Raw genomic sequence first — 104,053 nt, 5'->3', positions numbered from 1 at the left:
CTTAGGTTGGATCAGGAGGCTAGGCAGTTTAGTTGGATAAATGAGGTTGGATCGACACCCTCCTCGTCAGGTATGGACTATACTCCATTTTTTACTTTGGTCAATTCCCCAGGGTTAGGATTTGACCCAGGAGACAAGACTGTCACACCTTATCATGTCCAATTGGACCCTCAGACCATACTTGATTTGGATGATCTATTGCATATGGAATCTATTATAGACTAGGTTCCAGTGGATGTTGAGAACATGCCACTTTTTGACTTCGTGACACAATATAAGATTTGGAAAAGGTTTTTAGAGACCTTAAATTCTGATGAGGATCCATTCATTGATGGAAACTATGATGAGTGGGGAATACAAGTCATTACTGATCCAATCCCCAGCCATCATATTGCTCCAGTTTAGCCACCGGATGAATCCGATAAGACTCAAAGGTCGTGAGACTTTCTGTTCTAATTCCTTTTGTAAATAATTATATTTCAAAAAAACAAAAAAATTCATATATTTAAAAACTCCAAAAAAATTTAAATATTTCAAAAAAAAAAAAAAAAAAAAAAAAAAAAAAAAACAACAACAACAACAACAACTTTCCAAAATCCAAAAAAGTCCTGATATTTCTAAAAACCCAAAAAAAAAATTAAAAAATTTCAAAAATACATAAAAATTAAAAAAGTTTTAAAAATCCCACAGAATATGATTTACCCACTTGACTTAGTGCAAGATGATTGAATGACTTGTTCAGGTTATTATGATCCCCTCTCCCCCCTACAATGATGAAGAAATGGAAAATGAAGCTGTTGAGTCCATTCTTTGTCATGAGAAATCTGAGGATAGACAGACGTCAGTCATTGTGGAGACAAAGACAATCAACGTACCTTGGCACCACAGATGAACCACATTATGTGCAGATTGGTATAACCTTGATCCCCTCTGAGTGTGGAAGCCTAAACGAGGTACTGAATGAATTCAGTGAAGTGTGAAGTGTTGAGAACTACGACAACCTAATTGTCATAAGATGGCATATGATTTCCATTGATCAAAGATGAAGGAATCACACAAAAATAAGAAGAATAAATTGATGAGGAAGCAAGTTTAGCAGTTATGTTTGAGAAGATTTTTCAAATGTCCAAGATCACCCAATATCAACATTCAGCATTATGCATTTACCCTTGTAGAGAGGGCAAAGCTCCACAACATCATTTAATCAACTACCCTACTAAAGAAGGGGCAAATTCTACAATCCATCAGTCAACGACTATTTAGCCAATCATCCAATCAGCTACCCTACCGTGGAGAGGGCAAACTACATATTGCATCATTAGCATCCATTTTCATCAATCGAAGACATGAGAGTTATCTATCAAAGAAGTCAACTTACTTGAATATGACTACATCAAAGAGCAGAATGCTAAGAGGAGTTTATCTACGATCAACATTCTTGAGAGCCGAGATATGAAGGAGGACATTGATTTTCTAGTGGTACTTAGATACCAATAATGGAGACAGATTGTTGCAAGTAAAGCTGGGCAAGCGGATCCAGACTAGAGTGGAATCAATGAACCAGAAAGTTCAAACCCAATAGTGAATGTCCATTCACTATAAAGATTCTACATTAAAAATCTTACCAATGCCGACCAATTAAAGAGGTACTACTTTTTACCCCACTTTGTTTACTTTGAGACGAAGAGTATAGTGGAAATCTTAGAGAGACGATGGAACAGGCCATCTTTGCTCATTTTGTTTTTAGTTCAATCAACCCACCTAATATCATATGTTCCCAATAGAAGCCCATTTGAGCCTTAGCCTATTTTTTTGTTTCCCACAATACAAACCCATATCCTTTAGGAAGCCTAATAAATACTTAGTCTGCCCATAGATTACCAATACCTATTTTTATAGAACTTGTCATATTCCAGGGGCATCATTCCATCCATCTTTGATCACGAAAAAATCACCCCCATGTTTTTTATCCCAAGAAGGTGTTGAAAAAAATCCTAGTGCAAGGGGTTAAAAAAAAAATCAAAACACTGTCAGAACTCAAAATGCTTAGAGTTGCACAAAATAATCGACACTAGTCCAAAATGGAAAACCTAAACAAGGGGCAGTTTCATTTGAGATTTGGGATCCATATGATCATCTCACTACCATCATTCCAATTACTCATCCCTTCACATGACAAGTTCTACAAAAAAAAAATCCTATCCCTTCTTTCTGGGCCCATCACCTAAGCCTACATTACAGTCCCATGAAAGTCCACTCTTGATCTCTAAGTCCACTATATCTCCTAGTTGAGAAGTATGGAAAAAAAAAATTAAAAAAATTAAAAAAAAAAAAAAAAAAAAAAAAAAAAAAAAAAAAAATGGAAGGCATTAGAGGATTCACTACTAGTGATTGCGATGTATGAGGAAGTTGTCTCCAGAAGTTTGGTCCTATATATACTTTATGCTCTGTCTGTTTTGGAAAAAAGTTTTTAGGTGTCGTTCAGTGCTTTGTGAAAGTCAAGCAATCAAAGGGAAAAGAATGTCATCTAATTCATAGGTGCCAAGTTTGATCGTACTTCTATCATGTGGTCGTCCTCATGCTCATCTTCTTGTCGGTAACTCATTCCCCCACCCTCACTTGTTATTCAATCATTTATGGTATATCTTATTATGTGGATAAAAAAATGTTTTGTTTTCCATTGTTTTCAAAATGAATTAAAAAAAAAAAAAAAAAAAAAAAAAAAAAAAAAATTATTTGTTTTTGAAAACTTGGTTTATTTCGGATGGCTTATGATGAAAAATCTAGGATGATATTACAAGCACGTAGAAAATTCCGAAGCCAATATATCCTAAATGAACCATGCACTTTTTGTACTAACATAACATTCAAATAATTTGGTCTATACATCCATCATAATCTAACCACTCATGCATTTTCTAATAACATAGTTGCATTATAGTTTTATGTATATCATGTATATTGTACTAACTTGTCATGGAGAGAAATAATGGCTGTGCCTATTCTTTTCCAAGAAATTGTTTTTCTAGTCTCACAGGCTGTCCAACAAAATTCTAAGATGCAAGATTGAGGGTAAAGCTGTCAAGTATGGATAATGTAAGTGAGATTCCATTATATGTTGCCCCAAAGAATCACTGTTAGTTCGAAAAGAAAAGGAAAAAAAATGTGTTACCATAGCATGGCGTGGTTTGGATTGTGTGGCACTTCGATCGGCACCATCTCCTGTTCTTTCTCGTTTGCAAGCAGGTACACATTTTTGTGCGTACAACAGTTAAATAACTGGCTTACAAAAATGAGATCATTTCAACATTAGGACTTAGTACGCCAAAGTACTTGAATGTCTCGACTAAGGCCAAATCATCCAAGCACGCACCTTGTACAAAGTCATTACCAAAAACACAAGTAAAATATATACATCCGAGTCTCATAGCTATCAAAAGGTTTACACCCTTAACAAATGATGTTTACTATAAAACTTTCTAAAAGAGAAACAAAAGAGGTACAAAGACAATACTTATAGACCTTAGTCGCCTTTTAGTACTTTTAGCCAACACTTCTACAAAACCCGTAAGGACGTAATAACCACACGCCTAGTAAATAACATCTACCAACTAATCTTTAAAAATTAGGAAAATGATTAAGAAGAGAAAGTTAATACACAACACAGGTATAACAAAGTTATACGTTACTAATAATGTCGTTAGTAAATACATGCAATCTATTGTGTTGTCAAGGTAAGCAACATAACTGATCATCACAATAAAATAATTCTTCATAAAGGATTATATTATCTCTAAAGAAATACTCAATAAAATCAACATAAAGTCATCGCCATGTGCCCAATGAGTTCGACTGTCATGTTGCTTAATGGGTTCAACTTGGCTGCATACATTGACCACCATGCTAACATCATGGGTTTCCCCTTGTCACATACATCAACCACAATTCTAACACCATGAGTACAATGTGGTCATGCCACTTTCGTAAAAGTAGGTTCAACATAACAGCATTCGAGCCATAAGGGTTCAACATGAAGACTCTATCCACTTCCAATAGACCATTCACAATAAGAGTACTATAGATCATTCACAATAAGAGTACTACGACTCCGCAATTACATATATGAGCCCACATTATCACAAAATCAAACGATAATCAAATATCCAAAAATCAAACAATTCTACTGATCATAAAGTGGCTGTGCCAAGTGGCTGCCTACGTACCCTTCAAGGGATCAAGCCATACGTAGTTCTTCCTTAGAACTCAACAGTTCAGCCTTAGAACTCAACAGTTCAACATTAGAATACTACTTGTACACGTGATTCACAAGGGATAGAAAGCTCATGCAAAGGAAGAGTAAGATTGACATAACTTCAATATAAAAGGATGCAACTCACTTAAGAACAAACTAACAAGAATATATCAACAAGAATGGGATATAATCATTCAAAATATAGTCCCTAATTTAATCAAATCAAATACAAGTAAATACAAACTAATACCGAGCAATTATTATCGTATTCAGTAGATAACTTATCCTTGGACATCCAACTCTTATCTATTTTAAATACGTCAAAGAGAAATTTGAATGTAAACACTCTTGTTTAGTTAACAAATTACTCAAAAGGCTTTGTTTAATCCCCCACGAATGGGTCAGATATGAAATCTAACAAGAACACTACCAGAGCAGTCTTTATTGCTCATAAAACACTAATGCTACGAATTATATGGTAGGATAGCTTGTACTAGCTAGTTAATGCATGCAAACAAATAACAAGGTGAACAAACTAGAATTCATGCGTAACCATGTTACTTATTCATTCTATAGCGTAACTAGACAGAAAATAGGTTTTCTTCTTTTTCTGTAAATCTATATATCAACATCATAGAAAGTAAAACCTATGCTATGAAACTCAAAGTTAACTTACTGAATTCATAGATATTCATGCATATACACAGTAGAGTAACAAAACTTGAATTCAATAGTGCAACATTTCAAGCGAGTAACAACTAAACCTATTTACAATTGAGGAAGCATATAAAATGGTTATACTACCTGAATACAATATTTCATGACAAAAACTATGCCTTCTCAATGTACGTGAAAGCAATTTGATATAGTCATACATACAAGTAAAAAATCTTGCTACAATAAGGCCTTATATATATATATCCCTGCTCTAAAGCAAATCAAGTTGAGGCAAAACGATGAGAACCTCCTCAGATCCAATTTATTCTACCAAGGAATGAATAGCTTGATGCAAGATCTGCAAATCAATTTATAAAGTTTAGTTGCTAACTTATTTATAGGGACTTCTTCTATTAGTAGTTTCATAGCTGGAAGAACAGGATGGTTGTTTGTAGCTTGATTTCTATAGGGACATCTCCAATTACCATCTTGATTTCTCATAGCTTTTTGTGGGGCCCTTACATTGTGTATAAAATTGGTGACCATTTTTCAGTCATTCAACAGGAGGGTTTACTCATGAAAAATGTTATAACAAGGGAAAGGATTTATCAGCTGTATTGTGTAACATGAACAAGTGAACCATTTTAATAGAAGGCACCCAGCCTAATTACAAGGATATTGGATTAAAACATGTATTCAAAGTGTTGTCTAACTTTTCTGCTACTTCAGTCCATATCCGTATTGGCATTTAAAAAAAAATAGAAAAACTAATGTCTTGAGGATTTAATTGTTAAGAGTTAAGACATCTATGACGTCCTTTTCTACTTTCTTATAAGTTTAGTTATCAATGTCTTTTGGTTCAAAAGCACGTGAAGGCATCTCAAACTTCTATATCTTAAAACCTTAATTGATGATAGGTTTCTCTCAAGCTCATAGAAAACCGAAAAGAAGAGTTGTGAAACCCATTTCAAAAGGAACAAAGACTACTTCATATTACATAGCCTGGATTCAGGGGATGAACTCTCATCTCTGAGTAACTAGATTATGTTCATTCATTTTGCAAGGATCCTCACCAAACCTAGACAGATGACATCCAATTTACACAAATTTTAAATAGAATTTTGGCAAAGATAAAGGTTTTTATGCAATCTTACGTATAGTATCTCCAAGAATTAAAGAAAGTTTGTTTTCCGAATACGCAGTAATCCCACTATTTAAATTAGGAGAAGAGGATCTATTGACTTCCTAAGGCAGCTGTAAGTAGCACTTAACATTTACTACAATCTGACATGTGCTATATAATCAATTACCCTACAGCCTTGAGCTTGTACATAGGTACACCAACGGTGTAAATCAAAGTGGTCATAGATCACACATACAAACAAACACAGGGGGGGTCAGGGTGGGTATATCTAACAGTCCCCTTTAAACATTGTGTGGGTAGACAAACTCAGCAGGGTCAAGAAAACAACATGCACACATCAAATCACGTAAGCATGAGCACACCTAATTATGAAAATTGCTGCAAACCTATTTTTGAAATTGCACATAAAAGAAGAAAACATCTAACTCCACTGAATAAAACTATGCATGGGAGAATGAAATCAAGAGGTACATCAATAGCTACAAACATTCTGTTAATGATATTGATATCGCGCTTAGAGTTTTGGAAGATGCGCGACTTCCTGTTGACAAGGCTGAAGCCAACATGGCTGGGAGCCTGGACTTGTCCTTTCACTAATCTGTTGTTCACCTTGCCAAGGTAAGACTTTCCCTCACTGTTCAATATTTTGTTTCTCTCATTGTGTCACTTACACACTCTGTATCCTTTTCCAGTTAGTGAATAACTTTTTAGCCATGAAAGAGCCCATCTTTGCAGCCTCAGCCGGTACAGCCACTGATGACATGACTACTGGTGAGCTGATCTTGGCAAAAGAGGCTGTTGAGAAAAGAGCTTCGGAGCTTCAGATCCAAGCTTACTAGCTCTTAGCGAAAGAGAAGAAATCTGATACTGGCTTCAAGAATATGAGAGACATTATCTTCAACCTTCGGAGCTCTCTAGAAAAGGCCCAAAAAGGAGCTCCTGATGCTGCCACTTGGAAAGTGAAGTTCTTGGAACTGCGCTCCCACTTCACCACCCTGCAAGCAAAGTATGACCAGGTCTAAGAGGAACTTCACTGTAGGAACACCAAGATGAGAACCCTTGGCCAATCCATTGCCCATGCAAATGCGGTCATGTCAGGTTATGAGAGGGCTCTAAAAGAAAAACGTCTTCGCTCTAATAAGAAGGCTGGTGACCTCTTGGCAAAGACTTCTGAGTTCTATTCCCGAGTGGTGAAGGAGGTGGAGAAGAGGTCAGCTGAAAATTCCATTTGCTTTGCTCTGAGAGTGCTTGATGTTTCTGAAGAGTCCTTCAATACAGCTAGACAAGTTAAGTTTGAGGAGGCTATTGAGGCTACTGGGTATGTTTCCTAGTTAGATGATCAGGGGCGTGTAACCAACCCTTTCATTCTATTTCCTGATCCGGACACCAGTATCTCTGCTATTCAAAATGAACTTATGCCTGATGCCTCTTTATCTTCTGAAGAAGACACCGATGATGACATGCTTCTCGTTCAGCTTCTTTTTTTGCCAGTGCCAGCTTCAGGTCAGTGTTGTGTTCAGCCTTCAACCGTTCTAGCTAATCCAATCACATAGTCTATTCTTGAAAGTGAACCAGGAGTTCTTGACGATGATGCAGCAGCAAGCACTGATCGTGAACCAAAGTTTGATTCTACCCCTGCCTAACAAGCTAAGTAAAAAGTTAGCTCTTCAATTCATGATTTGGAAAACAATTATTTTTAAACAATTATTCTATGGGTCTGTAATATTGAGCTATGTAGCTCACATACTATTTACTTACTGAGCTCTGCAGCTCTTCTAGTTTATGCATGCATACTACTTACTTACTGAACTCTGTAGCTCTTCTAGTTTATGCATATATTTAAAGCATTTTATGTTATATGACATGTACTACTATGTATACTCTACCCCTGATGTCCCTAAAGTTCATTTGGAACAACAATAGGTGTCCCTAGTAGGCTAAACAGATTAAAATGAGGCATAATCAGAATCTGATCAGGATATCATAGGAGTCATTCAAGTTAACTGTAATTAAGAGTTCGATCGCAATAGAGACATATGTCTTTGCGAAAGTAACTTGGTGCTATGAGCACGACACTGTGTTTAATATCGACAGTCCTATTTATTTTTAAAAAATAAATAGGATATCGTCAAAACAGCAGTGGGGGAGTCTTCCTCAGCGCCATCATGCCGATATTCCAGGCCAATGATTGCGTGCTCGGATCTGGATCCAACCCAGATCTTCCCAGCAACCCCTATGTTTGATGTTTCGAAAGCTCCAAGAACTGGCATACAGTTCAAGCTCTCAAGAACACTATCTCTTGTTCCAAGTCAAACTGGCATACAGTTTACTGAACAGTTAGTGTGGTCAAATTCCCTAGAGGCTTAACCCATCAAGGATAATCGCAGTTTAAAAGAACTGATGTACAGTTCCAGCTGTATGGGGCTGATAGAGGAACTGGCATATAGTTCAACTTCCCCATACTCATTATCACTAGTTCTAAAGCAAATTGGCATACAATATTCTTGAACAGTTAGTGAGAAAATAATTCCCTAAAGGCTTAGTCCATTATGGATAACAAATAAAGAACGTGCAAGGAATAAATTTGATTGCAAGGTGAAGAACTTTATTGTTGACTGGAGATAATAAACAATGCATAACAAAGCATGAAATAACAATTTTACTGATAGTACTTGCAAAAGTGCTATGCGTTCCATGGTTTGACAAGAACATCACCTTCGACAGTGCGTAGGTAGTAAAAACCATTCGACCAACCTTGTCGATGATGTATGGTCATTCCCAGTTGGGTCCAAGCTTGCCGTTGGGCTCTGGGATCTCGCGCAGAACCAGATCTCCAGATTTGAAAGACCGAATCCGGACTCTCTTGTCGTATGACCCTTTCAGAATCTGCTGGTTGGTAGCTAAGCGCAGTACGGCACCTTCTCGCTTTTCATCTAGGAGATCCATTTCTATGCATAACAACTCCTCATTATCCAGGGTGTGCACAACGTCAGACTTCTGAGTGGGAGCTACCAGTTCGGGAGGTATGACAGCTTCAATTCCGGAGGTTAGTGAAAATGGAGACTCACCAGATGATCGTCTGGGTGTAGTTCGGTATGCACATAAGACCTTAGGTAGCCCCTTAACCCATAAACCTTTTGCGTCATCTAATTTAAGCTTCATGTTATCTAAAATAACCCTATTAGAGGTTTCAGCCTGGCCATTGCCTTGCGGATACCTTAGAGTTGAAAACATATGGGTAATGTGAAACTCCTCACAGAGTTCAGCGACCAATCCTCCAGCGAACTGTTGCCCATTATCTGAGACGATAACTTTGGGTATGCCAAACCTACAGACAATATTGTTCCAAATGAACTTTCTGACATTCTGTTCTCGAATAAAGACCAGGGGAACTGCTTCTATCCACTTGGTGAAGTAATCCGTTGCGACCAGTAAGAATCTGACATTGCCAAGAGTAGGTGGTAGAGGTCCTACAATGTCAGTTCTCCATTGTGCAAATGGCCATGGGCTAGCCAATGGGTGCAGTTTCGTTGCTGGAGCATGGATAAGCGGAGCATATCGTTGACAGTTTTCACATTTGCGGGCGAAAACCTGTGCATCCTTTTATATATAAGGCCAAAAGTATCCTTGCCTTAGGATCTTGAGAGCTAGTGTTCTGCCCCCAGCGTGGTTGCCACAAATTCCTTCATGAACCTCTTGCATAACCTGTTCAGCGAGGTCTGGGGAGAGACATCTAAGATGAGGTCCCATAAAGGACTTCTTGTACAAATCATCTTCAACGAGGGTGAATCTCTGTATCTTTGCAAGCAGACGCCTTGCTACATTCTTAGGGAGTGTTCCGTCTTTGAGGTAAGACTTGTATGGATCCATCCAATTTGGAGTGGTGGCTGGAATAACACAAACTGTTGTAACTGTGAGTGCCTGGATGTTAGATTTCTCTTGGAACTCTATAGGGATGGAACGAGACTCGTTGTTGCCCAACATCAAGGCAACATACACCAAAGCATCTACGTGCTAATTTTTGGATCGAGGTAGCTGATAAAACTGAATGTTCTCAAACTTACCCTGAAGACCCCTCACCAGTTCCAGGTATTTGTCCATTCATTCGTCCCTAGCCTCATATCCTCCATCAACTTGGAACACAACCAGCTGTGAGTCACTAAAAACTGTAAGGTGTGTTAGGCCTAAGTCGAGAGCCATCGTTAGGCTAGCAAGTGTCGCCCCATACTCTGCCTCATTATTAGATGCATTCCAACCTAATCGGATGGATTTCTCCAGTCGCATGTTGTCAAGAGTAACTAACATAACTCCCACTCCCGCACCTCTATCATTTGAAGATCCATCCACAAACAGTCACCATCTGGAGCTCGACTCCCATGGGTTTGGATGGGTATTTGGAGATTCAGGTAGGATGCCATCATCTAAATTGGGGGTGGTTGAGTCGTACCCAATGTAGGTCATTGGGAAATCTCCCAAGAATTCTACTAGTGCCTGACCCTTCTCTGAGATTCGTGGGACGTAGATAATGTCATACTCTGACAATTACACGGACTATTTAGCTAACCTTCCTGACCTGTTCGACCTTTCTAGAACTGATTTTAACTGGTATTCTGTGATTACCCGAATAGTGTGGGACTAGAAGTACGGCCGTAATTTCTCTACTGTAAAAACAAGGGCTAAAGCGACTCTTTCAAGTTTAGGATATCTTGTTTCTACTGATAGAAATGTTTGGCTCAAGAAATAAACAAGTTTTTCAACCTTTTTTTCATCCACACGTATCAATATAGAACTGATACCATAGTAAGATGAACAGAGATAAAGACCCAAGACTTCTCCCTCAACTGGTTTGGAAAGGATTAGTGGTGCCCCCAGGTACGTTTTGAGCTGATCGAATGCTTTTTGGCATTCTTCTGTCCATGAAAATGATATATTCTTTCGCAGTAACTGAAACAGAGGTTTGCACTTATCTGAACTCTTGGAGATGAACTTGTTCAGAGCTATTAGCCTACCTATAACTTTTTGAACCTCTTTCATATTTTTAGGTGAAGGCATTTCTATGAGCGCCCGGATCTGATCTGGGTTTGCCTCGATTCCTAGCTTAATGACCAAATACCCTAAAAACTTTCCTGATGAGACAGCGAAAACACATTTTGCAGGGTTAAGTTTCATGCGATACTCTAGGATAACGTCAAATGCACGTTTCAAGTGGGAGAGATGATCTCCCCGTTTCAGGCTCTTGATCAAGAGATCATCTACATACATCTCCACAATGTCACATATCAATCTTTCAAACATTTTGTTCACCAAACGCTGGTACGTGGCCCCCGCATTTTTCAATCTGAACGGCATGACCTGATAATAGTACAAGCTATCCTCGATTGTGAAACTTGCATGCTTGTGGTCTTCCTCATGCAATGGGATCTAGTTGTAGCCAGATGACCCATTTGTGAAAGATAACAATTCATGTCCAGCCATCGCATCTACCAATTTATCAATCCACGGTAGAGGGTAACTGTCTTTTGGACATGTGCGGTTTAGATCCGTGAAGTTGATACATATTCTCCATGACCAAGCATATTCTTACGTACTGGGACAATATTAGAAATCCAGATAGGGAAATTGATTTCCTTAACAAAATTAGCTACCTTTAGTTTTTCAACTTCAGCTTTTACCGCTTTGGATCTGTCAGCACCTATCTTTCTCAGTTTCTACTTGACCACTATTGCGTCACTGTGGACATTGAGCCGGTGGCATGCCACATGGGGGTCAATTCTTGGCATTTCTTCAAATGACCAAGCAAACACGTCTTTGTGTTCTCGAAGGAAATGTATTAGAGCCTGACGCTCTTTAGAACTCAACAAGGAACCGATGAAAGTGGTTTTTGGTGAGCTGCCTCCCACAATTTTTACTTCCTCTAATAGCTCCAGTGAGGGGGGATCCTCCTTCTCTCTTGGGACTAGGTCCAGGAGAGGTGGATCCAACTGTAATTGCTATTTAGTGAGTTGCCCCACCTCTATTAGTTCAAAAGGGAGTGGGGACTACTTCGTCGCCATAGCGTAGCATGCTTTGGCAGCCACCTGATCTCCTCTGATTGTCTCAATTGTCCCATTATACGGGAACTTCAGACATTGGTGATAGGTGTTGGGAACAGCTCGGAGTCTGTGCAACCAGGTCCTGCTCAAGATCATGTGATAAGGTGTGTTAGCTTTTACCACAACAAAATTTATGATGAGAGTTACCGGACCAGTAGCTACAAGTAGTTGGATCTCCCCAACTGTTAGGGCTTTGTCCCCACTTAATCCATATAGGTTGGAGTTGGTGGCGACCATCTCAAAATCAGGAATCTACAGCTTTTTGAAGGCACCATAGTATAACAGATCTGCTGAGTTGCCTAGATCAACCAATATGTGATGCAAATCATAATCTCCAAAAGAAAGTGTCAGAACAAGTGCATCCTCATGTGGGCTCTGGATGCTACAATAGTTAGCCTCAGTAAAGAGGATAAGCGGATTTTTATGGGGTACCGCATTAACCTGTGCACCCATAGTCAGTTCGTTGTTCATGATCCTCATTTGCTTGGCAATGCGCATTTGATGTCGCACACCCTTTTCAGTAACCTGCCCACTTCGTTTGCTTGCCTTTTCAGAAATCATATTTATCTGGAGGCGGCCATTGAGCGGTCTAGTACCTGGGGGATCCTGAACTGACGTGCTAACCTCCTTAGGCTGTACTGCGTTCGCCTGTTCGTGTGCTACAAAATACTTCAAATACCCCCTTTCAATCAGATCCTATAGCTTATTTTTCAGGGTCCTGCAGGCTCTGGTGCTGTGACCCTTACTCTTATGGAACTTGCAGTAAGTCCTTTGGTCTCTAGTACCCAGGGAGCCTAGCTTAAGCGGAGCTAGCCATTTGAGGTAACTCTAAATCTTGATCGAAAAGGGTGAAGTTTCTATCCATCGAAAGAAGAGCTTCTTCAGCTCTGTCTACACGTGGCTTCTTTTGTGGTTTTCCCTCTGCACTACTGGCTACATTCTGGTATTGTCCTCTGGGCATTCGTCCCTTTGATGGGGATTTAGCCCTTCGGCGGCCACGATGTTGGTCCCTCTTCGGTTTTTAAGGGGAAGAGTTCCCTTTTCAAGGGGCTACAGAAGCTGTCCGATTAGCCTTTTTTGCTTCCTGATGTCTGTTCAGGACATCCTCCTCCCACCCCGCATAAGTCTCAACCCTGTCTAGGAGTTCCTCTAAATCATGGGGTGGTTTCCTGGAGAGAGACCCAAATAAGGCGTTGTTTTCATCCAACCCTTGTTTGAAAGCTATTATGGTAGTATGTTCGTCGCAAGACTCTATCTGGATTGAAATTTCCATGAATCATTGCATGTAGGACCTCAATGCTTCTCAGTCTTTTTTCTTGATGTTGAACAATGCATCAATCCATTTTGGTTGGTGCTTTTTGCAAGAGTACCTGTCTATGAAGGTCCTAAACATTTCTTCTGAGGACCTGATCTACTGCTCAGGCAACCTATGGTACCACTGGAGCGTAGATCTAGACAGGGAAGATTTGAACTCTTGGCACATGACGTGGTCATACCTTTCATATTGTCTCATAGTCGCTCGATATCTGAATACGTGATCCACCGGATCTGACTTGCCATTGAAGACACTAAACTTCGGTTGTCCGTAACCGTGGGGGTAAGGCTTTCTCATTATTCGAGATGCGAAAAAAGATCTGCCTGCCCCTATTATAGCAGATTGAACAAGGGATTCTTGCATTTTTCTCCCATTGCCTGTCATCCGATGCATCTGATGGATTAGGTCATTCTTCTCAGACTCCCATATAGTTTCTTTAGTAGAATGCTTCTTGATCTGAGCTCTTTTTCGGTGTCGAGGGTCGGCATCATGATCCTGGTCAGTTGACCCTGGTTTAGATGTTGTATCCGAGTCCTCATCTGGGTTACTGTATTCTGACTCAGATGTCTCGCGTTGAACTAGACCTACACACGTTGGGTTCCTTGCATGACCACTTTCTGGAAGGTCGTCATCATCAAGATCGATGAGTGCACATGGCTCCTTCCTTGTGTCAGATTGATACAAATGCCTCAACAACTGTACTTCTCATTCAAGATTGCTTCTTTGCTGTTCCAGAGCCTATACTGCCTGACTGGCTTGAACAGACTCTGGGTTGGTAAGGACAGCATTCTCACCATCTTGACGCTCCTCTTGAGAGTTATTGTAACGCCCGTATTTTAAAAATACGTTTTTATCTATTTAATTAATTAATTTAATTATTTATTTTCAAAATTCGCTGGACCGGATTTGAGACACGTGGGCCTGATTTTTTGGGCCCGAGTCTGTGTTGGGCTTGGGTTTCGGACCCAAGTATATAAACACATTGTTCTAGAGAATAGGGTTTTAAAAATAATAAAAATAATGAAAATGGAGGCAGAGCTAGAAACGCGTTGGCTAGAGCGTTGGAATGCGACGGCTCGGACTACGAGGGATTCGTGGAGCTTGGGATAAAGGTGAGTAGCTATTTTGCTATTTCACCGGATTTGTAGTTTTTCGTATGTCGGTGTATACGGTCTACTGTTTCTGTTTTTTTTATATTGCTCATTATCCTGTTGTATTGGACTTCGTGCCTTTTGTTTTATTAAACTTTGTTACATTTCGGATTTGAATTTAATCGTTTGAATTGGAACTCGGAAGTCGCCAATGCGGCGCGCCAGAGAGTCCAACAAATGAAATCGCCAATATTTCTGCCGAACTTTATGGCCGTTAAGGGCAGTTAAAGCCCAATCTATAATCTATAGAAATCGTCATTTGTTTTTCTTTGTTTCTCTGTTGTATTGTATTGAACTGTTGAACGGTTCAAAACTCTGGAGCTTTGGTAATGGAGGCGCGAGCGCGTGCCCCATGGGTCATACTGCCCTTATATTAGGACGTTTGTTTTGGTGGGCGTTGGTGTATTGGAGAGTTGGGTGGGCTGTTGAAGCTTGGTAAAAGCTTGAACGGCTATTAATGGCAGCCAAGAAATCGCCAGTAACTGTTATGGTTGGTTTTTGTGTTTTTTTTTATTGTGGATGAATAGGTTGATGTTTGGTTGTGAGGGGGTGTGTTTGAGGTTTGTATGAGGGCTGTTGAGTGGGCTGTTGGAAGCTTGAGGCCAGCCATTAATGGTGGCAAAAAATTTCAGATCTAGTTTGGTGAGGTTTGGATTGTATGAGTTGGGGTTTTCGCTTTCATTAATGTTGTTGGGTTTGTTATGGGGATTACAACCGCCTGATCAAAAGGGGTGGTCGATTAGTGCTTGGTGGTGGAGGAGAAAAACAGGTTGGAGAAGATGAACAGTAACCGATTTGGGCTTGGGCCAAATCGGTTGGGCCAAAAACATTAGTTTGGTTGGGCCGGTTTTTAGTTAAGTTGTTTTGGGCCGGTTCAGAGTGTTTTGTTTGGGCCCGGATCCTATTTTAAGTTGTTGGGCTCGGTTTTGATATTAGCTTGGGCTTGGGCCTGGGTCGGTTTCCTTGGGCCTAAACCTTTTGTTGGTTGGGCCAAAAACCTTATTTTGTCTGGGCCGAAATCTAATTTAGTTTGGGGCCGGATTTTTGTTAAGTTGTTAGGTTAAAATGGACCACATTAGTTATGTTGGGTCAGTTCTTTTTGTTTCTTTGGGCTGACCCAATTAAAGTGTTAGCCGTTCAAATTAAGTTGTGGACCGCTTTTGGTTTTGATTGGGCCGATTTCAGTCAAATTTTCGGGCGAACTTCGGTTGTTTTTGGGCCAATTCAGTCTAAAGTTTTTGGGCCAGTTTCTAATATTGCTTGGGGCCAGTCCATAGGACTTAATATAGATCCCAATTGGGTCAGGTAGAATAAATAAGTTGGTTTTAAACTTTCGGGTTCTAAGGTTTGGGCTCGGCCAGTTGGGTCCGAACCATTACCTTAGTCATGAGCCCATGAGCCATGCACATTGACCTTAGTCATGAACCATGGCTATGACCCTGAACCTGTCGAACACGGAAACAACAGTTTGACTTTGACCAGGACATGTTGACCTTTGACCATTGACGGTTGATTTTGACTTTGACCATGACATGTTGACTTTGACCTTTGACCGTTGACTATGAAATGTTGACTTTTCCAGTTTTTCACCTATTTGATTTGTATGGACAAATATAGTAATAAAATATTGTCGATATTATATAACTTGGTTGGTCATTATCTAATTTAGATTTGACGTGAGTAGTATGTAAAGCATATATATATTGGGCTTTGATTGTGGACTGTGGACTGTCTAATTGTGTTACGTTTTATGTTGTATATTATATGGACACATATAGTAATAAAATACTGTGGAAGCTTGTATAAATTTGGTTGTCATTATCTAAGAAAGATTTGACATTGATGTTGTGTATTTTTGACACGTGACGATATTGAGATGTTAAGAGACATTATATTCCTAATAATGCTATAATAAAAATGTATGCGATACGCTTGAAGCATTATGACATGATATCATATGTTGGGATATATATATTAATGTAATATCTTGGAGAAATTTATATAAATGCTCCATTATTATATATGTGAGATGCTACTATGAGGTAGCATAGTATTGGTGAATATTTGCCCACGGGAGTGTGGTGTAGTGCAATAATATATTGGCACTTGAAAGTATGAAAATGGTTATGAGATATATTGAGATATTTCTATATATTGTGGCTTAGTGCAATAAGGCAATTGACCTGCACGTGATATAGTGGATTTATTATGAGTCATTAATGTATGACACTTGAATAAATTACGTAACGAAAATCCTAGAACCTAGCTACCACAACTAATGTGATTGGCCCTCCTGGCGTTTCAGTAAAACTGAATGGCCCTCCTGGCGTAGCCGAATAGTGGCTTGATTATTCCGTTCGCAAAATAGAACGATGATGCGCAATATTTTATGCCGAATAGTGGCAGTACTTACATAGATTTGGCTTCCGTGTGAGGATTTACCTGGTGTGCGGCATCCCGCTCAGGGTAGTTACGCACGGAGTGGCTCATTATGTAAGGGAGGCATGTGGATGTATATGTTCGGCGTTGGGTAGCAATTGTGGTAGCCAGGGAAACTAGGTAAGACATAGATACGACGTGATTTTAGGGACACGCAAAGAAAGTCTGAAATAATCTTATTATGGTAATATGCTTGGTTGATTATTTGTTTAGTTGAATGATAAGTGCTCAAAAAGTGTTATTTCACCCTCGATTATGCCTCTTGTTTAGCCATCTTAGTGGACTAATAGTATTTATAAGTTGTGTTTTAAGATTCTACAGGTGAAAAAGAGAGTTTTGTAGAATATTAGAGAAAATGGGGTAAAACGGCAATTCGAGCATCAATGATCACATGGGAGGTCCGTGGACAATCATGGAGAAGGCCAAGGAATTGAGCTATTAAATATGCGACTTGGACCTATTTTAAAGTCTATTTGGAAGCCCAAGGCCAAAGGATTCGCTGCTTGGACCAAAGCCCGCAAAAGAGGATAGAAGGATAGAGCGTAAGAGAGAAAATCGGCTTACGCTGGGGACGATGGATCGAAAGTGTCCAGACAAGATTGATCACAAGGCCGGGACGATAGATCGCGCCCGTGACGCATTGATTAAGTCTGGGACGATGGATAATGCGTCCGACGCATGAATCGACATTAATCGTAGCCAATTCCTTCTCAGTTTGAAAGACGGTCGGACTCTAAAAGAAACCTATTTGTATTAGGAAACAAATGACGGTTTGGAATGCTTCTAGAACTCACTCATTGTAACCCCTATAAATAGAGGACCTAAGTGCCTCATGTAATGGGCCAATTCACTTATATTCTTGTCTCCTTAACTTGAGGCGAGAGAGATTAATAATAAAAGATCGGTTTTAACTAGTCGAAGTCTTAATAAATTAGTCTTTCTAGTCTTATGTTCTTCAACTCTTCTTCTTCTCGCTCTTCGTGTTCTTCTTCCTTCTATATGGAAGGCTAATCTTCTCCTTCAAGGGAGGAGATGAAGCCAGTGCTTAAGGTTTAATGATTCTTCCGGTTCATGGTGTTCTTCAATCAGGTTAGTTCTTTATGTTTGTAGTTATTAGTTCCATTGCCCACACGGGGATGGAAGTATAGAATAGGGTTTATGTTTTGCAATATTAATATCATGCTAGTGTTCTTTACTTTTCTTCTAGTAGTGTAATTCTTTAGAGTTAGGGAAGTATTCTTTGTGTTGCCTTAGAAGGGTAGCTCGTGGAGTGGCTGCCTTTAGGGGAAGTATTCTTTGTGTTTGCCTTAAGTGGTGATTCATTGAATGGTCACCCTATTAGGAAGTACTCCTTGATGTTGCTCTTGGTAATACATTGAATGGCTGCCCGAGCTTACATAAAAGGAAAGAAGATATTAATAGCATAAACATAAGAACAACCTTAAGTAGAGTTAATTGTTAACGATGTTTCATCCAAAGGGCATCGGACTCGCCGATTGCCTAATTGTAGTCTACTTGTAAGAACAACCATGAAGCGTAGGTCATAGATTAAAAGTATTGGTGGATTCTAATATCTTGAATTCTCTCTCTTATAAATTCTCAATAGTTTAGTTAGTTTAGCTTAGTTTAGCATTAGAATCTACAATCTCTACAACATTAGTTTTAATCCCTCAAACCCCCTTTCCAAGTCCTGTTTTTCACATAACATACACTTAAAAGTGGAACGATACCCTACTCATCCTTTACTTAGTGAGGGATAATTAGGTTTTGATACGCTTCTCTTTTGTTCAACGATCATCATCTATCTACATCATCCATACACCATCTAAACACACAAAAAGAGGAAGTGTCAAATAAAATACCGCCACGCTTTAAGTTGTTTATTTTTTAACGTTTTTTTCAGATTAGAATTTTGATATTGAGGTAATTTTAGCCGCATCATCCATCCTTTTAAGAAAGAAAGAAGCTTGAAGGACATCTCAAGACAAGATCTACCATCCAAAGTTAGTCAAATCTTCATTCTTTTATTGCTTTTTAGTATAGTTGCATCATAGTTTAGTTTTATTGCTTTCTAGTATAATTGCATTTAGGATCTTTTCAACAATTGAAGTTGTAAGCCAACACAAATAAATATCGACTCTAGTGTTTCTTGTCCGAATCTTGACAAACGGACTATCGCCTGTAGGCAAAGTGGTACTTAAGCAATCCAAGTGATTCACCATAACCCTAGAAGAGAGAAACTTTTAGACAACGGGCGAGATACTAGCTGCAAAGCCCAACCCAGTTGAAGAAAAGTAGTTTTACATTCTAGTATAATTTAGAATAGTTGCATAGTAGGATAGTTTTTTTTATTTTTGCAAAGAATTTTCTAGTGTATGCCCCGTCGTCCATATCATCGTCCGGTAAGAACACAACAAAAAGGACAAGGTTTAACAACCAACTCACAAGAATAGTAGAGCCGAGATTGATACAATGGCCTGCAAGCAATGATGGAGGTGTTTTGGACACCAATAATCTGAAGCTATCCCACCCATGCAAGCACAACAGAGGAAAGAAGCCGAAATGATTTCTATTCACCAATTATTGGAGACCCACCCAAAGAAGATTGTTTTTCGAGACGTAAGCTAATCAATTTGAACTTAGAGCATCGGTAATCTCGATGCTTCCAAAGTTCAATGGTTCGCATAATGTTCACCTTTTATGTTCACATGAACAAATTTCTATCGATCCTTAGAACTTTCAAGAACCGTAATATCAAGGATGAGAGTATCAAGTTAATTCTTTTTCCACTCTCCCTCGAAGGTAAAGCATCCAATGGTTAACCGCAAACCGATCAATTCAATCAACAACCGGGGAAGTTAAGAACAAAGTTTATGAACAAGTTCTACCCACCCCGTAAGATGATGCAATGCAGAAGCCACCAAAGAATTTCAAAGGGAAGGTGATCAAGAATATCATCAAAGCCGGAGAAATTCAATAATCTGCTAGTCTCATGTCCACATCATGGTTATGATAAGAGCACACCGCTCATTTTTTCTTTCGAGGACTTTCTACTATGAACAAGCGGATGATACAATGATGCATCAAGGTAAGTTTACATCATTGGATGGAGAGGAAGCTTACAACTTTCTCGAAATTTAGTCAAGACACTCAACAATGGAGTACTAGCAACGAGGACGAGCTAGAGTGGAGGGTGCCAAGAAAATTTGGCAACCAAATTCAAGAAGACCCAAATCAAGCAATGCTATCAATTATGGCAAGCCTATCAACAGGACTTGAAAATCTGAACAAGAAGTTTGATCGGTTCTCCATGAATCCTCCAAAACCAAACAATTTCCAAGCTAAACCTCTCGACCATCCAAGCCTTGTTATACCATTTGTGAGCTATGTTTTGATGAAGGCCACACCATCGAAGAGTGTTCAGATTATCCGGATACTAATGCAGGGCATGTAGTATTAACTCTTTAGGAAGAAATAACCAGCTTCAATCGTGGACGAAATTATTGGAAGCCACAAAATACAAATCGGAGGAATTTTCCTCCGTGATTCCAAAATCACCAAATCGGTTCGAATAACTAGTATCGGTTCCAAACCGCCAAAGAACCATACGAAATCAACAAATACCGAACCAAAGAATACCAAGCCAACACAAACAGAGAGTTAGTACCGTGATCTTATGAGTGGATATATTGCCCTACGCCTACGCCGAAAGCAAAGCAAAGCTTATCCCACACTGGAAGAAGCTATCACCACCATTGTCAATGAGTCGAAACGCACAAATCAAAGAACCCGTGTTGGAGAATAACTTTAGTGTCATTCAAGGCCGATAGGCGATCATCGCTGCCTTTGATAGAGAGATCAAAAGGAGCATTACCAAGCCAGGTAGAGCCAAATCTAAAAGGAAGAGGTGTCCCGCAGGGACAACCCGAGATTACTCATGAACAAGTTAATGCTGTCACCACCCTGAGGTCAGGCAAGAAAGTTGATAACAAGATTGTCTATGAACCAGGAAAAGATTCTGTGGAGCCTAAGGTAACTCATGTCCCCACCATCCCACCCAGTTCTAACATCCCAGATATATCTAGTGTTGTGCCACCCACTGAAGTAACTGTTGAGAGAGAAGCTGAAGGAACTACTGTGGAAGTAAGTAAGAAGAAGCCATCACGAGTGACTCCACCCGTCACTCCACTAATTGTTACCAAGCCAACCGAAGCCGAAAGAAGAGAACCGATTTTGAAGAATCCGCCAGCACCGTTTCCTTCAAAACTAGTGAATACCAGAAAAGATGACCAGTACAAGGAGATTTGCGATGTATTTCAGAATTTACAGATTAATATCCCATTTCTGACCGCCATCAAGCAAGTTCCCTCGTATGCCAAGTTCCTGAAAGATCTAGTAAAGAAGAAGACCAACATTCGAAAGAAGCTTTTATCGCCAAAGATGTTCATCGCACTCTACGAATCTATCGGTTGTTGAAACCGAAAAGATCCCGAAGTCCAACTATTACATGCACTGAGATTCTTTGAGGAACAAGTTTTACTAGATTTGGGTGCCGGTGTGAATCTTCTACCATATTTAGCCTCACGAAGTTGGGCTTGAAGGATCTAAAACCGATGATGTTACTTTACGGTTGGCGATAGATCGCTGAAGATACCTAGAGGACTAATTGAAGACGCCATAGTCAAGATCGAAGATTTCTATTATCCGGTTGATTTCATAGTATTAGACACGAACCTACATCCGGTAGCGATACCAATCATTCTAGGCGCATCACCATTCTTGGCCACTGCAAATGCACTCATCAACTGTCGAAACGGTAATATGACGTTATCCTTTGGTAATATGAGAGTCGAAACCAATATCTTCCATACGTTACAGCAACCACAAGAGGTGTGTGCTGTGAACGAGGTTTGTATGATTGAAGCGTTAGCACAGGATTATCTGACTCATTCATATCCTGCTGACAAGTTGTCGAAAGCCCGGCGGCACTTCGGTTGTGAGGAACTTAGTGTTGAGGCAATGCCCCGATGGACCATATAAAGAGCTTAAGAAGGAGCCCTAAGCTAGAATTGAAGCCTTTGCCGCCTACACTCAAGTATGTTTTCTTGGGAGATTTGGGAACCTACCCAAAGAGTCATTGCATCGATTTGATCAAGGAGCAGAATCCGTGTTAGTAGCACTTTTAAAGGAACACAAGTCAGCTATAGGTTGGACAATTGATGATATCAAGGGGATCAACCCTATGATAGTTCAACATAGGATTCATCTGGAAGAGGATTCCAAGACTTCTAAGCAAGAGGTTGTCAAACTCCTTGACGCCGACATTATCCACCCTGTTTCTGATAGTCGATGGGTTAGTCCAGTTCAAGTTGTGCCGAAGAAGTCTGGAACCACAGTAATCGAGAATGAGAACAATGAGTTGATTCCAACCAGAATTCAGACTGGATGGAGAGTTTGCATCGATTACAGGAAGTTGAATAGTGCATCGAGGAAAGATCATTTTCCATTGCCTTTCCTCGATCAGATATTTGAAAGATTAGCTGGACAAGCTTCCTACCGCTTTCTTGATGGTTACTCGGGATACTTTTTCAGATCCATATTCACCCCGAGGACCAAGAGAAGACATTCACATGTCCTTTTTGAGGATTGTCCATCATCATCTCCTTAGTCCTTAAACGTTGTTCGCGATACCAACTTAGTTAATCGGGAAAAAGTGTCACTTCATGGTAAAGGAAGGGATACCGGGCTTTGGAAGGAATTCTAGTAGATCGAGCTTAAAATGTCTACAGAAGTAAGCATGTTGTCGAAAAGATCGGTTTTTTGGAATGGGAATTCTAGTCTTGAGGATCCGACTTTAAAAGACTCACATTATGTCTTGGGGATCCGGCGTAAAAAGACCTAAAAATTTGTTTCTTGAACTAATTCTCGATATTCGCATCAATGGTAATATCCTACCTTTTTCTCATCCATTTCATTTACTTCTTTATACATTGAGGTCAATGCATGCATAAGTAGGGGAGGGTGTACTTGAGAAATGAATTTCAAAATTAGTTTTCAAAAACTAAAATATTTTTGTTTCTATATCAAGAGCATGAGAAAAATGAATTTTAATGATGAGTCCGGGATATAGATTCTATAACGCTTAGTCTTTGAGTTTGATAGATAGTTGATATTATTGATTTCATTACCGCTTAGACTATTTATTATGCTCGGACATAGTTCTTATTGATAGAATTTTTATCAAGGCACCACCATAATAATTTGGTCAGGTTTTGTGTACTTTTGCTAGAAGAGAGATTTAAACCCCTAGTAAACCGAAAAGTATAATTTTTAGACTTAGCCCGTGAGACTTGAGCTTTATACTCATTTTTGGAGAGTTCTTCACGAAAAAATCCGAAGTCTTAGTGACTCATCATCTTTTCAGTTCTTTATGTCGTTGTAATATAGTCTCATTATTCTTTAATTTGGTTAATCAAGTGACATCAACTGGGGAGATAGCCATTAGGTCTTGTAGTCTATTCAAAACAGAGTATCATAATCGATAAGTCAAGTAGTGAACCCATTCAGCCTTTATCCCACCTAGTATGACCATCATGTTAAACCCTTTTGAGCCTTACAATAAGCCATTTTCTTTCATAAAACCCTCTACCATTCACCCTTCACCCAACTCCGGACAAGAAGTATAGCCAAAATCTTTATCACCATACCCATATGTTTCGAGAATACGAGGGGCACAAGGGAGGAAGAAAGACCAAAAAGGAAGATTACAAGGAAATACCGAGGAGATACAATGAATCCCATCATTCGTTCAAAGTGAAAGAAGCTAGTGGAAAACAAGCATATCCAAAGACTAATCAAGGATATACCAATCGAAGTTAAATAAAAAAATTAAAAAAAAAAAAAAAAAAAAAAGCAGCGAGGAATGGATGGAAAAGCTAAGATAAAGGAAGAATTTTCTCTGCAATACGTAATTTGAAGAAATCTTCCAAAGAAAGAAGCAAAACCCTTAGTGTTTTCGAAACAACCTTAGAATCCTTTTTACCTTTCCTTCATAAACTAATACCCAAGCCAAGTTACAACCCATGACTTATCATTACAAAGATGGTACAAAGTCTAGAATAGGTGAGAGGATGCTAAAGTGAAGGACCCGACACTTCATATGTGATTGACATTCTTTCCATGAGACTAATTTTATTCAGAAGTCTGTTTTTCAAGGTAGTATGTGGGATGTTCAGATACATTATTCTTTTTTCCCCACATACATGAGGTAAAAATAGTAGACCATCTTCTGAGAGATTCTTTTCTGAGAGTATGACCGATAAGGATTGAAAGTCGAGATTATCTACCTATGGTAAACTAGGGATTCCGTTTCTTAGATAGGAGAGTATAGGAGATTGACTAAGTACACACATAAGCCTTGATTGAGAATTTTGTCAATTTTTACTATCTCCCATCATAATCTATGAGTCTTTGTTAGCAATGGAGACTGTCTATTGGGGTAAGCACTAAGTGGGTAAGGAATTTCTCTCTCTGAAAAATACTATCATTTTTAAACATGCTATTGATTGATTTTGTGGGTATATCACCTGAAAACCCTCACGAGACTATAACTCGTCTTTTTTGGGGAACTTAAAGGTTTAAAGCCTTGTTGCATATGGTAAATGCAATCGCGATGCCTGCGAAAATGAGTTAGGATTTTATTTTTGTTATTAGGATGTGATTTTGATCACTTATCTATTTTTATCTTATTTGCTAAGAGACTAGCAAAAAAATTTAGTTGGGAGTTGTGATAAGTGCTCAAAAAGTGCTTTTAACCCTCGATTATGCCTCTTGTTTAGCCATCTTAGTGGACTAATAGTGTTTATAAGTTGTGTTTTAAGATTCCACAGTGAAAAAGAGAGTTTTGTAGAATATTAGAGAAAATGGGGTAAAACGGCAATTCGAGCATCAATGATCACATGGGAGGTCCGTGGACAATCATGGAGAAGGCCAAGAAATTGGAGCTATTAAATATCGACTTGGACCTATTTTAAAGTCTATTTGGAAGCCCAAGGCCAAAGGATTCGTTGCTTGGACCAAAGCCCGCAAAAGAGGATAGAAGGATAGAGCGTAAGAGAGAAAATCGGCTTATCGCGTCGGGACGATGGATCGAAAGGCCCAAACGATTGATTGCGTCCTGGGACGATAGATCGAAAGGCGTCGTGACGCATTGATTAAGTCTGGGACGCATGGATAATGCGTCCAAACGCATGAATCGACAATCGTAGCAATTCCTTCTCGTTTTGAAGACGAAGTCGGACTCGAAAAAACCCTATTTGTATTAGGAAACAAATGACGGTTTGGAATGCTTCTAGAACTCATTGTAACCCCTATAAATAGAGGACCTAAGTGCCTCATGTAATGGGCCAATTCACTTATATTCTTGTCTCCTTAACTTGAGGCGAGAGAGATTAATAATAAAAGATCGGCTTTAACTAGTCGAAGTCTTAATAAATTAGTCTTTCTAGTCTTATGTTCTTCAACTCTTCTTCTTCTCGCTCTTCGTGTTCTTCCTTCTATATGGAAGGCTAATCTTCTCCTTCAAGGGAGGAGATGAAGCCAGTGTTTAAGGTTTAATGATTCTTCCGTTCATGGTGTTCTTCAATCGGGTTAGTTCTTTATGTTTTGTAGTTATTAGTTCCATTGCCCACACCAGGGGATGGAAGTATAGAATAGGGTTTATGTTTTGCAATATTAATATCATGCTAGTGTTCTTTACTTTTCTTCTAGTAGTGTAATTCTTTAGAGTTAGGGAAGTATTCTTTGTGTTGCCTTAGAAGGGGTAGCTTCGGGGAGTGGTGCCTAGGGGAAGTATTCTTTGTGTTTGCCTTAAGTAGTGATTCATTGAATGGCTGCCCTATTAGGAAGTACTCCTTGATGTTGCTCTTGGTAATACATTGAATGGCTACCCGAGCTTACATAAAAGGAAAGAAGATATTAATAGCATAAACATAAGAACAACCTTAAGTAGAGTTAATTGTTAACGATGTTTCATCCAAAAGGGCATCGGCACTCGCTCGATTGCCTAATTGTAGTCTACTTGTAAGAACAACCATGAAGCAGAAGGTCATAGATTAAAAGTATTGGTGGATTCTAATCTCTTGAATTCTCTCTCTTATAAATTCTCAATAGTTTAGTTAGTTTAGCTTAGTTTAGCATTAGAATCTACAATCTCTACAACATTAGTTTTTAATCCATGAAAACCCCTTTCCAAATTCGTTCTTCACATAACATACACTTAAAAGTGGAACGATACCCTACTCATCCTTTACTTAGTGAGGGATAATTAGGTTTTGATACGCTTCTCTTTTGTTCAACGATCATCATCTATCTACATCATCCATACACCATCTAAACACACAAAAAGAGGTTGGTCATTGAACCTAAGGCGCCTCGATGGAGGAACTACATGCCTTATTTATTATGCGTATAGTTTGTTGTGTGGTTAGTGGAAAGTTAAGGCGCCTCAGTGGAGGAACTACCTGCCTTTATTATTGTGCTTAAGGATGCTGTATTAGTCGTTGAAAGTTAAGGCGTCTCGGTGGAGGAACTAACTGCCTTGTGGATTGTGTATATATATGTATATTATATGTTGTATTTTAGGGGTACTCACACCAGCATTGTTTATAATGCTGACTCGATTTGCATGTTTGCTTATCGGGTGTGTTCATTAAATGAACATAGTTGATAAGTCTTGACAGGTTTAGTGATGAAGAAGATTGGTTGTTGCTTGTGGTTTGCGTTAGCATTGCATCTCAGGTTGTGTTTTGTCTTCCCTTGAGGTGATATAGATTTTAAGTCTAGACGATATTTTACGTATTTTCATTTGTAAATTTTTGTAATGAAGAGGACATTTGTATAATGGAACTTTTATTTGGTTTTTTAATTATCCGCATATTTAAACTGTTGATGGGTTTTTGGGAGTGGAGAGTGCGCCACACCTCGGAGATCGAAGAGTCGGGGACAAGTAATGTTTTTCCGAATTCTGTCGAAATTCGGGTGTGACAGTTATTCCTGGGGCCTGCACTGGGAGCAGCTGGTCCGTCGGTGCTGGTCATAGGTCTTTGGAGGGGGTATTCGCATCATGGTAACCGGCATTCTCCCCCCCCCCCCCCTTTGTTTTCTTTGCTCCTGCCATCATAATGGTAAGAGTTTTTAAACTAAATCAGTCGTTCGGAATAAATGTTTACCTACTTTCGTCCCCACAGACGGCGCCACAAGATGTAGGGGAATTTCTGAGTATCCCCTGATCTTCCTCTGTGCCTTGTGATCTAGAAACTTTTACTGAGTAGAGAAGTGATGAGATGATTGTGAGTTCAGGGTTGAACCGCCTGGTGGCTGCCTACGTATCTCGTTGTTTATTTAGGATAATCAAACCCTATCTTGCGTAGCTCTTATGAGAGAATTCATATGGTTTATATAGGAAGAGCTTCAAGAGTCCTAGGGTTAAGTTCTCTTCCATCTTTGGACTCCACCTTCCTATTATGAATTCTCTCCTTATAGAAGTTTGAATCTATACCATGTCTTATGAGAGGTAGGTTTCCTTGCTGATCATAATGTCTCATCGTATATGGGAAGATTATATCTAAAAGGTAACTCTTAAAGATATGTCATCATGATTCCTTCCTTATCATCAAAGATCGCCTTATTTAGTTTCCTTCTGTTCAGGAACTGTCCATATCAGTTCCTAACGACTTGGAGAACTGTTATGTTTAGAGGAGGTCAGTCACGTGCCTAGCACATGTCCACTAAATACTCGTGTTAAGCACGAGATCACTTATTCACAGAACTTATCCGGTGGTCCTCGTCTCATTCTGTACATCTATAGTCTTAAGTTATTTCCCATACACGTGTCATTTATCTAATGACGGGAAATCCCCCTTACAGTAACCATGCACTCATTTATCTTCCATTTAAGCTCATTGAAAAGCTACATTAAAGGGAATTAACCAAAGGTCACGGGCTATAAAAGATAAGGAAACTACCAATCAAAGGTAGGAGAGATCATCTCGATTCTCCATCTTCTCCACTCTCCAAGAGCATTACTTCTTCTCCACAATCAATCTCCAATTCATATTCAAATGACTAATCAAGAGGAACTACGTGAGACTTGATTCCAGTTCACCGGAGAACTGGATACGTAGGCAGGTCGTACAGAACGCGAGCTCAGTCAAAACACTACTCACCCCCTTCTTCCCCAACTATTCAGAATTGTAAGGTCGTGACCAAAATGCACATTTACATTGGCGCTGTCTGTGAGTCGAATTTCTTGGAAATTCACCTACTTTACTCTCAATCTTTCTAAAGATTCTAATTTCCAAGCTCATGAAGCGTGTAATCGAAGTAGAAATCTACTAGAGGTCATAAGAATGCAACGTTAATCAATCGAATGGCAATTGGAAGAAAATAATATGTCAAATCGATGAATGGCGACCAGGTCGCTACTAACCAATTAGATAAGTACTCCTTTCAAAACTCCTTTACGGGTAATTTTGGAATCATCTGTTTCTAATTTTTTCTTGCCAACAAAGATGCATCAATCTTAACTGGCGTACACATTCCAATAGTTTCTGGTTTTGCACACCTGAATTTTTCATTGAATTTCATGATCTGAGGAGGCTTTAACTAACTTCTAGCCAACCTCCTTATAATAATTGCTCAACTTCAAAATACTTAACTTGGATTTCATGCACATGATCAGTGACCTACGCAAGGCACTAGTTACTAGAAAATTGCCATTATAACTATTTTCAACATTACAACATAGATTTGGACGCTTTAATATCTTGTTGGATCATAGGTATTATTACTTATAATGAATCTTGATTGGAACGGCTGCCATGAAGTCTCAGTCCCTTTTAATTTTAATTGGTTTATGTTTCTTGCAACTCACAACTGCATGTGTCAGTCCCTTTTAATTTTAATTGGTTTACGTTGCTTGCAACTTGCAACTGCATGTGCGTTACGAGCTTGTTGTTTTGCCACCGGACAAAGTTTTACAGGCAAAACTTAGTCGACCTCAACTAATACATACTGGACCTCGACAAGTAGTCATGGTCGATTGATCACTCCTAACTAGTCGTAGATATTCCATTTGCTTTCTTCTCAATAGGTCTTACAATTTTCTCTATAGTCTAGAAGAAAATTAGATCGCAAGAAGAACGCAACTGGGGGCTGCAGATCATTGCCTTTGCAAATCCAATACTTGAGATCACGTTCATCTATTTTGAATATCGATCTGCAACCCCTACACCTCTATTGCACCAAGCACATTGCTGATCAACACTGGTTCTAACTATACAAGTTTTTTTAAGATTGGCTTTCTATTTATTGTTCTATTTATTGATCTTTAATTGATGAAACAACCAGCTCCAAAGCACAATCAAGAGACTACCCGAGCTATAAAACTCTGGAATTTCCACCGTTGTCTTCTGAAGGAAGGAGCAATCTATATAAGAAAAAGATTGGCCTCCAAGTTTACAAAAGTTCAATTATCGACCTTGAATATACTACTAACTTTTATGTATACATCTCAGTCTATTGCAGGTCGCTTACACTCCGAAGTGGGGCTAGCTGCAACCATCTGTGCACATACAACTCATCCTTTTGAACTCAATACTCGATTCTTTATTGACGAAATTACCATTCTAATTCGTTTTTGGTATCAGTTCGATCTAGTGCAGGCCAATTAAGTTCCAAATTGGGGTTAGCCACAACCATCTCCAAACTGGGGCTAATCATTGCCATCCAAACATGTCAATCAAACTCTAAAATTGGGGCTAGCTATAGTCATGCCAATTCAAGACTAGCTATCAACTGCGATCTCCAAATCATAATGCTCTCTTGAGCTGCTCCCTAAAGCTACAAACATTCTCACTAGTTGAGGACCTATACTTTTAGGATCAACTCAGTGCAGAACGTTCACACGAGCTACAATGGTCCCTAGACCTACGCTCACTAGAGCAGAAGGCTCACACAAGCTCCAATGGTCCTTAGACCAACACTCACACGAGCTCCAATGGTCCCAAGACCTACGCTCACCAGTGCAGAACGCTCACACGAGCTCCAATGGTCCCAAGACCTATGCTCACTAGTGTAGAACACTCACACTAGCTCTAATGGTTCTAAAACCTACGCTCACTAGAGTTCCAATGATCCCTAGACCTACGCTCACATAAGCTCCAATGGTCCCTAAACATACGCTCACTAGAGCAGAACGCTCACACGAGCTCCAATGGTCCCTAGACCTACACTCATTCAACCTCCAATGCTCTCTTGAGCTACAATTTTCTCACTAATTGAGGACCTACATTTCTAAGACCAATTTAGTACTTGTATCAGCCATATTCATGACCAGGAACATCACATGTAGAAGGGTCAGAAGAGTACAGAGAGAGAAAAAAGAAAAGCTGAGGAATATAATCCGAAGAGGAGCGAGAGAGAGAGAGAAGTGGGCCTTGTGTGGTATTGGGCCAAAGAGTTGGGGCCAATGGTAGGAAGCCCAAGGACTTTGACCTGATGAAAAAGAGAAATGAAGGGAGAAGAGAGAGAGGAGGCGGTAGTGAAGGGAGTGAAAGAACTATGAGACAGCTTGAACCTCCGGAAAGTCGGGGGTACGTAGGTAGCCTCAAATGGGTTCAGCTGAAAGGTTCAAAAAATAGGGAGTCTCTTCGTGAAGGGACCGAGGAGAGTGGAGATGGGAGGTCAAAGGGTATAAAATGGGCTCACACAATGGTGTATCAACCATATTCATGACCAGGAACATCAAATGTAGAAGGGTCAGAAGAGTACAGAGAGAGAAAAAAGAAAAGCAGAGGAATATAATCCGAAGAGGAGCGAGAGAGAGAGAAGTAAGCCTTGTGTGGTAGTGGGCCAAAGAGATGGGCCCAATGGCAGGAGGCCCAAGGACTTTGACCTGATGAAAAAGAGAAATGAAGGGAGAAGAGAGAGAGGAGGTGGCAGTGAAGGGAGTGGAAGAACTACGAGATAGCTTGATCTTTCGGAAAGTTGGGGGTACGTAGGCAGCCCCAAATGGGTTCAGCTGAAAGGTTCAAAAGAGAGGGAGTCTCTTCGTGAAGGGACCGAGGAGAGTGGAGATGGGAGGTCAAAGGGTATAAAATGGGTTCACACAGTACTTGTCAAAGCAGCATCACTTGCATCTTCAGTTATTACCCCGTGTGCTTCCCACGATTGGAATTAATCTCTCATCAGATCGTCTTACTGAATAAGGACAACCTAATGAGAGGGGGGTTGTGTAAGGGACTACTATACACCACCAATGTATATTATACACGTGTCCGGCACAACTCATCACAAAACTATATCAGGTCCTCAGCTAGGTCGCTCATATTGAGACCTTAGTCAGGTCTTGTAACGCTCAGAGATAGAAAGACAACCGTTACAGCAATTCTGTAACAGTGGCCATGCACTTATTTATCCTCCATTTAAGCTCATTGAAGAGCCACATTAAAGAAAATTAACCAAAGGTCACGGGTTATAAAAGATGAGGAAACTACTAATCAAAAGGAGGAAAGGTCATCTCGATTCTCCATCTTCTCCACTCTCCAAGAGCATTACTTCTTCTCCACAATCAATCTCCAATTCCTATTCAAAGGACCAATCAAGAGGAACTACGTGAGACTTGATTCCAATTTACCAGAGAACTAGATACGTAGGCAACTCGTACAGAACACGAGCTCAGTCAAAACACTACTCACCCCCTTCTTCCCCAACTATTCAGAGTTGTAAGGTCTTGGCCAAAACTTACCTTTACAATCATAAATATTTGTTGGGCACTAAATTAGCTCAAAATTAAAAAATTAGGCATATTTGAATTGCCATTTCCACTTAATTCTCTTTTCTTAGTTTTATTTTTTTTTTTTTTTATTTTTTTTTTCCTCTCTGCTATTTTAGTTTTGTATGAGTTGGTCATGGTTGTCTAAGAATTGTCGAACTTGGCTGTCTATAGTAATGTCTATAGTACTCTTCTGGACAAAGTAATAATTGTAATAAGACATTTGATTCTACTCTTTCTTATTTCCCCCGTTCAGTTAACAAAAGTTTACTGTGTTAATACAATCAAAATTTCAAAAGTAATTAACTTTAAGTCTAACTGCTACTATGACGATAGCAGAAAGACATGCGTAAATTCCTCAATATATTTGTGAGGGAGTAATATACACTTACTGTGTTGCAGTTGGCATCATCAAGACCGGAGCTTCAGCTGCGCTTGCCATTACTTCATTGCAGGACGCCTTCATGGTTCATTAAATGGCATCAAATCCAGAACTTGACCTGACGCGAGAGAGGAGGAGGCGCGGTCACCTTTGCCCATATAAAGAAGAGGAGGAACTACATCTGACCTAATTCAAGTCTCTCTCCCCCCAGCAGAGAGAACTTGATACGTAGGCAGTTCGTCCAAACAAACTCGGTCAAAGCCAATCAATCAACTCTTCTCCCCCAAACTGCCTACATCAATAAGGTTAAACGAAATACAACATTTACAATATTAATATGTAGTTACAAACTAACATTCTCATGCATATACTTCAAGGCTTCGTCAGGACTAAATATCATCTGTACTGAGACGCGTCACTTCTGCACTTCGAGTAACAGGCTCCGCATTGGCAAATGTTTCACTACCCAACTTTTCGGCATCAGGATAGATATGATCTTTTAAGCATTTAATTGGTGCAACGTAGACAAGTTCAAATGAACAACCAATTCAATGAGCTTTGTTATCATAGCTCAGAGTATTAAAAATACAGTATTTAGAACACATAAGAAAATGACCTTGGGTTAAGATCAGGGCCGACTCTACCTCCATAGCATAATAAGCAGTCGCTTAGGGCCCCGCAACCCAAGGGGGCCCCAATATATTTTAGCTCACAGTCCACTATTGTTTTATTAGCAAAAAAAAAAAACTATTATTATTGTTTTTCATTTATTTCAATCCGTTAGATAAACGTTTTTACATTGGAAAATTGGAAGCTAGAAAATCACGTTAAACGCCTTCGTTTCCCTAGCATTTTCGGCTTTTCCAAAAAAATATATACATGTCTCTATAATTTATTAAAATTCTTCATCACTCTATAACAAATAATCAAATATGAGGCATTGAAGCCAACACTTCAATCTTACCTCTATTCTTCTTTTGTCTTTTTAGGTTTTTTCCTATAATCCATCATTATATATATTATTTTATTTGGTGTAGAATTTTTCTTCTTTCTCTTGTGCATTTCTTTGTTAAATAAATTTATTGAAGTTTCAAATTTATGAGATGACTATTCAATAAAGAAAAAAAATAAAAAGTTTGGATCAATTTTTATAATAATTGTTATATTCTAAATTCTTTGTTAAATAAATTGAGATTTGTATTCATATGAAATAACGTAAATAAATCCATAAGATGTAACAATTTTATTAGTATACATTAATACTATAAGGCCCCATATTCAAACTTTACTTAGGCCCGATTGCCTTGATATCTCACGAAATGAGAACTAACAGAGCCTAGCTAATAATCAGAATAACGAGTTAAACAAACAACATAAATATCCCAAAATTAAGAGAGAGAGAATAAATACGAAGATTACTTACAAAAATATGGATGAACTTAAACGTTTTGCTTAAAAACTTATTCGCCTTCTTATGCCGATTAGAGAATCAGAGTGTGGAGGGAAATTTGAGATTTGGTGGGCAAGCTATTTATTACATACACACTAGTATGGTGCATGTTCGGAGTAACACACCCAATTGTTTGTGGGTCTCTTGAGTTTAAAAAAACATTAAAAAAATAAAAAGTACTTGAGTTTGCCAATTTTATGTGGGCCTGATTAAAGAAAAGAAAAAATTAAAAAGTTAATGGAACCATAGGAGACAAAAAGATTCAAATAAAAAATTGGAGAGATATAATGACTAGTTTGACCCTATACTATCACAGTTTTTACAATTGTCATTGGATGGTTTGTTGGAAAATTCAACATATAGTGTAAGGACAAAACCATCAAAAAAAAATGGACAAAGAGTCACAAAAAATTTATATTAAAATACGGGGGTGGGATTTTTAAGATAGTAAAAATATGGTATTTTCTTCCATGCGTCAAAAGTCAAATGCACTCAATGTGCACCCATCCACACCCCCTCATCCACTCAAACAAGGGTTTGAGAATGTAGTGCACAAAAAGCAAAAAAAATTGAGTGAAAATTTCACAAAAACCCAAATCTCAATGAAAAAAATGTCAAATTAAAAGCAACAAATTGTGCTCATTGAAGAAGGGCACTAGAAAGATATACATCGTTTGAATTTTGAACCAAAATAAGACAGAAAGAAATTTTTATGGCCCATGGGCCTTTCCAGTGAACCCAAACACGTTAAAAAAAGAACATTCTGAAGAGTGAAACACAAAATTGGAGCTATGACAGCAGAAACATCGACCCGATTTATTTTTGTCTACGTACTTTTAATTTCCGTCATTCTTTTCTCTCTCCAAAAGCTAATGATTGGTGAAGAAGTAGTTAAAATCAAGAAACAGCCAGACCTTCCTATAAGATTTAAGTCTGTTGGGACTTTCAAGATTCTTCAGGTAGCTGATATGCATTATGGGAATGGGATTTTGAGTAGATGTAAAGATGTTTCTGCTCACGACTTTCACTTTTGTTCTGATCTTAATACCACTCGATTTGTTAACAAACTTATTCAACTTGAGAAGCCTGATTTTATTGCCTTTACAGGTATATATATATATATTCATTACTTTTTGAAAATTCCGAGGTATATCAATCAATATATACCAATATATCTTCCAGTTTCTAGTCGTTACTTGTTAGTTTGTTAAATTAGTTTATATACTTGATAGTTGCATGACACTACATTCAGCCAAGTACACAGGACATGAACCAAGAGACACATAGTTGGTGCGATGTCTTCTCTCCAATTAAGTATTTACTCTCTAATTTCAAATTCTAGTATATGTTTATCCTCAGTTTGTTATGATCTACGGTGAATGCTAGACTAGCTAGCTGCTATAGTCTATAGGGTAAAGTGCAAGCAAATAAGGTTCAACATCATGTTCTTTACTTATTAGTTATTTTTGTTTCTATGGTGTTTCAAATTCTTAGAATGGTTTGATGATATTTTAGGTGTAGTGTTTGATTTCACATGGGAAAAGTTTCCATTCAAGAGCTTTCATGCAGAATTCTTACACAAAGGTGCCCCCATTTCACTGCTTATGTAACTCTTCCCATCAAAATTGTTCTCGAGAGTGGAGAAGAATATATTCATGTTATTATTGGGAGGCGCTAGGAGATTCGCTGGATAGAATATTATAGCCGATAGGGGACATCTTTCCAATCATCCAAAAGTTGAGCATATAATTTATCATGTTCCAATTTGTTGCGTAATTGATGAAACTCATCAACAATTTCTGTACATAAAATAGGTCTACAAGGCGACGGATGAATTCTACTCTATATAGCCTTTAAGAGTATGTGAAGTGTCATAGAAGATTAAGTAGATATATGCTCTATACTTCCAGCGCTCCTAAGTTTAGGGTCGATTAATTGATTGGCTTAGGTGTGGACCTTCTTTGTTCCTAGTAAAAAATTTATGTGATTTTAGTTTTTCACATTTCACTTTGTTCTTTTCAGCATAATTCAGTTCTTTTCATGCATGCAAATCATTGTTTGGTCAGAGTTACTCTTTCCTGTTTAGTCTACTCGTTATTTTCCCCAAAACTAGGAAGCCTCTGAAATTTCACATTTTGTAACCAGGGGACAATATATTTGGCCCAAGCACTGCTGATGCTGCTGAATCTCTTGTTGAAGCCTTCAGTCCGGCCATAGAATCTAAACTTCCATGGGCAGCAATTTTGGGTAATCATGACCAAGAGTCTACAATGACTCGTGAGGAGTTAATGTCTTTCATCTCCCTTATGGATTATTCAGTTTCCCAAATCAATCCATCCAGTCAAGAGAGTGTTAGAACTGACATTGAGGGGTTTGGGAACTATGATATCAAAGTATATGGAGCTTTGGGTTCCCATTTTGCCAACACCAGCCTACTTGATCTTTTCTTTCTCGACAGTGGAGACAGGGCCATCGTCAACGGCATTCGAACTTATGGATGGATTAAGGAATCTCAACTTCGTTGGCTTCGTAGCATTTCTAAAGGGTTTCAGGTATAACAGGTGATATGTTGTTGGCAGTTGAGATTTTCTTTTTTGGCTTTACACAACAATATGATACTACCATAAGTCCATAACACCAATAGATTGACAGGGTACATAACTCAATGTTACATCATTGAATTCTGGGCTGAAAGCCACTTTCTTTTAGGCTCGTTGTTCACTAAATCCGTACAATCGTACATGATTGCTGAATGCAGGATTCAGTGCATAATTCATCATCTCATTTTTCAATTAGACTTTCTCAAGTTGCTTCTACTGGATTTTATGCTGCCTTAAGTTTCAAAAACAACATATATTTGCCACATTTAGATTTCATTAATATTTGCAGGTCTGCATATTGACAGGCACATAAACAGGACTTGCATTCGGATGCACTGCTTGGCATCACAAGAGCCCCAGCACTGACATTCTTCCATATCCCAATTCCTGAAGTAAAACAGCTGTGGTATACAAAGTTCTCAGGTCAGTTTCAGGAGGGAGTAGCTTGTTCTTCTGTCAACTCAGGGGTTCTACAAACCCTTACCTCTATCAAAGACATTAAAGCAGTTTTCATCGGCCATGATCATCTCAACGACTTCTGTGGAGAGATTAACGGTATATGGCTTTGCTACGGTGGTGGTTCTGGATACCATGGGTATGGGAAAGTAGGTTGGGAAAGAAGAGCTAGAGTCATATTGACCGAGCTTGAAAAGGGAAAGAAAGAATGGTTGGGAGTGGAGAAGATCAAAACATGGAAACGTCTTGATGATGGAAGTCTGAGCAAGATTGATGAACAAGTCTTATGGGACCGAAGATCCTCGAGCTGACTCAGTTCAACTGGTACCAGAACTCCCTGTCTTCTTGTTTCGGTTTATTCGTCATTAAGCAACTTGGTTGCATTTCATTCTTAGTCATTAGTATTGTGTATATATAAAATTATAAACTGATACTGTAATCTTCTTTCTGCTATCTTTTTCGCTGAATGAAAAGGCAAATGTTTGTGGCAGTTAAATATAATGTGTCCTATGTGTCTGTACACTTGTCGATGCCCTATTAGGTGACAAGCAAACCAGAGCATAAAATACTGAGAATGGGCTCAAATTTATATATATTTTTTCGCTGCAATTTATATTGGGCTCTAAGATTTAAGGTCCAAGTTTCATCAAATCAGGTTTTGGGCCTGCATGTAAACCAACTCTCTCTCTCTCTCTCTCGTCTCAACAGTCAACACTGACATTCTGCAAAAATTTCTTCAAACTCATTTCCGTCGGGGGCAATTTATTTAATATATAATAATAATGCCTCGGGGCATGATGCATCGTCTAGAAGAACAAGTGAGCGAAGTTTTGGAATACGACCCTCATAGTAATGTTGTGAATGAGCAGCATTATATTATACAGGAAGAAGAAGAAGAAGAGGAAGAGGAAGAGGAGGAAGGTGGTGATGGTGATGGTGATGGTGCGGAGGGAAATCTATCTGATCAACAAGGAGGACCAGCTTCTACTGAGAACCAGTTGACACTTTCGTTCCATGGGGAGGTTTATGTTTTTGACTCTGTCGCTCCTGAAAAGGTACCCACATGGCCACCTTTCATGTTGTTTATACTTTATAGTTTGTTACAACTTCGCTTTTGGTACTGAACTTGGGGCCTTAACTATTGTTGACATGTCATTTACACAGGTTCAGGCTGTGCTCTTATTATTGGGTGTTTGTGAAGTGCCTGTTTCAGAGCCAGTATCGAAATTACCTGCGGAGAAGGTATCCTTTTATACTCGTTATGTTTGTACACATGGGCTGATGATTTTCTTGGTTATTTCTGTTTATTGATGGATTTAGCAATGGGTTGTCTAATGTATGACACTAGTTTAATGTTTCAACAGAGGTTAGAATCTTTGATGAGATTCCGTCAGAAGCGGAAAGAGCGTAATTTTGAGAAGAAAATTATTCAGCCTGCTCGTAAAGTGGTTACCCAGAGGTAGGGATGTTGTACATTATTCTATCTTCATTTCATTTTTGCATGTACATCGAAGTATTTTTTTACTTTCTTAGAGTCCTAGTTGTTTTACATTGCAGGAGTCTTTAGGCTTGAGCATCAAGGATAGTGTCAGTTTAGAAAACTTCTCTAATCCTTCAACATTGGTGCATTTTGTTTTTGTTTTTGTTTTGGGTATCACTGTAGTAAGGTTAATCGGTTTCAGTGTTAAGGACTTTTGACATGTCGTAACTGTACCTTGACGGCTTGACCGATATAGATGATTGTCTAGGTGATAGTTACCTTAATATTAATTTGTGGAAGTGGTTATTGCATGCCATATTGAAGTACTTGAGCCGTGTCTACCATTCAAGTCTATTTTCTAATCACCATAAAAGAAATATGTTGATCATTAATAGAAAGCAAAGTGTAATTTTTAGTAATTTATGATGCATTGGGAGTTATTGTATTGAAGAGGCAATAGTTAGTAGAGTGCTTTTATCGTTTTCGTAATGTGTAACAAGTTACAACAGGTGTTAGTGAGACCTGGCCAAGTTGAATAATCAGCATACGGTCTTGCCAGTGACATCTTTTTTAAGAGAAGTTTGGAGACTAGTGAAATCCTGAAGTCTACCCTTCGCTGTAGAGTGTAATAGGGGTTGCTTGCTTGCAGTGCAACTTAAAATATTTATTTGACAAGATTAACAAAGCCCTATACATTACTCGTTACCGGTAATGTACTAGGTGTTTGCAACCTTTTTAACCTTCACTTCGCCCTTTCTATACTAGTGGACAACATACAATTAGGAGAGGATGAGAGGTAGTCCAGTGACATGGTTTCAACCATGATATGGTGCTAGGAAAGTGGAAAGTATGAGCTATTAGACTAGCTATGGGAGACCTAGTGATATAATTGTTCCCATCCATCGACTTTATTGCGGTGTGGGATTTCAACCAAAATTCCTCCATGACTAGTTCGAGACAGTTCTTGTGATTCTCTAAGTCCGTGCTGCATGTGTTAACTGTTATATCTTGATTAGGTATTATCATATTACCTTATTAGGATGGCCCAACATCGTGGATTAATTTAACCAAACCAAGTTTTAGAAAGCGATCAAATCTTGAACTAAGTGAATTTTGACAAACGAATTTAAAGAAAGTATGTCTAACCACGATAAGTGGAAGCTTCAAAAGACTAAGTTGGCAGCATGGAGAAGAGAAAGTTGAATAGGAACAATATCAAGGTAAGTGGTAATGGCAGAGTTAGCAACAACAAGAATAAGCACAGACACATAAATTAACTCGAGAGTCGAGCCGACAAGGTGAACCAGTGTATGATGAGTAAGTAAAACGACTTTTAAAAGCTGTTTCTGCAAGAATTGGTTAAAAATATATTCTACCGCTTCAACGGACGATATAAAGTCATTGTGTACACATCTACTTTCCTTACTTCTCTTGAAATTACCAACGATGTCATAGCATTCTTTGGACTTAATCATTGCCTTGTTATCTGTCATCAAAAGAACTGAGAGAGAAATTGGCAAACAAAGGAAAAGTGGTATAGTGATTTTTTTGTTTCGTTTTGGATTTTTGAGTGATGAAGCAAGAAAGATTGTGAAATATCTATATAATGAAGGTTTGGAAAATGTTTATTAGATTTAGGAATGGATATTGATGTGGTAGATGATGACATCAGATCGTCAGTTCAAGCAGTTGAACACGTTATCAAGTACGAACTCTTACTGTCAAAAGTTGTTTTTAACTCACTCATCATAATCTGGCTCACTATCTTATCAACGTTTCGAGTTGTTGGTGATGTCGTGCTTGATCTCATTATTGCTAATATTAAAGTTGGGCTTCCAACTTAAAACCAATTGGTGATAAGTGGAGAGCCCCTAGACTAATATATATTTTAATGCGTGGCTTAACATTAGCTCATGTGGGACTAAACATCCCAACACGCCCCCTCACGTGTGGCATTACTTGAGCCCATGTGGACAAACATACTTGGGTTATGTGGAGTAGACAACAGGCTGGGCCAAACACAATGGCCCGCCCTGATACCATATTAAAGATGGGCTTCCAACTCAAAACCAATTGGTGATAAGTGGAGAGGCCCCAAGACTTGTATAATATTATGTGTGGCTTAACATATCCCATGTGGGACTAAACATCTCAACAGCTAACTCCACCATTTATCATCTCAACCCTGAACTTTATTTTGGGATACTTTCTTTTCTTCGTGCTTCTATTAGCATTTGGTCTGCGAAGCTTGCGCAAGTGGAAGTTATAGTGAACACAACTTTTGTGGGCTTTGTTTCACCTTTTTTTTTGGGTGATGATTGTGTGTTATAGGATATCTCTTACTATAAATCCCCCTCTATTTGATATATATAATATATATTTATGTTAGCGATAAAAGAAGAAGAATTTTGTTCGTCTCCCAGAACATGTGAAGGTAAATTTTGCAGCATAGAATTACCTCAATCACTCTTACCAAGTTGCTTGAGTGCTTATGATCGTAAGTCATCTATGTTCTTTCTAAGCCATTTTTGTACTTTCCTTCCGCAACCCCAAAATTGCCGCTATATGTATGTGATCAACTAAGCACCTAGCTTTAATGGGGGAGAGGATTAATATTGTCATAATGTGAAAGCCCAAAGTTTCGGTGAGAGAATGAGGAGCTTCTGAGCATCGTAGGCCACCTTTTGATGAGAACCGAAAGCCGTCAAGCATAAACTAATGGATATGTAACGTACATTCAATTGACACAGCTGTGAAGTTACCTTAATTTCCAGTTTAATGAAAAATGAAGCCGGAATTTGACAAAATTCGACTAAATTGCTAAGGAACCTTTCACTCTCGAGGTTTGTGCTAGCAGTTATGTTGGAGAGATTTCCTTAAAGTTTGGTAAGGGGTCCGATTATCCCATTTAGGAATCAAATAAGTGAATGTTAAATGCCAATACTATGTGAAATGGTTGGCCGATAGTGCTTTGCAACTAAGGAAGTTATTGATTCCATAACAATAAAAATGAGTCAAGCAAGTGTGGCTCTGGCCAGTTAGTCACAGTCAGATTGCAGTAAGAATTCAGGGTCTGGATTAAGGGGACTACGGAAGGCCATTGATTTACATTTTTTATGGTTCCACCACAGTGGTGGCTCTTAGGTTTTTGAGTACTTTTCTGCTTCTGCTTTTTGGCCTATTTGGCTACTGTTTTCTTTTTCTTTCTTTTTTTCTTTTTTTCTTTTTTTCTTTTTTGTTGTCTTTTGGTTTCGCCTTGGTTCGCCAAGGGGTACTCGGGTATGGTAGGGTCTTTTGGGTTCGGTCCCTGATCAATAGTTTTTGCTATTGCCATTGGTCTTGGTGTTGATGTAATGTTACCAATTATATCAATTTAATATCTCTTATTTGTATGAAAAAAAGAGAGATAGATCAAAAAAAAAGGAAGACGGATTCAACAAGACAACGTAAAAGTTAGTTTATGTAAAGATTGTTATAATCAAGTAGTGGGCTGAATTTTCAGGATACAATGTATACTCTGAGATGATGAATACTAAAAATCAATTTAATCCATATTTTTGTTCATCTTTCAAATGACCATGAGTCCCAGTACGAGCCGAATCCTTTGAGTCAATTCATGCTGACCTCTGTCTGTATGACAATCCACCCTTCTTAGACATCATCTTTCTCATCCAGGCATGCATTGCTTTTTCTCCACACCTCTATCATATTGGATTGCGCTCATGATCAATTGATCATTGATCTGCCGTTCGGAAGAGACAGATTTTGCCTATGGATGATTTTTGGATAGGTGCTGAATATTCCATACAATTGTGCAAATAATGTCTTGGTATGTTTTTTAAGTACCGACTATAATATCCTTATTCTAATCTTTTACAGTACTCATAATCTTATGAGTATTGAAGCTCAACTTGTTACGTGGATATTACTGTTAATGATGTTTCTTTTAAAAATAACTTTGTGGACGATATCTTATAGATGAGGAGATATATCTGGTTCTTTTTGGACCCGCATATGCTGTTTCGCTTGCTTTACTCGTTGTCTATATCATGTGTATGTCATATGAGTAACATTCGGATAATATTGTATATCAGTATATGCACTCCTGATATTTACTTTTTATCATATATAAAATAATTCCTGCTATATTTTATGCATGCTTAATTTCTGAGGTTCTGAACTCATAAATGTGGTGGTGACTTATGTATTTATATGGGATTTGGTGTCCTACTTGCCCAGTTATGGGGGTTTGAAATTGGAAGATCTTGTATTTAGGTGGGATCCACTGGTTGAGGCTTAGCCTACGTATACCTGTACTATTTTTTGTGTGAATCTCTCACACTGCATCATTATTATTTATATAATTTAACATACTGTTTTTCTGATCAAAAGAAAAAAAAAAGTGATTTGAGTTGTTTCTGTGTTCTTTGATAAGTTATTGTACTCTAAAGTAGGTAGCCTATGGTGCTCACTGCTCATCAAATCATAATGGCCCCTGGTAACTATATTTCATTAGAGAGTAAATGGTCAATTATCACCTAGAGGACCATTTTAGACTGTTTGTTAAACATGGAAGATGGTTTAGTATGCTTTTGTGTTCTCTGTATATGCAATATTGATGTATTGGTTCTATGCTTGTTTAATTTTGGGTAACACTGATGTAGGATGAAACGGCAGAAGGGTCAGTTTGCATCTTCAAAGCCTACTTATGCTGGCTTTACATCGATATTAAGTTGCGACTCTTCAAACTGGAGCTCGGATGTCAATGAATCCCAACAAGAATCTACGTGAGCTCTTACATCCACTCATATGTTCTTTCTTTTTATCTGTGCAAATTAATATCAGTGTGCATGCACTTTTTTTGTTTTTGTTTTCTGTGTGGGAAGCTGGGAATTAGTGAATCTTGCAGTTGGAAATGATTTGTTAAATCTTATATGGTTTTATGTTCCATAGATACTGATTTGCAAAGTAGAAAGTATTGGATTTTCTGTTTTGTCCATAAGCTGACCGTGATCGTCTCATTATACGGTTATACCTCCTTCTGTTCTTTAGTTGATGCATGTTTTCTTGAACATTTATTTCAGCTGTTGTCAGTGTGGCCTTAGTGAGAAGTCCACTCCGATGATGCGGCGTGGGCCTGAAGGACCACGGACCCTTTGCAATGCATGTGGTCTTAAGTGGGCAAACAAGGTAGATGCTAAGAACTTTTCCTTGACTTTGGCAATCAGGGACATTCTTCTTATTCATACTTTATGTAAGAGAAACACTCCTTTATTTCCCATCTAACTTTATTTTCATTAAAAGGTATAGTGGAAAGGCATGATATCAAATAAAGATTATATAGAACTGCATCCTACATAGTTCCTAAGAAAGTTGGTTAATTTGATACACGTTACCAAGAGAGAAAAAACATGGAAAAACATGGGGTGAAAATGTAAGTTTGCATAAATTGTATCCCCCGTGATCCTTAAAATCACCAGTAAAAATGTACCTCACGCGAATTTCACGTGTCCAACACACTATTAACACAACCAAAATCATGGGAGGTCCACGTGTCGGTTTTACATTGTAAACTTTAGGTCGTAAGGATATATATTGGAATTTCGGGATACCAATATTTCCAGTATATATTCACCGATTTCATCTCTTATTTGTATTATTTTTTATTTTGTTTTCAAGTTTTATCCTGGCTACTTTCCGATATTTTCCAATATATTGGTGCTGTATGCTGGAATTTCAGGGGTTTGGTATATCGGACAATACGGATATTTTGGGCCTTGTGACAACATTGTCTTGCAGAATTTTTCTTTGTATAGTCCCTGGACACCTGTAAATTAAGCTCCCCTTTCCTAGACTCAAAGTTTTTATTAACCACGACTTCCCTATACTGCTTTGGTGCTTACAGACACACGCGGTCCCTTCTATTCAAAATATCTATGGTCTCTGACATATATCAATGCTGGTAATTCACATATAGTATCACTAGAAATGGTATCTTGATACCTTATGGTGTTTGGGATCAGGTGACCACCGAAGCCTTTAAACAACCTTTTTAGCACTGTCTTCCGCGTGTCACTGATAGTGAGTTAGGGAAGGATACATGCGGATGCATGTGGTTTTTATTTTGGTACGAAGAAATACAGTTTCTCTAGTCACTCTAAATTACATACTGTCCAATATATTACATTTAGGGGCGGGCTAGCTAGCCATCCCAAATGTACAGCCCAACCCAAAAGTGGACTATGCAAGGAATGAAGGGCACATTTTTTGTGTGTGGATATGATCTCCCCAGCATGGAGACTATCCACACAAAAATCAGCTCATTCCAATATTCTTAAGGGTGTCTAAAGATGTGGCAAGTTTTTGGATTTATCTAACCGTATATAATAAGTTTTGCAATACTTTTGATAAACTTAAAAAATATCCAAATGTTCCGATTTTTTGTTTGAATAACCTCCATGGTGGGGAGATCATATCCACAAAGAATGAGCCATTTGTTCCTTGTGCAAGGCCACTTTTGGTTTGGGGTATCCTACCAGTTACGTTTATACTAGTGTAAATAAAAAGTTTGCAGAGATGTTTTTTCTAACATTGTCTTGCTATTTATATTTTATTTAATAATTTATTGGGTGTCTTCATGAGCAAATTCAATATTTTTGTTACTTTGGTAGCTCCATGAATCCTGGTAGAATCGCTGAATGTAATTTTTTAACCCAAGTTTTGGTATGTAAACAATTTTTTTAGTAAGTGTGATCATTAACATAAATAGGATGGCTCTTGGCTGGTGCAAAACTGAATCATTATAAGAGGATGCTGGAAAACTTTGAGGAAAGAACATCTCCCACCAGACTTTCCCCATCATAATTCCAGTCTACTTGTGGATTTTTCATTCAAAAGTGACCATGCAGGGTTCTCTGCTTCTCTCGAAATAGATTATTTCCCAAAATGTTGTCTATGTGTATTAACGTTAGTTTTGCACTATTAATCATTATGAAAAAGGATCCTATTGATTATATATGTATAGTGAATGGAAAGGTAATCCTATATACATTGATGTTTAAACCCCCCTCGTCCTCCTCTCTCCTTCTCTCTCTCGAATTTTTTCTTCCCTCGTTTCCATGGTCCTTAAAATCTGTAACTGGTTGTGCTGCCTGCAGGGAACGTTTGCATTCCGAAAGGCTGCAGATATTTTCATTCAGAACAATCTTTCCACAAGTGTGAACGAGGAGGTTGGTTACTAATGAGTTGGTTTAACTTCAAAGTAGTTTTTTTTTTCAGAGTTAGAACTTCATTACCTAATCCCTCAAAGTCCCGTTTCCCCCGCTGACAACTCATTATATTTTTGGTCCTGTGAGTTCTCTACCAGTTTATGGACAAGTACCATTGATAGTGATTTTAACCTCCTACGCAATGGTGTTTGACCATATATTGGAGGGAAAATGGATAGAACATTTCAGGTGTTTAGTTGTTATATGGCGTGTGAGTCATGTATTGGAAGGGTGACACTTTTTCTCTTCGATAATAGGAAGGGTGACACTGATATAAGAAAAACAGGGAAGTCCTATCAAAAAAATTTAAAAAAAAAAAAAAAAAAAAAAAAACAGGGAAGTAACCTGTAAACTACACCAAGAAATGCGTGTAATGTTTACTTTTTCCCTAGTAGATAGTTCCATAACCCGAGTGTCAATTTTTATTTCTTCCCTCCTTGCAGTTGCCTTCATCGCTGACTGTTTGCTGGTTCGTTACCACTTTATATTGGTTTTGCAGAACATAGTTGCCAACATTCTGGATGCAGAGAACAGCGATAATTTGTTATGGGAGCTAGTTTCATCCTAGGCCTTAGTTGTAATGTATACGAGTCAGGTGATTGCTTGCAACAATCTCGTCTTCACATCCCATTTTACGTTATGGGCGGGTTCAGTTCATACAATTGAACTAGTGTATATCCGTCCCTTTTTTCCTTGCGAATTACCAGTAAATATAGTAAGGAATATTTTGTTTTCATGTAATTACTAATTTTCCATAGCCTTAAGTATTCAGATTGGTAATGTTGTCTCATGAGACTATCAAGCACTTTCACCGTTATGTTCATCACTGTGCCAAATCTCGCAGTAAATTAAAATTCCAACTTGGAAAAATAAATGGCCGAAAAACTATTCTGCTACGTATGTATATTGGGCCCATGAACTAAGAAAATGGGCCTCCACTTCTTTACACTATAAATACTGTACACAAAAATTTGCAATCAACTCAAAACTGTCAAAAAATGGCGGGAACGCCCGAAGAAGAAGGAGAAGAAATGGAAAATCTGCTCTCCACTTTCGATCAAATTTACGAGGTTGTCCTTCTCTTCTCTTCTCTTTTGAGTTTTGTGTTTCTTTTTTTTTAACTCTTTTACTAATTATTGTACGTTTCGAACATTTCGATAAAGCAGTATTTTAAAAACGGAATTACTGAAATGAATTCATTGAAATCAAGTTATGGAATTGAAATAAAACGACGTGAGTCACTTGAGAGAAGTTGTAATGAGCTGAAACAAGATAATGATCGGTTGGTGAAGTTGTATAGTGACTCGTTAAACAAATTAGCTAATCAGGTGCGTTATTTATTTTGTATTTTTTGTTGGGAAATTTAGTCAAATATTATTTAATCAAGTGGATTTTGTATTTACTGAATAGATTGAACGTCGTTCGAATTGTCAAAGTTTGAAAGATGAGTTGAAGAAAGTGAATGAAGAACAAATCAGTAAAGAAGAAGTAAGATTCACCTTCATTATTTGTGGTTTGTATTTTGCTGATTCACTGCCTATGGTTTGTTTATATTAAGGTAACAAGGGATAGACCTTAAAATATTGGTGAGTGAATTGAGACCTTGAGTGGAAATGGTTTAAGTTTGACAAAGACCATTTCACATGTCTGGATCAAAATGGTCACAAGTTATTGCTAGAATAAAAATAGAAAAAGATAATTAACAACAACAAGTATAACTTTGTGATCTCTGTTGTCTTTAATATTTCATTAGTTCGATATTCGGAAGTGTTAAGCATTCAAGTCGAACATGGCTTACCTAAGTTCTGACATGATTTAATTGCCTAAACTGCCAATTGGTTATTGGTTTGAAGATTTAAACTGGTTTCTACCATTTTATTATCATGTCATCCGTGTTTTGGATTCCCATGGATGATCCATCCCTCTTCAAGCTATCAGAATCTTGTTTCAGTCTATTTCTACATAAAACCATGAACCATAAAGATTTGAACAATCTAGAAGCAACAAGATGATTCAATAGAATATGGCATCTAATCTTGACAAAAGGTACTACTTTTGTTGATTGTGAATAGCATTAATTCTAGTTTCCAGTTCAGTGATGAGTGTAAGGATGATTGGATACTTGCCTGAGTGATTTATTTCAAAATGCTGTATACCATGAAATATCAGTGAATAAAGCTAGAAAATATAAGCAGGAACATAAGAAAGCAGTGGATTTGCTCCAACAAGAGCATGCAGCGACAATTGGAGATTTGGAGGCACGGGTCAGGTGAGTGAATTGCCTATGTGTTGTTATACTTTTTGTTAGCTCTTGTCTAAATTGCTGTATGCCATTTCAGAAACTTTTTACATCAAGAAGAAGCAAATCTTGAAATGATAAACCAACTCCACAAAGACTTGGCTGCACACAAGACTCAGATAGAAACACTTTCTAGGAGGTTGGAACGTGTTCATGCTGATGCAGAATCAAAATGTAAGGTTCTTTGGCTTATCTTGCAAGGTGGCCTTTATAGACAACTTTTAAAATTGGGAATGTGGGGATCAGCTTCTTAATTTATTGCTGGCAGACAATCATGAGGTTCAGGATCTGAGAGATTGGCTCCTAGTCGAACAGGAAGAAAAGCGTGAGCTGAACGTGAAACTCCAATATGCCGAAAAGGAATGTGAGATCTAACACTTTTTATAAAATGTTCCTTAATCAGACACTTAATATGTTTTCTGACCTTTAATTTGCTGCATCATAATTGTGTGTTGAACTATTGCGCATCTTTGCAACTTAAGAAGATAGATAAGAATAAATAGTTAAGCAATAGTCGAGAAATAACATTTACATCAGGCCATGTATGAGTTTGACAAATATGGCAATCTGAGTTCTAAAACTCGCTGCCATCACTAAAAGTCACTAAAAACTCCTGTAATGCCTTTATGATCTTACATGATTAAGTATGCTATGCGTTCTGCAGTAGCTAACAGCAGAAAGAAGTTAGAGGAACAACAAAGAGACTCAACTGCAAATCGTCACGTTGAAACACTGAAGCAGAAGCTTATGAAACTAAGGAAGGAGAACGAGGCTCTGAAGAGGCAGTTGAACAACAACAAGCACAGGTACTGAGCTAAAGAAGTTGTAAGTTGAATCATGAAGAATGATTTTGTGGAAAACCGGTGTCTGATGGCGGTCTCTGTGAGGACCATCACTATTACTGTAGAAGGTTTGAGAACTAGTGTATTCTCCTGTATACATTACTAATGTGATATATTTTGGAGTTTTCCTATGAATTCAAGATGTTTGAACTGTGTATATGGATAAATAGTTCAAGCAAAAACTATTTGTTTTTAATCTTTTGATTCACTTTGGTGCGTTGAAAATCTCTCAACACCCAACCTTTCTTAAAACTATATTTGTTTTGAATATTTTGATTCAGCTAACTTTACAGCTCCTTGGTAATTTTCCGCTAATAGAAATCTTTTACGTGATCCAACATAAAAAAAAAAGAATAAATAGTTTATGATTGGATATTGTTGCCGTTACGACTTACTATGGGTTATGTACTTTTGATACGTATGACTTTTCAAGGGCCCAAGAAAACCACACACCTTTTTCCTTAGATATATATTATAGCTATACCCTATGGCTCTATTTTTCAAGGCTCCAGAGAGTTTCCAATTTTTTGTAAACTCTAATTATGGAAAAAAATTGAAACGGACAACTAAATTGCTAACAACAGTAGTTTCAACAAAAAACGATTTTTCTAAAACCCTTACGCTACAAAGAATAGTTTTCACACTAATCTCAGATGAAGTTTAACATAACAAAAATTTTTTATAGAAAATGACAATGAATCTATGAAAGAACAAAGGGGAAAATGAATTGAGTTGCTTGAACATTTACCACACATATGACTGGAAAAAAAGAAAAAAGTCAACGAATCATAAAATAAGTAATAAATTACACCAAAAAACAAAATAAAATTGTATTGTATGCACTATATATATGGGCCTAAAAAATAAAGTTGGATCAATTTAATGTGTCATCCACTGTGGAATTTAGACATTTAGTCATAGTTAAGAATTTCAAAAACCACAATTCCGGCCACAATAATTACAACATATTCTAATTAAATTTATGAATTTTATAATTTCCAATTTTAATGGAATAACAAGATTTAGTTAAAGCAGACGTTGGCTTAAATAAATTATATAACTATGGATTTAGTTAAAGTGGAAGTTGGGTTTAAATAAATTATATACCAAACCAAAACAAATTATTATACATGTGGAAAATTAAATTATACAAAAAATAACATCACAAAATATATAATATAAAATAAATAAATAAATAACGGCAAACCAATAATGACAAATATTTTAAAATATATATAATACTACATGAAACTACCGTCAAAGAACAATTAACTGGAAACATAAAACTAGATGTAAATACATCGAACTAACCTCAAATAATATTTAACGGGAAATCGGAAATTGGATGCACTTGCAAACATTAAACTAATCTTAAAAAGTAATTAATGGACAGTCGGAATATATATAGAACTGCATTAAACTACCCTCAAAGGATAATTAACGTTTGGTTATCGAAAAAATAATAATAATAATTAACGTGAAATCAAAACTTGGATGCAAATATATTGAACTGACATCAAAAAATAACTGTGGAGAAATCGGAAACTTGATGCAAATGCATTGAATTAACTCTCAAAGATTAAATTAACTGAAAATCGGAAACTGGATGCAACTATATTGAACTAACCTAAAAAAATTAACTATAAATTAAAAACATGATGCAAATGCAAGCGTAGAACTAATCTTAAAAAATAATTAACTGGGAATTGGAAACCATATGCAACTACAGTACTACACTAAACTAATAATAATAAAAAAAAAATTAAAAAAAAAAAAAAAAAAAATATATATATATATATATATATATATATATATATATATATATATATATATATAACGGAAAATCGGAAATTGGATACAAATTCATTGAACTAACCTCAAACAATAATTAATGGAAAATCATAAACTAGATGCAAATGCAACCTTATCGACTAATAAACAAGAAATCATAAACTGTATGTAAATATATTAAACTAATCTCAAAGAATAATTAATGGGAAATCAGATGTTGAATGCAAATGCATTGAACTGGATCTCAAATAATAATTAACATAAAATTGGAAATTAGAATGCATTGAACTAATTGCAAAAAATAATTAACAATAAATCATAAACTGGATACAATTGCATTGAAGTAACCTCAAAAAATAAATAACATAAAATCATAAATTGGATGCAAATGCATTGAACTAATTTCAAAATATAGTTGTGTTATATGTTGTGAGAATGTCTCGATAAATATAGTTTTGTATTTAAAACGGTGTTTTTCTTATTTTTTTTTCGTATGATTGAGAACGCCTTGCTATTCAAGTAGCTTATTAGACAATCTCACAAAACTTCAATCAAACTTTCATTATTAAACAACAAAATGAAGTTGAAGGGTTTTATCAATGGTGAGTTTTTTTTTTAGTGGAGAGTACGTACGTAGGGTTTTCATGTTATAAGAAATTTGGATGAGTGATCAATATAAAATTTGTATATAATAGTTTTGCATATATAGTTGCATATATTTTTCAGAATAATTAATATGACAGGACCTGTTCGTAGATAATCTTTGAAGATCCCACATAGTGAGTCAGATATAATTTAAATAATAACTAACGGAAAATCGAGAACTAAATAATCTTTGATAATCCCATATAGTAAATCAAGCATAATTTATTTTTATGACATGTTTGCAAGAACACTACAAGTGGATTAGTAGAAAGTTAGTATTACACACCACATTGGATAATTAAAAGGAAGTCGAAAACTGGATTCAAATACATTGAACTGAGCTCAAAGAGTAATTAACGGGAAATTGAAAATTTTATGCAAATGTAATAAACTAAACTAAAAAAATAATTAACTAGAAATCCGAAACTAGATGCAACTGCATTAAACTAACGTCAATAACTAACAGAAAATTAGAAATTGGATGCAAATTCTTGAAAAATATTTAACGGGAAATCGGAAACGGTATGCAAATGCATCAAACAAACCTCAAATAATAATTAACAGTGAATCGAAAACTGGATACAAATGCATTAAACTAACCTCAAAAAATAATTAGCATGAAATCAAAAACTGAATGCAACTGCATTGAACTAACCTTATAGAATAATTGGTTGGAAATCAGAAACTAGATGCAAATGTATTGAAATAACTTCAAATAATAGTTAACGGGAAATCATAAACCGGATGAAATTGCATCGAACTAATCTCAAAACATAAATAATTAGAAATCATAAACTAGATGCAGATATATTGAACTAACTTCAAAGAGTTATTAATGACAAATCGGAAACTGGATACAAATGCAATGAACTAATCTTAAAGACTAATTAACAAAACATCAAGACCTGGATGCAATCAGTATTTAAACTAACTTCAATGAATAATTAACGGAAAATTGAAAACTTGCTACAAATACATTGAACTAACCTAAAAGAACAATTAATGGGAAATTGAAAATTGGATACAACTGCATTGAACTAACTTCAAAGAATAATTAATTAGAAAATCGTAAACTGGATGCAACTGTATTAAACTAAAATCATATATTAACTAATATGCTAAGAAATCATAAATTGGATGCAATATCCTTGAAGAATATTTAACGGAAAATCAGAAACTGGATGCAAATTCATTGAAATAACCTAAAAAAATAATTAACTGAAAATCGAAAACCGGATGTAACTGCATCGAACTACCCTCAAAGCATAAATAACCGGAAATTAGAAACTAGATGCAAATGCATTAAACTAACCTCAAAAAATAATTAACGGTAAATCAGAAACTGGATGCAGATGTATTGAACTAACCTCAAAGAGTAATTAACAGGAAATTAAAACCTGGATGCAAATGCAATGAACTAATCTCAATGAGTAATTAACGAAACATTGAAAACTATATGCAACTGCACTGAATTAACATTAATGAATAACTAACGGGAAATCGTAAACTTGGTGCAACTGCACTGAACTAACCTCAAAAAATAATTAACGGGAAATCAGAAACTTGATACAACTACATTGAATTAACCTCAAAGAATAATTAATGGGAAATCGGAAACTAGATGCAACTACATTGAACTAGCCTCAAAGAATAATTAACGTAAAATTGGAAACTTGATGTAAATGCATTGAACTAACCCCAAAACATAGTTTTATATTAAATCGGAAAGTATAGTTTTACATTTTAAGTAGTATTTATTGTAATTTTTTTATTATGATTGGGAATGTTTTGCTATTTAAGTAGCTTCAATATCATCTTCGCCACATTGGACATTCTCACAAAACTTCAATCAAACTTCTATTATTAAACCTAACAACAAAATTATGTCGATGGGTTTTATCAAGGTTTGGTGCTTTTTTTTTATAGAGAGTGGTGATATAAATTTGAATGAGTGATTAATATAATTTTCATATCTCATAGCTATGCATAGTCCCTAATATTTTTTAGAATAATTTAATATAACGACACCCGTTCGTAGGACGGGTTTGAAAGCTAGTTTCATTCAATAAGCCAATATAGTAACTAACTAATACTATTCGACCTCCGCACGTGTAGGGGTGCCAATGGGTCGGTTTTGAATCGGGTTTTAATGGGTTTGATTTAGGTTTTACTATTTGGACTTCTATCGTTTCGATTCTCAAAGGTTTTCCAAGGTTTTCCAGTTTTAGTATGAGAATTATAGAATCCAATAAAAACTATCAAAATCCACAGTTTCCTATCGGTTTCGGTTCTAATTCAGTTTTTATTATTTATTATGATTATTAAACAAGTTCAATTATTTAAATACTAAAATTTGTTTTTATTTTTATTTTTTCCTACGTGATAATATTTTATGTATAATTAGTGATATATTAACAATCATATTTACATCAATCTATAAACATATATCAATTATACACGTTAAAACATTTACCATTCATGTATTCATGTGATAATTTCAAGCTTTGATATAGAAATTAAAATAATCAAATATCTAACCCCAAAAATTTGATTTTTTTTTACGTGCATACACATATATTTGTTTCCTTGTATTAACTTGATCGTTTTTTTTTTCCCCAAATTAAGTTGGGGTTAGGTTTATATTAACTCGATCGTGTACACATGCATACACATATATTTGTTACCTTGATATATTTTACGTACATACACATATATTTGTACATGTGTATTAACTCGCATTTTAAATTGAACATGCGAGTACATGCGTCTTACAATTATATATCATCACTAATTTTTATATATAAACACTATATATTGGTTTATAATAAGTGTGTGTACTACAATATATCAAGCATGTGTATCATATTTAAATATACACGTGCATAAGTTAATAAATATAAAATATATTAGTTAATTCATAATATACACGTTGATATTATTATTAGCATTTATAAAATATACATTTAACAACACACATTCATTATTATGCTATATATTTTGAATAGATTTTTACACGTAAAAAACATATTTTATATTATAATGTAATAATAATACTAATACTAAATTTTATATATAAAAAACATAATAATCGGTTGGGGTATTGAACTCGGGTACAAAGCCCGTCCCACATTGTTGATTTGTTGGTTGAAGAGTCAAGAGTGAAAGTCTTCTTAAAAAAAAAAGAGAGCTATTAAATCTCTTGACAGAGCTCGAAGCTAATAATAAGAAAGAAAGAAATCAATCAATCAATGGCTAGAAAATCATCAATCTCATCATCCAATAATCGTTGGAGATATATTAACCCATCCTATTATCTGAAACGTCCCAAGCGATTAGCTTTCCTTTTCATTTCATTCGTTTTCCTCACTTTCTTCGTTTGGGATCGACAGTCTCTCATCAGAGAACACGAGGTAACACTTTTTTCTTCTTCCTTATTATTATTAATTTTTTTTTTTAACTAATTAACATTCGATTGGCACTTGGCAGGCAGAGATGACCAAATTATCTCAAGACTTGCTTCGATTGCAGAATCAGCTGCAAGAATTTAAATCTGCTTCAGCTGAAACTATGATTACGACGAATGTTCTTAAGGATGATCCGATTGACGTTCAACGGAGAGGGAAAGTCAGAGAAGCTATGCTTCATGCATGGACTTGTTATGAAAACTATGCTTGGGGGCAGGATGAACTTCAGGTTTGTTTTTCTTTATTTCCAGTTACTTAGACTACTACTTCTTCATCACGTTCAATCTTCTTGTTTGCAGCCACAGACGAAGAATGGTGTTAATAGCTTTGGCGGCCTTGGAGCAACTTTGATAGACTCTCTCGATACACTATACATTATGGGGTTAGATGAGCAGTTCCAAAGGGCTAGAGAGTGAGTTCCACCTTTCTATTTTAGACCTCAAAATTAGCAAGGGAATCATCTCATCTTGTTTATCTTTATTTTCTGCTTCGCAGGTGGGTAGCAAACTCATTGGATTTCAACAAAAATTATGACGCTAGCGTATTCGAGACAACCATAAGGTTGCATTATAAGGTTTAATCTTATTTTTTATTTTACTACTCTCTCCTGTCATGGAGAACCCCCAGACGGATTGCGGATTGAGTGAGAGAATAGATATCTTCATTTGCCTTTCTCTATGTATTTTGCTTACCTATCTGAAACTTGCTCATCAAATTTTAGGGTTGTAGGTGGCCTTCTTAGTACATATGATCTCTCTGGGGACAAACTGTTCCTTGAAAAGGCTACGGACATAGCAGACAGATTATTGCCTGCATGGGATACTCCTTCAGGAATTCCCTATAACACTATCAACTTGGAACACGGCAATGCACATAACCCCGGCTGGACAGGGGTAGGTTGTTTATTCTATTTTCTCATAATGTAATCATTAATCATCATCACCATCATCATCTAATTCTGCTTCATATTTTCGAAAGATTCAAGTTACGTGACCCACATACAGCATTATACCACAAAATTGAAACAAATACACTGTTCATGAACTCTATTATTATTATTAATTTTTAATTGGCATATGAATCCCTTTTATTTACTGATGTTTTGTAGTAGTTGAAGGAATCTTCTTTTGATTTGTGTTTTTGGTCATATGAGAATATTAAGAGAGTGTACTTATGTGATTGTTTAACCGTTTCGTATGTGTGAAGGTGACTTTGCTTGCGTAATTGTGTCTGATGGTTTGAATCGTATTACCGATAAAAAAGAAAAGAAAAAGTATTACCTATACTTACCATTAACATATTGTTAATAAATAGTTGACTAGAAGACTTCTTGATTGGAGTTATAACCTGGAATTCTTCTCGATATATATGGGTCTTTATTTCTGTTAATTATTATCATGTTTTGGAGGCATTGATGTAGTTATATACTTATATGATATGTTATTATTCAGTAGAGAGAGAAATAGAAACGTAGATGGATAGAGAAGAAGCGAGAAAAGAGAATACGGCCTTGATTGATTTCATCCCTCTCTCTGTCACGCAATAGTTTACATCCAGAACGATGACATGTTTCTTTCTGTCTTACAAAGCATTTTTTTGTCTTCATTTTGCTCCAGGGTGAAAGTATCCTGGCAGATTCCGGCACAGAGCAGCTAGAATTTATTGCTTTATCTCAAAGGACTGGAGACCCGAAGTACCAGAAGAAGGTAATCTCAAATTATACTTGTGTTTTGCGGGTAAATAATGATTTACAAATTCTTATAAAAGGGAAACTTCTTATCAAGATGGCATCCACAACTTAATCTTGAATTAATATTTTGACTTACACAAAGACAAGAAAAGATATGATTGTCTTGCTGTGTATCACAAAATAGCAATTTCATATCCATTTATTACATAGAAGAAAGTGGGCTGTGGTCCCCATTTCTCTGTCCATGTCATAAGATGGGGGTAGGGTGGGGTTGTCACCAATGAGGCAATGACTGTTTTGAACAATATTGATAATTAACATGTAACACTGCTGTGGGTCGGAGGGATGGGCACCAACCAGTATTTGTGTATGAAAGGCTTCATAGATCTTGTTTTTAGGAGTTCGCTCTGGTTGGGAAAGCACAAACCATTTAGTGCAACGGGTTTAAAAATATTTTGCATCACTTCTGAATGAGAACATGTAGTGTAGTACTAGACATTTGCATCTATTTTCTCCGTGTTTGTGACAGAATAATCCCTCCGTTTTGGTGTTTGATTTATCATGCGGTTTTTTACTTAAAGAAGCAACCGTACAAAACATGCCACCTTAGAAGGGATCAACCTTTTTCCTCATTACGTACCTTTTCCGGAAAAAATATTGAACGAAGAGCAGGAGTGAATGTGGAATGGAACAAACTTCCGTTTTTAGCCTTTTTATTTCTTTATCACTATTTTATTTCTAAATACTCTTGCTGCTTCATTTAGACAACACCGTTACCTTCTCTACTCATGCCGAACCAATTATCAAGCCCTATAACTCTCTTTTATTCCTTAGCTTTCTAAGGGTATCAAATGGGTGGTGTAAAGTGGATGCGTTGTAAGTTTACAACCGCCATTTTAAGAACCTTCTTCCACCGAGTGTTTGAGGTGTCCATTGTATCTGTTTTACACTAGTGTTGTAAACTGGGTTTAGAGGGTGTCATACACCAGTTGTAAACTGGGATGAGCAGTTTACGGACTGGATTAAAAATATGGATGAGGTTTGGATTGGTGTGCGATGTAAGTAAAACTCGCACAGCATTTGGAGTGACGTGCAAGTCCCAACTAGGAGATTTTGATTTCCAAGTCCTGCAACTTGCACGCCATTAGGAGTGACATGCCAGTTACTTGAAAATTATTGCGATTAGGAAATTTCTGATGGTGTTCTCAGTGACGTCCGTGTTTTGTTTACGAGTTTGTAACTTAATTGAGATGGGGTGTAAAAACACATACCATACAGTAGTCTGTGGTGGGGTGTGTAAATCCTTGTGGCTCCCATCTGGAGGTGTAGATTTAATCCCCCATCGCAAATGCTCTAATTGATGTGTCCTGGAACAAAATCTTATGGAACAACCTCATAATCATAGTGTTCTCCTAATGATGCCTCAGTTGGCTCCGCTTTAAAAGATGTTTCGAGTTAGGAAAAGCAGTCAGAAACATTACTATTGTGCTAGATGATTTTCGAATTACTCCGCAACTATGTGGTCCCGTGATTGGTTGGAAGGCCTGTTGTTATTTTTAAAATACTGGCCTTTGTAAATGATGCTCCACTTGTCCTCTTTTGGGGTTTTTTGAGCTCCATTGTTCATTTATCATTTTATTTCGATTCTAAGGTTCTCCTACTGAGTGGAGGATTGAATTCATCCTGCTGAACCTAGAGATATGGAACAAATCTTTATCAATGATATATTGGTCTGCATGCTGATATTTCAGGTGGAGAATGTTATCACAGAGATTCGTAAGAACTACCCTGCTGATGGTTTGCTTCCAATCTATATTAATCCTCACACAGGAGCAACAGCATCATATTCAACAATTACCTTTGGAGCCATGGGTGATAGGTACTCTCTCTCACAGATTTATATACACTTCTGACAAATTTGAGATCAATAGTGGCCATCTTAAAAAATTGTACAAGATAAAAGAGTTAATTGTCTGTCTCAAGTATTGTCAGTGTGAAATACTTCTGGTTGACAATACTGGCAATCAGTGGCGGAGCCAGGACTTTGATCCAAGGGGGGCCTGGTGCAAAACAGTTGGGCCTGGCTATTTTTTAAGAGATTATTTGGTTAACATTTTCTCTTAATTTGCACTGTGATCATGTTACTAATGATTCAGCAGTGTTGAAATGGTCATGCTGTTGCTTTGTTAGTACTACTTTTTTTTTGGTCATAAGTTAAGGTGGGGAGGGGCCTACGCCCTACCTGGCCTGCACATAGCTCCACCACTGCTGACGATTATGTTTCTGCGTTTTGTTTATGATATTCTGATGTTTGAATCTTTGTGTTAAGGAGAAGTAGTTGGGTTTCTTTACAGTTCATGAGCTTTTACTTCCTCCCTTTCTTTATGACCTTATTTAATCCTATATTCGGCTGCAAGAACCATATTCCAAGTGATGTTGTACACTTGTACGTATTTCATGATCCCAAGTATTCCACTTTATCATGTTAGGCCGTTTCAATTTGATTTGATTTGGAGACTGTAGATGATTGTCTAGACCATCGATGATAAGAGTGAATCTAAGTACCTAGAGTTCTGTTATTAGCTAGGTTACATTGACACAAGCACGCGTGTCGGTGGCCGACACGGATACGGGGTGTCGGATACGGCGAGCAGTTGAAGATCGACACGGGGACACGGATAGGAATAATTAATTAATTTTTTAATAATTATAAATTTATTAAATTAGATGGTAAATCATAAATTCGAGGTAAATTAAATACAATATGTGTCCGTATGTGTCCAACACGGATACGGACACGGACACGGACACGTGGATACGTATCCGACACAGATTTTTTTCAAAATATGGCGTGTCCATGTAACCTAGGTTATTAGGTACTTATGGTATTGGCTTTAATAACACATAAAAGATAGCAGCTATAGCATTTTGTCTTATATTATTGTATATTAGATTTATTGTTTCCTTTTCATATGTTCATTTTGTTTGCTGCAAATTTGAGATGCTTCATGCACTAGTTTGTCCTATGCTTGATGAGATTGATATCGTAAACCAAAGCCTAAGCCTTTTCGATTTTCACTTGTGTGTTTCCAAGATGCAATTAGTATGTCTCTCCTTGGGACTTGGTGGAATGAATGCAATGAAGCATTGCTGCGGGGTCTAAGCTGGGGTGCTCAAACATGTTTAACAACAGCTCAAGGTGTGTAGCAAAGATGGTACTTGGAAAATATGAAGTGAGAATCAGCAAACACTTAGAAATTGGTTGCCAACATAGACAGGAGAGAAGAAACCGTAATATATGATCTATCAGATACAAGTAAAAACAAGGAGTTAAAGAAAGACTTTAGATCGTTACATTTTGATAGAAGTTAGCTGGACACGTATATCAACAGTACTATTGCTCAAGGAAAGTTTTAGATGCACATATTCTTTCATAAAGTAAGAAAAAAAATGAAAGACATCTTCAAGTTGGTATGATTTCACAGATATTACTTTTCACATTGTTAAATTCGATGCCCTTTACAATGAACCTTTTGATTCGAGTTTCAAACTTTTATAACTTGTAGGAGAGTTTGAAACATTTTCATTAAGGAAGAAATCCGACATACCTTGAGCTTTAAAAGGTGATAGGGCCCATGAGTCTGATTGATACCCTATTATGCTCTTCAAAACCTGCTGTGCATTACATTTTGATGCGGCTAAGGAACTACGAGCAAGAATTTTCCGGATTGGTGGCTTAGGATCTTAAACACCTAAAAAGGAGTACTAGCATCCTGATCCCTCGGTAATGTGTAGAGTTCGGTAGGTGTGGGGTGCTAACGTCACCCTCAGTAGAGGGAAGATTCTTGAATTATTATATGAAATGTCAAGGAATGAGGATGAGTTAAGGGGAAGGGGAATTGATTGATGTTAAGCAGTACAAAGAAGACCTGGGGGACAGTGAAGCGGACGAAGAAGACGATAGACTAGACTTCAATTATTTTGGAGGGGGTAAAGGAAGTGGAATATTGACTAGGAACGGATAGTCCCAATGGATGGAGGGTGAGGGGGAGGTAGTTAGGTGATCCCTGCTGGTGGTCTTTGGTCCTTGAAGTGCCAGTGCCATCTTTCTGGCGGAACTTTGGTTTTAGGATTATTTCTGTTTTTTGGCATCCATTTTTGCTGTTGGTATGTCTGTAACTTTGCTATTGTGAGCTAGGTGGTTTAGGGGTGTACATGGGTTTGGGACCTGGTCCTTAAACATTCGCTTTGCTTTTGTTTTTGGTGTTGATGCAGTAGTTCTGCTATATCAATATGATAAATCATTTACTGATAAAAAGAGCATCCTGAACCCTCGTACCCCAGTAACAGACAGTGAAAAACTTGAACAGAGTTTTAATTCTTTTGTTTAGAAGATAACACATAAAAACAAAGTTGCACAGATACAATGCCAGATCGTGTAAGCATATCGAGTAACTGATAAGCAGGCCCGTGTCAATAGTTGCAGCAATGCCAATCCAAGCTGAAAACCCATGTGCCACCAAATTTGATGAAGAAACTCTTCAGTTTTGTAGGTTGTGCCTTCTTAGACTAATGAATCAACAATGACAGGTTCCATTATTTAATTTTTTTGTACAAATAATTTTCTGATCTTTGGATTTTGAGGGTATTTTTTTCAACACATGGATCAAGTGGTTGTAGGTCGTCTGCTTCAATTTTTGCCATGTAGAGCCAACAAAATATAGTCTACATCTTTAGAGCCATGTTTGAAAATTAAAAAATGAGTTGTTTTACATCTTGTTGCTAAACTTTCATACTGCTCATCTTTCATACCTAGTATTTTCCTTTAGGGCCTGATGTTATAAGAGAAGATACTTTTACCATTTTATGATTAGTGATCTGTACATTTTGTTACTCACCTTTTATACTGCTTATGTTCTTGAGTCTTGACTAATGAGTAATGGCCTTGATCACATGCAGCTTTTATGAGTACTTGCTTAAGGTCTGGATACAGGGGAACAAAACTGAAGCGGTAAAGCATTATAGGTGAGAAGCTCTTTCTTTGGTCATCATATCTTTGTGTTTTCCTCTGTGCTGCTAATGATTTCTGCTTTACCAATCAAATGGAGTAAATGCATCTATTACTCTTTTCCTTATGAAACTAATATGCATGATATCAGCATAATATCTTTTGATTTTGGGAATATGTCCCTATTGCTCCAAATTTTGGTCATCATTACTAACAAAGTGTTCATACTTTTTAAAATAGAATAGCTAGGTACATAGTTTCCTTTCCTGTGGTTGTCTCTATTATATCTGTAAATAATGCTACACCATATGAGATTATTTTTGTTTCATTAAAAGATAGTGTGCTCTCAAGCTGCTATTTCATATGCTACACACTTGTGTCTGACACTAATGCGCGTACCCAGATCATTTTCACATAGGAGTGAGCATACAGTTGTGAGAGATGCGATAAATAGAAGTTATGGCTAATGAGAGTTCTCATAAACTTCTTAGTGCTATTGTCTGGCTTTTTAGAAATTCTAAAAATGTATGATGATGTGGCCTTGGAATATTTTAGGTTGTATGGGTTTCAAGGAGAGATAGGGAATATGGGTTTGAATGTATCTCGTAGTGTCATCCTTTTGGTGGAAGAATTTACCTGTTGGCTTACTTCTGTTTGACCGTGGATATATCTTTATTTTTCTTTTTCTTTCTTCTTTTTTTAAGGGGGTTGGGGTGTGATCAATATATGCTAATGATGGAGCCTTTTCGAGGGATTTGGAGTGGGGAGGTATGAGATCATCACTATCACCTTTTTAACGAAATCAAGTTGGTCAACATAAAAATATGAGGGACATGCTTTGTTACTTCAAAGCAGTATCTGTTATGGAGATAAATCCATCCACTATTTGGGAACGAACCATTGAAATCATTTAAATCCTATATCTGCACCAAGTGCTATTTTTACTGGTCCAAGTCCTGGTAGTGATAAGAATTATATTGTTGAACATTTAGCTTAAGGAAGAACACTTGCTTCAGCTTTCCGTGGTCCTAGGCCATTTAAGGCAGCTGTTGGTATTCTTTCGCTAATAAGAAGCGTTTTAAGGTGTCTTTCATTATCAATGTTGCACAGAAGCAGAGTGGCAAAGGACGCGGAGATTAATTAATAATTGGAATTTTATTTTATATAAACTAAACATTAGAAGCTAATGTAAATGGATCATAATCTACTAATTCAAAACTATTCACAAGATTTACATATTTCTTAATCAAACTTTAAAACAATGTCATAAGTCTTGACAAAACAACAACCGAAAAAATTAGTTATTTTTAAACATTATTTTGCTTTATTTTTTTCTTTTTCGAGTCAACTATCCACGTCCTGGCCATGTTGACTGCGTTCTGATTCCGACGCAGATACAGGCCCCCAAGAGCTGTGCCCGTGCTTCATAGTTCATTATCCCGTTTTAGCTAATATCATTGAGTTCTATGGTGGAACCGTATGTACTATTTTACAGTCAATACTTTTGCTAGATTTAGTTATTTTGGTCCAAGAGCTTCTCTTCAACATCATATATTTTCCACAATTCCGTGAATGATTTTATCCTTGATTTGTTTTGCCAAGGCTAAGTCCAATGGTGCGGCAAAACACTAAATATCACGGAAATTCTAATCCAATGGTGCGTCAAAACGCTAACCCACCAACACTATCGGTATAAGTTTACCTATCTATAGCGCCAGTTTTAACGAGATAGCGTCAAGTCTACACGCCAGTATGAGTGGCGGGTAGAAAAAATCTAAGCCACACGCCACACTATGTGGCGGGTAGAATTTTTTTTTTAAATCTTTTTTCCCACACGCCTTTGGGAATGGCAGCTGGAGAGTGGAGAATCCAAAAAAAAACAAAATTCCTTCCTATACGCCATTGGTACTGGCGGCTGTCAAAAAAACCATTGGTTTTGGAAACGCTAACCTGCTATCACTATCCACTGTACTATTGTGGTTTGGTGGGATAGCGCACCAAACCATTGGACTTAGCCCAAGTTATATTGCTGGAACTCTTTATGTTTAATCTCTATAATTTTAATCTTAAGTGTATTAAAGAAGGAAATGCAAATCTTTATATTTGGACATAGAAATTGTTTGTGACCTTTTGGTGGAGATTTTCCCCTACACAATAGAGATCATCCTCACTAAAAATCAGCTCATTTGAAGATTTGTAACCTTTTCAAAACTTGTCCAACAACCCAGATTATTTTAATTTCAAAACAACTCGACACAACTAAACTTATTTGATTGTGCTGATATTTTGTGGGAGTTGTCACCATTAGGGTAAGAATATCTCCACCGAAAAACTGCCCTCAATTCATCTTGTAAGTCCAGTTTTAGTAGTAGACATCATGTGGGGTCACCATAAGGTGGAGTTCATATAACCACATTTTAGTTTCAGAGAAAATTAATAAAGATTATTATTTTTCTGTATAAGGTAAATAAAATTTGTTTTTTTTTTCCTATTTGGATATGTAAAATGGAAATTAAGTGCAGAAATTGGGTTAGGTAAGTTCTAACATTCCTCCTTGCCCAAGTAACATGGAAACTTCATATTCTTAAAAAATTCGTGTTGGACACACGGACATGTTGTGCGTATGTTTTCAAACCAAGGGTTTCTTCTATAACCAAAAGATTAAGAAATAAACTAGTAATATAGTTATAACTCCATGATATGCGAGTTTCATAGTTATTTATTTGTAAAGAGACGCTTTGTAGGGTCCTGAGCACAAGAATTCGTTGAGTAACTTAAAAATAGTAATGGTTTTCTTCTTAATTTGTCGTGTCTCCATGTTGGTGACCGACACATGTATCTGTGTCAATGTGACCTTGCTCCTTGCCAATTGAACTATAACTGTTACATGAGAAACAGAGAGATGTGGGAGACATCGATGAAAGGCTTAAGAAGTTTGATTCGGAAAACAACACCGTCAGCTTTCACATACATCTGTGAGAAGAATGGTGGTTCTCTAACTGAAAAGGTACGGTTTGGAGTACTATAAGTTGGATCTCCATTTGTCAAGTTAGATCGTGAGTGATGCTTAATTAGTTTCTTCATTTAAATATGCACAGATGGATGAACTGGCATGCTTTGCTCCAGGGATGCTGGCTTTAGGATCATTTGGTTATGGCCCTGGAGATCGCGAGCAGTTTTTATCACTTGCAGAAGAGGTATCAATTCTACTATTTTATCCTGATTATTATTTTGGAGATACTAGAATAATTTTGAATTTGTTTTAACCATGATCCTGGTTGATCATAAAATATGGAAATTGGACTTGGTCCTTGGGAAATTGAAGCAGACAAGTAGTAGAAGATACTGTAATGAACTTGTTGAAGAATATAAGGGTGTTATTGTAATAGCCTTAGTATTAGGGTTTAGTTTAGGTATTCAAGTCTAACTAGGAGTCTTTGGTGGTCTGCCTATATATGGTTGTAACTCTCGTAATAGAGAAAACAATGCATTGTGATAACAATATCACGTTCTTGCTCTCCCCCAATATTTTCCACTCTTATTGAATAGTTATTCTATGTGTTTCTCAAGTTTTAACTGAACTAAAATGTAATTAAGAATTGTCTGAACCATCTAATGGACTTCAATGTAGAGACAGCGATTATGGAAAATAAAAATTTTGACAACTCATTTTTCAATATCCCACCATAATGCTACCAACATTCCTCCTTTCTTAATTTTCTTTTATCATGGAGTTGTGGAAAGTTCCACCAGGATCCTCCGAACATAGAAGAAAATATCATTTTAGATTCTCCACGTGCTGCTAGATCTGGTTGGGTCAAAAAGTTGTCAACTCCTTGAACTCAGTGGACTGGCACTGTAAAGAAAAACGGAAAAAACTTCCTCATCTGACAGTTTAAAGTATTTCGATTCCCTCTTTGTCCAACAAAAGGAAAGAGAACAAAAATGCAGATACTTCATCCACTGAGGGTTGAAGTTTTTTACACTTGATGAGCCTTGTTCATGTGTACCATAGATTATATCTTTTATTATGTTCCTTAATACTTTGTCGGTCATCTAGTTAACACCCTTTTTCTCGTTCGGCTTATATTAGCTTGCTTGGACGTGTTATAACTTCTACCAGTCAACACCAACAAAGTTGGCCGGAGAGAACTATTTCTTTCATGCTGGACAGGTTATATGCTTCTTCCACTTTGAAATTATCTTGAAGAATGTGACTATGCTCCTGAAAGTGTGCTAAATTTACATAATTTGCAGGACATGAGTGTTGGTACGTCATGGAATATATTGAGGCCTGAGACTGTTGAGTCACTATTCTACCTATGGCGTCTAACAGGAAACAAAACATACCAAGAATGGGGTTGGAACATATTCCAAGCATTTGAAAAGAATTCTCGTACAGATTCGGGTTATGTTGGACTTAAGGATGTAAGCACTTCTAGTTGTTTGAGTTCATGTTCCCATCTGCTTTGTCTTCAAGACTGATGTTGCATTCCTTTTAAAGACGCTAAGAAATATTGCATTTTGTGATACTTGGTTAAAATTAAGTAACTCTGGTCTTGTATCTGCTGCCTATGTTGGAGCAATAACAAATATTTGGTGCAACCAGTGTTCACTGCTACTTGTTTTTGCTTTCAGGTAAACACAGGTGTCAAAGACAATATGATGCAAAGCTTTTTCCTTGCCGAGACACTTAAGTATCTCTACCTCCTATTCTCACCTTCCTCGGTAATCTCTTTTGATGAGTGGGTGTTCAACACAGAGGCTCATCCTCTAAAAATCGTCACTCGGCATGATGAAGGAGGAAATTCTGGAGGTTTAGTTGGACAACTTAAACCTCCTATTAGGTTTCGTTCCAGGAAGGAGGGTCGATTAGGAGATGATTAGTTCCTTTTTTCTCCAACAGAAAATTTTGGCTAACATTTCTATTTCATTTCTCCATCAACTTTTCTGGCTCTTACCAAGTTGCCAGAGAGCTAGACAGGTGGCAGCTTCACTGGTTCCTGGAGCACGAGTGAAAGCCAGAGTCTGCATTTTCCATCTGAATATGAAATAGATGGAATACGCTGTTTTTGGGATTGGAGTAGCAAATTGGTCGAGATCCCCGGTGGGCAACTGGGTGAGTCATGGATGTGTAGTATAGTTGTAGATTATTTTTCAGCACTAAACTGTTTTATTGATATAATCTATCAGTGAATGCTCTGGGGAAGCTCTTCGTTAGGTCATATTGTATTATTACATATTAACATAAAAGAGACTTTTTTGTAGCTGATTTTCTTAATGAGATACATTGTGATTTTTGGCCCTTGGGATTCTTTCATATTTCTTAGTTCTGAATATCTACTTACATAAAACAATTAACCCGGTTATCAGTTAATTGAATTGAATTTTATCTTATTTTGGCTGCTCGGAGATATTCTCTATTCAATGATTCTCAATCTCTCTAGTTCGGATTATGGCAAGGATGATGATGACCCTCTAGTCCATGTCGTGTAATGGGGTGGTTTGGGTTGTCTCTTTTGTCAGTGAGAAACTGAGAATGTGAGATCAGCCTTTATGGACGCGTGATATATGAATCTCAACATGAGTAAGAGAATTCATTTGAATCTTGTACAAAGTTTATAAACCAAGTAATTTCATGGGGCATTACTATGGGTTTCAATTGAACCAGGGATCCAATTTTACCAAAAATTTCATCCAATATTTAAAACCCTTTAGCATTTGTCCAATGTTCAGAAAATGTGCTAATTTTTTGCATTTCCAAATCCCAAGTTCCAGAAGAACAGAATGGTGGAAGACTCCCAACACTTTTAGGATTATGAGGGTCCTCAATTTGCTTAATGATAAAATGTTTTGAAGCTATGCATTCACTGGATGTGCCTGTATGGTTGGGCAATAGGCATTGCGTCCTAACTCCAAACCATACACAATCACTTTGGAGAGAGTTGTTAGGAAACAATATAGGGTTAACTAGTATTACCCTCCCACTAGATGAGCCAATTAGGATTCCCACTAGATGGGAAATTAGGGTCTCCTCCCTAAATACACACAAAAAAAAAGTCAAAATGGGTTGACCGAAATTTTTTTGTGTGTATTTAAGGGGGAGACCCTAATTTTCCATCTAGTGGGGGAAAAATCCTAATTGGCTCATCTAGTAGGAGGGTAACACTGGTTCACCCAACAATATATCATGCTCCACACTGAAATTCGGATATGAACTTTGCGGTGCTAACTAGACGTTTTACGGCAGAGTTCCCAGCTCATTGAGCTTAGTCACAAATTCTTCTTGATTCAGTCATTTGGGTGGGGGGAGAGGAGAACGGGATTCTAAGTCTAGTGGAGAGACATAGCACAAAAAAAACTACAATCTCAAGAAAAGAAACATTCCTTCAACCCTACCCAAAAAGGTTAAACAGAGAAAAACAAAAAAGGTAGCATCCACCACCTCAGCTGCAATGATAATTGCAAGGGTGTAAGTGGATTTCAAAGTTTGAAAAATCTTTTTTTTTTTTTATAACAAAGTTTGAAAAATCTGATAAGTTTGTTCAATCGCGTCTTGTTTAACTCCCATGCAAAAAGAAGGTTAAAAAATAATAGAGATTCTAGAGTACGCTGGATGCAAAAATAAACCACATTCCCTTGGTCCTGGACCCAAGACCATTAAAAGGACAAAAGTAGAAAAGTAGAAAAAGTACCATCTCTTGATGGAAGTGATGGGTTTTGCACTGGCAAAGAGAATCCATGTTTGTAGCTTGAAAAGGAGAGCCCAAGAAAGAGAGAATGAGAGAAAGATAAAGAGAGAAAGGGTATGTTTTGTGTCAGCTTGATCGGCATGCGGCCTAACAAAATCAAGGGCATGTCCCTTCAAACCTTAAGGAATTTTAGAGGTTTGGGTTTTTTGCTTTTGGCACTATGCCACATTCCCTTCTATAGTTCTATTCTTTGAGTGAGGTTAGCTATGAGAACATTAAACTAATTGAATCTTTGGGTAGGGGCACCATTATTTTTTGGAATAACTATTCCATGTGTGCATGGCATGTAATGCAACTCTCAAACAGTGAAACTCACCCTTTCTTTTGTCTTTGTGTATTTTTTTTTCGATAATTTTGTATTTGTGTATTGAACATAGGTGAGAGAGAGCACTTAGTTCTCTTGGGTTCTTAAATACTACCCAAAGACATTCAAATAAGATACGAAGTTGGCTTTTTTGATCTGTTTCTCTACCCGATGAGTTAAAATTTACCATTTGTTTGTACAAAGATTTATTAAAAGAATGTAAAAAGTTAACTGCAAGATTATCTTTTCATGGCACAGAAGATTATTAAAATGTGCTACAAAGAACAAAAGGTAAACTGCAAGATTATCTTTTACGGCATAATTAATCTAAATCTTTGAGGATTAATTATTAAAATGAACCACACTGCCAGTGCCACAAAGAACAATTTTTTCTATCTTTGTTGTTAACACTTTTTACTGTTAAAAAAAACTTTTGACTCAAAATGAATTTATTCATAGTTTTTTTTAAAAAATATTTAGAGGGTTAAGGCAGACCCACACCGGTTACATTTAAGGACCCTAGCCCGAAGACTTACATTGCCCGAAGGCTCATCAAACCCGAAGGCTCTCGCCGATGCGCCATTTTGAGTCGACCCAACCGCCTCCACCTTGTCCATAAAGACTTGTTTTCACTCATCGGTCCACTCATCATAGCAGCACCTGTCTCTAGCCCGAAGGCTCACATGGCCTAAAAGCCCATCACATAATTACACAAGAAATAAATCCCAACTAACACTCGGTGGAATTCGAACTTGGCAATCTCTCCCATGAGCGGAGGGGTACACAACCAATTAAACTAGAAGCTCTTGTGGGATTCATAGTTAATCGTTATTCCACGTCTTTTAAAATGGCTCATACTAGGCTAATATTTCCTCCGTAAGACTAACTCCAACGGTCCACCAATTTGTCATATTTGGTACTCCAACTGTTCGGTAAATTCTTATATTGCCCCAATCTCAAACATGTGAAACTACCAAAATCAATCTCATATATACAATCAGTTTTTGCAATATAGCAATGAGTTCACACTCTATGTCATATGGAGGCCAATACTACACTCCACATGATGTGGAGGGTGATACTCTCAGCCTCCATATCACCTAGAGTGTGAACTTCAAAAAAAAACCCGATCCCCCATTTCCCCAATTACATTTATGCTCTTTTCACCTTTCACATGAGTTGGAGTGTGGGTTTCCTTACAGCTGGAGACAGAAATGTTATATTGTTATATCTATTTGCAAAAGTTTGGGGCCGGGGGATAGCATCCAAGTTGGAGACAATCTAAAATTCAACCAATAATAGTTGAGATGTGAATCATCATAAATATAAGTAGAATTTCGGTATGCTTCTTAATTAAGCATCAACAGTCAGCACAAGGATAGTGGTTGGTTTTTTTTTTTTTTTTTTGGAAATTTTATTGATACTAATTTTACAAATAATTAGGACAAGTGTGCAACAACCTGCGCCGCAAGTCCTTTCTCAATAGCAAATTCTATCCTTCTAAAAACAAACTCGTTAGAACCAACTGTCATAACGTTACTGTTCATAATTTTCTGAAGTCTTTTGAGAAGCTCAATTGATTGTTGTTCTAAAAAATCGAAAGTGTCAAAACTAAACGGAATGAAACAATGCTGGTTAGCCCTGCAAGCTTTATCATGTTTCTCCATCTTCTCTGTCGCTGCTCTCTTAGCTGTTTCTCCCACCTCAAAGTCATCATTCTCCAACCCTACCAATGGAGAGACTCCAGTTACATCAACACATGCATGTTTTCCCTCAAACCAATTGTAAATCAAGACATCCGCAGGCCGAAGAGTCGATCTTCCCTCATTCGGATCAGTGAAAAAGTTAACAGGAGCTTCTTTCTTCACTTGTACCTCAGCCCTCCAAAATGCATCACATAAAATATCTCTGACATGATCATGTCGGTATTTGAAACCTGAAAAATGTCGACAATGTGCTGCATGGTCCCCGAAAGCATCCAATCTACTCTTTTTACAAACAGGGCATAAATCACTGTCAGATTACAATGGAATCATGAGATGGTATCAGAGAATAGAACGATACTCCACCGGCGACATACGCTGTCCAAGTCCTCCAATTGGAATAGTAAGTAGAAAATCTTTTGCGTGTTCCGACTGCAAGCATCCCATGACTGCCTTTTGACGAACAGATAAATCAAACTCCCTCTCGAGACCAGCAACAATCTTACCGTAGAACGCTTCCGCCAAAACGTTTTGTGGTTTTGAGGGGACGGTAGCATTCGCAGCCAGAGAATTGAGGTCAAAATCGGATAGGCGGAGACTCAATATACTGCTAGCAACATCAAGAATATCATCCAAAGGCATTGTACCACAACTCCTAAGAATGTGATCCTGAAGCTTATTAGAAGTTTGAAAACGGAATGCCAGTATACCACAAAAGCAAATGTAGAGACATTAGTGGCACAGTAAATACCTATATCACCTAGACGTAATGAAAATATCGATAAACTTTTTTTTTAATATTTTTTTTTAAGGAGGGTTCTGTTTAGCACAGTACAATGATTCTCATGAGAATATCATTGCCTATGTTTTTTTTTTTTGTTATTCTTCCTGAGTCCTGACCCTCGATCAGAAATGGTGATTGCACCAATTATTAAGCTATATGTTGCTACCGCTTCTGCTCCGCCTAGCAATGGTCGATCAGTTCGATCATGTTTTGTTTAACATGCATTTGAACGCTTCATGACGAGTCCATTCCAAGATCGAAACATGCATGTCATTAACGGAAACATTGAGATTTCAGGAGACCTGAGAGACGGGAAGAGAGACAAGTTAGGATGATTACTAAAAGGTTAAAATGTGGTTCTCTTTGAGATGCTATAACATTTTGCTTCATCAATTGTCTGCCAAAAAATTTATTTATTAGTTCGATTAATTTTGAAGTTATAGTCATATTTTGTATTTTTAGTGGTTTCTATAGAAGGGAGTGGAGAATGAATGAAGCATATTTATGTAGTTAAATCAGTTTAATAATGATTATAAGATTGTCATTGTCATTAGTCATTAGTCATTACAACGCCCATCTTTGCTATGGTCGGTGGCTTAGGCATCTCCAAGTAGATGGAGGGTGTAAAATTACAACTTGCACCTTTACATAAGTGTCATTAGAATTTTACAATTCTGAATGCACACTAATGCATTACACTATATAAATATTCACACTTGATAATTTCCAAAGGAGAAATGTAAAAAAATTGGGTTTTAAAACTAGGGTGTTAGTTGGAATGAGGTCCTCTTAGAATTGAAGAGGGACGTCACTTGAAGGATGACGCCCTAGTTTCAAAATTGTAAATGACCACTTTAGAACTAAAGAGGAACGCTACTTGTCCAAACATATTTTTAAACTCGCGTGTTACTCCAAGTGTCTTTTACCAATTTGTATCTGGGTTGAGAATTTTCCACTCCTTTATTTCTATTACTTATTAGCTATTATCTATGGTTTACAACCCCATTGGAATGGCTTTTAAACTTTATACCTCGTGGCGGAGCCAGGGCAGGGTACTTTCTGGCTCACCCCGGAATTTGAATCAGAAAGTACTATATGTAGTTTTGGTTCCCTTTGGTAAAACTGAAATTTCCGCTTCTTTAAGAGCTTAAGCATATCCATTTCTATGAATTGCCAAATCTGCCTACAAAGAGTAAAATAGAGTAATGGTCTCTAAGGGTCTAAATGGAATTCATACGTTGTTAGGTTTATTTTTACTTGTGCATGCGCACATGGGTTATGGCTCATGGGCACACGTAAGGAGAGATAATTATATGGTATTGATACGGTAAGTTTGTGATATAATAGGTTTGCATGCTCCTTTAACCATCAAGGGCATATCCAGAGGGGGGGGGGGTAAAATTACACCTCTACATAGGCTCTACTTGGGTGCTATTATAATTTTACAACTCCAATTGCTAATGGCCCATAACTATCCACTCTATATTATTCCCAACGGAAAAATGTTAAAAAAGTTTGATTTTAAATTCGGACGACACTTAAAGTGTCGTTTCTCTTTAATTTAAATTGGGACGTCATGTCGTCTGAGTTTAAAATTTTACAAATTGTGAATTTAGAACTAGATAAGGACATCGTCCGAACATTTTTTTTGTCCAGATGTGTGTTCAAGTGTCACCCGAGTTCTTTATAACTAATAGCAAGATGGAGAATTCCTCACCTCCTGTATCAACTAATTTGTTATTATCTATGGTATACCACCTCCATTGGAAAGAGTTTTTTGACACTTGGGGTGTAAAATTTACACTCTATACGGTTTACCCCCCCCCATTGGAGATGATATAAGCCATATAGCATTCCGGACATCTAGTTACCTTCTATATAGGACAAAAGAAACAAAAATGAGAAAAATTAAATAAAAAGTACAGGGAATAGACAATTAGATGCACTTTATCTATACAAAACTAAATCAATTACCAAAGCAAACAATATAATGAACTAACCTTTGCAATTAATAATCTTGTTTACTATAATATGATTTTGATTTTAAACAATTGACAAAATACACTAGGTAACTAGCAATTGTTTGTTTATAATAATAATAATAATAATAATAATAAACAACGGTAGACTAACAAATATTAAACTATATAGACAAACAATAAGAACACATGTACACTCTAAATGAGTTGTAGATGAAAACTTGTAGTGGTAACAAGCTCATCCTGGAATAAATTCCTGGCTTCGCCATTGTTTACACCTTATATAGTTTGGGATAGGTTCAAGGGGTATATCTGATAAAAATATGTAAACAAACTCAAAATCATTAGGGCATTTATAATTTTTAGATTATACTAACCTTTTGTAGATCTTATCTCTTAACTATTCTAAACATTGTCACAAATACTCAAAATAATAAAAAATTTCCAAACTTGCCAAATATAGTATAAAAAATGGTGGAAATGAACGGTCCATAAGTTGCCAAATTTTTTAATTTGTTGACTACATTTGATGGTGTTACAAGTTTCGGATTTGAATAATTTTTGTGACAATGTTTAAAGTAATTGGAAGATCATATGTACAAAAGATTAGCCAAATCTAAAACTTAGAAATGTCCTAACAATCATGAGTTTGTTTACGTGTTTTTGTAATTTATGTCCCTACAGTTTATACCTTCCATTGGAGATGCCCTTACTAGTTACTAATTAATTGTTACTAAGTAAGGAGGATTTAACTGATAAAATATATAGAGATTGGGCCTGAAGCCCCTGGTTATATATTAATTATGGATAAAAGACATAGATTTTTATAATTATGTCAAAAGCCCACCCAGTTAACTTTTTAGTAATGTTACAAATTTGTCCCTCACCCCATCTTCTCCAAACAGAAATCTAAATAGATCGAAAACAAACAAAAAAAACAAACCCTAGTCCTCCTAAATTGAACTGAAAAGTGCAACATGGAAATTCAAAATTCAAAATTAATGACGATTCCGCCGATTTTGTGTAATAAAAACCAAGATCTACTCGAAACAAAAGACAACTAATTACTACAAAAGTGAGAAACTAAATTTAAAATCTTTATATATATGTTTAATTTCAGTTTTACTTTGTATTTTGGTTGAATGAACTTGCTTCTTGCTCAGATGAACATGAAACTTAATTGTTGATACTTGTTGTTTTCAACTGTCAACTCCCACTGCAACATGCAACATGGATGTTGCACTGTCAATTACCACTGCAACATGCAACATGGATATTGCACAGTCAATTACCATTCCAACAACTACTGTCAACTCCTACTGCAACATGGATGTTGCATTGGCAACACTACTGCAACATGAATATTGCACTGTCTATTACTACTACATCAACAACCATTGTCAACTCTCACTGCAACATGAATGTTGCATGCATTGTCACATTTACTGCAACATGCATGGATGTTGCACTGTTACATTGACATCAAATAATTGAGATTACATGTACTCATATACGAATGTTAAAGAACTTAATGGCTATACACAATAGAAAGTGCACTTATTACTTTTTATTCAAATGTACTCTAAGTATTGTCGTGATGAAGTTAACATAAAATGAATGGATCTTTAGCTCAAAAAGGTAGAGTGCTTGGGAGGAGAATCCCAAGAGGATGGTGGTTCAAATCTACCAAGATTATTTTATATATGTATATAGTATTATTTTTGTAATATCGTTTATCAGGTATTCACCGAATGCTAAATGTCAAATTAACTATTTTTGTGTTTGGTGAAATTTATATATTGTTAGAATATCAGTCCAAATATAGAGAAGTGTTCTCTCAAAGAGGTGGGTCCTAAAAAGGTAAGTCTCATGCATGGTTTTTGTCTAATATCCCACTGCAACATTTATGTTGCACTGTCAACTCCCACTGCAACATCGACGTTGCACTGACAACTCTACTGCAACATGGATGTTGCATTGGAAACTCTACTGCAACATGGATGTTACACTGTCAACTCTACTACAACATGAATATTACATTGTCTATTACTACCAAGTCAATGTTCATTGAAGAAAGTCCCATGCTTCAGATATGAGTTGTTGTGAAACGTAAAACCTATGCCATCTATATATGGTAAAAAGGTATAATTTACCATCACAAAACCATTGGTTTTTTAACTTACTTGCGCAATGCAAAAACTGTTTGTGCGAAAAACAAATCTAAAACATGTCTTTAACCTAATACAAAACCTAATATAATGCATATAAAAATGTTATCGATCATCTATGCAAAGAGGCCTCTTATGCAAATACTACCATCAAACGTGGTTTTTATTCCTTTTTACACCAAAAGGTGTTAGAATTGGATCCAGATGGACTCGAACCATCACTCTCTCATTTAATGAGTGCTCTTCCATTTTTAGCTTATGGATCCTTCGTAAAACTACGGTTTGTTAAAAAAAAAGAACAACAACTACGCATAGTCTAATGCTTAGAAGAATCACAAATACAAGCAATATAATGTCTTGGCATAATACCCCTTTGAAACCTAATGCAGCATCGGAGGGAGGCAGCGTGGTGCTATTCATGTCATTACACAAAACAACATTAGACAAGGTAAATATATCTGTAGTGGGCAAATATCGTACTCATAGATATGTTTCTTTCAGTATTTTAAAACTTGAGATATTGGCATAAGGGCCAATATCTCGATAGATGTCAGGGATATTTGAAATATTTTGCAGGCATAAGGCAGGAAAGGGAATAGAAAGAGGACGGACACGTGGTGAAAGCAGGTTGGGTCAAAGGCATTTGGGAAGACTATAAAAAGGCTGGATGAGGAAGAAAAGATTCATTCAATTCAGATTACAAAAAACTGTATAAACAGGATAGAGAAAGAGTGAACCAGGGAGAAATTGTAACAAACTTTATCATCAATCAATAAACACATCGCTTTTCTTCAATTCTTGGACATCTTTCATTCAAATCTACATCATGAGTTGTGTGAGTTGAGAACATTAGCTAGGATTATGTGTTCTTGGCAATCACATTGGCGCCGTCTGTGGATCTAGAACAAGAAAATTTTCGATTTTCTTCTTCTACGATCCAGAATCCAGAGTTTTCTATAGATTTGAGTGAAGGAAGTGTGATAGAAGAGTGTGAATTCGGTTACAATATTAATGGCTCCTAAGAAGAAAGCAAACAGCAAAAGAATGGAGAACGATAATCAATCGGATACAAGAAACACAAAAGCTTCAGTAAGTCGAAGGGAGATGGAAGCAAATATGAATGTGGAGGTGTCACTTCAAGAAGTGTTGAAAAGATTGAAAGAAGTAGAGAGGCAGAATGCTATTTTACTAAAGGAGAATCAAGAAATGAAGAAAGGAGAAAGGGTTGAATAAAGGAGGTCCAAGTATTGTGGTTAGGGATTTTCAGGAGGAAGAAGAGGAGGAATGTAGTTCGAAATTTGGTAGTCATGATATGGGAAAGGCATCAATAAGAAATGAGAAAGGGGCAGAAGTATCGCCAGTAGCTGAAATGTCGATACCACAGCCTATCACTAAAGAGATGATACAAGAAATGATGTTAAAACAATTGGGAAATCAAGTGCTCGAGAAGACTTCAGCGTCAATAAGGAAGCTGACGAATGATGTTAGTAGGAATCTGATACATCAAAGTATCGAAATGATGCCTGTTCTGCCGAAGTTTAAACTCCCTAAATTCACTCAATATGATGGCTCATCAGATCTGATGGACCATCTCTTTGCATACCGACATCAGTTTTTGATATATAAGGGAACTGCATATCTGGATTCATTGCTATGCAAATCCTTTTCTTCAAGCCTGAAGGGGAAGGCATTAAAGTGGTTCTGTTCTTTACAAGAGGGATCAATATCATGTTATAGGGAGATTGAAGAAAAATGTCTGACCAATTATGGGCATCAGCGAGCGAAACCAAAGCAGGTGTCGGCTTTGTTCCAGCTGAAGCAAGGAAAGAAGGAATCTCTGAAAGGTTTCTTGTCGCGATTCAAGGCAGAAGCGCAGTTAGTAGAACATTTGGATGAGTCAGAAATGACAGCAGTAATGGCATTTCAAACAGGGCTCATTCCTGCATCCGATATGCATAAGTATATGCTTCGAAAGGATATTAAGACTCTGAGAGAGCTCTATGATAAAGCCGAGAAAGGCGAGCAAGTTGAAGAGGGTGTTCTGTCAGATTTAGTTCAACCTGTGTTACAAGTGTCTGAGGCAAGCAACTCGGCCAAAGAAGAGACCCATCATAAATCCGATAAGAGGAATTTTAATGAGTCTTATTCGAAATCTGAGGGTCAACCTTCACAGAAGAAGAAATTCGAAAAGTCATTAAGAGAGGAGTTAGATCCATCCAATTATGTCGCTATTAATACTACATTGGAAGATATCTTGAGGAGGGTTAGGAAAGAGCCTTATGTCCAACATCCGACTCACAAGCCTCGGGAGATAGAAGATAAACCCTTATGTAATTTTCACAAGGTAAAGAATCATGAGACGAACAAGTGTCTTCAATTGCTCTGGGAAGTAGATCGATTAATGAGAGATGGAAAACTCAGGGAGTTTAGAGCTGATGCTAGACCAGAGATAGCGACGGTGATGAATGATAAGCATTTAGGGGTGATCAATATGATATATAAGGGGGTTATCCCGCAGAAGAAAATCATAAGGGATAAAATTCGGAAGATATCGACACCGGGCGAGGAGGTCTTTGAAAAGTAAATGTGGAGCCGATACCAGTAGACCCTGCTCTCATATCGGCAAGTATACCTGGAGCTATTATGTTTGTACCTGACGATTTGTCAAAGGTAATGTTACCTCATGATAATGCTCTGTTGATTACATTAAGAATATCAGGATATGATGTGCAAAATATTTTGGTGGATTGTGGTAGTTCTGTCAATATTCTATTTTGGAAAGCATATACAAGCATCGGATTTGATGAATCCCATTTAAAAGAACCACAGTTTAATCTGTTTGGTTTCAATGGAACCTTGACAAGACCAAATGGGAAATCAAGTTGCCGATGAAGGGCAGGCCCACAGACTATTATGACTAAATTTATAGTCATAAAGCATCATTCAGATCATAATGCTATTTTGGGAAGAAAATGGATACATGCTATGAGAGCAGTTACGAGTACTTTTTATCAAATGATCAGATTTCCGACAGCATATGGGCCACATGAGATAAGAGGTGACCAGTCAGAATCTGAGAAATGCAATTTTGTTACGGTAAAGGATATGATGAAAGGGGAGAAAGTGGATATTGGGGGCATCTCGGAAGTCGCCAGATAGCAATTAATGGAAAGTCCGAGATAATCCTAAGTAAGACAATGGAAGAAGTGCAAAAGATCAATATTGGACAAGACAATGAAAGTTGCTTCACTTTCATTGGAACAGAGATGAGTTCAAAAATCAAGAGTGATTTAATCGAGTTTCTAAAGAAAAATAAAAATGTATTTGCTTGGTCGATGGCTGATCTTTCTAGTATTGACCCTAAGATATGTTCCCATAAGTTGAATATGCGAGAAGGAGCAACCCCAGTTCATTAGCGTCATAGAAGGGTCAGGCCGATATACGCGCAAGTAGTACAAAATAAAATTCAGAAAATGCTAGAATGTGGAATCATCAAAGAGATTGATAATTTAGAATGGGTTGCAAACATTGTGGTTGTCCCGAAAAAGAATGGCAAGGTTCGGATATGTGTTGATTTCACAGATGTTAACAAGCAATGCCCGAAGGACTATTATCCGATGCCTAGAATTGATGAACTGGTGGATAGAATAGCTGGGTTCGAATTGTTGAGTTTCTGCGATGGTCATTCCGATCATTTCCAAATTATTATGTCAATATTAGATCAATTGAAGACAACATTTGTTGTTGAAGGGGGTCTTTATTGTTTCATTAGAATGTCATTCGGTTTAAAGAATGCAGGGGCAACATATCAACGATTGGTAGAAAAGATGTTCAAACATCTGATTAAGCATATTGTGGAAGTATACATAGATGATATGGTTATCAAATCAAAAAAGGCGAGTAGTCATGTTCAAGATTTAGATACGGTTTTTCGAATATTCCGACAGTTCAATATGAAGCTTAACCCTAAAAAATGTACTTTTGGGGTAAGTTCGGGAAAATTCCTCAGATATATCGTCACAAAGTGAGGAATTGATGTTAACCCAGATCAGATTCGAGCTATCCAACAGATGCCTTCACCCAGTACAAAGAAGCAAATTCAAAAACTGACAGGCAGAATTGTAGCTTTGAATAGGCTTATATCTCGAACTTCCAATAGATGTAAACTTTTATTCAAATTGTTGAAGAAAAATACAAAGTTTGTATGGGATGAGGAATGCGAACTTGTGTTCACCGAGTTAAAAAAGTATTTGCAAGAAGTACCAACTCTGATAAAACTAGAAGAAGGCGATATGTTATTCTTATACCTCGCCGTTTCAGATTTCGCTATCAGTTCAGTACTTGTCAAAGTGGAAGATGGAGCTGAGCGACCTGTGTATTTTCAATCTAAAACAATGCTCGAAGCTGAAACTCGATACTCAATGTTAGAGAAATATGCGTTAGCTCTCCTATATTCTACTCAACGGTTAAAGCCTTATTTTCAATCCCATTCAGTAGTAGTAATGACAAATCTTCCTTTGAAGCAAACTTTAGCTAAGACAGCTAAGTCGAGGAGAATGACGAAGTGGTCAGTTCTTATTGATTAGTTTGGGATTGAATATAAGAATAGAGTATCGGAGAAAAGCCAAGTTCTAGCGGATTTCTTAGCATATTTTCCTACAGAAGATGAAGATTAGGAGGTTGAAGAGGATAATCTTCTACTGTTACAAGAGCCTAATAATGCAATGGATGAGGATGATCCTTGGTCGGCACAAATGGATGGAGGCTTTTTGTAGATGGATCATCAGGCCAAAAAGGATGTGGTATCGGCGCTGTGCTGATAACTCCAGAAAACCAAAGACTCGAGTCAGCAGTTACTTTAGGTTTTCACGCTTCTAACAATGAAGCTAAATATGAGGCTCTAATAATAGGTTTGGAGATGGCTAAATCATTAAACATCAAAGACTTATCAGTTTTCAACGATTCTCAGTTGGTGATAAGCCAAATCAATGGAGGATATTCGGCAAAATGCGATAACATGATAGATTATTTGAATTTGGTAAGAGTAAAGCTCAAAGATTTCAGGAAGATTATTTTTCAGCATCTCGATAGGGGGGAAAACTGACATGTTGATGCATTGGCATATGTAGCTGCTATGCTTGAAAATGAGGAAGGTCGTCTGTTGTATATCGGTGTTTAGCAAACTCCAAGTATTAGTATAAAACATACAAAGGTGATGGAAATAGACACGCTGGGGGCGTCATGGTTGAGCGATTATATGCTGTTTTTGTCAGAAGAAAAACTGCCAGCAGATAAGAATGAGTCTAGGAGGATAAAAGGAGGACCTAAAAGATATCTATTAATAGACGATCAAATGTATCGAAAAAATCCAGGAGGACCACATTTAAAATGTATATCGACAGAAGATTCTCAGAAAATTATTGCAGAAATGCATGAAGGGGAATGTGGGAATCATTCGGCAGGAAGATCGTTGGCAAGTAAGATTGCAAGGCAGGGATATTTCTGGCCACAAATGCACGGAGGGACTATCTGCGATATGCAAAAAAGTGTATCCAATGTTAGAAGCATGGACATGCCATTCATGTGACAGTAGAGGAGTTACATTGTGTCTCGAACCCATGGTCGTTCGCATTGTGGGTCCTCTAGTACCTGGAAAAGGAAAGAAACAATTCATGCTAGCAGTAACTGACTACTTCACTAAGTGGGTACAAGCGATAGCCTTGCAACATGTCAAAGAGCAGGACATCATCGGTTTTATGTTTGAAAGAGTGGTTTGCCGATACGGATTGCCATATGCTATTATATCGAATAATGGTTCTCAATTCATTGGTGGTAAAGTGAAAGATTTTTTAGAATCGTACAGGATTAAGCACTTTACATCGGCACCTTACTACGCTCAAGGGAATGGGCAAGCTGAAGCAACAAATAAGACCATTATGGACAACATCAAAAAGAAGCTGGAGGATAAGAAAAGTTTATGGGTGGATGAGTTAAACAGTGTGTTATGGGCATATAGAACAACTCCAAGAGTAGCAATGGGGGAATCGCCATTTACTCTAGCTTATAGTATGGAAGCAGTGACTCCATCTGAGATGGTAGTATCGACATCAAGGACAATGCTTGTAGAAAAAGGGTTGAATGACCAGGGAATGCAGGCAGAAGTCTTGAATTTGGAAGAGAGAAGGGAGCAAGCAAGAATGAAGCTTGATTCCTATCACAGGCAGCTCAGAAAAACATTTAATAAGAAAGTTAAAGAAAGAAATTTCCAAGAAGGTGACCTAGTGATGAAAGAGGTTACACAGGCGACAAAAGAAAATGGAGCTAGAAAGTTATCGGCAAATTGGGAAGGCTCATACATTGTCCACAAGGTGGGGATAAATGGAGCGTACTATCCAAAGAAAGGCGATGGTGAATTGCTAGCAAAGCCCCAAAATGTCAATAATCTGAAGGTATTCTATCAATAGTGTATTTTTCAGATTTTATGGGAAATTAAGCTGTGTAGCATGAATTTTCAATTCAATACAAATGGATTCAAGTTTCAAATTTCAATTTTCGTGTAAAAATATATGGTGTTATCATATGATAAAAAGTCCAGGTATCGATAGAAATATTGATATCATGCATATCGCCAAAAAGTCCTAATATTAGAAACAATGGTAGATATCAGGCATAAAAAGCCTTGGTATCGATAGAAATATTGATATTAGGCATATTGTTAAAAAGACCTGATATCATAAACAGAGGCAGATATCAGGCATAAAAAGTCCTAGTATCAATAGAAATATTGACATCAGGCATATCGTCAAAAAAAATTTGATATCAGAAACAGTGGCAGATATCAAACATAAAAAGCCCTGGTATCGATAGAAATATTGATATCAGGCATATTGTCAAAAAGACCTGATATCAGAAACAGAGGCAGATATCAGGCATAAAAAGTCCTAGTATAAATAGAAATATGGACATCAGGCATATGGTCAAAAAGTCCTGATATCATAAACAATGGTAGATATCAGGCGTAAGAAGCCTTGGTGTCGGCAGAAATGGTGACATCAGGCGTAAAAAGTCCTGGTATCAACAGACGTGTTGGTATTAGGCATATTATCGAAAGTCCTAATATTGATAGAAATGTTGATATTAGGCATAAGAAGTCCTGATATCGACAGACGTGTTAATATCGGGCATATTGTCAAAAAGTCCTGATATCAAAAACAGTGACAAATATCAGGCATAAAAAGTCCTGAAATTGACAGAGATGTTGATGTCAGGCATATTGTCAAAAAGTCCTGATATCAAAAACAGGGGCATATATCATGCATAAAAAGTCCTGAGATTGACAGAAATGTTGATCTCAGGCGTATTGTCAAAAAGTCCTGATATCAAAAATAGGGGCAAATATTAGGCATGATAATATTAGACAAGATATCAGCAAAGGATGAGGCATTAAAGATCATTCGATAATAAAGGTATGTTGCAATGCTTTAGGTTTGTTAATAATAACAAAGGTAAAATTATAGTTTCAGATTGATACAAGTCTAAGTATCGTCGATACTCTCTTTTTGGTTGAGGGTATCGAAAATTATATTTTCAGATTGATACAAGTCTAATTATCGCCGATACTCTCTTTTTGTTGAGAGTATCGAAAATTATATTTTCAGATTGATACGAGTCTAAGTATCGCCGGTACTCTCTTTTTGGTTGAGGGTATCGAAAATTATATTTTCTTTTTGATACAAGTCTAAGTATCGCTGATACTCTCTTTTTGGTTGAGGGTATTGAAAATTATATTTTCTGATTGATACAAGTCTAAGTATCGCCGATACTCTTTTTTTGGTTGAGGGTATCGAAAATTATATTTTTCAGATTGATACAAGTCTAATTATCGCCGATACTCTCTTTTTGGTTGAGAGTATCGAAAATTATATTTTCAGATTGATACGAATCTAAGTATCGCTGATACTCTCTTTTTGGTTGAGGGTATCGAAAATTATATTTTCTTTTTGATACAAGTCTAAGTATCGCGATACTCTCTTTTTGGTTGAGGGTATCGAAAATTATATTTTCTTTTTGATACAAGTCTAAGTATCGCCGATACTCTCTTTTTAGTTGAGGGTATCGAAAATTATATATTCTTTTTTGATACAAATCTAAGTATCGCCGATACTCTCTTTTTGGTTGAGAGTATCGAAAATTATATTTTCAGATTGATACAAGTTTAATTATCGCCAATACTCTCTTTTTAGTTGAGAGTATCGAAAATTATATTATTAGATTGATACGAGTCTAAGTATCGCCGATACTCTCTTTTTGGTTGAGGTTATCAAAAATTATATTTTCTTTTTGATACAAGTCTAAGTATCGCCGATACTCTCTTTTTGGTTGAGAGTATCGAAAATTATATTTTCTTTTTGATACAAGTCTAAGTATCGCCGATACTCTCTTTTTGGTTGAGGGTATCGAAAATTATATTTTCTTTTTGATACAAGTCTAAGTATCGCCGATACTCTTTTTTTGGTTGAGGGTATCGAAAATTATATTTTCAGATTAATACAAGTCTAATTATCGCCGATACTTTCTTTTTGGTTGGGAGTATCAAAAATTATATTATCAGATTTATGCGAGCCTAAGTATCGCCGATACTCTCTTTTTGGTTGAGAGTATCGAAAATTATATTTTCTTTTTGATACAAGTCTAAGTATCGCTGATACTCTCTTTTTAGTTGAGGGTATCGAAAATTATATTTTCTTTTTGATACAAGTCTAAGTATCGCCGATACTCTCTTTTTGGTTGAGGGTATCGAAAATTATATTTTTAAGTTGATACAAGTCTAAGTATCGCTGTTACTCTCTTTTTGGTTGAGGGTATCGAAAATTATATTTTCTTTTTGATACAAGTCTATTAAGTATCGCCGATACTCTCTTTTTGGTTGAGGGTATCGAAAATTATATTTTCAGATTGATACAAGTCTAAGTATCGCCGATACTCTCTTTTTGGTTGAGGGTCTAGAAATTTTCTTGTTCTAGATACAAGTCTAAGTGTTGCTGATAGTTTTTTTTTTTTTTTTGTAAGGGTATCGAAAAGTGTGATTTTCAATGTAGGCAAGTACGAACATATTGCCTTAATATATATAAGTACCAATAAGGGTAAATGGAAATTTAGAAATTATAGCAATAAAAAAGTATTACTTGTTCGGAGAATACAACATTTGAATTAAAAAGATGATAGTTTAAAGGGGAGGATTGTTGAGAAGGGCATCGACATCAGACAGAATAGCATCGGTGTTTTGAGCAGCATCAGGAGTAATCTGCGAGTTGATGGTATCAGGCACATTAGGATTAGAGGGGGCTATATCTCCTTCTTCATCATCAGAAATCATATCATTTTCCACAAGAACGTTACGTGGAACAAAGGGTTTACAAATATCCAACTTGTCACCTAGAGAATTTACTGCGGCCATGACAGTGTTGTACTCATCAGCATCAGCAGTTTCAGAGGCTTCTTCATAGTTCTTTCTTTCGGAATCAAAGTCTTCAAGCATTTTCTTCACAATCTCGGCATATTCAGCCAGTTTATCAAATAAAATCTTCTCAGCTTTTTCAGATTGCAGCTTCATATCAGTCTTCAATTGATCGATTTCTTTCTTGAAGTTGTTATTCTCTCGGATTAATCTATCATATTTTGATTGCTGAGAGGTCATTGTTTTTCTAAGATGCCCAATCTCACACTCTTGTTTATGAAGCAGATCAAACTGAGCCATGACAAGCACTTTGGCCTATAAAGATATCAAAAATAGATAAGCACAAAGTGAAAAGTGAAATCAGGATGAAATGAGAGAAGACAAGACATGAGTACCTTCTCCATGTAATCGCAATACTGGGTAAGGCGATCAGTGGGATTAATGTTGATGACAACAAGCTTGTCTTTGGGAAGAACACAGCTGCTAGCCAAGGCGACACCCAACTTGTCCTTATTAGTATCTTCAAAAAGCAAGGTTGTTAAAGGGACATCGCTGCCATCAATAAGGCGAAACACAGGTCTGAAAAGTTGGCTGGCATCGGCTGATGAAATAGAATTAAGGTTTTGACCATCGGCAAGACCACTCTCACCCCAGGAATGGGTTTTTCTTCTCTTAGAAGGGACAATATTAGTTGAAGGGGGGATGGAGGTGTGTTGCTGAGAATAAGTAGGAAGCTTATCCTTAGGAGCAGTAGAAGTATGCTTAGTAGGAATGGGAGAAGGAGCAGCTTGTTTATCAGCAGCAGTTGGTGTTGAGGAGGGCTCAGATGCTTTCTTTTTCCCTTTTTCAGATAAGTAGCGACCAGCGTTGGGATTCATCGGCATTTGAGGAGCCATGTCTGTATACAATAAAAGATGTTCATTAAATATATTTTGTAAAATTGGATATTCATAAAAGTCAGGAACCTCTTCTTTAATCTGAGGAAAAAGATTGGGAGTCATGGTACAATTGTTATCTAAATAATCATAGAAACTTTTGGGAAGTTTAGGAGGCAAGCCATGCAAGGCAAAGGAGGATACGAGAAAGGAAAGATCGTCTGAGGAATTTTTTAAAGGAGATTGAGTGGGAATTGGCGACTGACCCATTTTTTGAAGAGCTCGGTATTTGAGTACATAAAGAGGTGCACAATAGTTTGAGATATCAGGAAGGAGAACAGTGATTTTGGGATTCCCTTCTTTATCAGCCCCAGTCTTAATATTGACAGTTTCTTCAGTCCCTTCTAGAAGTCTGAGCACTCTCTCAGAGTTCACACAAGCTTTTGCAAAATGAGGGAGAAATACTGAAAAGACGCAAAGAAGAGTGATATCAAATGTGGGATTTTCGAGATCTAAAGAGCGAAAACAAATCAAAGGGAGGACATACCTGCGGAGTTGAAGACTTGATGTTTCAAAGGAGAATTTGCTGGGCTATCGGTGCTTTCCCATTTACCCATAACAACAATCAGATATTTGGTCCACTCCTTATCGCTCTTACGATTTTTACGGAGGATACCCCTAATGTTTATTTGGGTATGTTTTTTGGGATAAAAATATCCGATAATTTTTTCACAAAATCGGTAGTGCATAAGAATATCGGATAGCCTGATTCGGTCAGCTTCATACCTATCAGGGGAAAGGTGGCTATTGTAATAGTTACAGACAAACATCAATCTCCAGAAGTTACCCATACCCTGACCAGGGGAAATATTCAGATGGTTCAGCACTTCACGATCAAGATTGAATAAAGGAAATCTCAATCCAGCGGCGAGTTGGCCAATAGTAACAATGATTCTCTCTTTGGTACCACTCTGACACTGAGTAAAAGCTCGAGTACCAGCATAATGTTGTAAATAAAGAGAGAAGGGAATTTGATAGGCGGCTTGAACTAAAGCTAGGTTTGGTCGCTTTATGAAAAAACCGCAAAGTCTTTCGCGCCATTGACTGGTATCTTCAATAGTATCGCATTCAAATTCAGAGTCACTGGTTGCAAAGGGATGGCAGGGAATGCCTTCTACAACATAAGATAGTTCCCAAGAAATCTGAAGCTGAGATCGAGTGATCGAAGTGGAAGCAAAGTTTTGGCTATGAGGTCTATCATCAGGAAGTATATCATCAGAAAGGATATCATCCGATATGGTATCCTCAGAATGGAGGCTAGCATCAGAAGTGGTATCTTCACTGGTCAGAAACGACTATACACAAAGAAGGGATGACAAAGGTATTTTTAATATTGTCAATTCAAGATTTACAAAACATTATTAGCAGCATGATAGTAGAGTATCGAAAATGCCGATATAAAAGTTAAATCATCGAAAATACCGATGTATAGATATATATCGGAATAACATAGGGTTGGAATATCAAAAATATTGTGATATATGTCGATAGTTAAGCCAGAACAAACAAAAAGATGCAAATAATGTTATGAATAAAAAGATTCGAACTTTTACATGTTTTGAAGATTAAGGTAGTAATGCATGTCATTGCATAAGCATTAGCACACAAGCACATGCAGATTTAAGGGATTCAAATGTCAGAAACTAAAGTTAAGACAAACTATCGTATCTAGTATTACTAAAATAAGTACTGCAATACATGGTATAGAAAGCTTAACAAAGTGCAAGAAAAAACAAGCTACATGCTGGGTTGCAAGAGTCGTAGTTGTTCAAGGAAGCGAGTGTAACTTGCTGGTAAAAGAAAGACGATGAGACCAGAGTTTTGTTGGAGAAGAAGCGTATCCAAGAAGCTAAAGATTGAGAGACGGTTCGTTTTTTGAGGTTGTAGTGTTAAATATTGGACTGGGTGGTTATTTGGGCCCGACAGTTTTCAAATCCGTTCTCTGATATAACCGCTTCTCGAAAAGTTGAAATTTCAAATGAAAATTTCAAAATTTCGGGAGAGGGCGATGTAGTGGGCAAATATCATACTTATAGATATGTTTCTTTCAGTATTTTAAAACTTGAGATATTGGCATAAGGGCCAATATCTCGATAGATGTCAGGGATATTTGAAATATTTTGCATGCATAAGGCGGGAAAGAGAATAGACAGAGGAATGGCACGTGGCGAAAGCAGGTTGGGTCAAAGGTATTTGGGAAGACTATAAAAAGGCAGGATGAAGAAGAAAGGATTCATTCAATTCAGATTACAAAAAACTGTATAAACAGGAGAAAGAAAGAGTGAACCAGGGAGAAATTGTAACAAACTTTATCATCAATCAATAAACACATCGCTTTTCTTCAATTCTTGGACATCTTTCATTCATATCTACATCATGAGTTGTGTGAGTTGAGAACATTAGTTAGGATTATGTGTTCTTGGCAATCACAATATCCTCATAACATCATATGATTTCTCTTCAAATTGTAGCGGCTTAATGTTTATAGGAGAACCATTGTGTCTTTTATTAATCCAAGATAGCAACAAGCTTCACCCAATACCAAATACCTGCATTAATTACATATGGATAGTGAGATACCATTTATTTCAATAATCCTCCAAATCAATCCACATAAACCACAATTGCTAAAGAAATTGAGATGAATAATTTACCCCCATTGACCTTCTTTATCATATTGTTTACAAAACCCAGCCATAACTTTTTCTTCATATCAGAAACATAAAAGCATTTGATCTTGAGTGAAGACTGTCTATTAGATGAATTGGTTGACGAAGAATTTTCATAAAGAAGCTTCACTCTTTTTCTCGAAATCTCTTGTTAACTACTATTGTCTAAAGAATTGAAGTAGTCAATTCTTTATCATACACCATTTTAAAGCTAAGAACGTATTCCTGGAGCATATTAGTCACTTCTTTAAATCGAAAGTAGTGTTCTAGAATTGAGTTCCAATGCTACTTCATATCTAGGTGAAAGTGCAAGTGATGCATCAATAAGATTAAGTATTGTAACCATCTCTAATTGATCTTGTGTTGCAATAAGAGTTCTTACATCTTTGACATTTCTATCAACATTTGTTTCACACCATAACAAACAAGAAAAATTTCATTTCTTTAAGTATTTGAAGCTTAACAAAGCCAAACGTACACTGTACCTTAACAAAACCAAGCTTAAAACTCAAAAATGAAGAACACCAATTCTCATTTACACATTAAATCAAAAGCCCAACATCATAAAAATCTAATCTTTTTCTTGCTAGGCCACCAATGATTCCTTTCTCCATTACCCAGGGATAGCAAATTTATGTTACCCAAACATTTTCAATTGAAAAAATCACATATCACGATCTCAAACTCAATAAAAGAGCGATTTTTTGAAGACAAGCTACAATAAGAACTAAACAGAGAAGAAAAGGGTAAATTTGGTATTATAATAAACTAAAGGAGATGATCTAATTGGGTCAATGACCTTATTCCGCAATTTTAATGTGCGAAAACTTTTAATTCACAACTAAAAAAACAGATGGGCTTTAGCCGTAATTCAAAAAGTTAATGGATTTTAGGCTAATAAAGACTGGAATCAGACTTTTTACCCCAATTTTATGTAAAATATCTACTATCTATATACTAAAGCAGAGACTTCTAATGAAAGATTTTCTCTCTCCTATGTGGCACTCTAATATGAGAGTTAGTTTTTTCTATTTCTTATGTGGCACTCTAATATGAAAAATAGTCTTTTCTAATAACCTACAATCTCATATACATGCAACCTCTTTAGAGAGTTTGAGTGTATTTATAATTCTTATATTTGGAGAACTTGAGTGTATTTCCAATTCTTATATATTTTATCAAATAAAAAAAATGGCTGAAAAATAGGTAATTTGTAAAAGGTAATTTCCTCTTACGAATCCAATTCTTATATATTTGATCAAATAAAAAAAAAATTGCTAAAAAATACGTTATTTGTAGAAACTAATTCTCTATTACAAATCATACAATTTTAGTGTTTATGATAAAGCACCGATTTATTTCGAATATATCCTTAACACGGCCTCACAAAATATATAATAGAAAATGGAAAAAAAAAAAAAAAATAAAAATAACGGCAAAGCAATAATGACAAATATTTTAAAAAATATATAATACTGAATGAAACTAACGTAAAAAAACAATTAATGGGGAATCGAAAACTGGATGCAAATGCATCGAACTAACCTCAAATAATATTTAATGGGAAATCGAAAACTGAATGCAAATGCAAGCATTAAACTAATCTTAAAAATTAATTAATAGAAAATTGGAATATGGATACAACTGCATTAAACTAACATCAAAGAATAATTAACGGAAAATCAAAATTTGGATGCAAATACATCAAACTAACATAAAAAAATAATTGTCGGAAAATCAGAAACTGGATGAAAATGCATTGAGCTAACCCTCACAAATTAAATTAACGGGAAATCGAAAACTAGATACAACTGCATTGAACTAACTTCAAAGAAAAATTAATTATAAATTAGAAACATTATGCAAATGCGTGGAACTAATCTTAAAAAATAATTAACGGGAAATCGGAAACCGGATGCAATTGTACTGAACTAATCTCAAAAAATAAACTGGATGCAAATACATTAATATCCTAAACCACAAAGTGAAGAGGCTATCTCAATTTGCTCTCTTAGTTTCCAAGTACTTATACATCATAATCGATATTCATTAACGTATTTCGATTTATTTTCAATAAAAATATATTATGATTTAAAATTTTTTGTGAGACATTTTGTAAAGCCTTTTCAGCACACAAAATATTTAATAAATCCCGGGCGTATGCCTGGGTCCAAAATCTAGTATTGTACTATACTACTATATAACAAATTCAATTGCTAAAAGCTGATAGATATCGTGATATTTTGCTATATATTTACTATTGAAATGAACAGGCAAAGTTGAGGGCCTGAGGAGGAGAAAGAAAGAGAGTAAAGTCTGATGCCTAAGTTCATTGGGATCAGAGACGTGAACTAGTGGCAACAATGATGAATCGTGACTTTTATGCGGTTTGTGACATCGTTTTGCATGCATCGGATCAGATAAAAGAAGAAAGAAGGAGATCATCATCTTTTCTCTTTTCTTTTGCTTAGATCATGCTTTTTAAAGGTCTCACTTTAGCACACCTCTTCTTGTATATAAGTTTCAGCAACAAATTAAAGCTCTCTCTAATGTTTGCCTTGCACAACTTTATTTTTTTTCCAAATTTCAACTAAACCATCCCATCTTTGAACTTCAAGGAAATGAATATATATATATAGTAAAAAATTAAAAGTAATTTAATGAAGAAACATGCATGTTTTTTTTCAAATCGAGCAAATATATATTGGTTGAGAAACATATACATCTTCATGCCATTATTGTTAAAAACACACGAATTCAAACTATTATATATATCAAATCTATGCATTATATATGTTAAAACTTGTTGGACACGGTCAGAATCGATAGGACAATAGCTGTATAATAGCATTTCCCTAACATGAATATATAGACTATCTAATAATTTTGTAGACAATAAGTCCTTCGATTGATTGGATGATTACTAATCTGGAAAGAATAAATAAGAGGTTTTACTTGAAAGAATAGCTGTATGAAAAATAAAAAAGTCAGCTTTTGAGGTTTATGATAGCAAGTAGTTTTTGTGATGTTTGGGATTTGGCATTTTCTCCCGGGGAAAGCGTTGCTTGTTTGTACGTTGTAGGGTTAAATTTTGCCATTGTCTGTCTTATTTATCATCTTTTTTGGTGTATGCCAACAAGGTGGATTAAAAAGTATAGCAAAAGAGAGTAAATCCGACAGGGAGATGAGAAGTGTATCAAATGATGTCGCTAATAAAGTTGCACGCTTTCCTTTTATTCTCCAGTTTCTCCTTTTTGAGTCAAAGGTGAAACACGTACTGCTTCAAGGTGACCCTTCCATTTTATGGACCCCTTCTTGGACCACTGTATTTTTTTTATTTTTTTCCATGCATGAAATTTGTTGGAGGTTAGCAGCCCCTGATCCGTGATCCATCCATCCATGGCACAATGCTGTAGTGTCACTCTGGCTAAAATTCCAATGTGGTGTGTTCATTACCAAGTCTGGGATAGGTGGATTACCGTCCGGCGCCCTGTACTCAAGAAATTAAATACTGCCAGTATAGGCGTATAGCTATCACATATTTTCAGCCCTGACCACCAAAATTTGGCTCTACTAGCTTCCTACATAAACAACGAGTATGCGCAAACCATATCATCCGCAAATAAGAATGTACAGTACGTTATAATTTCATATCAAGAATGTACAACAACTATTTGTCCGTGCAAGTATAACTTTGTTAAGATGCACAATTATTGTTGTGCAGATGGTTAAAAATAATCCAATGCTTATTGTCATAATGTCATTGCTTGCACAATGCACCTAAAACCCACTTTTTTTTTTTTAATACCAACGAAGACTGGGGATCACTTGTCTTTCAAGTTGGTGAGTTGCAAGTCTTGTTATTGAAGACAACAACCACCATACCGTGGTGGCTCACAATCACCAGGCCAATTTGTGATGATTAGGCGTTGCATTCAAAAATTTATGTGCAAACAAATGCATCACGTCCATAACGAACCTTAACCAAGCACAAGCACAGATGAGAGATCTCCAACACTCCACCAGCTAATACTTTCCGAGGATAATTTTGTTGGTGTGTCAAAAACTCAAATCCTTTTATGCATATTTTTTTAGCTAACTTTTTAAATCTGATTTCCTTTCTTTGAGGTAGCCAGGTAGGTAACTCTCGGTCAACAATTAGCGAAACTTTAATTTAACTTTATGGGAAAAAAAATGTTCTCAACGTGCTGCAATATGTTTGACCGTGAAAAGAATATGCATCTCATTCACAAACATATTAATTGATATATGAATATATCGATAAAGAGATACCTTTCTTCTTAGTTGAGAAACCCAATTTGTTTTCTAGCGAAATTGTATGTATAGCGTGCCATTTGTTCACCCTATATTTCAGAAGAAAATGTTCATTAAAAGCGTGTTAAAAAGGTTGATTGTAGTAGAACTTCGGATGATTTTTTTTAAAAATTGAGATGGAAGCCTGGACTGCGCGCGCTCTAATGACTTTAAAATTAGATCAAACTAAAAAAGTATAAATCAATTTGTAACTTAGTGAAAGCACAAGAATTATGTGCTAGTCAAATTGGTAATTAGGATGTGCTCAAAATTGAATTTTGGTTTGGTTCATCAGTATGACTGATCAGTTGAGTTTGATTATACAGCAGGCAGAGAAATTAAAATTTAAACTCAAAGCATGTATCATCTATCATGATTCTTAGCAAAGATATTGCCAAGGCAAAGATTGAGTTCGGAAATGCCTTGTAAAGTTCTCCTTCTTAATCAAAATTATATCATGTGTATACTGCTTTTGATGACAATGGCAATAATGAGGTAGCCTCTTTTGACCACCATTTAAATTACCAAAGTAACTTTATTTGGACATGCATGATGCATCCAAAGGAGTTTCCTAATGATTTTTCCCCCTCTACTCACGAATGGTATATAGCTAGCAGCTCTGGTAAAATCATCAATAATTACCAACTATAATTGAACAATGCACTACAACTCTTTAGAGTAAACTTTTTAGTCAGTTGAGTAAAAAGAGATTGAACTATTGATGAATTTCACTTTCTTTTCTATTTTCCTATAAAAATGCAACCGATCCATAAGATTTAATGTGCTTTACTCTCGAGCACTCTTTCTTTGGATAGTAGCTTTATGCATCTTTTTGGCTCCTATCAGTGAAATTAAACTTGAAAATGATTTCCCCTCGGTGCTCTTTAACTCTTACAAGATGCTAATCTTTGATGGCAAGCAATGTTATTCAAATTTCAAGCCTCCCAATGCTTTTCAGTTACCAAAAGCTTAAATGATAGATTATTCCCAGACTGCAATCAATTTAGTCCTTTAGCATCATCCTTTTCTTAGCTTCAGTAAAAGTGTGATGTGCGTGTTTCAAACTTTCAATAGGAACAACACGTCAATAGCGGCCGGGAAGTGTAATGCTCTAATGAGGAACTGTTTGTACGTAGCGAAAGATGGAATGAACTTAAATTGAAAAAGAAATGATGTCGTAATTAAAGTTTAAAACTTTCATTTTATTACCTCTTCTTGAGGGCATGATCAAGTATGGTAGGATGAGGAACTGCTTCTACTTGAATCGATTCTCTTCATTTTCCCAACAACTATACTTTTATTTTGGTTTCCTTCTAGTTGCTGTGTTTCGAAATCGATTCTAAAAGTTCCTTCAAATTGGTAGTATGTCGTAACAATTAATATTGGTCGTGCTCTTGAACAATTCAATAAGACTCAAGTCAACCTATTTCATCTGCACCATGACTTGAACATACCTCTCTTCTAAGACAGGGTTATACTTTGTAAGCTTTGAACAATTACATTGTACCTTCCTTACTGGCTTACTGAACGTTGGAGAGCCTACACAAGGCCCTAAAATGTAAACCTTTGTCAATTACATTTTTTCCTTTTTGCTTAAACGTTGGAGAGCCTATTACCCTTTTTTCCTTTTTGCCAAAAATTAAAGAAAGAATCTAAGACGGTTAAATATAGTGTTTAGATGTGGACATCGTTCTTACTTGAAGCAAAACCAGGTGTCAAATGTGCTTGGGAACTATACAGAAATACAGAATTCACTTGTAGCAGGGGCTTAAGTCCTTAACTGTCGTGAACAGGTATGACGAAAAGCGCACCCACAAAATTAAGTTACTTATCTTACTTAGCCAAAAAAAAAAAAAAAAAAAAAAAAAACTTATTTGATATCTCTCTCAAACTCAAAACAAAATAATAAAATAAATAATAAAAAAAAATTGCATATATTTAATTACTTGTCCGTTATATGAACTCCACTTATACGAACTCTAAAAAAACTCCACCATAAAAAACAATAAATTAGAAGCTGATTTTTTTAGGAGATGTTCTCTCCACAATATATATCATCTTTAGAAGAAATCACCACATTTGAAAATGTCTAAACGTATCAAAATTAGTTTAAAATGTTATAAAATTATCTAACAGCTAAGAATTTTTAAATTTCAAAATAAGTATTGAAAAATTTAAACATTTCTGTTTGGACTAATTTTTTGTATGGAGATTCTCTATTATGAGAAGACTATCTTCACAAAAAAACAAGACATCAATTTATCTTATAAATTTATTTTTAGTGGTGGAATTTGCAAAATTCTTATAACGGACTCAATCTAATTAACATGGATTTTACTTGGTACATAATTAAATAAACTGAAATAAAGACATTCAGTTCTCATTACCTCTTGCTAATTTATATGGCTGTTACGTTGAGTTAAGCTAGTGTGGACTCTTTCAACGGAACCGGTCAACAAAGTGACATTAATCAAGAAAGTAGAACCACAACACTTTTTTTTTTTTATCTTTTTCTTTTTTTCTTTTGGTAATAACTATGGAATCAGGATGATCACAATCATTTGATGCTACTCAGTTGATTATTCTCATTTTGGGATTCACAACGAGGAACCTTTAAAAAGAAGGCACTCTCATTCCACTCTTTTTGAGAGCAAGTCCAATGTAGTGTTATATGGACGGCTAAAGGCTCCAAAATTTGGTTAGTGTGATAAACTCAACTAAATTTATAGCCTTGTTTAATAGTTGCCATAATAAGTTTCGGGAGATGGACGAGACAGTTTTAGTCGTCTGTGTTAAATTTCAACGGACGGCAAAATAAAATTGTGTTGTTCGTATCCATTTAGCACTTTAAAATACAAAAGAGCAATTGGAATGAAATTCAAGTTTTGGTTTGTCATATTTGGTCGGGCAAGATAAAAACCCTAAAAATCCTATGTGGCAAGGGTTTAGCAGCCCTCCATTGGACTTGCTCTGAGCCCACATTAACAATTGAACTTGAAGGCAAGTAGACAAACTACTAATACAGATATACGTAACAAATGTCCTCTACTTAAAACCAATGCCAAAAATATCAATCGAAATATTAATATATCACTATATATATATAGTCCTTCTCTAAAAAATAGCTACTTAAGTTAATTTAAAATAAGTACGTAAGTAAAATTTCACCTATAAAATGAATTCAAACCTAATTTTTTTTTTTTTTTTTTTTTTTCCAAAGGCACCGCCCACAACTCCAAAGAATTGGTTTCGGTTATAAAGCACTTACCCAGCACTTAGACGCATCATAAAAGATTATCTCCACAAAATTTCAGCTTATTTGGAAACCTCTAACATATATAAAAATTGTTGTCATCTTTAAAAATAAATCTAACGGTCTAGAAATGTCGATTTTTAACAATAATGTTTTGCCAATGTTGGAGGTTTCCAAATGAGCTGAAATTTTATGGAGATGATATTTATAGTGAGTATATCATATCCACAAAACATTGAGGTTGAATTCATTTTCTAGGTGAAGTTTTACTTACATATTTATTTTAAGTTAACTTAAGTAGCTACTTTATAGAGAATTATATATATAGCTTTTTTTGGGGTAAAAAGACCATAAAGACCTTAAATAAGTAAACCTTCTAAATCTAAAAATTGTTGTCATCTTTTTAAAATTCTAACGGTCAAAATGATTTAAATTCTAATATTTTGTGCATATGATCCCCATTATATAACTATAAAAAACATTGAACATCTTTACAAAAATTCAACTCGTTTGACAATTTTTTAACACTAGCAAAAAGATGAATGCAAAAACTAGACATTTATGGACTTTTATATATATATATATATATATATATATATATATATATATATATATATATATATTCAAAAGTGAAAAACAATTTTATCTAAGTTAGAGGATATCAAAATTTTATCTAAGTTGAATTTTTGTAGAGATGTTCTTTCTTTATGGTTAGTAGATCATATGCACAAAAGATTAGGGTTTAAATCATTTTGTAGGTGAAGTTGTGGGTGTTTTAGATTTGGTACTTATTTAAGGTCCTTATTTAAAGTCCTTTTAGGAGCCGGGCTGTAATGCTATATATATATATATATATATATATATATATATATATATTGGTTTTTTAGGTATTCGATATAGATATATTTGATATTTTGAAACCGAATATTTAACCTTTTTTAAACCGATATATATTAGCGATATATCTGATATGTGTGATATATATCGATTGATTTGATTGATTTTTTTACGGTTGACTGATATTTCCAATATATATTGTAAAATATAATAGATATTTTCGATATATAATGATATTTTGACTGTTTCACCAAAAAGATTGATATCTAGGACATATCCCAATATATCAATATAGACATATATATTGGTTGTTGGGGGTTTAATATATCGATGGATATGGTAAAATTGGATTTTGCTTACAACTAAAAAGAAAATTGTAAATTTCATAACATTAAATTTCAAAATTAAATTTCGAAAATGCCGATGTTGTGAGCGATTTTCTACATTAACTAACTATTACTACCATTTTTTTTTTTTTTTTTGGGAAAAGTTTGGGTCCCCAATGCCGATGGGTGTATTCTCGCATTACAGTTTAATTTATTTGGAAGACGGAATTTCTGTAATGGTATTAAGAAAAGTACTGAAGGATAGTTCGACACACTTGGGATATTATACAACTCAAATAACTATAGGCTACTACCACTAACTATTACTACTATTTTTTTTTTTGGTTCATGTCCCGTAGATGAAATAACACAAGTTGTTTGGTTCTTGCCTACTCTTCCTCAAAACTTATTGCACCATCACACAAAATAATCATGAAAAACTTCAAATAGAAAACCCAATACAATGTAATGTAAAACATTTGTTAATCAAACTCCCAAATTAATTAAAAACAACTTTATTTTCTAAGACGAAATTCTGTAATGGTATTACAAAAGTTCTTTAGTAGATAAATATTAAAAAAACAAATGGATATATATAAAATAACTATAGTATTCTTTAGTAGCAACAATTTGGAAATCGCAAAAAATAAGTTTTGTATCTTCAAAATTGTAAATTTGAGAAAATAGAGATTTTGTGTGATGAAAACGGTGGGTTTTGCTTTGAGATATTGCACTTTTCTTTTTGTTTAAGTAAGAGAAACAAGGTGTGGAGAGAAGATGGTGGTGGGGAATAAATTGTTGAAGTGGTGAAGAAGAAGAGAGTACGGGCTGTTTTTCATTTTTTTTTTTTTTTTGTCGGTCCTTTTCTTATTTAGTATGATGTAGATTGAAATCCAACCTTTTCCAATGGATACCGATTCATACTTTTGTGGTTGGGCCAACCAACTAGTAGCTTAAGGTCTACTTTAAAAATCGGGATAGTGCACCCTAACCCATGAATGGGTTGGGCAATACAGGCTACCAAACAGGGCCATAGTAATGAAGAACTTTTGATCGTGTCCTGTACTCCTGTGACTGATTTGATGTGACATATTTTAATTTTGAGAATAAAATTATCTAGATAAATTACACTTATTGTTGGGGAAAACAATACCAATTGATATTCCTATGAAGATAGTTTATATTTAGACAATCTACTACTCCAATAAAAAATCTAAATTTAACTACAACCAACAACCACAACCTAAACTATGGATATAACTATTACAAACAAGCAATAGAAATATAAAGCAAATAAAACATACCACAACACAAAGATGTACCGTGGTTTGGCCAATGATGTCTACTTCCACAAGAGCTAACTTTTTTATAAGTATGGGAAGGAAGATTACAATAACTCCTCTCATCTTACTAGATCACTCCTCTCTCCTTACAAGCTTTTCTCTTTGCAAGAGTTTTCTCTCAATTTTGATTGCTCTCAAAATTGAGTTTCTATTCAAGACTTGGTTTTCCAAAACCTAACTTTTGTTTTTATAGTAATCTGAAATTTCGGCACATCTACGAAATTTCGTGTTACTGTGGAGAAAATCAGAACCCGACTTATTCAGGCATGAGCGCGGGCACGCTCTCAAATAGGCAAATCTGAGCTCGCGCGCACCCTCTTATTTTCCCAGCTCAAAAAGTCCAGTAACTTTGTTTCATGAGAGGCTGAAAACAAACTATCTTCTTTTTCACGGCAAGGGCGCGGGCACGCCTTGGGCAAGGCCAATTTGAGCGTGTGCGCGCTCAGACTTCTTCACACGAACAGTACCAGTTTCTCTCATCTTCCCCATGTGAAGGATAACTCCAACAATCTCCCCCTCCCGTACAGTGAGGGTGGATACCTCCATGCATTTCCAAATCAACAAGAAGAGTGTGCTACCATTCCAGCGGTAGCATAACAAACGTCAAACTTACCTTTCGGTAAGACATTAGTCATCATATCCGACCCGTTCTTGTCGGTATGGATCTTCTTAATACACAAATGTTTGTTTATGAGAACTTCTATAATCCAATGATAACGCACATGTATGTGCTTGGATCTAGAATGAAAACTCGGATTCTTGCTCAAATAGATGACGCTTTAACTGTCACATATAACTACAAACTATGTCTGCTTTAGCCCTAGTTCATCGAAGAACCTCTTCATCTATAGTATCTCTTTGCAACACTCAATGACTGCAATATACTCGACTTCTGTAATGGAGAGGGCAACACACTTTTGCAACTTAGATTGTCAAGAAACTGCTCCCCTACAAAAGTAAACAGATAACCGGAGGTGAACTTCATCGAGTCAACATCACCTGCTATGTATGCATCTGTGTAGCCTTCAAGCAAGGTCTTACTCCCACCATAACACAAACACGCTTTGGAAGTGCCCTTGAGATATCTCAATATTCACTTAACACCTTCCCAATTATCTTTACCCAGATTTGACAGAAAATGGTTTACAACACCAATGGCGAAAGCAATATCCGGTCTTATACACACCATTACATACATCAAGTTGCCCACTGCGGATGCATAAGAAATATTTTCCATTTGAATCTGCTCATGCTCACCCTTTGGACACATATCTTTGGTCATGTAGAACTGGTCACCAATCGGACAACTGACTGGCTTCGCTTGATCCACGTTGAATTTCTTCAACACCTTATCAATGTAGCTTTCTTAAGAAAGCTACAACTTCCCACTCTTTTTATCATGAGTGATCCGCATCTCAAGTATCTGCTTTGCTTAAACCAAACCCTTCATCTCAAAGGACTTACTCAAGTTTTTCTTCATCTTGGATATCTTGTTGATGTTCTTGCCAACTATCAACATATCATCCACATATAACAAGAGCACTATGAAATTCCCATCTAGCAATTTCTGAACAAACACACAATGATCAGAAGTGGACTTCATGTAGCCATGCTTCACCATAAAGGAATCAAACTTTATGTATCACTGTCTCGGTGCCTGCTTCAACCCATACAAACTCTTTATCAGCTTGCATACTAGGTGCTCCTTGCCTTTGATCTCAAACCCCTCTGGCTGGTCCATGTAGACATTTTCTTCAAGGTCTCCATGAAGAAAAGATGTCTTGACATCTAATTGCTCAACCTCTAGGTTCATACTTGCAGTCAGACCCAATACCACCCTGATAAAAGTGATCTTAACTACATGAGAGAAAATTTCATCAAAGTCAATACTTTTCCTTTGACTGAATCCCTTCACAAAAAGGCAAGTTGTGTGCCTTGGATGTGGATTATTCTCCTCATGCTTGACTTTGTAGATCCACTTATTCTTGAGAACTTTTATTCAATCTTTTTAGTTTCTCAACTAAGTCATAAGTGTGATTCTTATGAAAAGAATCCATCTCATCATGCATGGCCTTCAACCACTTCTCTTTGTCTGTACCTTCAAGAGCATCTTGATAGTACATAGGTTCTCCACCATCAGATAATAAAGCATACGTATGTGGTGGATACATGGTTGAAGCTTGTATCTCTCTCACAGACCTCCTTACCCCATCTTCTTATGCCTCAGGAGGATGCGCTTCTGCTTGCTCAGGTGGTGGTTCATGCACTTCATATGTATTTTCTATATCAATAGGTTCTATCTCATCATGAGCAATAGGATCATCATTATGAGCTTCAAACCTATGGTTATCTACATTCTCAATGTCTTCTGCATGTTTTATAGTAGGAACTTCTGGTTTTGAATCAACAAGATCATTAGTGAAAGATTTTAGCTTCTCACCATCCTCAAAGTCTACTATAGTTTGGTCTTCCAAGAACACAACATCTCGACTTCGGATTACCTTATTGTTAATCGGATCATAAAGTTTGTAGCCAAACTTTTCATCCCCATAACCCAAAAAAATGCACTGCTTGGCTTTGTCATCAAGCTTGGATCTCTCATCCTTGGGAATATGAACAAATGCCCTACACCCAAATACCCTCAAGTATCCATAATCAACATCTCTGCATGACCATACTCTCTCTGGATAATCACTATTCAGAGGCATCGAATGCGATAGGTTGATCACATGTACGACTGTGCGTATTGCTTCTACCCAGTAACTTCTAGATAACTTAGAGTGAGACAACATGCATCTCATCCTCTCTACAATGGTCCAGTTCATCCTTTCGACTATACCATTGTATTGCGGAGTCTTGGGAACGGTCTGCTCATGACGAATCCCATGACTCTTGTAATACTCTTCAAACTGCCCAATGTACTCACCCCCATTATCTGAGCGAATACACTTCAAAGGTCTCCCTGTCTCTCTTTCTACCATGCTATGGAAAGTCTTGAACACGCCAAGTACTTCATCCTTAGTCTTCAGACTAAATGCCCATATATTTCTTGACGCATCATCAATGAAAGTCAAGAAGTACAAAGCTCCCCCATGTGACTTTACTTTCATAGGGCCACATAAATCTGTGTGTACAAGCTCAAGGACATTGTCCTTTCTGTGAGAGGGGAATTTTTGGAAAGACACCCTATATTGCTTTCCTACCAAACAGTGAGTACATTTATTTAAATGCGTACCTTTAATGTTTGGCAAGGCCTTTTGCTTGGCAAGAACTTCCATACCTTTTTCTCTCATATGACACAGTCTCTTATGTCATAATTTGGAGGAAGCTTCTTATTGTGCCGCATTTAACTCTGTTTTACACAAACTAGCTTGTGTTTTGTAAAGCGAGCAAGTTTTCTTCCCTTTGGCTACTACAATGAAACATCTGCTCAGTTTCCATACCCCGTTACCGAATGAGTTTTGAAAGTCATCATCATCTAACTTCCCAGAGGAAATTAGGTTTAACCGAATGTCAGGGACATCTCTTACATCCTTGAGTGTCAAGGTGTAGCCGACATTGGTTTCTATATGAACATCCCTAATGCCTATAATCTTTGAGACTCCACTGTTACCCATCTTTACCTCACCAAATTTACCACAGCTGTAGGTAGTGAAGAATCTCCTGTGCGGTATGACATGATAGGATGCTCCTGTATCTATCACCTACTCTGTATCCTGGCATGATGTACTAACACAGCACTCACCACAATCTGACACAATTCCTACTAGATCATCGTCGACTAGTGCGGTAGTATCTCTGCATGTGCTTCCGTTCCTCTTTACCATGTCTTCATATACACAGTTATTCTTCTCATCCCTCTTCAGTATTCTACACTCATACCTAAAGTGACCCTTGGTGGCACAATAGTAACATTGTCTCTCTGCCTTAGGAGTTCTAGCTTCACCCCTAGATTTGCTTCTGTCATCACCTCTAGAATGAGATGGTTTTCTGCTCTTACCTCTCCCCCGCTTCTCTGTGACAAGGATCTCTGAGTAAGAGGAGCTGCTTCATGAACCCCTTCTTGTCTCCTCATTCAACAATGCCTCGGTAGCCATCTCCATGGAAATGATTCCATCCATAGCGGCTCCGTTAAGAGAAACTGCTAACGTCTCCCAATTGTCGGGTAGAGAGTTTAATAAGAACACCCATATCAATCTTCATCAAGTGCAACTGATTGATGGTATTCTGTACTTCATTAAGATGCTCACACATTGAGGAATCTTCTTTGTACCTCATGTTAGCAAACTTCTTAATGAGCAGTACCGTGTTTCCAGTCGACTTCTTCTCATAGAGGTCTTCGAGTTTCTTCCACAAGCCAAAAGCGGTAGTCTCTTGGGATATATGGTGGAAGACGCTATCGTCAATCCACTGTTGAATGTACCAAATTATTTTTCTTTCAAGCTTGGTCCACTCAGCCGCCAATTACGTCTGGTTTTACTCATCCATTCTCAATGGGTTGTGCCAACTCCTTGCAATAGAGCAAGTCTTTCATTTTGGCTTTCCAAATAGTGTAGTTAGCTCTATTCAGACTAGTCATGCGAGTGTTTGCAGAATGGTACATCTCTATAAGCTAAGTCAACTCAAACCTCCTCTCAGGAATTTTATCAAACACCTTCTGAGCAAGATTTGGATAACAACCTTGTTGGGCTTAATCCAACCTGGCTTTGATACCACTTGTTGAGGAAAACAATACCAACTAGCTTGTAGGCCTGTGCATACGCACCGGTTCTTTTGAAAACATTTAGATGTTTTTTAGAAAATTGGAAGTACCGTTTTAGTAGCTAACCCGTTTTAATTTTCTAACAAATAGTTTTAAATAAAGTTTTAATTAAGTTTAAAAAAACTCATTTTTTCAATTGGGAGAGAGATTCTGTTTTAATAGGAGAACGATTCAAATTTTAATTAGATACACAGATTTTCTCTTAATTTTCAATAGGGGAGGAATTAGGAAAACCTCCTAACCGGCAAAGCCCCTCACAACTAAAGCCCTCACCAAGGGGCTAAGGGCTAAGATTCTAAAACATAGGCCTAATTTAATTCAAATTCATTAGTCCGACCCTAACCCGCCCTAACTAAGCTGGAGCCCTAACCGCCCTTGTTTCACTTTCACTATAAATACACATACCATAATTGTCCAACTCTTTGTTAAATATTTTCAATTAAAATAACATTGTCCTTTTGTAATTTATCACTTACACCCAAGGGTACTTCCAATAACTTGTCTTATATAACAAAAACTTGTCAACTTAGATAAGCACTAGCCTAATAAAAATAAGACTTTATTCCTTTGATCATCAAGTCAAAGTCCATAACTTATTATTCTCAATTTCTTTTCTCACTTATTTCTTATAAATTATATTTTTATTCACATCCAAGTCAAGTCTAAAACTAAAAGTTTCCTTTCACACCATTAAAGCAAAAAATACGAGCCGGACATTTGTAACATAAAACCAAAAACAACCTTTGTCGGAAAAATGACATTTGTAATCTCAAACCTTTCTCCATCACTTGTTCAAAAGCCAATATTTTCATTTCCATATACAAAGCTTGAATCACTTTTAAATTAGAAGAAAGGTAATATTATATTTGTTTGAATCTATTATAGAAATAATTTATGATATTACAAATAGTTTAACAACTTCCATGACCCTTAACCAAAACTATTATGTTTCTTCGCTATATCTATTACTTCTTCCTTTAAAATGATAATATAATTATTTGTCTATGTATTTCAATGTTAAATGTAATTTTAGTGAGGTTTAAAAAACTCATTTTTTAGATTGGGATGTGCATTTTAAATTTTGGACTTATACAGATTATTACTTGGTTGGACTTTGAGTTTGAGATTGTACATTTTTGTAATATAAATGATTTAAATTTTAAAAAAAAAGAAATATATAGGCCGCCCTAAAGCCCCCGATTTTCTCCC

At 36.5% G+C, this 104,053-nt stretch overlaps 5 protein-coding genes across 7 annotated transcripts; all 5 read left to right on the top strand.

Annotated features, from left to right (window-relative positions):
* Window positions 1-34,445: 34,445 nt before the first annotated feature.
* Window positions 34,446-37,272, top strand: PAP28 (purple acid phosphatase 28). Of its 2 annotated transcripts, XM_086601389.1 has the most exons (4): window positions 34,446-34,822; window positions 35,231-35,299; window positions 35,861-36,267; window positions 36,621-37,272. In XM_086601389.1, exons 1-4 carry the CDS (start codon window positions 34,507-34,509, stop codon window positions 37,080-37,082), a joined length of 1,254 nt encoding a protein of 417 aa, XP_086457515.1. In that variant the 5' UTR covers window positions 34,446-34,506; the 3' UTR covers window positions 37,083-37,272. The 2 variants fall into 2 exon arrangements, with proteins under 2 accessions (XP_086457515.1, XP_086457516.1); XM_086601390.1 differs by lacking the exon at window positions 35,231-35,299 and having other exon boundaries at window positions 34,456-34,822.
* A 149-nt stretch (window positions 37,273-37,421) lies between these two features.
* On the top strand, window positions 37,422-46,260 carry LOC147509094 (GATA transcription factor 28-like). Of its 2 annotated transcripts, none has more exons than XM_086601391.1 (7): window positions 37,422-37,826; window positions 37,936-38,013; window positions 38,136-38,230; window positions 42,916-43,038; window positions 43,336-43,505; window positions 45,409-45,480; window positions 46,019-46,260. In XM_086601391.1, exons 1-7 carry the CDS (start codon window positions 37,554-37,556, stop codon window positions 46,057-46,059), a joined length of 852 nt encoding a protein of 283 aa, XP_086457517.1. In that variant the 5' UTR covers window positions 37,422-37,553; the 3' UTR covers window positions 46,060-46,260. The 2 variants fall into 2 exon arrangements, with proteins under 2 accessions (XP_086457517.1, XP_086457518.1); XM_086601392.1 differs by having other exon boundaries at window positions 37,424-37,826; window positions 43,336-43,441.
* Window positions 46,261-46,409: 149 nt separating this feature from the next.
* Window positions 46,410-48,856, top strand: LOC147509093 (4/1 protein short form protein). The gene is made up of 7 exons (XM_086601393.1): window positions 46,410-46,589; window positions 46,686-46,847; window positions 46,930-47,007; window positions 47,715-47,788; window positions 47,859-47,992; window positions 48,087-48,182; window positions 48,483-48,856. Exons 1-7 carry the CDS (start codon window positions 46,518-46,520, stop codon window positions 48,629-48,631), a joined length of 765 nt encoding a protein of 254 aa, XP_086457519.1. The 5' UTR covers window positions 46,410-46,517; the 3' UTR covers window positions 48,632-48,856.
* Window positions 48,857-54,230: 5,374 nt separating this feature from the next.
* On the top strand, window positions 54,231-66,563 carry LOC147509092 (mannosyl-oligosaccharide 1,2-alpha-mannosidase MNS1-like). The gene is made up of 13 exons (XM_086601388.1): window positions 54,231-54,506; window positions 54,583-54,789; window positions 54,860-54,972; window positions 55,056-55,121; window positions 55,282-55,453; window positions 56,177-56,266; window positions 58,002-58,129; window positions 61,210-61,275; window positions 64,157-64,265; window positions 64,357-64,455; window positions 65,352-65,432; window positions 65,516-65,686; window positions 65,897-66,563. The coding sequence occupies exons 1-13, from the start codon at window positions 54,345-54,347 to the stop codon at window positions 66,143-66,145; spliced, it is 1,713 nt and encodes a 570-aa protein (XP_086457514.1). The 5' UTR covers window positions 54,231-54,344; the 3' UTR covers window positions 66,146-66,563.
* Window positions 66,564-76,260: 9,697 nt separating this feature from the next.
* LOC147509091 (uncharacterized) lies at window positions 76,261-77,532 on the top strand. The gene has a single exon (XM_086597712.1). The coding sequence runs from the start codon at window positions 76,261-76,263 to the stop codon at window positions 77,530-77,532; it is 1,272 nt and encodes a 423-aa protein (XP_086453838.1).
* Window positions 77,533-104,053: the final 26,521 nt, after the last annotated feature.

Source organism: Coptis chinensis, chromosome 3 (assembly GCF_015680905.1).
Source record: "Coptis chinensis isolate HL-2020 chromosome 3, ASM1568090v1, whole genome shotgun sequence".
Lineage (NCBI taxonomy): Eukaryota > Viridiplantae > Streptophyta > Magnoliopsida > Ranunculales > Ranunculaceae > Coptis > Coptis chinensis.
This window is presented reverse-complemented; position numbering and strand designations above follow the sequence as displayed.

Bases quoted from the DNA above. Each gene is read 5' to 3' on its own strand.
- PAP28 (XM_086601389.1), top strand. From the start codon at position 34,507: ATGACAGCAGAAACATCGACCCGATTTATTTTTGTCTACGTACTTTTA. The intron at 35,300-35,860 runs GTGCCCCCATTT...TTTTGTAACCAG, and splicing joins TGCAGAATTCTTACACAAAG to GGGACAATATATTTGGCCCA. The intron at 36,268-36,620 runs GTATAACAGGTG...GCATATTGACAG, and splicing joins GCATTTCTAAAGGGTTTCAG to GCACATAAACAGGACTTGCA.
- LOC147509094 (XM_086601391.1), top strand. From the start codon at position 37,554: ATGCCTCGGGGCATGATGCATCGTCTAGAAGAACAAGTGAGCGAAGTT. The intron at 38,014-38,135 runs GTATCCTTTTAT...ATGTTTCAACAG, and splicing joins CGAAATTACCTGCGGAGAAG to AGGTTAGAATCTTTGATGAG. The intron at 43,039-43,335 runs GTGAGCTCTTAC...CATTTATTTCAG, and splicing joins GAATCCCAACAAGAATCTAC to CTGTTGTCAGTGTGGCCTTA.
- LOC147509093 (XM_086601393.1), top strand. From the start codon at position 46,518: ATGGCGGGAACGCCCGAAGAAGAAGGAGAAGAAATGGAAAATCTGCTC. The intron at 46,590-46,685 runs GTTGTCCTTCTC...TCGATAAAGCAG, and splicing joins CTTTCGATCAAATTTACGAG to TATTTTAAAAACGGAATTAC. The intron at 48,183-48,482 runs GTGAGATCTAAC...TGCGTTCTGCAG, and splicing joins CCAATATGCCGAAAAGGAAT to TAGCTAACAGCAGAAAGAAG.
- LOC147509092 (XM_086601388.1), top strand. From the start codon at position 54,345: ATGGCTAGAAAATCATCAATCTCATCATCCAATAATCGTTGGAGATAT. The intron at 55,122-55,281 runs GTTGCATTATAA...ATCAAATTTTAG, and splicing joins GTATTCGAGACAACCATAAG to GGTTGTAGGTGGCCTTCTTA. The intron at 65,433-65,515 runs GTTATATGCTTC...CATAATTTGCAG, and splicing joins ATTTCTTTCATGCTGGACAG to GACATGAGTGTTGGTACGTC.
- LOC147509091 (XM_086597712.1), top strand. From the start codon at position 76,261: ATGGGAAAGGCATCAATAAGAAATGAGAAAGGGGCAGAAGTATCGCCA.